The sequence below is a fragment of the Gossypium hirsutum genome, chromosome A13 (genome assembly GCF_007990345.1).
Source record: "Gossypium hirsutum isolate 1008001.06 chromosome A13, Gossypium_hirsutum_v2.1, whole genome shotgun sequence".
In the NCBI taxonomy this organism is placed as follows: domain Eukaryota; kingdom Viridiplantae; phylum Streptophyta; class Magnoliopsida; order Malvales; family Malvaceae; genus Gossypium; species Gossypium hirsutum.
In genome coordinates, this window is record NC_053436.1 from 107,370,269 (window position 1) to 107,511,023 (window position 140,755).

General features: G+C 32.5%; 19 protein-coding genes, 1 long non-coding RNA gene and 7 other non-coding genes across 36 annotated transcripts in view; 22 read left to right on the top strand and 5 right to left on the bottom strand.

Moving 5' to 3' along the window:
- Positions 1-444: 444 nt before the first annotated feature.
- LOC107938806 (serine/threonine protein phosphatase 2A 57 kDa regulatory subunit B' kappa isoform) lies at positions 445-4,385 on the top strand. Of its 4 annotated transcripts, none has more exons than XM_016872043.2 (3): positions 445-689; positions 1,455-2,696; positions 3,457-4,385. In XM_016872043.2, the coding sequence occupies exons 2-3, from the start codon at positions 1,533-1,535 to the stop codon at positions 3,811-3,813; spliced, it is 1,521 nt and encodes a 506-aa protein (XP_016727532.2). In that variant the 5' UTR covers positions 445-689; positions 1,455-1,532; the 3' UTR covers positions 3,814-4,385. The 4 variants fall into 4 exon arrangements, with proteins under 4 accessions (XP_016727532.2, XP_016727534.2, XP_016727533.2 ...); XM_016872045.2 differs by having other exon boundaries at positions 456-689; positions 1,436-2,696; XM_016872046.2 differs by lacking the exon at positions 445-689 and adding an exon at positions 734-1,085.
- LOC107938807 (sodium/pyruvate cotransporter BASS2, chloroplastic) lies at positions 4,332-9,470 on the bottom strand. Of its 3 annotated transcripts, XM_016872049.2 has the most exons (15): positions 9,314-9,462; positions 9,080-9,190; positions 8,862-8,970; positions 8,168-8,285; positions 8,040-8,081; positions 7,841-7,954; positions 7,672-7,734; positions 6,978-7,105; positions 6,194-6,275; positions 5,630-5,681; positions 5,437-5,534; positions 5,191-5,349; positions 4,855-4,911; positions 4,679-4,768; positions 4,332-4,594 (listed from the first exon to the last, which is right to left on the bottom strand). In XM_016872049.2, exons 3-15 carry the CDS (start codon positions 8,927-8,929, stop codon positions 4,517-4,519), a joined length of 1,149 nt encoding a protein of 382 aa, XP_016727538.2. In that variant the 5' UTR covers positions 8,930-8,970; positions 9,080-9,190; positions 9,314-9,462; the 3' UTR covers positions 4,332-4,516. The 3 variants fall into 3 exon arrangements, with proteins under 3 accessions (XP_016727538.2, XP_016727536.2, XP_016727537.2); XM_016872047.2 differs by having other exon boundaries at positions 9,080-9,470; XM_016872048.2 differs by lacking the exon at positions 4,855-4,911 and having other exon boundaries at positions 9,080-9,461.
- A 5,305-nt stretch (positions 9,471-14,775) lies between these two features.
- LOC107938787 (probable inactive receptor kinase At2g26730) lies at positions 14,776-17,278 on the top strand. Its single transcript, XM_016872026.2, has 2 exons — positions 14,776-16,270; positions 16,521-17,278. The coding sequence occupies exons 1-2, from the start codon at positions 14,977-14,979 to the stop codon at positions 17,111-17,113; spliced, it is 1,887 nt and encodes a 628-aa protein (XP_016727515.2). The 5' UTR covers positions 14,776-14,976; the 3' UTR covers positions 17,114-17,278.
- A 3,921-nt stretch (positions 17,279-21,199) lies between these two features.
- Positions 21,200-21,271, top strand: TRNAG-UCC (transfer RNA glycine (anticodon UCC)). The gene has a single exon. It is a non-coding gene; the product is annotated as a tRNA-Gly (tRNA).
- Positions 21,272-29,137: 7,866 nt separating this feature from the next.
- On the top strand, positions 29,138-31,168 carry LOC107938799 (putative disease resistance protein RGA3). The gene has a single exon (XM_016872036.2). The coding sequence runs from the start codon at positions 29,138-29,140 to the stop codon at positions 31,166-31,168; it is 2,031 nt and encodes a 676-aa protein (XP_016727525.2).
- Positions 31,169-33,368: 2,200 nt separating this feature from the next.
- On the top strand, positions 33,369-36,396 carry LOC107938803 (putative disease resistance protein RGA3). 2 transcript variants are annotated; one of them, XM_016872040.2, is made up of 2 exons: positions 33,369-36,055; positions 36,178-36,396. In XM_016872040.2, the coding sequence occupies exon 1, from the start codon at positions 33,484-33,486 to the stop codon at positions 34,885-34,887; it is 1,404 nt and encodes a 467-aa protein (XP_016727529.2). In that variant the 5' UTR covers positions 33,369-33,483; the 3' UTR covers positions 34,888-36,055; positions 36,178-36,396. The 2 variants fall into 2 exon arrangements, with proteins under 2 accessions (XP_016727529.2, XP_016727528.2); XM_016872039.2 differs by having other exon boundaries at positions 33,369-36,062; positions 36,178-36,364.
- On the top strand, positions 34,953-36,044 carry LOC107938798 (disease resistance protein TAO1). Its single transcript, XM_016872035.1, has one exon. It carries the CDS (start codon positions 34,953-34,955, stop codon positions 36,042-36,044), a length of 1,092 nt encoding a protein of 363 aa, XP_016727524.1.
- Positions 36,397-38,525: 2,129 nt separating the features above from the next.
- TRNAG-UCC (transfer RNA glycine (anticodon UCC)) lies at positions 38,526-38,597 on the top strand. Its single transcript has one exon. It is a non-coding gene; the product is annotated as a tRNA-Gly (tRNA).
- Positions 38,598-40,920: 2,323 nt separating this feature from the next.
- TRNAG-UCC (transfer RNA glycine (anticodon UCC)) lies at positions 40,921-40,992 on the top strand. Its single transcript has one exon. It is a non-coding gene; the product is annotated as a tRNA-Gly (tRNA).
- A 2,895-nt stretch (positions 40,993-43,887) lies between these two features.
- On the top strand, positions 43,888-46,953 carry LOC107938805 (putative disease resistance protein RGA4). Of its 4 annotated transcripts, none has more exons than XM_041085661.1 (3): positions 43,891-44,316; positions 44,472-46,580; positions 46,768-46,953. In XM_041085661.1, exon 2 carries the CDS (start codon positions 44,756-44,758, stop codon positions 46,571-46,573), a length of 1,818 nt encoding a protein of 605 aa, XP_040941595.1. In that variant the 5' UTR covers positions 43,891-44,316; positions 44,472-44,755; the 3' UTR covers positions 46,574-46,580; positions 46,768-46,953. The 4 variants fall into 4 exon arrangements, with proteins under 4 accessions (XP_040941596.1, XP_040941595.1, XP_040941594.1 ...); XM_041085663.1 differs by having other exon boundaries at positions 43,895-44,316; positions 46,322-46,580; XM_041085662.1 differs by lacking the exon at positions 46,768-46,953 and having other exon boundaries at positions 43,888-46,230; positions 46,322-46,460.
- A 3,103-nt stretch (positions 46,954-50,056) lies between these two features.
- TRNAG-UCC (transfer RNA glycine (anticodon UCC)) lies at positions 50,057-50,128 on the top strand. The gene has a single exon. It is a non-coding gene; the product is annotated as a tRNA-Gly (tRNA).
- A 1,850-nt stretch (positions 50,129-51,978) lies between these two features.
- Positions 51,979-54,930, top strand: LOC107938804 (disease resistance protein RGA2-like). The gene is made up of 2 exons (XM_016872041.2): positions 51,979-54,551; positions 54,742-54,930. Exon 1 carries the CDS (start codon positions 51,979-51,981, stop codon positions 53,128-53,130), a length of 1,152 nt encoding a protein of 383 aa, XP_016727530.1. The 3' UTR covers positions 53,131-54,551; positions 54,742-54,930.
- LOC121212353 (disease resistance protein TAO1) lies at positions 53,315-54,543 on the top strand. The gene is made up of 2 exons (XM_041084824.1): positions 53,315-53,587; positions 53,695-54,543. The coding sequence occupies exons 1-2, from the start codon at positions 53,315-53,317 to the stop codon at positions 54,541-54,543; spliced, it is 1,122 nt and encodes a 373-aa protein (XP_040940758.1).
- Positions 54,931-57,669: 2,739 nt separating the features above from the next.
- TRNAG-UCC (transfer RNA glycine (anticodon UCC)) lies at positions 57,670-57,741 on the top strand. The gene has a single exon. It is a non-coding gene; the product is annotated as a tRNA-Gly (tRNA).
- Positions 57,742-62,502: 4,761 nt separating this feature from the next.
- Positions 62,503-65,064, top strand: LOC107938797 (disease resistance protein RGA2). The gene has a single exon (XM_016872034.2). The coding sequence runs from the start codon at positions 62,503-62,505 to the stop codon at positions 65,062-65,064; it is 2,562 nt and encodes an 853-aa protein (XP_016727523.2).
- Positions 65,065-73,523: 8,459 nt separating this feature from the next.
- LOC107938795 (putative disease resistance protein RGA4) lies at positions 73,524-75,949 on the top strand. The gene is made up of 3 exons (XM_016872033.1): positions 73,524-74,225; positions 74,308-75,747; positions 75,854-75,949. The coding sequence occupies exons 1-3, from the start codon at positions 73,524-73,526 to the stop codon at positions 75,947-75,949; spliced, it is 2,238 nt and encodes a 745-aa protein (XP_016727522.1).
- Positions 75,950-78,362: 2,413 nt separating this feature from the next.
- Positions 78,363-81,080, top strand: LOC107938801 (putative disease resistance protein RGA4). Its single transcript, XM_016872038.2, has one exon. It carries the CDS (start codon positions 78,462-78,464, stop codon positions 81,048-81,050), a length of 2,589 nt encoding a protein of 862 aa, XP_016727527.2. The 5' UTR covers positions 78,363-78,461; the 3' UTR covers positions 81,051-81,080.
- Positions 81,081-83,233: 2,153 nt separating this feature from the next.
- Positions 83,234-83,305, top strand: TRNAG-UCC (transfer RNA glycine (anticodon UCC)). Its single transcript has one exon. It is a non-coding gene; the product is annotated as a tRNA-Gly (tRNA).
- Positions 83,306-90,076: 6,771 nt separating this feature from the next.
- LOC107938790 (putative disease resistance protein RGA3) lies at positions 90,077-92,719 on the top strand. The gene has a single exon (XM_016872028.2). The coding sequence runs from the start codon at positions 90,077-90,079 to the stop codon at positions 92,717-92,719; it is 2,643 nt and encodes an 880-aa protein (XP_016727517.1).
- A 1,477-nt stretch (positions 92,720-94,196) lies between these two features.
- TRNAR-UCU (transfer RNA arginine (anticodon UCU)) lies at positions 94,197-94,268 on the top strand. Its single transcript has one exon. It is a non-coding gene; the product is annotated as a tRNA-Arg (tRNA).
- Positions 94,269-101,046: 6,778 nt separating this feature from the next.
- LOC107938791 (putative disease resistance protein RGA4) lies at positions 101,047-103,696 on the top strand. Its single transcript, XM_016872029.2, has 2 exons — positions 101,047-103,388; positions 103,564-103,696. Exon 1 carries the CDS (start codon positions 101,047-101,049, stop codon positions 103,279-103,281), a length of 2,235 nt encoding a protein of 744 aa, XP_016727518.1. The 3' UTR covers positions 103,282-103,388; positions 103,564-103,696.
- LOC107938792 (GDP-fucose transporter 1) lies at positions 102,323-105,712 on the bottom strand. The gene is made up of 3 exons (XM_016872030.2): positions 102,991-105,712; positions 102,821-102,900; positions 102,323-102,679 (listed from the first exon to the last, which is right to left on the bottom strand). The coding sequence occupies exon 1, from the start codon at positions 105,325-105,327 to the stop codon at positions 104,290-104,292; it is 1,038 nt and encodes a 345-aa protein (XP_016727519.2). The 5' UTR covers positions 105,328-105,712; the 3' UTR covers positions 102,323-102,679; positions 102,821-102,900; positions 102,991-104,289.
- A 542-nt stretch (positions 105,713-106,254) lies between these two features.
- Positions 106,255-107,777, bottom strand: LOC107938788 (probable histone H2A variant 3). The gene is made up of 2 exons (XM_016872027.2): positions 107,391-107,777; positions 106,255-106,694 (listed from the first exon to the last, which is right to left on the bottom strand). The coding sequence occupies exons 1-2, from the start codon at positions 107,496-107,498 to the stop codon at positions 106,398-106,400; spliced, it is 405 nt and encodes a 134-aa protein (XP_016727516.1). The 5' UTR covers positions 107,499-107,777; the 3' UTR covers positions 106,255-106,397.
- An 800-nt stretch (positions 107,778-108,577) lies between these two features.
- Positions 108,578-112,695, top strand: LOC107938814 (26S proteasome regulatory subunit 8 homolog A). Its single transcript, XM_016872058.2, has 9 exons — positions 108,578-108,945; positions 109,840-109,937; positions 110,161-110,385; positions 110,532-110,594; positions 110,690-110,853; positions 111,194-111,350; positions 111,463-111,561; positions 112,139-112,249; positions 112,366-112,695. Exons 1-9 carry the CDS (start codon positions 108,750-108,752, stop codon positions 112,504-112,506), a joined length of 1,254 nt encoding a protein of 417 aa, XP_016727547.1. The 5' UTR covers positions 108,578-108,749; the 3' UTR covers positions 112,507-112,695.
- Positions 112,696-123,700: 11,005 nt separating this feature from the next.
- LOC121212577 (uncharacterized) lies at positions 123,701-127,034 on the bottom strand. Its single transcript, XR_005907884.1, has 3 exons — positions 126,414-127,034; positions 124,143-124,424; positions 123,701-124,062 (listed from the first exon to the last, which is right to left on the bottom strand). It is a non-coding gene; the product is annotated as an uncharacterized lncRNA (long non-coding RNA).
- An 8,623-nt stretch (positions 127,035-135,657) lies between these two features.
- Positions 135,658-138,882, top strand: LOC107938810 (uncharacterized). Its single transcript, XM_041085664.1, has 7 exons — positions 135,658-135,754; positions 135,955-136,164; positions 136,420-136,505; positions 136,624-136,770; positions 137,620-137,743; positions 137,910-138,196; positions 138,438-138,882. Exons 1-7 carry the CDS (start codon positions 135,709-135,711, stop codon positions 138,528-138,530), a joined length of 993 nt encoding a protein of 330 aa, XP_040941598.1. The 5' UTR covers positions 135,658-135,708; the 3' UTR covers positions 138,531-138,882.
- A 444-nt stretch (positions 138,883-139,326) lies between these two features.
- The window catches only part of LOC107938808 (potassium channel AKT1), a 5,354-nt gene continuing 3,925 nt past the window's right edge, over positions 139,327-140,755 (bottom strand). Inside the window, exons 10-11 of the mRNA XM_016872050.2 lie at positions 140,648-140,723; positions 139,327-140,388 (exon numbers count right to left, since the gene is read on the bottom strand). Of these exons, the coding sequence (XP_016727539.2) occupies positions 139,505-140,388; positions 140,648-140,723 (960 nt within the window). The 3' untranslated portion in view covers positions 139,327-139,504. The remainder of the gene's footprint in view (positions 140,389-140,647; positions 140,724-140,755) is intronic.

Genomic DNA, 140,755 nt, shown 5'->3' on the forward strand with positions numbered 1-140,755 from the left:
TTTTAGTCCTCCATTTAGTTTTTCACCTCTTTTAGTCTTTAAACTTGTATTTTTTGTCAAATCACCCAAAATGAATGAAAAATTTAATGTTTTTTAACTATGCTGATGTGCCATACACGTGGAAAACATGTAAGCATTTAATTTATTTTTAAAAATTATAAAAATTATTTTTAAAATTTAAAAAGTGTAAAAAATATAAAAACTAAATATTTAAAAAAGATAATTAAATGTTGACGTGTTATTCACATATATGCCCATCAACAAAGTTAAAAAAGTTAACTTTTCCATTCATTTTGGGTGATTTGACAAAAAACATAAGCTTAAGGGTTAAAAAAGATAAAAAATAAAATGGAGAGCTAAAATGAATTTTTTATAAAGTTGGAGGGTCAAATAAGTTATTATACCAAAAAATAAAAACACATATTGTCCTTCTGGGAAAATGCCATATTCATCATTCAAAGAACCTAAACTACTGATCTTACATGGAGAGATCCAATACCTGCAAACTAATCTCTTTTTCATCACTTTCAAACTCAAAACTCTAACCCCATCTCTTCCCTAACCTTAAAACTACTGAAAAAAGAATCTAAAATGCTGTTCTTTGTCTAAAGTTTAAACTTTTTTTTTTTCATTTCTTTTTCACTTCCTTCTTTGTTTTAAAAACCCTTTTGACAGCTCAATAAATACAGGTATATTTATTCTTGGCTTAGCTGCATGATTGGTTTATTTGTTGGTCCTTTTGGGTCCAAATGTTTACCTAAATTTAGAAGCTTGATGATGACATTTTGTGTTGTTAGTTAAAAGTTGCTATTTTTTTTTATAAATGAGATCTGGGTTTTTTCCCCTTTTGGAGTAAAGCTTGTGGTTTGGTGTTAGATCTTTGGTGATTTTACTCTTTTGTTTTCACTTATTGTTTACCAGATCTGAAATTTATATGAAAATTTCCTATCATGAAACAAGATTCTATCTTTTTTTTTTCTTTTATAGTTTTATCACAATAATGCTGCTATTAGGTCCTTGTTGGTTTCTAAAGTTTATGACTTTTGTTTATGGAGAACTTAGTTTTCAAGTGATATAGTAGCAAAGTGAGTGCTTTTGCTTGATTTCTGCCAATTTTGAAGGCTAGCTGGTTTTGGATAATTGCTTTACTGAATTTTCTTTATGTTTTTCATTTATTTCATCAGCTTTATATGGCTAAAAGCTTATTTTTCTAGCATCTGGTAGTTGGGATTTCCCCAATTTTTTAGTTGCTGCATTGAGTATTATGCTTGTTGTTTAAAGCCTGTTAATAATCTTAGCATGGTTTCTCATACTGGATATCGAATCGATATGATTGAAAATATTGGAAGTGAATCCATTTCTTGCTAGATTATCATTACTGTATAAAATCTTCATGTTTTTTAATCCATTTTTGAATCCTTTTTTTCACTTACAGTTTAGAATTTCATTAACAGATCTAGTCACTGTAAGTCTGAAACTGTTGAAATCTGATTCGGGACGTTTGTGTTGCTGGAAGTTGATATATTGTCATCATGATCAAACAAATTCTAAGAAAACTTCCACGCAAGTCGCAAAAATCTGACTCGTTAGATTCGGCTGGAAATGATTCAGACAACCATGCTTCTAACTCGGATGATGGAGTTCAATGTACAAATTTTGGGAATAAAATATCAAGTCGATTACGTGTGGTTAAACGGGTGTCCTCAGCTGTTTTTCCTGCTAGCATTATGGCTGGAGTGGAGGCAGTTGAGCCAAATCTGTCTTTCAATAATGTTTCAAATCCACAGAAACCGAACCTGTTTATCAGTAAATTGAACCTCTGCTGCGAGGCTTGTAATTCTAGTGATCCTGATAAAGGTACTGCCGAGCAAGATCTTAAACGTCGAACACTGATAGAGCTTGTTGATTTTGTTTCTTCAGGGTCTGCAAAGTTCAATGAAGCAGCAATTGCTGCAATGTGTAAAATGTGTGCTATTAACCTGTTCCGAGTTTTTCCACCTAAATATCGGTCCAATACCGCTAGTGGTGAAGCTGACGATGAAGAACCAGTGTTTGATCCTGCCTGGTCCAATTTACAACTCGTATATGATCTATTTCTTCAGTTTATCGGTTACAGTTCTCTTGATGCAAAGGTCGCAAAAAAGTACATAGATCAGCCTTTTATTTTGAGATTACTTGACCTATTTGAGTCCGAGGATCCCCGAGAAAGAGACTGTTTGAAAACAATCCTGCATAGGATTTATGGGAAATTCACGGTGCACAGGCCCTTTGTACGAAAAGCTGTTAGCAATATCATCTATACTTTCGTTTTTGAAACCGAAAGGCATAACGGTATTGCTGAGCTCTTGGAGATTTTCGGAAGTATTATTAGCGGATTTGCTGTACCATTGAAGGAGGAGCACAAGATGTTTCTATGTCGAGTCCTTATTCCTCTACACAAACCGAAATCAGTAGGTGTTTATCATCAACAACTTACATACTGTGTTGTGCAGTTTATTGATAAGGACCCGAAGTTAGCTAATAGTGTGATTACGGGACTGTTAAAGTACTGGCCGGTTACAAATAGCCAAAAGGAGTTGATGTTTATAAGCGAGTCAGAAGAGATTTTGGAGATGATTAGCATGACTGAGTTCCAAAAGATCATGGTTCCACTGTTCCGGCGTATTGCGTGCTGCTTAAACAGCTTCCATTACCAGGTAATTTTCCTTCAAACCACCGCAATAAATGTCAAAGAGTATTTTTGCTGGTTTTGCTTTTGGTTGATTGAGAATCACCCCATGTATGCTTTTTCCCAGTGAAAGGGATTCAAATTAGTGAATAGCACGTATTACGTATAGTTTGTGCTAAAACGCCATGTAGATTGTTTAAAGTTCTAAAAGCCAGTATAGCATTCAATCTATTTTTCATGGTGATCTATGTCTCTTTTATCGGCTGCATGCTATTGGGAAGGGGGGTTTTACATTCGTATAGAATCATTGTAGTACATGGCTCGATCCTTTTAGCCTTTTTCTTATGCAAACTGCGATGGTACCCCAATTCCCTTCGGGATCTGCCCTTTTAAGAGAAAGAGGCAAATTAGTTTTGGGACGAAATTTCCATGCAGTGAACTGTATGTTAGTACAATTTTTATCACAGAAATCGGATTCATTTTTTTGGTATTAGCATTTCTGTTTGCCTATCGATTATTCTCCCACATACTCGGTGAAAAATGTATATTGGCTAGACAAATTAATTTAATGGTGATGGACTATGTTATTTGGACTTGAGTGTGTGAGTGTTGGATAGAAGTATTTAGAGGGTTCTTGGATGGTCATATTCTGATTCTCGTGTATGGATATGTATTGGACATTCGTATTTTTAAGAAAAAAGAAGGGTCGGAACAAAATAGATGATCGACGTCATGCATTGAAATGGCAATATGAATTTGTTTTCACCTTAATTTTTCCTCATTTTCAGGTGGCTGAACGAGCCCACATGCTATGCAACAATGAGCACGTCCTTAATCTTATCAAGCATAACCGGCAGATAATTTTCCCTCTTATCTTTCCGGCCCTCGAGCGGAATTCCCGGAATCATTGGCACCAAACTGTGCTTAATCTGACAAAAAACACGAGAAAAATGTTGTCTGAGATTGACGATGAGCTCACACTTGCCTGTGAGCGTAAGTTGGAGGAAGAAAACTCCCAGTCAAATGAGGCATCCGAGAAGAGGAAACTAACATGGGAACGCCTGGAACTAGCTGCTGGTTTCGAACCTGCAGCTGCTAATCTTGTTCCTCCTCTAAAACCGGCTACCTGCTCTGTTGCCTGTTAATCATCGGAGTAACTTTGTCGTGAAAGGAAAAGGTAAAACGCATATACATTTCTAGCTGCAATGGATGTTGCTTCTTGGATTTGGTCAGGTTTGTGAAAAAGGGATTTGTAGACAGAGTTGAAGATTTGCAAGCTATGTTACTCGGTTTGAGTATAAGTATCGATACGAGTATGTTTAATTTTTTTTTCTTTTGCATCTTTAGATGGTCATCAAAGGGTTATATCTCCGTACTTATGTTTGTTGTATTGAATATGGGTACTCGAAAGCAACAAAAGTTGCAAGAAGTATGTATCGGCATCGTATGTATTGATTATGGGCTGTTTTTATCTGTCCATATTTTAGTCTATATACATTTGAAGTATTGCTTATGGTTCCATTAAAAAAATGACTTGCAACAATGAAACTTTGTTCTTCTTTTTAAAAAAAATGTCTTTGGGGGTCTTCGAAAAAATCACATCCATATCCGCAAAAATCAGAGCAACATTGTTCGCATTCAAGAAAAATGAAACTCAGAAATGTATTTGATGAAAGTTCAATGATGCAATTTGATGAAATTATTCATGATTGATTTACAAGCAGTCGCTTCGTATCTGTGATTCGACTCCTAAAGCTTTGCTTTGTATTCGTGATTCGAATCATAAAGCTTATAGCCCCTCTTCGAGCTACGACCTCTTTTGTGCCAAAGAAAATAGAAGCAATCTTGTCATTCCTTGAAATCATCCTTGTCATCCAAAGGAATTGGTCGGTTCCTCCAAAAAACAGCAAGGCCACTCCCTCCAAGCTGCATCAAATTAAGACAACCTCAATGGAAATGCAAGAAAATGGTGCAATGCTGGTAAGAGAAAAAAAATGGTCCTGTACTTACCGCCATGAAAACAACACTAACAGCAGAAGGAACCATTACAAGGGGATTAGTGAAATGTTTCTTGGCAAGCAAGAAACCAAGTGCAGAGCTCTGTGCATAATAAAACAGAATACAGTCATCAATAAGCTCCACATGAAACTTTTGGTTACCCCGATTCTTTATTTTCTGTAAAGTACCTGTGTCCGACATTTATGTTTGACACGAATTTGAACATGGATATGGAGAATGATCCTCTAAATATAATTGAAAAAAAAGTAAGAAATCATCATAAAAAAAAGTAAGAAGAAATCATCATACACATGTTGGATGCGTACTCCAACACTTATCACCGAGTCCCAGTAAAACGAAATATGATGCATTAGAGATTTCTAAAGAGAACAATTTATCATTCCCTACGGTTTTCTTTATTTACAAGGAAAGTTCCAAACATCAGTCGTGTTTTTACTGATCACTTAAAAAGTTTCAAGAAATCAGATGATGTCTTGATATTTGTAATGAAGAAAATCTGTTACCTGCATTACACATTCAATGGATATGGTACGAGAGGTGGATTCACCGAATGATATTTTAGAAACCCAATAACCAATTGCAAAAGCAGCAGCATGTAGGAGAGCAACAGGGAATATTAGCTGAGCTCCTTGGGTTTTCAACACTTCAGACACTAGGCCAATCTAAAGGCATGAATTTAGTTCTTTGGGTGGAAATAAGTTTCAATATATTGTAAATATAGTTCATGAAAGTGCGTCCTAAGAACTTACAGGGCTTGCGCAAAGAAGAGTAGTCAGAACAACTCCGATTAATGGAGTCACTGAGATGATTTTTGAAGTGAATTTGGGAAAGTATTCATTGGCCAATACTGCCACAAAGAAAGGCATTTGAATCATATGATTGTGCGCTAAGATTCATTAGATTTCATGATAATTGTAAGTGCAAAGAGTAATCTTCGATTACCTCCGATAACTGTTGGAACTAACACAACCTGAAAAGTGCTCAATGCAAGATCCTGCAAAAGATTTTTGGAAAAAAAAATCATTGCATTAGTGGAATCACCATTAATGAGAAGGTTAAAAATGACACTTTGAGATCTTTATCATCACTATTACGTACATTTCTAATGTCTTAGTGGATGAACAAGTCTAAAAAATTTGGTAGAGAAAACAAAGAGGCAAGTCCCATTATTGTGTATGTCAGTCATTGCACTATGCTCATGGTCTTTCTGGGATATTTGGCGAAAAGATCGGAGTACACTGATAGTGTAGTTAGTGGAAGTTTTTAAAAAGTCATATTAACTCTACAATATCAAGGTGTCCATGAGCATGGTGTAGTGTTTTCTCATGTTTCAGTCCATGTTAGTTCTAGTAGCTCATGAATTTAAAAACATGACTAAAGCCATGAACAAATGAGATATGTCTCCGATGTCAGAATAAATCAAAGAGATATTTAACCACTTCTGCGTGCTACATGTATTCGCCAATTTTCTATGAAAAGACCATTATCTGATAAGAATAAACATACTACAGCTTTCACAGGAACAAGCTGACCAGCAAGTAGCTTTGTGAGGAGTGGTGTCATAACTATTGCTCCAACAGTTGAACACCTGCAAAAATTCCAAAGGAAAATGGGGGAACTTTGAAGCTTGTTGTTTGATTTCAAGTTTCAGAAATATTGAAAATGACTTAACAAATCTTTATGTCATTAAGTTAGTATACAAAAGTAGTTCATGTTTGTAGTAAATTGTCCCATTAGTTATCATTTCAGTCATGCAAGTCAAAATATAACATAACAAAAACTAATTCATCATCATAAACCTATATTGTTTGAAATAGAAGGCAATTTTCAGGCCAAGTTTAACTTCAAGGACGTCATATGAAAATTGACAAAAGGTCCATCAGGTGTTGAACCAGTCAAATCTCAAGGTCCTAGTCCAACTGGTTGAATATGATGATTTCGTAACTTCTGTTCTTTTATGTCCAAAAGTCAATTTAATGTAAAAAAAAATCAAGTATAGCTGATAATTAACAAAAAAAGAATTCAGATTAATAGTTCAAATCTCATCAACCACAAATAGAACTTTAGAGAAAAAAAGTTATATCTGTTCTTTTTAGTGGACAGACAGATTTTCGACAAGTTTGACCATTACCCAATTTTTATATAGTCACTGGACTAGACAGGTTGTACATTCCTGGTTCAACTGTTCTGGTTTCTTATTCCATGCCTTAGGTGAGTAAAATATCACAAGTCTACACTATCAAAAACAAGCACTTATATAGTTAGATGCATGGATGCAGTTTGATCTTACGTTGTCATGAGAACAGAAAGTGCCACATTCCCTTTAGATATATAGGTTGCAACATTTGATGCTTGACCACCGGGGCAGCATGAGACCAAAATAAGACCAGTTGCAAGAGGAGCAGAAAGTTTCAGTGTCTGAAAATCACATTAGATGTTGTTCAGGATTCACTTATTCAGACAAGCTTACTAGGAAGCATTATAATGATGATGAACGAAATTTTATATATATACCAGAATCGACATTACTATGAATTTTACAAATGACGAGTTTAGACAACATTATGTCATATTTTATGCAGTTTTCAACCAACCTCTTTAACGGGAGATTTCTGAATCTATTAATAGCACAAAAGTTTTAACCAGTACTCTATAACTCAAATCAAATAACACAAAGGTCATCGTTGTTTGAAGTAATGTGTAATCTCTTCTTGCTACGACGATGAAGTTTATCTCCACAATAACTATAACCTATGTTGTACTTTTAATGTGAGAGCTGGATACATGTATCTGTCTGGCACCGGTATCTTCAAAATTTCCAAGTTTTTTTCATGTATTGGAGGGTCCTTGGAGAGATATATCTCCATAACCGTATTCGAAACTGTGTTATACATGAGGAATTCAAGAAAAATAAAGAATCATAGCAACATAGAGTTTAACTCAACCAGCCGTAAGTATTGCGGCAAAAGCAAAATACGAATTACCGTTGCAATGGCAAATCCTAGCATAGGCTTGATTAGGTATTGAGCAAGAAAACCTACACCTAGCTGCAAAATTGAAAATCAATACCATTAACAATGTAAACACTAAAACAAGTGCATTTATTTGTTTTACCAGCAATCTACCAACTCATGTGTGAATATTTTGGCTTACAGTCCATGGATTCCGTAGACAGCGTCTGAAATCTTCAAAGGTTAATGTCAATCCCATTGAAAGCATGAGGAAACCTAGGCCAAGGGTGAAAAGATCTGTCTCTAACCATGTTACCTTTAGCATGGAACAAATGGTTAGGTAGCTAAGCAGCATTTGAATCATTGTTCACTAAAAGTAATACGAAAGAACTGAACTTTACCGCAGCTGGCTTGTAGATGCCAACAATAGCTCCCAAGGTAACCTGTTCATTAAATTATAGTTATAAGGTAAAATTCAATACAAAATGCAGAGAGGTTTATCAAATACACTAAGAAAATCAACACACACCCACACTGGGAAAAGAGTTGTCAAAGTTTCAATTATTCTCTCGTACTGGTTCATCCCTTTCGGTGTCGGACTATCTCCGGAAACATTAGCTGCAGCCTTGCACTTAACTTTGGAGTTCCTGGATATAGAGATCATATTAGCAAGCAAATCCATGCATATTGGAGCTAAAATGACATGAACTACCAACTTCATATGTTGCTCAGAATCTTCATTTCCCCTAAGGCCTAAACCACCCCTATCCAACCCTCATCTCGGACATGTATTGGATATAAGTATGGGAGTATGATACCACAAATATATGGGAAAAATTAGAAAAAAAGTGAGCATATTTGGGCATATCCTCATACGTGACACACTTTCCAGTCCACGTAACCCTACCAAAGCAGGTATTAGTCATTGGTGAAGGGGCAATAGTAAGAAAAAAAGGAAAAAAGGTAAATGGGAAGTTTTAAACAAACATGGGAGACAGAGGTTAATAAAAATCAAGCTAGCAACCTCGCAAGGTTCCTGAAGGCAAACTACTTCACTAACCAACAATTTGTTCTTTTTAACAGTCAACTCTATGATTGTTGAATCAGCCAGCTTTACTTCCTTGGGATGATCAAAGCAATGAATTTAACAGTGAAAATGCAGTCTTGAGATTTTATAAGAAAGAAATCGCATTTAATCAAACACCTTGTGCTCAAAAAACTACCTTGAAGCTAGAATAATGGAGGAAGGGGCTAAAAGAGCAGCAAGGGGACTATTTGGCTTGCTTTGCATTGACCAACCATTTCCATACAAAGAAATCCCAGCTCTAACATCTGAAAATTTCACATTCAAAGAAAATAAGAAAAAATCACAAACATATCCATTGGATAAACAATAAAAAATGAAGTCAAATCAACAAAGACAAAGACAAAGAAAAGTTACCTAGCTGAGCTGACAGGATCCTTCTTCCAGGAATCAAGGACCATGGTCTTCTACGTATTACAGCTTCATATGCATGCAGATTGGTATCTTTGACGACAAATCTAGACAAAGCTGCCATCGTTAAAAGACAAAATAAGGAGCTATAATCTAAACAAGAGACGATTTTCAAGGGGTTATATTTGATTTCAAGCGTTGAATTATGAAGGTTTTTTTTTTAATTAAACCGAGGTATACAAGAAAATGGGATCAATCCCAATGTTATCGGTTAAGTCATCATCCTGTTGCTGCTGTCTTCTGGTTTTTCCTGTTGACAATTTCAGTGATATTTTTGTCGTTAGTTGAACTTGTGAGGCCGACGATTTAGCCGGAATAGAGGTGTGCATGCCGACCCATATTAAATTTTTTTAACTTATTTCATTAAATAAAAAATTTTAAAATATATTAAATAATCAAATACATTTAAAACAAATATTAAAACAAGAAACAAATAAAAAATATATTAAAACAATTCTTAAAACAATACACAAATTGAAAAATATAATAAAAATTTATTATATTAAAATTAAAATTAAAATATAAATATGATTAAAAATAAAAATATATATTTATTATATAATTCGGGCCGGGCCGGGCCCGGGCTAAAAAAATTTTACCCGAGCCCGGCCCATTTTCTAAACGAGCCTCGCTTTTTTGCCCAAACCCATATTTCGGGCCTATATGTTTACCCAAACCCTCCCATTTTTCGGGCGGGCCTTTGGGCCAGGCCGGGTAACCCGGCCCATGCACACCTCTAAGCCGGAAATATGTTCTGCTGTTTTTGATATGGTGAAATACTGTTATTAGTCCTTGTAATAAGCATAACTTGTGGATTTAGTCCAAATACTTTAATTTGGTCAGTTTTAGTTCCACACTTTTCCAATTGATCAATTTTACTTTAGTCTATTTAGTTAAATTATGCTATTAGTCTTGCATTATGCATAAGGCTGTAGATTTATTCTATTTCTCTAATTTGATCATTCTTAGTCCCTAAATTTTTTGAATTTTGAAGTTCCAATTTTGACGCAAATGACAACTATTAAACTCCTTAATAAACATTTTTGTGAATAATATGTGGAAATACGATAATATTTTTAACACATAAGGTTTTAGAAATAGCAAAACTTAATAAATTTAACATCTATTGTTTAATCAGGACTAAAATTTTAAAATTCAAAAAGTACAATGACTAAAAATGATCAAATTAAAATATAAGGATAAAATTCATAAATTATATATAGTATAGGGACTAATAACAAAATTAACCTTTTTAATGTATTGGAAGTGAATATGGAATACAATTAAAATTTTTATTAAATAAATTATTGCGAATTTAATAAAATTTAAAATTTACTTTAAGTCAATTTAATATTTTAATAATACAATAAGTTTAAACTCATGTAGAAATATGTTTCTGATACAAATATGGGACACCAATCTTATAAAAAATATATTGAAGAGTCGCGTTTTATTTAATTTTGTCCATTTAAACCAGCTAAAAGTTCAAACATGGCTGAATAGGGTTAAAGTATTTGGAAGGTCCTTCTAATATAGAGATTAGATTAAATTAGTCCCTTTATTATTAAATAGATCGATTTAATCCTTATACTATTAAAAAATTTAAATAAATCTAAATTATAATAGAGTTAATATTTTCTGTACAATAAAGTGTCTTGAATTTTTTTTCAATTGCAGTTCGATTCTAAACAAAACATTTCATTTATAGAACTATAAAAAATTTAAAAATATTAACTCTGTTAAATAATAAATGTTAAATCTATTTCAATTTAACCTTATTTGATTCTTTTTAATAGTACAATGACTAAATTGATCTATTTAGTAGTAAAAAAAACTAATTTGATCATGTATTTATGATAGAGGGGCCTCTTAAGTACATTCACCGGCTAAATAGTATCATGTAATAATAGTCTTGTGTAGTTTTTAATATATTTGTCTAAGGGTTGGATTACTCATCTAAATTTAAAGTCTTGCTCGATATTTAGGAGTAGGGGTGTTCAAATTGCCGTTAAAATAGAATTAACCGGCCGAACCAATCTAATTCGATTAATCTGTTTGGTCGGAGGTCAATTAATTATTTTTTGAAAGTTTGGTTATCGGTTAATTCAATATGAAATTAGGTAATTAACAGTACTTAATAATTAATTATACAAATTATATGTAGTATTAATTCAGTTAAATAAACATTATCAACTTGTTTATATATATATGTGTTTTATACTTATTTTAACAAAAAATATAAAAACATAGAAATTTTGGTTAATTTGGTTAATCGACCGAATTAATTGAAATATTTCAGTTCGGTTAACGATTAAAAGATTAAAAGTTCGATTAACCGTTTGAATACCCCTATTTAGGAGAGTTTAGACAAAAAATTTAAGTTCGAAAAATGAGCTTGACAAAAGAATAATAAAATTAGAATATGAGTTGAGTTTGGACTCTAACATTCAAGGCTCTAGTTTAACTTAGTCCAATCTATTTTTAGATATTGTAATATATTTTATAATTTATATAATATATAATTTTAAGTTGTTTCTATTTAAAATTTTAATAAAAGAAAAAATAGAAGTTCTTAAATATTTAACAAACAATAATAAAATTTATAAAAATTAAAAATAATTTGGGTAGGTCTAGGGTCGAAGTCACAAAATATTGCTGGAAGGTTGGAATTTAATTGTATATTTTTACGATAATAAAATACAATTTCACCATTTAATAGTCTACGTCTTTATAATCTTTAAAGAATTAAATTAAATATTTATATTTTTTTAAGAGTTAAACAATAAATGTTAACTCTATTCCAATTTAACCTTATTTGATTCTTTTTAATAGTACAAAGACTAAATTGATACATTTAGTAGTAGAAGAACTAATTTGATCATGTCTCTATAATAAAGGGGCTTCTTAAGTACATTCATCGACTAAATAGTATCATGTAATAATAGAGGTGTGCATGGTAGCCCGGCCCGAAGGCCCGCCCGAAATGTGGGAGGGTTTGGGCAAAAATATAGGCTCGAAAAATGAGCTTGGACAAAAAAATAAGGCCCGTTTAAAAAATGGGCTGGGCATCGGGTAAGGTATTTTTAGCCTGAGCCCGGCCTGAATTCACTAAGGACAAAAAAAATCTGCATATTTTTTTTTTATTTTTGAATGTTATTTTCTTGTTGTTTTCTCCATGTTTTGCTACCATCTTACTATTATGTTGCTGTTATTTTGTTGTTATTATTTGGATATTGTATAAAATTTATTTTATTGTTAATTTTTTTATTATTTTAAAGGCGTTTGTTAATTTTTTTTATTATTTTAGAATCATTTGCTTGTTAAGTTGCATTTATCTTAGTGTTATTTAAGTCTACATATTTTTCAAAATTTATTTTCAATTTGTTGGGAAATATTTATTTTGATATTTTTAGTATTTTTGATGTATTATATATATTTAAAAATAATAAAAAATAATATAAAAATTAATACGGGCGGGCCGGGCCGGGCCCGGGTTTTAGTATTTTTATCCGGGTTGGGGTTGGACAAAATTTTAGGCCCGGCCCAGCCCAAGCCTAATAAATAGGCATGATTTTTTAGTTGAGCCCGACCCGAACCCAGCCTGACCCGGCCCATGAACACCTCTATGTAATAATAGTCTTGCGTAATTTTTAATAGATTTGCCTAAAGGTTGGATTACTCATCTAAATTTAAAGTTTAGTTCGATATTTAAGAGTAGGAGTGTTCAAATTTCGGTTAAAATCGAATTAACCTACCAAACCGATCTAATTTGGTTAACTGATTGGTTAACCGATCTAATTTGGTTAAAGGTCGGTTAATAATTTTTTTGAAAGTTCAGTTATTGGTTAATTCGGTATGTAATAAGGTAATTAACTAAATTAACTGAATTTAATAATTAATAATACAAATTATATGTAGTTTTAATTCAGTCAAATGAACATTATTAATTAATTAATTTATTTTTTGATATGTTTTATACTTATTTTAACCAAAAATATAAAAACATAAATTTCGGTTAATCGGTTAATCGAATTAATTGAAATATTTCAGTTCGGTTAACTTTTTTTAAAAAAATTTTGATTCGGTTAACAGTTAAAAGATTAAAAAATCCAATTAATTCGATTAATACTAGTTCGGTTCGATTAACCGTTTGAACACCCCTATTTAAGAGAGTTTAGACAAAAGTTTTAAGTTCGAAAAATGAGCTTAACAAAAGAATAACGAAATCAAAATATGAGTTGAGTTTGGACTTTAACATTTAAGGTTTTAGTTTGACTTAGTCCAAACTATTTTTAAATATTGTAATATATTATATTATATCATTTTATATATTCTGAATTTATAATATATAATTCTAAGTTGTTTTTATTTAAAATTTAATAAGAGAAAAAAATAAAAAATTTAAATATTTAACAAAAAATAATGAACTTTATAAAAATTTAAAATAATTTGGGTGGTTCCAGGGGCGAAGTCAAAAAATATATTTAGGAGGCCAGAATTAAATTTTATATTTTTGTGATAATAAAAACATAATTTTATCATTTAATAGTCTATATCTTTTTAATCTTTAAAGAATTAAATTAAATATTTATATTTTTAAAGGACTAATATAAAAACTTACTATTATTAATTTAAAATTTTATAAATTACGAATAAGTTTAAATTATAAATTATAAACTATTGATGCGGCCTTAGGCACCTGATGGAGCAGAGCTGGTGTGGCAAATCCCAAGATCCGCCGAGCTTCGACTAGTGAGGAATCAACATGGCAACAACGCCAACCAACACCCTTGTGAGCAAGGGAGAGGAGAAGCACTTCAAGCCAAAAAGAAACAACAAAAGAGACCCAAGAGGCGGTTGAATGACCAAAGCTTGGGGTGGGCAAAAATATGTTGGTGAATTAATTAGACACTAAATTAAGAAATTATTAAAAGCTATCTTTTTACAAAAATAACAAATATTATTACAAATATAAAGGGTATTTTTATCTCTTTACTTTTTTATATATAAAATCTATAAAAATCAATTTAAACATTGAAAAATAATTTAAAGAATGAGTGTGATATTTCGTAATAATTTTATAGGCTTGCAACCCACCAACATTGTAACCTACTACAAGTAAATCCCAATAAATTTTTACATAATTTTTTATAAATATACTTTCACCTTAATTTTTCTCACATAATGAGCGTGATACAGTTTAAGAGTAAATAAATGAAAAATAAACCAAGTGGCGACGAATGAAACAGAGCATGGCAGTGAAGATGAGCGGCTGTCAAATGCTAGTTATTACTGATTGAAGAGGTCTTGAATCGCCTGTCAATCACTATTATTATTATTATTATTATTATAAATCAAGTGATAAATCGGATCTTATAATTAAAAATATAATAAGAACGAAAATGATAATTATAATATATAAAATCAAAACGTGTACATTGTTGTACTTTATAATTATAAAATGATAAAAAGGAGTACTGATATTTGAATGTATGACATATGTCATCTATTTTTTTTTCATTTATAAAGTGGATGGGATTTATTTATTTAACCCAATTTTATATTTTTAAAATTTAAGAGTTTTTAATAAAATCAATTAAAAATTATTACTTATAAGTTATAATGTAAGTACTAATATTTTTGGAGACCACTGACTACAATGCAGCTATAAGGTCCTGGCTGTCTTCAAAGTTAAAACAGTTCCCTTCCACCTTACGTTCCTCTTTCTTTTATGGGTTCTCACCGGAAAATCGTTTCCGGTTCCGACTAGCCGCCGGAGGAAATAACGGCAACTTAAAAGAAAACCTTTTCTTTCCTCATTGTTTTACTACTAAAATCCCATAATGCCGGTCGTGGATTTTGTCTGTGTTTTTTTAGTTTCAGTTGTGATGTTTAATTTGAGAGTAAGCACAGAACCAGTTGAAGACAAGCAAGCTCTACTTGCTTTCATTTCGGGAATTAGACATGCCGACCGGGTTAAATGGAATTCATCGACCTCAGCCTGTGATTGGTTCGGTGTTCAATGCGACGCCAACCGGTCTTTCGTCTACACTTTACGGCTCCCCGGTGCGGCCCTTATCGGTTCGATTCCGCCCAATACAATCGGTCGGTTGAACCGACTTCGAGTTTTAAGTCTACGAGCAAACCGTTTGTCCGGTGAGATCCCTGCCGATTTCTACAATTTGACTCAGCTGCGTAGCCTTTATTTGCAAGGTAACGAGTTCACCGGTCCGTTCCCACCTAGTGTGACTCGTTTAACTCGTTTGACTCGCCTTGATCTTTCTTCTAATAATTTCACCGGTCCAATTCCTTTGGGTGTCAACAATTTGACTCAGTTGACCGGACTCTTCTTGCAAAATAACAAGTTTTCCGGTTCTCTCCCGAGCATCGACTCGGACGGTTTAAACGATTTCAATGTGTCTAACAACAACCTTAAAGGTTCAATCCCCGACTCGTTATCTAAATTCCCCGAATCTTCATTCGCCGGAAACATTGGGCTTTGCGGCGGTCCACTTCGGCCATGTAACCCATTTCCTCCATCTCCATCTCCGACTGAGCCCATTCCGCCCAAAACTTCCGGTCAAAGCTCGAAAAGCCTTCCCACCGGCGCCATCATTGCCATTGCCGTGGGGTCAGCAATTGTTGCGTTACTGTTATTACTATTCCTCATTATCTGCTTCCGTAAATGGAAACGGAAGTCACCGAGGCGGCAGAAGGCGATACCATCGACGACACATGCAGTTCCGGTGGAGGAGGCGGGGACTTCCTCGTCGAAAGATGATATAACCGGAGGCTCAACGGAAATCGAAAGGATGATGAATAATAAGCTCATGTTCTTCAAAGGTGGCGTTTACAGTTTCGATTTGGAGGATTTGATGAGGGCGTCGGCTGAAATGTTGGGAAAAGGCAGCACCGGAACGTCGTACAGGGTGGTTTTAGCGGTGGGGACGACGGTGGCAGTTAAACGGTTGAAAGACGTGGCGGTTAGTAAACGAGAGTTCGTAATGAAGATGGGAATGTTGGGTAAAATCATGCATGAAAACGTGGTTCCGTTGAGAGCTTTTTATTATTCCGACGAGGAGAAATTGCTGGTTTATGATTACATGCATGGTGGAAGCTTGTTTGCGCTGCTTCACGGTAAATTATTTCATTATTTTGCTCCTTACGGTTCATATTTGAAAAAAAAATTTTAATAGGTATTTTTTGAGCTTATTATTATTTTTGAAATTAAAAAGATGTATTTTTCAATAATTTAATAATAAAATAATTAATTTATATTAATTAAATATTCTAGTATCTGTGTCATATATATATTATCATATTTCATATTCCCTTAATTATAAGTTCAAGTGAGTAAATTTTTAATTATAATGTAATAACTTTATAGGTAGCAGAAGCTCGGCTCGTACACCGTTAGAATGGGACCCCCGGATGAAAATAGCCCTAGGCGTGGCTAGAGGCCTCGCGCACCTCCACAGTTCACAAAACATGGTCCACGGCAACATTAAATCTTCCAACATCCTTCTCCGACCAGACCACGAAGCCTGCATCTCAGAGTTCGGTCTTAACTCTCTTTTCAACACCAACACTCCACCTAGTCGCATCGCGGGTTACCAAGCACCTGAAGTAATTCAAACCCATAAAGTTACGGTGAAGTCAGACGTTTATAGTTTCGGGGTGTTATTATTGGAATTATTAACCGGTAGGGCACCAATCCAACCATCAATAACTGAAGAAGCGTTCGATCTTCCGCGTTGGGTCCAATCCGTGGTTCGGGAGGAATGGGCGGCCGAGGTGTTTGACGCAGAGTTAATGGCATACCACGACATCGAGGAAGAAATGGTGCAAGCGTTACAAATTGCAATGGTTTGTGTCTCGACAGTGCCCGATCAAAGACCCGTCATGTCGGAAGTGGTACGTATGATCGGAGATATGATAGATAGAGGGGGAACAAATGACGGTACGGCAGCCGCCATATGATCCGTTAAACAATGAAACAAAATTCAAAGTGTGTTGACCTTGAGAAGCCAACAATGGAGTTGAAAGTTTCAATTTAAAAAAAAAAATCAATTCCATTTGCAGGCCATCTATAAAACGTTAAATGCTTGTATTTGATTTATTTTAATTAATTAATTAATTTTTTTTAATTGAGAGTTGGAAAGGTCGGCTAATGTACAAAGTGGAACCCCGATCGTGCATTGGTTGATGGGTGATTAGTTCATGATTTTATTATTTTAACACTTAATTAATCTAATTAGAATCTGTTTCAAGGATGGAATCAACACCGTTCAAGACCAAATCAGAGGCCTGGAGATGTTACACGTGGCGAAATTGTGAGCTGGCTAGGCCGGCTATTTGTCTTTTTCTTAGTATTTTCTTTTATTTAATTTCTAGAAAAAGAAAAAAGAAATGTGAAACAAAATAGGGTGGAGGAAATTTGAAAAATAAAAATAAAAATCGATTTTTTGTGGTGTTCAGTTTACTTTTTATTAAATTTAGATTATATAAATTATATGTGATTTTTATTTCAATCTTTTTTTAATTTAAGTTTCATCATATTAGATTTATTCTTATTTAAGTATATTCTAAATTAGGTCTAGTTGTATTTTGTAATGGTTTATCGTGATTATAGTAATCCGTGTATTATTTATAATTATAATTTTATTTGTATTTGTAATTTTTTTTAAAAAGTTGTTTAATTGCAATTGCAATTTCAAATTCATATATATATATAATTAATATGTATATCTAAAATAGTGAAAAAATTCTTAAAAACTTTTTTTTTCTTTTTAGGGTATTTGCTTCTTTTTTGTTTTGTCCTGCCGCAATATTAATATCTGAGTTAGTTATTAGAGGTGATCATGGGTCGGGCTGGGTTTGGGCCAGGCCAAGATAAAATTTTAGGCTGGTCTACTAGGTCCGGGCCCGGCCTGACCCGAAATATGGGCCTAAAATTTTGTCCAAACCCAGCCCAAAATAAAATTACTAAGCCTGAGCCCGGCCCGGCCCATATTATTTTTTTCTTATTTTATTAAATAAAAAAATTTAAAAATATAATAAATCAAATATATTTAAAAACATAAAAATAAATATTAAAACAAATAAAAATAATACTAAAACAATTCTTAAAATAATACACAAATTAATAATATAACAAAAAATAGTTATATTAAAAATTTAAAATAATTTAAAAAATAAAAAATATATATATTAATCCGGGCCAAAAAACTCTTACCCGAGGTCTGGCCCGTTTTCTAAACGGGCCTTTTTTTTTGCCCAAGCCCATTTTTCGGGCCTATATTTTTACCCAAACCCTCCCAATTTTCGGGCGAGCCTTCAGGCCGGGCCGGGCCGCTCGGCCCATGATCAGCTCTATTAGTTATTGCCAGTTTTTTTTTCCACTAATTTTCTCTTTCTTTTTTCTCCTCATTCACTCTATGCAGTGGCAGAGTTAAGGGGATCTGGCATCCAAAAACAAAAAATTTTTTATTTAGACCTTTTATAATTTATAAATTTTTAAATTCGTAATAGTAAAATTACACTTTGACACCTCAAAAATAATAAAAATTTGATTTAGTCATTTAAAAATTATAAAGATATAAACTATTAAAATAGTAAAATTGTATTTTTACTATCATAAAAATATATAATTTAATTCCCGCTACCCCCCAAATTTTTTTTTTGGCTCCACGTTGTCTCTATGTGTCTTCTCTCTTTTTAGTTTGCAAAAATATTATGTGGGTATCTTTATTGCTTTTACAAGTTCTGATGGATAAATGACGATGCTTGTCGTTATTGAAACTCCACCTGCCATCAGCAATTTCTCTTGAAAAGTGGGTAGCTCTTCGTCGGTTTCTTAATCTATTTCTGTTTTGAGAGGATTTTAGAATAATAAATGATTTCACGGGTCGATTTGGTCCTTTGTTGTCTTAAGTTTTATATGTTTTTTTGTTTGTTTTCCACTGTTTTATATGGTCCTATTCATAATTTATCATATTTTTGTTTTCAAAAATTGAATTGTTATCATCGTTAATAAAGCTTATTTTTTTGGTGAACTACAATAACAGAACAAAGTCCGAACAACAAACGCATAAACTCAAACCCAAATCACAACTAGTACTATAAATACTCTTAATCATCATGACATTACATGAAGTTTAAATTTTTTTTAAATAGATAGTTGTTTGAAATAGCCAAATAGGCATATTGGGCATTGGATTCTGCATATACAACTGGGTAATTTATTCCCATTACGACTCACCTAATCTTTGTGTTTTTCTCCCCACAAACACACTTCACCTAAACTCTTTTAAGGTGCCATATAACTTAGACTAAGTTTGGCATATATATATTTACATTATTTTATAATTTTTTTTTAAATTTTGAATCTCATGTCCTATCTATGTAGATAATGTATGTTAAGTTTGAAGTAAAGTATTATTTATTTTATGTAAAAAAATCTAACAGTTAAATATATATTAATATAAACATTATTTTAGATTAATATGATAGAAACATTGGATTAATTCAAAATTTTACCTGCATGATAAGTATAATTATTTAAGGTTGTAACCATGTCAATTTTATATCAATTTAACTGCATCCATGCATACACTCAATAATAATCATTTTCCATGTTGGTTATTGTGTTAATTTTGTTAGTACAATGTCTAAAATACTTATAATTTTATCTCAAACCTTAAAAAATGAAAAATATCACGTATTTAAACACATTTGAGCTCAAGAGCATGACTAGAAAGGGTAGGTAGAGGCTTCAATCCCTTCTCGATAATAAGTTGTTGATTTCATCTTTGTTTGTTCTCTCGTCCTTCAAATTGTTACAATATCAATAACAACTAAGATTAATATTAAAAAAATAATATATTTAAAATATATTAGAATAACTATGCTACCATAAATACATAGTAATTGTAACCATATGAGTTATTGAAAATCTCACCAATCTCATATTTGATGTAATTTATGATAATTCATTTAAATAAAATAAAATGAGTGCAGATATTGATTGAAACAATAATAAGATGAAGCACTCAATAAGGGAAGGTGGTTGAACATCATCTAATTCCTAAGAACAAATTAATAAAACATAAATGTCAATTAAATAATATACAGCTAAGCACAAAATAACAGCCTAAACCTGTAATTTGAATTTGTCTTTTCATTGGATTTGGATTTTATTTTATTCAATTAACTACATTTATAAATATGATTATTAATATATTTAAAATTTATATGTATCGATTGAGTTTTAATTCGATTGAGTTTTAATTCAATTGACATCGGTATTATTGTCAGTGTAAAAAATATGAATTGAAATATATTATCCTCTTATTTAAGAATGGGGAACGGCTCCATGAGTTCAACTATTTAAGTTCTTTTATAATCTAATTTTTTTTAATAAATAATGCTTAAATTAGTTAAAACAATAATTTACTATCAATCCAAATAAAATCAAAGGTATTAAGCTGTTTTGTGGCAGCTGCATTTGGTAAGATTTGGGAGAAGCTTTTAGAGTTGACAAACATATTATTTAGTTTATATAATTATTTTAAATATATACATCTAAAATGAATCTGAATAAATTATTGTTCAGATTTATTTAAATCTAAGCAATTGATTGTCCAGATTTATTCTATATGAGTGTAAAAGTTAAAATCATAAAAAGAATTATAAATTATAAAGATTATAAAAAGATCCAATATGTTAAAGATTAAAAAAATAAAATAAAAGCGCACATTTAGAATGAACTAGAACCGTCTTCGGGTGTCTTTTTATAGTGTTACGTGTTGAGCCGAGTGAGGGTATAACAATACTAATCAATTAAAATTATGTATAATCGACAAAAAATATTTATTGTGATTAATTTCTTTTATTTTCTGATTTTCAAAACTGGTAGAGATTAAATTGCTCAAAATTATTGAGAAGGACCAATTTTCTCAATATAAAAATTGAGAGGGAGTGAAGAGATGTTTTTACCAATCTACAAAATAAAAAAAATTCCCTTTGATATATCAAGATTAAATTCACCGCAGATTGTATTATCAAGCGTTTGTAGTCCAACGGTTAGGATAATTGCCTTCCAAGCAATAGACCCGGGTTCGACTCCCGGCAAACGCAATTGAATTTTTCATTTCAAGCAATTTTCTTTTTTCCTTGTTCTCTGATGGAATGAAGGTGGTAACTGGTAGTGTTTGTTGGATCAAAACATGAGAGCCATTAGCCTACCAAAACCAATCACACACACACACAAAATGAGAAACATTTGTGATATTCAAAAGAGTTTGCTAATTCTGTATTAGAACCCCCTACCCCTACACATCTAACCTTTTATCAATTTCTCCTCTTTTTTTCATTCATCAAAGCTTCACCATTTAATTTCTCTAAGGAGAGAGAGATGAAAAAAAAGTAGGAGTGTGAAAAAGGTGGAATGATTTGCGTAATAATTTTTAAATCTAAACACCATTTGAATAAAGTAGTAGTTGCTCTGACTTTTTATATTTCTCTAGGTGCTCGACGTTAGTATCTAAAAAATATTCAAATATACAATAAATCTATAATAAGTTATGTCTTTAGAGAAGAGTCATGAATCACACGTTAGCTGTGTTGAAGTTGATCTTGAAATATAAGTGTTTAAATCACTTTTAACTTTAAGTTACTTTTTGTGGACAGAATTATAAAGTGAAAAGTTTGAAGTTAAAAATATATCTTCCATTGTAACACTGTAGCATAAGGTTATCTTTAGTATAATTTTTTTCTCTATTTTCAATACTTTTTTAGTAAGTTGGTATAAAGAATAAAAGTGATATTAAATCAGGCGAATACCATATATGAAATGAAGCAACAAAGAACAAAGAATATCACAAATTTTGTTTAATAGTGAAAAAGGCTACCCATGTTTTTAGATTAAGATACTTTCAAAGTTTAAGGGATACTAGAGATTTCATAAACCCCGACACTCTTCTTTATTGTGGCTCAAACAAAAGTATGTTTATCAGGTATTTTCTCTATTTTAATTGTCTTCATAATTATTATTACTATTCGATTTGTCTAATATTGTTGAATCACAAGGTAACGGTTTGATAACTGATAATTGATAAAAAAACTTCCTTTCAATAGCCTGAAGAGAAGGTAAATAAACCACTTCGATAGTGATTATTTAAAATATATTTCTACTACTAATCTTTGTACTATCCATAAATTTGTTATTTTCAGATAATACTCACAAAAGAAGCCATTATTTTAATTTTACGGATTTAACAATTATCATTTGAGCTATAATTAAAATTTTAAAATTCGAAAAGTATAAGGACTAAATATGATCGAATTGGAGAAAAGAAACTAAATCTATAACTTATGCATGATACAAGTGTTGAATTACAATCATTTCTCATCTCATTTGTTTACGATATCCTACCATTTTGTTCTTGTAAAAAAAGAACGAAATATAATCCTCTAGAGACCCTACTAAATACATGAAAAAACTTGAAAGAATCAGTATCCGATACTTACATCCAAATCTTGAATAATGTAACTAATTAGAACATGAATTAACTTATTTACCGTGTTACTACCAATCAAGTTATAACATAAGGTTTTTTATTATATTTTTTCTTTCCCTTTTACATTAATATTAGATAAATCCTTGAAGTTTGTTTGATATTGTATAAGATAAGGCTTTTTTTTATTTTATTATATTAATGAATGTAATCAAGCAAAGTTTCTTGCCATTGCAATGTCAATCTCGGTAAACTCCTAGATTTGTAGCATCTTCAATCACAACTTTATCGCCTTCATCGTACGCTTCATGTTCAAGAACATAAAAATCAAGCATTTCACCAATCAATAGTAGCTGTTGAGATGCAAACGGTAGTTCACCCCTCAATTTATATCCCCATAGCCACCGGCACTAATATTTTATAGCTTATAGAAACCTGCTCCTTGGAATTTTACAGATTTAAGTCCCAGCCAACGAAAGTCAACTATCAAATACGATCTGCCGCCACCAAGATATCTTGCTCAAAGAAAGAAAAAGAAAATCATTTGTGAGTGCTTCATTGATTTCCTTGCTTTCCCCTACATGTATGGCGGAAACGTTTCTGTTCAATATTGCAGAAATGGTTGTCGAGAAAATTGTCGGTCTCACTGTAGAAGAAGTTCGCTTGGCGTTTAATGTCAAAATCGATCTGAAAAAGCTGGAGGACAGCATGATCAGCATAAAAGCTGTGCTCTTGGATGCCGAGCGGCAACGACACCAAAATGAAAAGCTGCGCCTCTGTATGTGGAAGCTCAGAGACATCTTTTACGATGCTGAGAACGTTATTGACGATTTCAAGTGTGAAACTCTCCGCAAACAGGACGCCATCAATCATCCCAGCATCAACAACTTAAAGGTGCGAGTTTTTGGTTCCTGTTGTTTGCCTCTTTCATTCTCTTCAAAAATGAGTCATAAAATCAAAGACATCAATGGGAGACTAGGCGAACTTGCCACTGAGTGGAACAGCTTTGATCTAAGACAGTATAGCGACAACCGACATGTTTTTCGTAGAGAGACTATCTGTTTCGTGGATTCTTCTGATGTTATTGGTAGAGATGAGGATAAAGAGTGTTGAAAAGACAAATTAAAAGGGGTGTTGAAAAGTCAAAAAAATGGGAGGTGCAAGTGGCACCGAAAGAAAAAAATGGTAGGCAAGTTGTTTAAAGTTGAATGGGATAATTGCAATTTTGGTCCCTAATTTTTTAGGCCATTTGCAAGTTAGTCCCTGAACCTCAACTATAAATAGGCCTAACCATTTCTCATTTACACCATCCCAACCAATCTTTCTCTCTTAGTTTTCTCTCTTCTCCCATTTGAGAATTCTTAAGGAATTCTATTTGTTTGTAATATTTTGGAGATAGTAAAGTTATCATCTGGTGTTAGTGCCCGAGGACGTAGGTATAATTTACCGAACCTCGTTAAAACTCTTATGTTCTTTTTGTCCTATTTTTCTTTCAATATTTGAGGGTATAATAGTAGTATTTAATTGTGCTATTAAATTACGTTAGAAGGAATATTTTAACTAAGGAAAGACTTGGTATTTAAGAGATCCTTGTGATCCACCTCTTTTCCCTGGGAATTGAACTTTGTGTGATTTTTTAGTACAATAATTTACATGCTTTCGACCCTATTGGAACAACAAGTGGTATCAGAGCTGAAGGTTAATCGTAGTATGCTCTATGGTTGCAGTTTGAACTGATCTTCCACATCAGAAAAGATTTCCTTAGGTATATTGAAAGATTATGGAGAAAACGGTCGGTGTAGGAGCTTCAACATCGTCCATGTGGACAAGACCGACAATTGCAAATGCAAGACTGGCTGTGGAGATCTTTAATGGCACGGGCCATTTTGGTATGTGGCAAAGTGAGGTTCTAGATGCCCTTTTTCAGCAGGGTCTAGACATTGCCATTGATGAAGAGAAACCAGATGATGTACAGGAGAAAGATTGGAAGGCGATCAATCGGTTGGCATGTGGCACAATTCGATCATGCCTTTCTCGAGAGCAGATGTATGCTTTTTCAAAGGAGACTTCTGCAAATAAGTTGTGGGTGGCACTTGAAGAAAAATTTTTGAAGAAAAACAGTCAAAATAAGCTCCACTTGAAGAAAAGACTGTTTCGCTTCACTTACGTCCCAAGTACCACAATGAATGATCACATCACCAAATTTAATCAGTTAGTCACTGATTTGCTAAATATGGATGAGACATTCAAAGATGAAGATTTGGCTTTGATGCTGTTGGGGTCACTTCCTGAGGAGTTTGAGTTCCTAGAAACTACTCTACTTTATGGCAGGAGTGATATATCTCTGAGCGAAGTCTGTGCGGCCTTATACAGTTATGAACAGAGAAAGAAGGACAAACAGAAAAACTCAATCAGAGATACAGAAGCTTTAGTAGTCCGAGGTCGTTCATACACTCGGAAGAAAACTCAAAAGGGGAGATCAAAGTCAAAGTCCAGACTCGGGAAAGATGAATGTGCTTTTTGTCATGAGAAAAGCCACTGGAAGAAAAATTGTCCAAAGCTGAAGAATAAGGGAAAAGCTGCTGTACATGCTTGTGTTGCTAAGCATGATACTAGTGACTCTGAACTATCACTGGTTGCATCATCGTCGTCGTTCCATTTAGATGAGTGGATATTGGATTCGGGTTGTACCTATCATATGTCCCCTAACCGGGAGTGGTTCTCTGATTTAGTAGAACTAAATGGAGGAGTTGTTTATATGGGCAATGACAATGCCTGTAAAACTGTTGGGATAGGTTCAATCCAATTAAAGAATCAAGATGGATCAACCAGAGTTCTGACTGATGTTCGGTACGTGCCCAGTTTGAAGAAAAATCTCATCTCATTGGGAGCCTTGGAATCCAATGGTTCAGTTGTTACTATGAGAGATGGGATTTTGAAAGTGACATCTGGCGCACTTGTGATATTGAAGGGCATCAGGAAAAATAACTTGTATTACTACCAAGGTAGTACAGTTATTGGAGCAGTCGCTACAGCTTCCGGTAAGAAAGAATTGGACTCAATGAGTTGTGGCATATGAAGTTGGGACATGCCAGCGAAAAATCCTTGCAAATTCTGGCAAAGCAAGGATTGTTGAAAGGTGCAAAGGCTTACAAATTAAAATTTTGCGAGCATTGTGTTCTGGGAAAGCAAAAGAGAGTGAAATTCGGTACTGCTATCCATAATACAAAAGGTATTTTGGAATATGTTCACTCAGATGTGTGGGGGCCTTCCAAGACACCTTCATTGGGAGGAAAACACTACTTTGTTACTTTTGTTGATGACTTTTCCAGAAGAGTTTGGGTGTATACCATGAGAACTAAGGATGAAGTGCTTAGAGTTTTTCTTAAATGGAAAACTATGATCGAAAACCAGACTGGCAAGAAAATCAAGCGGCTTAGGACGGACAATGGAGGGGAATATAAAAGTGATCCGTTCTTCGATGTGTGCCAAGAGTATGGTATTGTTCGACACTTCACAGTTAGGGATACACCACAGCAAAATGGATTGGCAGAGCGTATGAATCGAACATTACTGGAGAAAGTCCAATGTATGTTGTCCAATGTTGGGTTGGGCAAGCAATTTTGGGCTGAGGCTGTGACATACGCTGGCCATCTTGTTAATCGTTTGCCATCATCTGCATTAGAAAGAAAAACTCCTATGGAGGTATGGTCTGAAAAACCGGCTACAGATTATGATTCCTTACATGTGTTTGGAACCACTGCATATTACCATGTGAAGGAGTCAAAGTTAGATCCGAGGGCAAAGAAAGCTCTCTTTATGGGAATCACTTCTGGAGTGAAGGGATTTCGTCTTTGGTGCTTAAGCACAAAGAAAATGATCTGTAGCAGAGATGTTACCTTTGATGAATCTGCCACATTGAAAAAGGTAGCAGATAAAGATATTCAGACGAGCAATACTCCACAGCAGGTGGAGTGTACTCCAAAACAGGTGGAGTTTGAGCAGATGAGGATTTGCCCAGTTAATAAGTCTAATTCTCCAGCGACAATGGAGGAATTAGAGGTTGAAGAGGTTCTGACCCAAGAACCACTAAGTACACCAGAACCAGTTGCAGTTGCAAGGCCACGGAGAGAAATTCGTAAACCTGCTCGATTTACTAATATGGTGGCCTACGCCCTTCCCGTTGCTGATGATATTCCTATCACTTATCAAGAAGCAATGTAAAGCTTAGAAAGTGATAAATGGAAAAGTGCAATGGATGAAGAAATGCAGTCTCTCCTGAAGAATAATACTTGGGAATTGGCGCAATTACCGAAAGGTAAAAGGGCAATTGGATGCAAGTGGGTATTCGTAAAGAAAGATGGATCTCCTAACAAGAAGGATATTCGCTACAAGGCAAGATTGGTAGCTAAAGGCTACGCTCAGAAGGAGGGAATTGACTACAATGATGTATTTTCCCCTGTTGTGAAGCATTCCTCCATTAGAATTTTGTTGGCCTTGGTAGCACAGTTGAATTTGGAACTAGCTCAACTTGATGTTAAGATGGCTTTCTTGCATGGTGAGTTAGAAGAGGAGATCTATATGACTCATCCCGAAGGATACACAGATGCTGGTGGTAGAAATTGGGTTTGTAAGCTGAACAAATCGCTATATGGATTGAAGCAATCCCCGAGGCAGTGGTACAAGCGATTTGATAGCTTTATGAGAAGGCAGAAGTACACAAGAAGCAAATATGACAATTGTGTGTATTTGCAGAAGCTGCATGACAGATCTTTCATTTATCTACTCTTGTATGTTGATGATATGTTAATCGCTTCGAAGAGCCAAAAAGAGATAGATAAGCTGAAAGCTCAGTTGAATCAAGAGTTCGAGATGAAAGATCTAGGTGAGGCCAAGAAGATTCTCGGCATGGAGATAAGTAGAGATAGACCGAGAGGCAAGCTCTGTTTAAATCAGAAGCAATATCTGAAAAAGGTATTACAATGTTTTGGTGTAAATGAAAACACAAAACATGTAAGTACCCCACTTGCTTCTCATTTGAAACTTAGTGCTCAATTATCTCCGAAGACTGAAGATGAAAGAGAATATATGGCGAAAGTCCCATATGCTAATGCAGTTGGGAGTTTGATGTATGCGATGGTGTGTATGAGGCCTGACATTTCACAAGCTGTTGGAGTTGTGAGCAGGTATATGCATGATCCTGGAAAAGGACATTGACAAGCTGTGAAATGGATTCTACGGTATCTTCAAAAAACCGTAGATGTTGGTTTAATTTTTGAACAGGATGAAGCACTTGGTCAGTTTGTAGTTGGATATGTTGATTCCGACTTTGCTGGTGATTTAGATAAACGTCGTTCAACTACGGGGTATCTGTTTACTCTTGCGAAAGCCCCAGTGAGTTGGAAGTCTACCTTACAGTCTACAGTAGCTGTGTCTACTACAGAGGCAGAATATATGGCAGTTACAGAATCTGTTAAGGAGGCTATTTGGCTTAATGGATTGTTGAAAGACTTAGGAGTTGTTCAAAGTCACATAAGTTTATATTGTGACAGTCAGAGCGCTATTCATTTAGCGAAAAATCAAGTCTATCATTCAAGAACCAAGCATATCGACGTAAGATATCACTTTGTGCGGGAAGTCTTTGAAAAAGGAAAAATTCTACTTCAGAAGATTCCGACAGCAGATAATCCCGCAGATATGATGACCAAGGTGGTAACAACAATCAAGTTTAATCATTGTTTGAACTTGATTAACATCCTGAGAATTTGAGCACCTTTAGGTGTATGGCGCTCGAGAGCGCATTTGGAGGCACTACAAGAGATAGCTTTATCGAATTTGGGGAGTTGAAGGAAGTATGTGAAGATGTGATTATCCTAATCAAATCTTCAAGGTGGAGATTGTTGAAAAGACAAATTAAAAGGGGTGTTGAAAAGTAAAAAAAATGGGAGGTGCAAGTGGCACCGAAAGAAAAAAATGGTAGGCAAGTTGTTTAAAGTTGAATGGGATAATTGAAATTTTGGTCCCTAATTTTTTAGGCCATTTGCAAGTTAGTCCCTGAACCTCAACTATAAATAGGCCTAACCATTTCTCATTTACACCATCCCAACCAATCTTTCTCTCTTAGTTTTCTCTCTTCTCCCATTTGAGAATTCTTAAGGAATTCTATTTGTTTGTAATATTTTGGAGATAGTAAAGTTATCATCTGGTGTTAGTGCCCGAGGACGTAGGTATAATTTACCGAACCTCGTTAAAACTCTTATGTTCTTTTTGTCCTATTTTTCTTTCAATATTTGAGGGTATAATAGTAGTATTTAATTGTGCTATTAAATTACGTTAGAAGGAATATTCTGACTAAGGAAAGACTTGGTATTTAAGAGATCCTTGTGATCTACCTCTCTTCCCTGGGAATTGAACTTTGTGTGATTTTTTAGTACAATAATTTACACGCTTCTGACCCTATTGGAACAACAAAGAGAACATTATTAGTATGTTGATGAAACCAAGTGAGGATCAAAATGTCCCTGTCATTCCCATTGTTGGACTTGGGGGTCTAGGAAAAACCTCGCTCGCTCAATTAGCATTCAATGACGGTCGAGTTACTAGCCTTTTTCCTTTGAAGATATGGATTTGTGTTTCTGAGGAATTTGATCTTTCTAGATTGCTCAAGCTGATTATTCAGTCTATAAATAAAGAAGAAAGATGTGATGATTTAACACTTGAAGCCTTGCAAGCTTGTTTGAGAAGCCTTTTGAATCATAAGAAGTTCTTGCTGGTCCTGGATGATGTGTGGAGTGAAAATCAAGCGAAATGGGTTGAATTAAGAAATTTGTTGAGATCAGTGGATGGATTGTCTCAAAGCAAAATCATTGTCACCACTCGGAGTTGGAACGTGACCTCGACAATGATTTCGATTCCCTCTTATGAATTGAAAGGTCTTCCTCATGAAAACTGTTTGGCTTTATTTACAAAATGGGCTTTTAATTATGGTGATGAGAGACAATATCCAAATCTCATTAGAATTGGGGAGGATATTGTAAAGAAATGTAAAGGGGTTCCTCTAGCGGTAAGAACATTGGGAAGCCTACTGTTTCAGAAAACTAATGAATCTGATTGGATTTATATAAGAGAGAGTGAAATATGGAGACTTGAGCAAGATGAAAACGATATTTTACCAGTATTGAAGTTGAGTTACAATCATTTGCCATCTCATTTGCAACGATGTCTTGCTTTTCTGTCCTTGTACAGAAAGGATGAGATGTATTATAGTGACAAAGTCATCCGTCTTTGGATGGCAAATGGGCTCCTTGAGCATCCAAAGCAAAATCAAGAGTGGGAGGATGTTGGCAAACGATATTTGAATGAATTACTGTCAAGGTGCCTCATCCAAAAGGAGAAGGATTTTGGATTGTATTTTAGCTTCAAAATGCATGATCTGGTACATGATCTTGTATTAGATGTGTCTCAAAAAGAGTGTAAAATAGTGAATTTTGAAACAGAAAGGGTTGATGAAAATGTTCGACATTTATTATTATGTGATGAGAAGTTGGTTGAAGTTCCACGTGTTTTGGAAGAAATGCAAAATGTTCAAACAATAATCATTCGAGATGCTTCAGAGGAATCAAAGACTATTCATGAATCAATTATAAATCTGTGTGTCTCCAATTTCAAGTATCTACGAGCATTAGAGTTAAGCCATTCACCATTGGCGGCTTTACCGAATTCCATTGGTACCTTGAAGCACTTACGAGACCTTGACTTGGACGAATGTAGGGGTATACGTGAACTTCTGAGGTCTATCTATAATCTTCGCAGCTTGCAATCGTTAAATTTGGGAGATACTGGTTTGAAGCAGTTGCCCGACAGCGTGCAAAGGTTGATTGAGCTTAGACATCTAGTAATAACCATTGAAGCTACGCATTTGAAAGAAATACGAGCAGGATGTTGGACTTCTTTTCAATACTTGAAATTGGTTCGGTGTATCAAATTAGAATGTTTACCTGAAGGAATGCAGTATCTGAAGTCACTTCGGACACTTGTCTCGAGTTATTGTATTAGACTTGTCTCATTGCCGTGGAGCCTGAAATTCCTAACCAAGTTAGAGCACCTTGAAATAATTGGTTGCACTAAAATCAATTTAGAAATGGAAGCAGAAGAGGAAGAAGAAAAAGACCTTCAGTTGAGCCTTAAAACTTTCTCACTCGAGAGTTTATCTGTCTTAACTGATTTGCCACGATTGCTTCTTCAAGGATCTTCTTCCACTTTGCAGCAATTACGAATTAGTATTTGTCCACACTTGTCCGTTCTACCAGCGTGGCTACCGAATTTCACTTCTCTTCATAAACTAGAGATTATGGGTTGCATTAATTTGTCAGCTCTACCAGAGGGAATAGACCGCCTCACCAACCTTAGAGAATTGACAATTGGAAGATGTCCGCAGTTGAGCAAAAGATACAAACAAAATGGGGGTGAAGATTGGCACAAAATTGCTCACGTCCAAAAGATTGATATTTTCGGATGAAGATTGAGCTATGTGGTAAGATTTTAATTTCTCTATCGGATTTGATTTCATATCATATTATCTTTCCCTTTAGAGTAGAGAAGTGTGTCTTGTTTACGTTCTTTAAAAAGCAGGGTTTTGGAAACATTGCATGTACGAAATATGAAGATGGAGACGGAGATGTGAAATGTGAAGATGGAGATGAAGAATGAAGCAAAGGTTGAGGCTTTTACTTTATTCGCTTTATGCGATGGATCCAAACTTGTAATGTTTGTTTGATATGCATCAACTTTTAGCTTTATACATATTTATGTATTCTCATTGTTTGTCTTTATGATTTATTATTTTTTATATGACCTAAATTTTTATTAAAGAAAAATACAATAGCAAGATAAGAAGAACACTGAGGACGAAGGCCCGAAGACCACAGCCGATTGTAGATCCACATTTTTTTATCTCTTAAATTTTTAAAAATTTATATTAACCCCTTCTCGATAACAATAGTAACCCAGATTAACATTAAAAAAATCATATATTTAAAATATATTAAAGAAATTATATTATCATAAATACACATGGAATGTAATCTCTCACCAATCTCATATTTGATGTAATTTATGATAATTCATTTAAATAAAATAAAATGAGTGGAGGGATTGATTGAAACAATAATAAGGTGAAGCAGTACTCAATAAGGGAAGGTGGTTGAACATCATCTAATTCCTAAGAACAAATTAATAAAACATAAATGTCAATTAAATAATATACAGCTAAGCACAAAATTACAGCCTAAACCATTAATTTGAATTTGTCTTTTCATTGGATTTGGATTTTATTTTATTCAGTTAACTACATTTATAAATATGATTATTAATATATTTAAAATTTACAAATGTGTTGGATTGAGTCTTAATTCGATTAGTATCGATATTGTTGTTAGTGTAGGAGGACGTAGATTCGAGTGCGTTAAAATGTATTACCACGAAGAATTATCCCAAGTACAACGTCAAGTATTTAAAAGTTTTGAAAAATATATTTTATTGTATTTTTTTAATATAGTTTAAAATTTATTCAATAAATAATGCTGAAATTATTTAAAGCACTAATCTATTATTAATCCAAATAAAAGCAAACATATTAAGCTGTTTTGTGGCAGCTGCATTTGTTAAGATTTGGGAGTAACTTTTAGAGTTAGACAAACATATTGTTTAGTTTATATAATTTAAGCTCAATATACTATTTGTAAAAAAATAAAAAAAAATTCATTTTTCTTCGAGTACGTCTATCCTGTATATAACTATAGAAAGATGCTGTTTTAAGTAACTTTCAAAAAAAGAAAATTGACATATATATATTAGACCAATATCCAAATTAAATCCGAATGAGAAACTACATTAATCTTAAATAAAATGAAAAACTACAATATATTATTAAATTAAGACTAATGTAATTTTTTAATTTAATAACTCTTTTTTTTAAAAAAAAATTCAGTCTCGACTTAAGTTGTTAAATTTATTAAATTAAAATTTATGCGACAAATATATTATCGGATTTGTAATATTATGTCAGTTTGTTATTTTCACATAAAACTCACAAAAAAGTGTTGCTATTTTAATTTTACAGATATAATAACTATCGTTTGAGTTATGATTAAAATTTTAAACTTCGAAAAGTACATGAACTAAATATGATCTAATTGAAGAAAAGAAACTAAACCTACAACTTATGCATAGTACATTCATTTGCCTCATCTCATTTGCATCGATGGTTTGCCATTTTGTTATATTTGGAAAAAATAATGAAATGTGATCATCAAGAAACCCTACTAAATACACAAGAAAATTTGAAAGAATTAGAGCATGAATTAACCTTCTTTACCATGAATTAACTTTCTTGCCATTGCAATGTCAATCTGGGTAAGCACCTAGATTTTTAGGATCTCCAATCACAACTTTGTTGCCTTCATCGTACGGTCAAGAACATAAAAATCAAGCATTTCACCAATCAATTGTAGCTGTTGAGATGCAAACTGGTAGTTTATATCCTCAATTTAGAATATTAAAGTTGAATAAAATTTTTAGTCTTCACCTACTTTTACCGGTTACAATTTTTTTCAACGGTTCAGATCCAAATTTTAAAACCCACCCCATATCCAACGGCACAAATATTTTAGAGCTTATAGAAACCCTCTCCTTGGAATTTTACAGATCTAAGTCCCACCCAAGGAAAGTCAACTATCAAATACGATCTACCGCCACCAAGATACCTTGCTCAAAGAAAGAAAAAGAAAATCATTTGTGAGTGCTTCATTGATTGCCTTGCTTTCCCCTACATTTATGGCGGAAACGTTTCTGTTCAGTATTGCAGAAAGGCTTGTCGACAAAATTGTCGGTCTCACTGTAGACGAAGTTCGCTTGGCGTTTAATGTCAAAACCGATCTGAAAAAGCTGGAGGACACCATGATCAGCATTAAAGCTGTGCTCTTGGATGCCGAGCGGCAACAGCACCAAAATGACAAGCTGCGCCTCTGTATGTGGAAGCTCAGAGACATCTTTTACGATGCTGAGGATGTTATTGACGATTTCAAGTGTGAAGCTCTCCGCAAACAGGACGCCATCAATCATCCCAACATCAACAACTTAAAGGTGCGAGTTTTAGGTTCCTTTTGTTTGCCTCTTTCATTCTCTTTAAAAATGAGTCATAAAATCAAAGACATCAATGGGAGACTAGGCGAACTTGCCACTGAGTGGAACAGCTTTGATCTAAGACAGTGTAGCGACAACCGACATGTTTTTCGCAGAGAGACCATCTCTTTTGTGGATTCTTCTGATGTTATTGGTAGAGATAAGGATAAAGAGAACATTATTAGTATGTTGATGAAACCAAGCGAGGATCGAAATGTCCCTGTCATTCCCATTGTTGGAATTGGAGGTTTAGGAAAAACCACACTAGCGCAATTGGTATACAATGATGATCGAGTTACTAGCCTTTTTCCTTTGAAGATATGGATCTGTGTTTCTGAGGAATTTGATCTTTCTAGATTGCTCAATCTGATTATTCAGTCTGTAAATAAAGAAGTAAGATGTGATGATTTAACACTTGAAGCCTTGCAAGCTTGTTTGAGAAGCCTTTTGAATGAAAAGAAGTTCTTGCTCGTCCTGGATGACGTGTGGAATGAAAATCAAGCAAAATGGGTTGAGTTAAGAAATTTGTTGAGATCAATAGATGGCTTGCGTCAAAGCAAAATTATCGTGACTACTCGGGGTTTGAAGGTTGCCTCGCTAATGAGTTCAATTTGCCCTTATGAATTGAAAGGTCTCCCTTTTGAAGACTGTTTAACATTGTTTACAAAATGGGCTTTTAATGATGGTGATGAGAGACATTATCCAAATCTCATTAGAATCGGGGAGGAGATTGTGAAAAAATGCAAAGGGGTTCCTTTGGCAGTAAGAACATTAGGAAGTTTACTGTTTCAGAAAACGGATGAATCTGATTGGATCTATATAAGAGAGAGTGAAATATGGAGACTTGAGCAACATGAAAACGATATTTTACCAGTGTTGAAGTTGAGTTACAATCATTTGCCATCTCATTTGCAACGATGTCTTGCTTTTTTATCCTTGTACAAAAAGGATGAGATCTATTTGAGTGACAAATCATCCGTCTTCGGATGGCAAATGGACTTCTTGAACATGCAAAGCAAAATCAAGAGTGGGAGGATGTTGGCAAACAATATTTGAATGAATTACTGTCAAGGTGCCTCATCCAAAAGGAGGAGGATTTTCGCTTGAAGTTTACCTTCAAAATGCATGATCTGGTACATGATCTTGCATTAGATGTGTCTCAAAGAGAGTGTAAAATAGTGAATTCCAAAACAAAAACGGTTGATGAAAATGTTCAACATCTGTTATTATGTGATGAGAAGTTGGTTGAAGTTCCGCGTGTTTTGGAGAAATTGGAAAAAGTTCAAACAGTAATCATCCAAGATAGTTCACTGAGATCAAAGATTTTTGATAAATCTCTTATAAATCTTTGTGTCTCCAATTTCAAGTATCTACGAGCATTAGAATTAAGAGATTCACCATTGACAGCTTTACCGAATTCCATTGGTACCTTGAAGCACTTACGAGAGCTTGACTTGGCCCGATCTGAGGATATATGTGAACTTCCGAGGACTTTTTATAAGCTTTACTGCTTGCAATCGTTGAATTTGGGAGCTACTAGTTTGAAGCAGTTGCCTGACAGCGTGCAAAGGTTGATTGAGCTTAGATATCTTGTAATAACCATTGAAGCTACGCATTTGAAAGAAATACGAGCAGGATGTTGGACTTCTCTTCAATACTTGGAATTGTATAATTGTTTCGAATTAGAATGTTTACCTGAAGGAATGCAGTATCTGAAGTCACTTCGGACACTTATCCTTACTTATTGTGATAGCCTTGTCTCATTGCCACGGAGCCTGAAACTCCTAACCAAGTTAGAACACCTTGTAATAAATGGTTGCACTAAAATCAATTTAGAAATGGAAGCAGAAGAGGAAGAAGACAATGACCTTCAGTTGAGCCTTAAAACTCTCTCACTCGAGAGTTTATCTGTCTTAACTGCTTTGCCACGATTGCTTCTTCAAGGATCTTCTTCCACTTTGCAGCAATTACGAATTAGGGGGTGTCCAAACTTGTCCATTCTACCGGCATGGCTACCGAATCTCACTTCTCTTCAAAAACTTGAGATTGTTAATTGTAGAAATTTGTCAGCTCTACCGGAGGGAATAGACCGCCTCACCAACCTTAGAGAATTGAGAATTCTCGGATGTCCGAAGTTGAGCAAAAGATATAGTGAAAATGGGGGTGAAGATTGGCACAAAATTGCTCACATCCAAAAGGTTGATATTTACTAATGAAGAATGAAGTATGTGGTAAAATTTTAATTTCTCTATCAGATTTGATTTCATTTTATCTTTCCCTTTTATATGCTTAATGTTCGTTAAGTACTCATTGTGTTTGGAAACATTGCATGTATGAACTGTGAAGATGGAGATGGATGAATGAAGCAAGGCCACCCAAGACTTTTACTTTATTTGCATTCAGATTTCACAGTTTAGAGTTGTAATTCTAATAACTGAGCTTTTTCTTTGGATGTTTCAAATGCCTTCATGCTATGGATTGTAATGTATAAAATTTTATGCATATTTATGTATTCTCATGGTTGGTTTGTCTTTATAATTTAGTATATAAATAAATTAGTTATCCAATTATAAAAAAAGTTACAAAATGTATGAGGTGCTAAATTGGTACATTTTGATTTGGTAATTATAACTATAGCATTGGTAGGTTTTTTAGCAGGTTTATAATCAACAAAATGTATCTTAGGTCACTTCCAAATCTTGATTTTGCAATGAGCATCAAAACATTTTTTTTGAGCTACACAGTTTAGCATATAGCTGTGTGTTGCACATGGGTTGATGATATGACTGTGTAACCTTTAGAATTTAAGTCCACACAGTTTTCACTTGTTACAGGGGCTGACCACATTCACTTGTTACAGGGGCTGACGACACACCCGTGTGGGTACTGTAGGTTAAGTTATATAATTTGTACACGGTTACGATTACTTATATGGTTTAATCACATGGTCGTGTGATTTTTGAGGAATTATTGTATTTAGCTCCACACGATTACAATGAGTTTACACAGTCTGAATACACGGCTGTGTGACCCTTGTTTGTTGAAGTTTCAATGCTTTTTGTTAAATTTTCAATTAAGCCTTTATTTGTTTCCATGTATATCCTAAATATACAGTTTTTTTAGAGTAATGGATTAAAGTAAATTTGATAAACTAAAAATATTTTAAATTAAATATTATTAAATAATTTTATAAAATTATTATATTATATTAAATATAAATATAAATAGTAAATAATATATAAAAACTAATTTTTTTACCCGTGTGATTCACAGACTTATTGTATTAATTAATTAATTTTAAGAGTTATAAAATTCTATAAAAATTTAAATCTAATAATAAATTATTTAATAAGTAAATTTAAACAATTTAACATGTGCTTATGATAATAGTGATTATGGTTATAAAATAACCATTACACCTTTAATTAATAATAGTGTAAATTAATACTTATATATAGAAGTATGAGTTTATTATATTCAAATTAAAAAATATATTTAATTAATTCGTATTTTTATTTATAAAATATTTACATATATTATAAATTAGTACATATATAAAGATTTAATTAATTCATATTTTTTATATAAAAATATTTACACACTATAATTTTAGTGTATATACTAAGATTTAATTAAATTTAAGTTTAAATTTCTAATAAAAATAAAAATAAAAATAAAAATAAAAAGTAATTTTTAATAGAAATAAGAGAAATTTATATATATTTATATGGTAAAATAGTAAAGAAATGAACATTCATTCATAAGGTGAGTGTGAGTACGGGAGTATTCTCTAGTAAATGTGAGGGTAAGTGTGAGTATGAGAGAGTTCTCTAGCTAGTGTGAGAATAAAAAGTGATATATAAGAATATTTTTTAATTAATGCGAGATTAAAATTAAATTTTAATGAAAATAGTGAAGAAAGTAAAGCTTATTTATAGAGTAAGTGTGAACTCTGATTTTCAAAGTTAATAGGGATTAAATTGCTCAAAAAATTTGAGAAGGACCAATATTCTCAATATTAAAATTGAAAAGGAGTGGAGAGATGTTTTACCAATCTACATAAAAATTGAAATTTATCCTATTGAGCTATATATTAATGATAATAAAAACAATCAATTAAACTCTTCCGTTAATGGAAAATGGAAATTGTTAGTTGATCGGTTTGACTATTAACAATAAAAAAAATTAAAACATTGTTTTAAAATTAATAAAAAAATATATACATCTAGAATGAACCTGGATAATAATTTGTCCAGATTCATTCTATATAAGTGTAAAACTATAAAAAAAATTTAAAATTATAAAGATTATAAAAAAGTTTTAAATATGTAAAAGATTAAAAAATAAAAAAATAATAATGATTTATAAAAAATAATAAAAACACACATTTAGAATGAACTTGAGCCGTCCTCGAGTGTCTTCTTGTAATGCCACATGTTATGTCGGGTGAGGGTATAAAAAAACTAATCGGGTAAAATTATATATAATTGAAAAAAAAGATTTATTGTGATTAATTGATTTTTTTTGTTACTTTTCAAAATTGATTAGAATTAAATTGCTCAAAATTTTTTAGAAGGACCAATTTTTTCAATATCAAAATTGAGAGGGAGTGGAGAGATGTTTTAACAATATATTATTGGGGGACATAGAAAGCCTATTAATATATTAAAAATTTATGTTTATGCGTGCATCAGGCGTTTGTAGTCCAACGGTTAGGATAATTGCCTTCCAAGCAATATACCCGGGGTCAACTCCCGGCAAACGCAATTGAATTTTTCATTTTAAACAATTTCCTTTTTTCCTTGCTCTCCGATGGAATGAAGGTGGTAGCTGGAGAGTGTTCGTTGGATTAAAACATGAGAGAGCCATTTGCCTACCAAAACCAATCACACGCACACACACACAAAGAGAAACTTTTGTGATATTCAAAAGTGTGTGCTAAAATCTGTAGTAGAACCCCCTACCCCTACACATCTAACCTTTAAACAATTTCTCCTCTTTATTATTATTATTATTCATCAAAGGCAAAGCTTCACCATTTAATTTCTCTAAGGAGAGATATGAAAGAAAAAAATAGGGAATGTGAAAAAAGTTGAATAATTTATCGTAATAATTTTCAAATTTAAATATGAAACAATAGTTGCTCTTACTCTTTAGTTTTCTTTAGATACTTGATATTAGCATCCAAATACATGATAATTCTATAATAAGTCACGCGTCGTGATTTTAGAGAAAAGTCATGAATCATACATCAACTGCATATTAGAATTAGTATTGAGATATAAATGTTCGAATTACTTTCAACTTGTGAGCTACTTTTTATGGACAAAATTATAAAACCAAATAGTTTGAAGAAAAAATATATTTTCCATCATGACACTATAGCATAAGTTTATCTTTAGTATAATTCTTTTCTTCATTTCCCATAACTTTTTTCCATATATTGGTATTAAAAATGAAAATGATATTAAATCAGGCAAATGCCATATATGAAATGAAACAACAAAGAATACCATAGGTTTTATTAAATAGTGAAAAGAGCTAATCATGTTTTTAGATTAAGGTACTTTCAAAAGTATAAAATATACTAAATATTTCATAAACTCTGATACTCTTCTTTAATGTGGCTTAAACAAAAACATGTTTATCAAGCATTTTTCTTATCTTAAAATTGTCTTCATAATCATCATTATCATTCAATTTACTTTGAATCGCAAGATCACAATCCAATAACTAATAGTTGATAAAGTACTCCCTTTGAGAAGGCAAGATGCAAATGCTCATGAATATGCGGCCAAAGCAAAAGTATAAATTTTCATTTTTCTTCAAGAACGTCTATCCTATACCTAAATATAGAACTATAGTCTTTAATCACCTTCCAAATATATCAAAATTTTGATAAAAGTAAATATAACTTATGAAAATCTAGAAAAAGAAGTTGACATATTTATATTAGACATGTACCAAAATTAACTCTTGAGTGAAAAACTACATTACTCTTAACTTGAATAAGATTATAGAATGATTTATAAATGAAATAAAATATTTTATTTTTATAAATGTTATATTTAATTATTCTAATACTAGATATTGATTATTTAAGATATTGATTGTCTATTATATTTGATCTACCGAAAAACACATAGACATGTGCAATTAAGTAGTTGGTTGGATTCTGTCAAAGGAAATAGCAATCAGATTTGAAGCAGCTGAGGTTGTTAGTTAAAGTTGAGCCTTTCTAGCTCGCAAGGCTATAGAGCTAAATTGTGGACGTGTTTCATGATTGTTCGTTTAGTAATGATTGATTGTTAAATGTTCTCACTATTAATTTAAAAGCAATTCGAGTTTGAACATAATGAAGAAGATCAATAGGTTGAAAGTCGAGAAACAAATTAGACTGCTATCGTAAAAAAATATAAATACAATTTCAATTAAACTTTATTAATATAAATATTACAAGGACTTAATTTGAATAAAAAATATTAAATTTTGATTGTGACTTAAACCATTATTTTTAATCCGATAAAGGTAGTGATAGTTTTGATGAAATTATGACAAGAGGGGGAGTGTTGGGTTGCTCTTTATTAGACTCTTAACAAAAAGATGAAAATTTTGATAGAAGATACGGAGCCAACAAACTTAGAATTCACATGAGTGAAAGATAAATCTGAGCTAAATTGGGAGCTTAGCCATGAAAAAAGATATAGTTTTGAAAAATAGGCATGAACATTTAATAAAAATAAAAAATAAAAAGTTTCAAATATGTAAAAGATGAAAAAATATATTAATAATTTATAAAAAAATAAAAATGCACATTTAGAATGAACCTAAGCCGTCCTCGAGTGTTTTCTTGTAATGCCAAATGTTGCGTCGGGAATTATATATAATTGACAAAAACATTTATTGTGATTAATTGCTTTTATTTGCTGATTTTTAAAATTGATAGGGATTAAATTGCTTCAAAATTATTGAGAAGGACCAATTTTCTCAATATCAAAATTTGAGGACTGGAGAGATGCTTTTACCAATATACATAAGAAGCCTTTTGATATATTGAGATTTAAATTTACTTATGGATTGCGTCATCTGGCGTTTGTAGTCCAACGGTTAGGATAATTGCCTTCCAAGCAATAGACCCGGGTTCGACTCCCGGCAAACGCAATAGAGTTTTTCATTTCTAGTAATCTCCTTTTTAAGGAGGTAACTGGTGAGTATTTGTTGGATTAAAACCAGAGAGCCATTTACCCACAAAGCCAATCATTCACACACAAAAAAAGAGACATTTGTGATATTCAAAAGAGTGTGCTAATTCTGTAGTAGAACCCCCTACCTCTACTACACACATCAAACCTCTTAGCAATTTCTCCTCTTTTTATTCATTATAACCTTAACCATTTAATTTGTGTGAAGACAGATATGAAAAAAAAATAGGGAATGTGAAAAAAGGTTAAATAGTTTACGTAATAATTTTCAAATCCAAACATGAAACAATAGTTGCTCTTACTCTTCATTTTTCTTTAGGTGCTCGACGCTAGCACCCAATAAATATTCAAATATATAATAAGTCTATAGTAAGCTATATGTTATGGTCTTAGAGAAGAGTTGTGACTGACACTTTAGTTGTGTAATGGAATTGATCTTAAGATATAAATGTTGAAACCACTTTCAATCTATGAATTACTTTTTTTTTGTGGACAAAATTGTAAAGTGGAAAGTTTGAAGCTAAAAATATATCTTCCATAGTTATACTATAGCATAAGGTTATCTTTAGTAGGGGTGAGCAAAATCCGATTCGATTCAAAAAACTCGATAAAAAATTTAAATTTTAAATTAAATAGTTCGAGTTATTTGAGTTAATCAAGTTATTCGGATCAACTCGAATAAAAAATTAAGTTTTTCAGTTTAACTCGAATATGAATTGCAAAATTCGAGTTATCCGAAAATCCGAATAAAAAAAGACAAAACTACGTAGTTTTGATAAATGTTTACTTTATTAAAAGTTAAAATTCAAAATAATTAAGTTAAAAGGTAAAACTACGTCGTTTTGATAAATGTTTACTCATTAAGTTAAAAGACTAAATCATTATATTGTTCATGTAGTTAAATAATCTTGTACTTCATCTACTAGTTAAATAATCGGTTCATCTAAACACAACATTAAGTATAAATAATAAGATTCGTTAACTCGACTCGATTTGACTCGAAATTTTTTGACTCGATTCGATTTGATTCGAAAAAATTTCAAATTAAGTTCGGTTGCTAAAATAGGATTTGTCAACTTGACTAACTCAAAAATTTTTAGCTCGATTCGACTCGACTCGATCGAATACTCACCCTTCTCCATTTCCCAAATGTTTTTTTCTTCCATAAATTGGTTTTAAGAATGAAAATGACATTAAATCAGACAAATGTCCGCTGCAAATTTTGTCTAACAGTAAAAAGGGCTAACTATGTTTTAGATTAATGTACTTTCATAATTTAAGGGACATTATAGATTTTATAGGCCTCGATACTTTTCTCCAGTGTGGCTCAAATAAAATGACATATCTTCAAAATCGTTGTTATCATTTGGTTTGTCTAATGCTATTGAATCGCAAAATGACGGTCCGATAACTGACAATTGATAAAGAACTCCCTTGTGATAGCGTGAAGAGGAGGCAAATAAACTTTTTCAATAGTGATTGTTGCCAAATATGCAAATGCCTATCAATATGCAGTCAAAGCAAAAGCTGAAATTTTCATTTTTCTTCGAGTACGTCTATCCTTGTATAACTATAGAACTATGCTGTTTTAAGTAACGTTCAAAAAAAGAAAACTGACATATCTATATTAGAACAATATCTAAATTAAATCCGAATGAGAAACTACATTAATCTTGAACTTAAATAAAATGAAAAACTACATTATATTATTAAATTAAGACTAATGTAATTTTAGTCTCGATTTAAGTCGTTAAATTTATTAAATTAAAATTTATTATCTTTAAAATTTTATGCGACAAATATATTATCATATTTGTAATATCATATCAATTTGTTATTTTCATATAATACTCACAAAAAGTGTCGTTATTTAATTTTATGGATTTAACAACTATTGTTTGAGTTATGATTAAAATTTTAAAATTCGAAAAGTACAAGAACTAAATATGATCAAATTAAAGAAAATAAACTAAACCTACAACTTATGCATAGTACAAGACTAATAGTAGTGTTAAAGTTGAATTACGGTCATTTGCCCGATCTCATTTGCAACGATGACTTGTCATTTTTTTATATTTGGAGAAAATGATGAAATATGATCTTCAAAAAACCTACTAAATACAAGAGAAAACTTGAAAGAATTAATATTCGACACTTACATCCAAATCCTAAGTAATGTATCTAATTAGAGCATGAATTGACCTTCTTCACCATGCCACTATCAAGCTATAAAATAAGGTTTTTTATTATATTTTTCTTTCCCTTTTACATTAGTATTAAACAAATCTTTGAAATTAATCCAAAATCAAATAATCAATATAAAATTTAAGAAAGTACATCTTCTTCAATTGTGATGAACCAAACATCATAAATGAAGAAAAATTGGAACCAGTTAGTCCGTGATGAAGCAAAAAAGGAAGCCCAATCTCATGTTTTTGGCTTGGAATTACGTTTTTAAAGTATATTAATTTGGAGAAACTTAATGTGATCAATCAAAGTAGTAATAGAATAATTGTGTTATGAAACTTTGTAAGCACCTAAATTTATAGCATATCCAATCACAACTTTGTTGCCTTCATCGTACGGTTCATATGCAAGAACATAAAAATCAAGCATTTCACCAAGCAATTGTAGCTGTTGAGATGCAAACGGGTGGTTTATATCCTCAATTTAGAATGTTGAATAAATAAGTGACTAAATATGTAGCTTACCCTTAAATTTTTTGTCTTCACCAACCTTTACCAGTTACAATTGTTTTCAACGGTTCAGATCAAAATTTTAAAACCCACCCCATATCCAACGGCACAGATATTTTAGAGCTTCCAAAACCCTAGGAATTTTACAGATTTAAGTCCCAGCCAAGGGAAGTCAACTATCAAATACGATCTACCGCCACCAAGATATCTTGCTCAAAGAAAGAAAAAGAAAATCATTTGTGAGTGCTTCATTGATTGCCTTGCTTTCCCCTACATTTATGGCGGAAACGTTTCTGTTCAATATTGCAGAAAGGGTTGTCGAGAAAATTGTCAGTCTCACTGTAGACGAAGTTCGCTTGGCGTTTAATGTCAAAACCGATCTGAAAAAGCTGGAGGACACCATGATCAGCATTAAAGCTGTGCTCTTGGATGCCGAGCGGCAACAGCACCAAAATGAAAAGCTGCGTCTCTGTATGTGGAAGCTCAGAGACATCTTTTACGATGCTGAGGACGTTATTGACGATTTCAAGTGTGAAGCTCTCCGCAAACAGGACGCCATCAATCATCCCAACATCAACAACTTAAAGGTGCGAGTTTTAGGTTCCTTTCGTTTGCCTCTTTCATTCTCTTTAAAAATGAGTCATAAAATCAAAGACATCAATGGGAGACTAGGCGAATTTGCCACTGAGTGGAACAGTTTTGATCTAAGACAGTGTAACGACAGCAGACATGTTTTTCGCAGAGAGACCATCTCTTTTGTGGATTCTTCTGATGTTATTGGTAGAGATGAGGATAAAGAGAACATAATTAGTATGTTGATGAAACCAAGTGAGGATCGAAATGTCCCTGTCATTCCCATTGTTGGAATTGGGGGTTTAGGAAAAACCACGCTCGCGCAATTGGTATATAATGACGACCGAGTTACTAGCTTTTTTCCTTTGAAGATATGGATCTATGTTTCTGAGGAATTTGATCTTTCTAGATTGCTCAATCTGATTATTCAGTCTGTAAATGGAGTAAAATGTGATGATTTTAACACTTGAAGTCTTGCAAGCTCGTTTGAGAAGCCTTTTGAATGATAAGAAGTTCTTGCTCGTCCTGGATGATGTGTGGAATGAAAATCAAGCAAAATGGGTTGGCTTAAGAAATTTGTTGAGATCGACTGATGGATTTTCTCCAAGCAAAATTATTGTTACCACTCGGAGTTTGAACGTGGCCTCGATAATGAGTTCAATTCCCCCTTATATATTGAAAGGTCTCCCTCTTGAAGACTGTTTGACCTTATTTACAAAATGGGCTTTTAATGATGGTGATCAGACACATTATTCAAATCTCATTAGAATCGGCGAGGAGATTGTGAAAAAATGCAAAGGGGTTCCTTTGGCAGTAAGAACATTGGGAAGCCTACTGTTTCAGAAAACGGATGAATCTGATTGGATCTATATAAGAGATCAGACTGAAATATGGAGACTTGAGCAACATGAAAATGATATTTTACCTGTGTTGAAGCTAAGTTACAATCATTTGCCATCTCATTTGCAGCGATGTCTTGCTTTTTTGTCCTTGTACAGAAAGGATGAGATGTATTATAGTGACAAAGTCATCCGTCTTTGGATGGCTAATGGACTCCTTGAGCATCCAAAGCAAAATCAAGAGTGGGAGGATGTTGGCAAACGACATTTGAATGAATTACTGTCAAGGTGCCTCATCCAAAAGGAGAGGGATTTTGGCTTGTATTTTACCTTCAAAATGCATGATCTGGTACATGATCTTGCATTAGATGTGTCTCAAAAAGAGTGTAAAATAGTGAATTCTGAAACAGAAACGGTTGATGAAAATGTTCGACATTTATTATTATGTGATGATAAGTTGGTTAAAGTTCCACATGTTTTGGAGGAAATGAAAAATGTTCGAACAATAATCATCCATGATGTTTTAGTGGAATCAAAGACTTTTCATGAATCAGTTATAAATCTGTGTGTCTCCAATTTCAAGTATCTACGAGCATTAGAATTATGGGGTTCACCATCGACGGCTTTACCGAATTCCATTGGTACTTTAAAGCACTTACGAGACCTTGACTTGGGCGGATGTAGGAGTATACGTGAACTCCCGAGGTCTTTTGATAAGCTTCGCAGCTTGCAATCGTTAAATTTGGGATATACTGGTTTGCAGCAGTTGCCTGACTGTGTGCAAAGGTTGATTGAACTTAGACATCTAGTAATAACCATTAAAGCTACGCATTTGAAAGAAATACGAGCAGGATGTTGGACTTCTCTTCAATACTTGGTATTGTATGAGTGTAAGGAATTAGAATGTTTACCTGAAGGAATGCAGTATCTGAAGTCACTTCGGACACTTGTTCTGTGTTTTTGTACTAAACTTGTCTCATTGCCACGGAGCCTGAAATTCCTAACCAAGTTAGAACACCTTGCAATAGGTTGTTGCGTTCAAATCAATTTGAAAATGGAAGCAGAAGAGGAAGAAGACAAAGACCTTCAGTTGAGCCTTAAAACTCTCTCACTCGATAACTTATATGCCTTAACAGATTTGCCACGATTGCTTCTTCAAGGATCTTCTTCCACTTTGCAGCAATTACGAGTTATGCGTTGTCCAAAGTTGTCCATTCTACCAGCATGGCTACTGAATCTCACTTCTCTTCATAAACTTGAGATTGAGGATTGCGGAAATTTGTCAGCTCTACCGGAGGGAATAGACCGCCTCACCAACCTTAGAGAATTGACAATTGATGGATGTCCGGAGTTGAGCAAAAGATACAGAGAAAATGGGGGTGAAGATTGGCACAAAATTGCTCACATCCAAAAGGTTGATATTAAGGATTAAAATTGAGGTATGTGGTAAAATTGTATTTCCACTATCAGATTTGATTTCATATTATATTTCCCTTTAGAGTAGAGTAGAGACTGTCTGTTGTTTACTTTCTCTAAAAAAGCAGGGTTTTGGTTGGAAATTTTGCATGTTTAATGTTCGTTAAGTACTCATTGTGTTTGGAAACATTGCATGTATGAAATGTGAAGATGGAGATGGAAGAATGAAGCAGAGGCTGAGGCAGGGCAGGGAAGACTTTTACTTTATTTGCATTTGGAGTTCAGTTGTAATTCTAATAACTGAGCTTTTGCTTTAGATATATGAAAAGGCTTCAAGGGATGTTTGTTGGAGATGTATCAACTTTTAGCTTTATGCATATTTATCTTTTCTCATCATTCCTTTCTCTTTATGGTTTAGTATCAACTAATTGTGTATGTTTAATTTTATTAATTGTTTATTTTGTGATGGAGAAATGATGTGGTACTTATAAAATTAGTATGGTAACATATTTAATTTTGAAGAATTACATATTTTATCAATTTTATCATGATTATAAAAAAAAAAAGTTCTAAAGAATTAAAATATATTTACAAAATTTAAAAATACAAAATACAAAATAATAAAAAAATAAAGAAAATGTTATTCTTACATATTAATAATTTCTTTTAAAATCTTAAAACATAATTTCAAATTAATAACTTCTTTTTAAAATTTTAAGACATAGTTTGTAACTTGAAATTTCTAACCCCTAAATATTGACATTAATATTGTTCTTTTTTTTACTCAATGCTTTGCTTGGTAGACCGGAAAAAAATTGAATGTATAATTTTGAATTAAAAAATTAAATGTATAATTTTGAACTAATATTCACATATTTTTCTCATTTTCTCTTCTTTCATCTTTCTAATTTGAAAGGATTAAATTTTCAAAAAAAAAAAAAAAAGTACCAAGGATCAAAACACTTTGAAAGTATCCATATTCGCATTGGTTTTTTGAACACAATTTAGTTAGTTTATTTGGAGCAAACTGTCATTATTTTTAAGCTTGTCTTAATCTATAATATATATAAAAGGAAGATTTAAAATTTTTTTGAATCGACGATAATATCTTTTAATGTTCATTTAATTACTAAATCGGCATTAAATAAATAATTTTTTAAAAAAAAATAATAGAATTTTTCTTCATTTGAACTATATGGTTAAAAATATTAGATAAAATCATATCAATAATTTCTTTTATAATAGAGTTCTTATTGGCTTGAGTTACACGAGTATATTAAGTATTAATAATATATATTATTTTAAATGAATTATTATTTAATTAGTGTTATAGTTATATTATCAATTTAAATTAAGATTTATCATTATAAAAAGCATTTAACAAAGGGAGATTATTAAAATTAGTAAGTTTGAACTGTCTAAAAATAATAAAGTTTCTTTTCTCCTTTTTCCATTAGTTGGTATGAAGAATGATAATGTCATTAAACCAAATAGGTCTCTAAAACTAATCCGAGATGGAATAATCAATAGCTATATCAATATAGAAACCAAGAAAATGCATATTCCTCAATTGTCAATGATTGATAAATGATTAGTACATGAAGCAACAAAGAATGTCAGTGATGTTTACCTGGCATTTTCTTGATTGTCTTCATGTTCATCGTTATCACTTGCATCACCAGTTTGCTTGGATACTGTTGAATTACGAGGTGGTGGTCCGGTAATTGATTGCTGGTAAAGAACCCTCCAGACAGTGTAAAAGGGAGACAAACCAAACCTAAATGCGTGGCATGCTTATCTCAAATCAATACTAAGAAAATATAATCTCGGTAATGACAATATATATCGCAAAGAAAATATAAATAAAAATAAAAGAACATGCAAATTTTTATGTGAAAACCCTTTCAGGAAACAAATCACGGGCAGAGAAGAAAATTCACTATGTCGAATTCGAATAATTACAAGAGGAATAGACTATGTTTATTTATAGGCTTGTAAAGCCATATTCTAATGGAAGTGTAGTAAGAAAACACTTTATTCTAATACTACTATATTTTATTTAAATAAGGATTCGGATCAATTAATTTTAATAAATACATTAAATCATATCTGTGAGGAACTTGTTAACCACATTGGTCACAGTAAATGTAGTGGCGAAGACCCCCTTCCTAGCCGCGAATCCGAAGAAAGTAATGAGCAAAGCAAACAAGCAGGACAACGATACAGCAGTAAACAATCTAATTCCTAAGAACAAATTAATAAAATATAAATGTCGATTAAATAATATACAGCAAAGCACAAAATTACAGACTAAACCATTAATCTGATTTTGTCTTTTCATTGGATTTGGGTTTTATTTTACTGAGCTGTTTGAATTTGGAAGCTAACTACATTTCTTTATATAATATTTGACATAAATATGAAAAATAAAATAACGAATGGCGGTTTAATATGAATTATTAATATATTTAAAATTTAAAAATATGTATTGATTGAGTTTCAACTCGATTAATATCGGTATAATTGTTAGTGTAGGAGGACGTCGGTCCGAATGCGTTAAAACGTTTTATCCTCTTATTTAAAAGTTGCTGAGAATTATCCCAATTATAATGTAAAGTATGTAATAGTTTTAAAATTTATATTTTATTGTATTTTTTTAATTCAAGTTTTTTTATAAACTAATTTTTTTTTCAATAAATAATGCTGAAATTAGTTAAAGCAATAATTTTTTATTAATCCAAAAAAAATCAAACATATTAAGCTATTTTGTGGCAGCTGCATTTGTTAAGATTTGGGAGTAACTTTTAGAGTTAGACAAAATTTTATATAATTTAAGCTTAATATCTTGTAAATAAATAAAAATCAATTAGGTTTATAAAGAAATTTACCTTATCAACCTATTAATGGTAAGAAAAACAATTAGTTAAACTCTTCTGTTAATAGAAATTGTTAGTTGATCGGTTTAATTATTAATGGTGAAAAAATAAAAATTAAAAAAATATATATCTAGAATGAATTTGGACAAATTATTGTCCAAGTTCATTTAAATCTAGTCATTTATCCAAATTCATTCATATGAGTGTAAAATTATAAAAAAAAATCAAAAATTATAAAGATTATAAAAAGATTCAAATATGTAAAAGGTTCAAAAACTAAAAATATTAATAATTTATAAAAAAATTAATAAAAAACATATTTAGAATGAACTTGAGTCGTCCTCAGGTGTCTTTTTGTAATGCCACGTGTTGCACCAGGTGAGGGTATAACAACACTAATCAATCAAAATTATATATAATTGCCAAAAAAAATATTTATTGTGATTAATTGCTTTTTAAAATTAATAGGGATTAAATTGCTCAAAATTTTTGAGAAGGAACAATTTTCTCAATATAAAAATTGAGAGGGAGTGGAGAGATGTTTTTACCAATATATTATGGGGGGACATAGAAAGCCTATTAACATATTTGAAATTTACTTTTACTTGAGAAAAATGCATCAGGCGTTTGTAGTCCAACGGTTAGGATAATTGCCTTCCAAGCAATATACCCGGGTTCGACTCCCGGCAAACGCAATTGGATTTTTCATTTCAAGTAATTTCCTTTTTTCCTTAGTTTATCTTCTATCATGGCACTTAACATAAGGTTATCTTCAGTATTTTTTTTTCTTTTCCCACACTTTTTCCGTAAATTATATTAAAAATAAAAATATATTAAATCAAACAAATGCCATATATGAAATAATAAAAAATACCACAAATTTTATTAAATAGTGAAAAGGGCTAACTATATTTTTAGAGTAAGGTACTTTCAAAAATTTAAGGATACTAAAGATTTCGTAAACTCCAATACTCTTCTTTAGTGTAGCTTAAACAAAAACATGCTTATCAAGCATTTTTCTTATCTTAATTGAAATAAATTATTTTATTTTTATAAATGTTATATTTCATTATTTCTATTACTAGATATTACTTGTTTGTCGTATTTGATACACCAAAGAACACATTGGTATGTGCAATTAAGTAGTTAGTTGGATTCTGTTAACGAAAATAGCAATCAAATTTGAAGCGGTTGAGGTCGTTGGTTAAAGTTGGGTTCTTCTAGTTTGCAAGGTTATAGAGCTAAATTGTGGACATGTTTCATGATTGTTCGTTTAGTAAAAATTGATTATTAAATGTTCTCGTAATTAATTTAAGAGCAATTCAAGTTTGAACATAATGAAGAAAATCAATAGGTTGAAAGTCAAGAAACAAATTAGACTGCTATCGTACAAAGTATAAATATAATTTTAATTAAAGTTTATTAATATAAATATTATAAGAACTTGATTTTAATTAAAAAAAATTAAATTTTCATTGTGACTTAAACTATTATTTTTAATCCAATAAAGGTAGTGATAGTTTTGATGAAATGATGACAAGAGGGCGAGTGTTGGGGCTGCTCTTTATTAAACTTTTAACAAAAAGATGAAAATTTTGATAGAAGATACAGACCCAACAAAATGCATGATCTGGTACATGATCTTGCATTAGATGTGTCTCAAAAAGAGTGTAAAATAGTGAATTCCGAAACAGAAATGGTTGATGAGAATGTTTGACATTTATTATTATGTGATGAGAAATTGGTTGAAGTTCCACGTGTTTTGGAGGAAATGAAAAATGTTCGAACAGTAATCATCCAAGATGCTTTAAAGAGACCAAAGAGATCAGAGATTGTTGATAAATCTCTTATAAATCCAAACCATTTATTTATCTAACTTATATTTATTTTGGTAAAAGAAGACTTATATTTATTTAATTTATTCGTAAAACTTCAAAGAAACCCATTTAACTTAAAAAAATCCTTCTCAATCCAAAACAAATATTTAAATTATATTACCATATATAATTTATGAATTTAATTTAAATAATATTTTTAATGGATAAACTATCAAAATAGTTACTTTTATTTGCCTCAAGTTACATTTCAACTAGTATTGTTTGATATGTTATATTTTTGTTATTTACGTTAATATTTTTTTACGAAATCATTACTCTACCCTTAAAATTTATTATTTCCCAAACAATAGCCTAATATGATAGTTCAAATGAATTTTAAATGTCAAGAGTAGAATGACTATTTTCTTCATAAAATAATAACAAAATTAATTAAAAAATAATATTTTAGACATAAATAATTAAAATGTAATCTAAATTAAATAAAAATATTTACTCTAGGTTAGCTGTTTTTTTTTAATTTATCAACACAGCGTAGTTAAGTTCCAGTCAACAATCAAAAGCAGACATTTGGCTGAACCACAACCACAAAATTTAACGCATGGCTACTTCGATATGAATACAAGAAATAAAATCATTATTGAGTGCCTCAATCATTCATTTGCCTTCCTTCCCCTCAATCTTTCAAGCTTTGCTCTAGAAATTCAATTATGGCGGAAACGTTTCTGTTCAATATTGCAGAAAGGGTTCTGGAAAAACTAGTCCATCTCTCTGTACAAGAAATTCGCTTGGCGTTTAATGTTAAAACCGATCTGAAAAAGCTGGAGGGCACCATGATCAGCATTAAAGCTGTGCTCTTGGATGCCGAGCGGCAACAGCACCAAAATGAAAAGCTGCGCCTCTGTATGTGGAAGCTCAGAGGCATCTTTTACGATGCTGAGGACGTTATTGACGATTTCAAGTGTGAAGCTCTCTGCAAACAGGACGCCACCAATCATCCCGATATCAACAACTTAAAGGTGCGAGTTTTAGGTTCCTGTTGTTTGCCTCTTTCATTCTCTTTAAAAATGAGTCATAAAATCAAAGACATCAATGGGAGACTAGGCAAACTTTCCACTGAGTGGAAAAGCTTTGAACTAAGACAGTGTAGCGACAACCGACATGTTTTTCGCAGAGAGACCATCTCTTTTGTGGATTCTTCTGATGTTATTGGTAGAGATAAGGATAAAGAGAACATTATTAGTATGTTGATGAAACCAAGTGAGGATCGAAATGTCCCTGTCATTCCCATTGTTGGAATTGGGGGTTTAGGAAAAACCACGCTCGCTCAATTAGTATACAATGACGACCGAATTACTAGCCTTTTTCCTTTGAAAATATGGATCTGTGTTTCTGAGGAATTTGATCTTTCTAGATTGCTCAAGCTGATTATTCAGTCTGTAAATAAAGAAGAAAGATGTGATGATTCAACACTTGACGGCTTGCAAGCTCGTTTGAGAAGCCTTTTGAATGATAAGAAGTTCTTGCTCGTCCTGGATGATGTGTGGAATGAAAATCAAGCAAAATGGGTTGAGTTAAGAAATTTGTTGAGATCGACGGATGGATTTTCTCTAAGCAAAATTATTGTCACCACTCGGAGTTTGGACGTGGCCTCGATAATGAGTCCCAATCGCCCTTATATATTGAAAGGTCTCCCTCTTGAAGACTGTTTGACCTTATTTACAAAATGGGCTTTTAATGATGGTGCTGAGAAACATTATCCAAATCTCATTAGAATCGGGGAGGAGATTGTGAAAAAAATGCAAAGGGGTTCCCTTGGCAGTAAGAACATTGGGAAGCCTACTGTTTCAGAAAACGGATGAATCTGATTGGATCTATATAAGAGACAGTGAAATATGGAGACTTGACCAACATGAAAACGATATTTTACCAGTGTTGAAGTTGAGTTACAATCATTTGCCATCTCATTTGCAACGATGTTTTGCTTTTTTATCCTTGTACAAAAAGGATAAGGTCTATTTGAGTGACGATGTCATTCGTCTTTGGATGGCAAATGGACTCCTTGAGCATCCGAAGCAAAATCAAGAGTGGGAGGATGTTGGCAAACGATATTTGAATGACTTACTGTCAAGGTGCCTCATCCAAAAGGAGAACAAATTTCGCTTGAAGTTTACCTTCAAAATGCATGATCTGGTACATGATCTTGCATTAGATGTGTCTCAAAAAGAGTGTAAAATAGTGAATTCCGAAACAAAAACGGTTGATGAAAATGTTCGACATTTATTATTATGTGATGAGAAGTTGGTTGAAGTTCCGCATGTTTTGGAGGAAATGAAAAATGATCGAACAATAATCATCCAAGATGCTTTAGTGGAATCAAAGGCTATTCATGAATCAGTATAAATCTCTGTGTCTCCAATTTCAAGTATCTACGAGCATTAGAATTAAGGGGTTTACCATTGACGGCTTTACCGAATTCCATTGGTACCTTAAAGCACTTGCGAGACCTTGACTTGGATGGATGTAGCCGTATACGTGAACTCCCGAGGTCTTTCAATAAGCTTCGCAGCTTGCAATCGTTAAATTTGAGAGATACTGATTTGAAGCAGTTGCCTGACAGCTTGCAAAGGTTGATTGAGCTTAGACATCTAGTAATAACCATTAAAGCTACGCATTTGAAAGAAATACAAGCAGGATGTTGGACTTCTCTTCAATACTTGAAATTGGTTCGGTGTATCAACTTAGAATGTTTACCTGAAGGAATGCAGTATCTGAAGTCACTTCGGACACTTGCCTTGAGATATTGTATTAGACTTGTCTCATTGCCGTGGAGCCTGAAATTCCTAAAAAAGTTAGAACACCTTGTAATAGTTGATTGCGCTCAAATCAATTTGAAAATGGAAGCAGAAGAGGAAGAAGACAACGACCTTCAGTTGAGCCTTAAAACTTTCTTAATGGATGGATCAGATGCCTTAACAGATTTGCCACGATTGCTTCTTCAAGGATCTTCTTCCACTTTGCAGCAATTACAAATTAGTTGGTGTCCAAATTTGTTCGTTCTACCATCATGGCTATTGAATCTCACTTCTCTTCAGAAACTTGAGATTAAGGATTGCGGAAATTTGTCAGCTCTACCGGAGGGAATAGACCGCCTGACCAACCTTAGAGAATTGACAATTGATAGATGTCCGGAGTTGAGCAAAAGATACAGAGAAAATGGGGGTGAAGATTGGCACAAAATTGCTCACATCCAAAAGGTTGCTATTAATGGATGAAGATGGAGGTATGTGGTAAAATTGTAATTCCTCTATCAGATTTGATTTCATATTATGTTTCCCTTTAGAGTAGAATAGAGACTGTGTCTGTTGTTAAACTTTCTCTAAAAAAGCAGGGTTTTGGTTGGAAATTTTACATGTTTAAAAATTGTTAAGTACTCGTTGTGTTTGGAAACATTGCATGTATGAAATGTGAAGATGGAGATGGAAGAATGAAGCAGAGGTTGAGGCAGGGCACGGAAGACTTTTACTTTATTTGGATTAGGATTTCAGTTGTAATTGTAATAAGTGAGATTTTGCTTTGGATATATCAAATGGCTTCATATGGGATGTTTGTTTGATATGTATCAACTTTTAGCTTTATTCATATTTATCTTAATTTTCTCATCCTTCCTTATCAACTAATTGTGTTTGTATTTTTTAGTTTAATTTTATTAATTGTTTATTTTGTGATGGAGAAATGATGTGGTTGTTATAAAATTAGTACGATAACATTTTTAACTTTTAAGAATTATATACTTTATCGATTTGATCATGATTGTAAAAAAAGTAATTCTAAAGAATTAAAATATATTTACAAAATTTAAAAATATAAAATACAAAATAATAAATAAATTAAAAAAATATTATCCTTACATATTAATAATTTCTTTTAAAATTTTAAAACATTATTTCAAATTAATAACTTCTTTTAAATTTTTAAAACATAGTTTGTAACTTGAAATTTCTAATCCCTAAATATTGACATCAACATTGTTTCTTTTTTTACTCAATGCTTTGCTTGGTAGACCGGAAAAAAATTGAATGTATAATTTTGAACTAACATACACATATCTCTCTCATTTTCTCTTTTTTTATCGTTCCAATTTGAAGTGATTAATTTTCCAAAAAAAAAGTACCAAGTATCTAAACACTATGAAAGTATCTACACTGGCATTGGTTTTTTGTGAAGATTGAACATAATTTAGTTAGTTTATTTGGTACAAACTGTCATTATTTTTGAGATGGTCTTAATCTATAATATATATAAAAGTAAGAATTTAATTTTTTTTTGAACCGACGATAATATCTTTTAGTGTTCATTTAATTACTAAATCGGCATTAAATAAATAATTCTTTTTTTAAAATAATAAAATTTTTCTTCATTTGAACTATATGATTAAAAATATCAGATAAAATCATATCAATAAATTTCTTTCATAATAGACTTCTTATTGGTTTGAGTTACACAATTGAGTATATTAATTATTAATAATATATATTATTTTAAATCAATTATTATTTAATTAGTGTTATAGTTATATTATCAATTTAAATTAAAATTTATCATTATAAATAGCATTCAACAAAAGTAGTAAATTTGATCTGTCTCAAAATTTTTTCTCTTTTTTCCATTAGTTGGTATGAAGAATGATAATGCCATTAAACTGAATAAGTCTCTGAAACTAATCCGAGATGGAATAATTAATAGCTATACCAATATAGAAACCAAGAAAATGCATATTCCTCAATTGTCAATGATTGATAAATGATTAGTACATGAAGCAACAAAGAATGTCAGTGATGTTTACCTGTCATTTTCTTTTCTTAATTGTCTTCATGTTCATCGTTATCACTCGCATCACCGGTTTGCTTGGATGCTGTTGAATCACGAGGTGGTGGTCCGGTAACTGACTGCTGATAAAGAACCCCTCCGGACAGCGTAAAGAGGAGGCAAACCAAACCGAAAGGTGTGGCATCCTTATCCCAAATCAACACATTGATCATAACTGTAAGGAACTTGTTAACCACAGTGGTCACAGTAAATGCAGTGGCGAAGACCGCCTTCCTAGCCGCGAATCCGAATAAACTAATGAGCAAAGCGAACAAGCAGGACAACGATACAGCAGTAAACAATCTAATTCCTAAGAGCAAATTAATAAAATATAAATGTCAATTAAATAATATACATCCAAGCACAAATTTACAGACTAAACCATTAATGCGATTTTGTCTTTTCATTGGATTTGGGTTTTATTTTACTGAGCTGTTTGAATTTGGAAGCTAACTACATTTCTTTATATAATATATGATATAAATATGAAAAAGAAAATAACACATAGCGATTTAATATGAATTATTAATATATTTCAAATTTATAAATATGTGCTGATTGATTCTTAACTCGATTGTTGTTAATACAAGAGAACATGAGTCTGAATGTGTTGAAACGTTTTATCCTCGTATTTAAAAGTGGGGGAGTGACTCAATGAAGAATTATTCGAATTATAACTTAAAGTATTTAAAAGTTTTAAAATTTACATTTTATTGTATTTTTTAATTCAAGTTTTTTTTATAAACTAATTTTTTTTCAATAAATAATGCTGAAATTAGTTAAAGCAATAGTTTTTTATTAATCCAAATAAAATCAAACATATTAAGCTATTTTGTGGCAGCTGCATTTGTTAAGATTTGGGAGCAACTTTTAGAGTTGACAAAAGTTTATATAATTTAAGCTTAAGATATAAATAAATAAAAATCAATTAAGGTTATAAAGAAATTTACCTTATCGAGCTATTAGTGCCAACAAAAACAATTAATTAAACTCTTCCCTTGTTAGTTGATCGGTTTAATTATTAACTATAAAAAAAATAAAAATTAGAAAATATATACATCTAGAATGAATTTTGACAAATTATTGTCCGGGTTCATTTAAATCTAGACAAACATTTATTCAAATTCATTCTATATGAGTGTAAAATTATAAAAAAATTCAAAAATTAAAAAGATTATAAAAAAGATTCAAAATAAAAAAATATTAATAATTTATAAAAAAAACACATTTAGAATGAACTTGAGCGGTCCTCGGGTGTCTTCTTGTAGTGCCATGTGTTGAGCCAGGTGATGGTATAACAACATTAATCAATCAAAATTATATATAATTTCCAAAAAAATTATTGTGATTAATTGCTTTTATTTGCTGCTTTTCAAAATTGATAAGGATTAAATTGTTCAAAAATTTTGAAAAGGACCAATTTTCCCAAATGAGAGGGGGTGGAGAGATGTTTTTACCAATATATTATGGGAGGACATAGAAAGTTTATTAAGATATTTGAAATAAGTTTTACTCATACACTGCAACAACAGGCGTTTGTAGTCCAACGGTTAGGATAATTGCCTTCCAAGCAATAGACCCGGGTTCGACTCCCGGCAAACGCAGTTGGAATCTTCATTTCAAGCAATTTCCTTTTTTCCTTAGTATATCTTCCATCATTGCATTATGTTGTTATCTTGAGTATAATTTTTTTTCTTCTTTTCCCGTACTTTTTCTGTAAATTGGCATTAAAAATAAAAATAATATTAAATCAGACAAATGCAGTATGAAATGAAACAATAAAGAATACCATAAAATTTATTAAATAGTGAAAAGGGCTAACTATATTTTTCGATTAAGATACTTTAAAAAATTTAAGGGAAAGATTTCTTAAACTCCGATACTCTTCTTCAATGTAGCTTAAACAAAAACATATTTATCAAGTATTTTTCTTATCTTAATTGTCTTCGTAATCATTGTTATCATTCAATTTACCTTGAATCGTGAGATGAAAGCCCGATAACTAATAGTTGATAAAGAACTCGTTTGAGAAGGCAAGATACAAATGCCCATTAATATGCTGTCCAAGCAAAAGTTGAAATTTTCATTTTTCTTCAGGAGCGTCTATCCTATACCTAAATATAGAGCTATAGTCTTTAATCACCTTCCAAATATATCAAAATTTTGATAAAAGTAAATATAACTTATGAAAATCTAGAAAAAGAAATTTACATATTTATATTAGAATTAACTCTTGAGTGAAAAACTATATTATATTTAACTTGAATAAGATGTTGAAATGCATATCATACTTCGATTAACGAAATCATTATATTTTCAAATTAAGACTAATATAATTTCCTGTTAACTTGAAAAATTACAATAATTCATGCATTAAAATTTATGTATACGATTATAGAATGATTTATAAATGAAATAAATTATTTTATTTTTATAAATGTTATATTTAATTATTTCTATTACTACATATTGATTGTCTGTCGTATTTGATCTACCAAAGAACATATGGACATGTTCAATTAAGTAGTTGTTAGATTTTGTCAAGGAAAATAGCAATCAGATTTGAAGTGGTTGAGGTTGTTGGTTAAAGCTAGCCCTTCTAGTTTGCAAGGCTATAGAGCTAAATTGTAGACGTGTGTTTCATGATTGTTTGTTCAGTAAGGTTGGTTGTTAGATGTTCCCGCAATTAATTTATACATGAAAGGGTTGGTGGTTTAAGGCATCCTCGATCACTATAACTAGCTTATCGGTCAAAGGAGAAGACTTGTTATCAAGAATTGATTCGACACTGGAGCAAAATTCAATCCTGAAGCTAGAATTTCATCAAATTGGTTTATTTAATTAAATTTTGTTTTGTTTATTTTTACTATTATTTCAATTTCAATTACTATTATTATTATTTTTATCACATTTAAATTCCCCTTTTATTTTTGTATAAACTGTCACATGTCGTGGGCTTATTTAAACACGTAACCTAGTCGAATCGAGCAATAATTTTAGATATCTTAGTTTCTTTGAGATTAATCCTACTCTCTATACTATTATTTATATACGATATATATGGTCTAGATGTAAGAATTTATTTTTAGTGGATTCGACACCCATCAAAAAATATATAATATTAAAGTTTAAAGTCTAAAACGATGTCTTAAAATGTAAAAATTATATATGCGTTTGGTACATATAAAGAAACAAAAACCAAAATTGGCATGCATTGGGTTGTTACCATAGGGTATTTGGAAGTGGAGAAATAGGAAAATCTTCCAAGGTTGAGCATATATAGGGATTGAAAATAAGTGAAATAAGGGTGGATATTGCTAAATCTATGGTCACCTCATAGTTTGCATATATTCCACACATCTCGTTACATTACTAAGGCATAATCTTGAAAACCATTATACCATTTTTCATAGTTTGCATCCATGATTCTTGTTATTTATCTTTAATATTTTCTATATTTTTAAAGTCAAGTAAATATTTTTAAACGTAATTCTTTAATAATATTTAAATATAAAATATTTGAATAATTTTATATCACGTTATTATATTTTTATCCCTTTTAATAGTTTAAACATAGAATGATAAATAATAATTTTATACAGTGAAGTGGAGCGAGTGAAACAAGTAATTACTATATAAATATTTCGTATTCACACAATTGAATTCATTGGTTGAAGAGAAATTAACACTTTGATTAATAACACCAAACTAACCATTAGTTTGATAAAATAAAGCAAGTAACAATGGTGCTAAAAAATTAAAAATTTGAAAAAAAAATGAAGAATAGAAAAGGAGAGGCCACTAATTGAAAAAAAGAAAAAAAAAGAAAAAAAGAGAATTCACCTAATACTGTGATATGGTTCACTTCCCACTCTCCAATATAAAAAGATACAATCAAGTTTCCCTCATAAAATATTAAGCAGAATATATGAATTGGCATAGTTCTCAATTGTAATAACCAAACACAAATTGCATCCACTTGTACGTGCTGAAGCAAAAAATGTCGGCAGTTGAGCAAAAGATACAGACAAAATGGGGTGAAGATTAGCACCAAATTGCTCACATCCAAAAGGTTTATATGTCCAGATGAAGATTGAGGTATGTGGTAAAATTTTAATTTCTCTATCGGATTTGGTTTCATATTAGGGTAGAGTAGTAACGTGTCTGTTGTTTACTTTCTTTAAGAAGTAGGATTTTGGTTGGAAATTTTGGATGTTTTAAAGTTTGTGAAGTAGTTAATGTGTTCGGAAACATTGCATGTATGAAATGTGAAGATGGAGATGGATGAATGAAGCCAAGGCCACCCAAGACTCTGACTTTATTTGCATTTAGATTTCACAGTTTAGAGTAGTAATTGTAATAACTGAGTTTTTGCTTTGGATATTTCAAATGGCTTCATGCTATGGATCGTCACTTTTAGCTTTTAGCTTTATGCATATTTATGTATTCTCATGGTTTAGTATATATTTTTTTGTTCATTAGCATATAAATAAATTGGTATGAAGAATCAAAATGCCATTGCATTAGACAAATATTTAAAATTAATTAATCATGCAAAAAGCAAAACAATTATATTAAAATTTGTAAATATATTTAAAAATCTCTTTGTAAAATCTCTCAGTACATGAGTTGATTATCACCATATTTTTTAAATTCATTTTATTTATAAAAAGAATATTCTTTACCATTAACAAATAAGTAGTAGCATTTAAATAGATTTTGTCAATTATATATATTCTAATGTGGCCTTATGGAAACATCATTACCCGACTGCTGCGCATGTAGTTCAGCAAGCTGGCTTGTTTCTTCTAAGTTGGCGTACAGCCCGTGATGTTCATGATGTGTTGACCTTGATGGCCTACTGTGGGAGGGTTTGATTGTTGGTGCAAGACTCCATTGGACAAGTTAAATTGCAACATTCACCGTATTGTTTTCATAGATAGTGACGTTATTAGGTGAGCTGTTATTGTTAGAAATGATGTGAGCAGTTCTGTATTTTGCATTTATGGCTATGCGAGGTGTTGTTTTCACCCTTACATGGCTGAAGTTTATTCGGCTTGAAAGGTCCTTAAAATCATATTGAACCATATACCGGTCTTCAAAGGTCCAAACAATTCATAGATCCTATTCTGGCACTGTTGTATCGATATAAGTGGGGAGATATACTGATACATCTCTTTGTTATTGTAGTTGTTAATTGTGAACAAATTCTTATTAAAATAAAATACAAGTTGCAAGATAGGGGGTTTACAAGGGTGAAGGTCACAGCCCATTATGGATCCCCAATAAATAAGATACTGGACTGAAGTTGCAACTAGGAGTGCGAGGGCCCCCACGGTACGGTACAGGTTGCACAATCCGTATAAGTTTAGTTCCTCTATTTGATCTTAATTTGAATAAGATAATTTGAATTTAACATAGTGAATTTTCTTCTCTTATTTTTTTTTGAAAAAATTTTCACATAAAATCTTTATGTTCTATTTTTCTCTCTTTTCTTGCTATTATCATTATTCTATTTTTTTAAGTAGCTTCTTACATTCTATTATATCAAATTGAAAAAAAAAATTAAATCTACAAGCATAGTATAAGACTTATAATAATATTGAAGTTGAGTTACAATCATTTGCAATGATGTCTTGCCATTTTGTTATTGTAAAAGAAGGATGAAACATAATCCTCTTAAGAATCTACTAAATATATGAGAAAACTTGAAAGAATTAATATTCGACTTTTACATCTAAATCCTGAGTGATGTAACAAATTAGAGCATGAATTAACCCTCTTAATCATGCCCAATCAAGCAATAACATAAGGTAATTTTTTTTCTTTCCCTTTTACATTAGTATTAAACAAATCTTTAAAGTCGATATAAAAATTAAGAAAGTGCATAGTTCTCAATTGTAATAACCAAACACAATTTGCATCCACTTGTACGTGCTGAAGCAAAAAAGAAAGCCCAATCTCATGTTTTTGGCTTGGAATTTTCTTGAAATTAAATTTGGAGAAACTTGTATTAATTAATGTAATGAACCAAAGTAGTAATAGAATAATTGTAACGTTTGTCTTATTGAACTTTCTTGCGATTGCAATGTCATTCTCGATAACCACCTAGATTAATGCCATCCCCGATTGTTGCAATTTTTTTCAACGGTTCAGATCAAAATTTTAAAACCTAACCCATATCCAACGGCACAAATATTTTATAGCTTATAGAAACCATCTCCTTGGAATTTTACAGATTTAAGTCCCAGCCAAGGAAAGTCAACTATCAAATGCGATCAACTGCCAACAAGATATCTTGCTCATAGAAAGAAAAAGAAAATCATTTGTGACTGCTTCATTCATTGCCTTGCTTTCGTACAATTATGGCGGAAACGTTTCTGTTCAATATTGCAGAAAGGGTTCTCGCTAAAATTGTCCATCTCCCTTTAGACGAAGTTCGCTTGGCGTTTAATGTCAAAACCGATCTGAAAAAGCTGGAGGACACCATGATCAGCATTAAAACTGTGCTCTTGGATGCCGAGCGGCAACAGCACCAAAATGAAAAGCTGCGCCTCTGTATGTGGAAGCTCAGAGACATCTTTTACGACGCCGAGGACGTTATTGACGATTTCAAGTGTGAAGCTCTCCGCAAACAGGACGCCATCAATCATCCCAATATCAACAACTTAAAGGTGCGAGTTTTAAGTTCCTTTTGTTTGCCTCTTTCATTCTCCTTAAAAATGAGTCATAAAATCAAAGACATCAATGGGAGACTAGGCGAACTTGCCACTGAGTGGAACAGCTTTGATCTAAGACAGTGTAACGACAGCAGACATGTTTTTCGCAGAGAGACCATCTCTTTTGTGGATTCTACTGATGTTATTGGTAGAGATGAAGATAAAGAGAACATTATTAGTATGTTGATGAAACCAAGTGAGGATCGAAATGTCCCTGTCATTCCCATTGTTGGAATTGGGGGTTTAGGAAAAACCACACTTGCGCAATTTGTATACAATGATGATCGAGTTACTAGCCTTTTTCCTTTGAAGATATGGATCTGTGTTTCTGAGGAATTTGATCTTTCTAGATTGCTCAAGCTGATTATTCAGTCTATAAATAAAGAAGAAAATTGTGATGATTTAACACTTGAAGCATTGCACGCTTGTTTGAGAAGCCTTTTGAATGATAAGAAGTTCTTGCTCGTCCTGGATGATGTGTGGAATGAAAATCAAGCAAAATGGGTTGAGTTAAGAAATTTGTTGAGATCAACGGATGGATTTTCTCCAAGCAAAATCATTGTCACCACTCGGAGTTTGAAAGTTGCTTCGATAATGAGTTCGATTCCCCCTTATATATTGAAAGGTCTCTCTCTTGATGACTGTTTGACCTTGTTTACAAAATGGGCTTTTAATGAAGGTGATGAGAGACATCCAAATCTCACTAGAATTGGAGAGGAGATTGTGAAAAAATGCAAAGGAGTTCCTTTGGCACTAAGAACATTGGGAAGCCTACTGTTTCAGAAAACGGATGAATCTGATTGGATCTATATAAGAGAGAGTGAAATATGGAGACTTGAGCAAAATGAAAATGATATTTTACCAGAGTTGAAGTTGAGTTACAAGCATTTGCCATCTCATTTGCAACGATGTCTTGCTTTTTTGTCCTTGTACAAAAAGGATGAGATCTATTATAGTGACAAAGTCATCCGTCTCTGGATGGCAAATGGACTCCTTGAGTATCCAAACCCAAATCAAGAGTGGGAGGATGTTGGCAAACGATATTTGAATGAATTACTGTCAAGGTGTCTCATCCAAAAAGAGAAGGATTTTTGCTTGTATTTTACCTTCAAAATGCATGATTTGGTACATGATCTTGCATTAGATGTGTCTCAAAAAGAGTGTAAAATTGTGAATTCTGAAACAGAAACTGTTGATGAGAATGTTCGACATTTATTATTATGTGATGAGAAGTTGGTTGAAGTTCCACGTGTTTTGAGGGAAATGAAAAATGTTAAAACAATAATCATCCAAGATGCTTCAAAGGAATCAAAGACTATTCATGAATCACTTATAAATCTCTGTGTCTCCAATTTCAAGTATCTACGAGCATTAGAATTAAGGGATTCACCATTAACGGCTTTACCGAATTCCATTGGTTCCTTGAAGCACTTACGAGACCTTGACTTGGCCAAATGTGAGGGTATACGTGAACTTCCGAGGTCTTTATATAAGCTTCGCAGCTTGCAATCGTTAAATTTGGGAGGTACTGGTTTGAAGCAGTTGCCTGACAGCGTGCAAAGGTTGATTGAGCTTAGACATCTAGAAATAACCGTTAAAGCTGAGCATTTGAAAGAAATACGAGCAGGATGTTGGACTTCTCTTCAATACTTGAAATTGAATTGGTGTATCGGATTAGAATGTTTACCTGAAGGAATGCAGTATCTGAAGTCACTTCGAACACTTGTCCTGTTCCGCTGTGGTAGCCTTGTCTCATTGCCACGGAGCCTGAAATTCCTAACCAAGTTAGAACACCTTGAACTAGTGAGGTGCTTTCGAATCAATTTGAAAATGGAACTAGAAGAGGAAGAAGACAAAGACCTTCAGTTAAGCCTTAAAACTTTCTCACTCTTGGGATTAGATGACTTGGGAGATTTGCCACGATTGCTTCTTCAAGGATCTTCTTCCACTTTGCAGCAATTACGAATTAAGCATTGTTTAGAATTGTCTGTTCTACCAGTGTGGCTACTGAATCTCACTTCTCTTCGTGAACTTGAGATTTCTAGTTGCCACTATTTGTCAGCTCTACCGGAGGGAATAGACCGCCTCACCAACCTTCGAAAATTGACAATTCGCGGATGTCCGGAGTTGAGCAAAAGATACAGAAAAAATAGGGGTGAAGATTGGCACAAAATTGCTCACATCCGAAAGGTTGTTATTAAGGATTAAAATTGAGGTATGTGGTAAAATTTTAATTTCTCTATCAGATATGATTTCATATTATCTTTCCCTTTAGAGTAGAGACTGTCTGTTGTTTAGTTTCTTTAAAAAAACAGGATTTTGGTTGGAAATTTTGGATGTTTAAAGTTTGTTAAATAGTCAATGTGTTTGGAAACATTGCATGTATGAAAAATGAAGCTGGAGATGGATGAATGAAGCAAAGGTTGAGGTATTTACTTTATTTGCATTTAGATTTCACAGTTTAGAGTTGTAATTCTAGTAAGTGAGCTTTTGCTTTGGATATTTCAAATGGCTTCATGCTATGGCTTGTAATGTTTGTTTGATATGCATCAACTTTTAACTTTATGCATATGTATGTGTTCTCATCCTTCCTTTCTCTTTATGATTTAGTTTACTTCTTTTTTCATTAGTATATAAACAAGTTGGTTACCCAACTTATTGTGTTTGTAATTTTTGGTTTAATTTCGTGATCGAGAAATAATGTGGTAGTTGTAAAATTAGTACGATAACAAATTTAATTTTTAAGAATTACATACTTTGTCGATCTGGTCATGATTATAAAAAATTATCTTAAATTTTTACACATTGTCTCAATTTAGTCCTAATTCTAATAAAACTATAAAATCATTTTTTTAAAAAATTTAAAAAGCAAAATAAAAAATTAAAACATATTTACAAAATTTAAAAATGAAAATTAAAAAATATATAAAAATTTGTTTTTCTTATTATAATTACTTATTAATAATTTCTTTTAAAATTTTAAAACATAGTTTGCAACTTAAAATTTTTAACCCCTTAAATATTTACTCAACTTCATCTTTAAGGTTTCACTTGGTAGAGTAAAAAAAAAATTGAAAATATAAAGAGTTGAAGGGGAAGAAAAATAAAAAGATTGAAAAATATAACTTTTCAAGTACGAAAAATAGAAAAATTAAAAGAAAAGGTAATTTTATTATATATTTTATTAAAAGAAAAAATTATCGCAAATATATCTCATGAACACATTTAGTGCATAAAAAATCGAATTATCTTGCAAATGATGTATTAAATAAATCGTGGGAAAGAAAAACAACTATAATAAAATTTGTAAATGAAAAAAACGTAATTTAATTTTATATTAAAAAAACATATCTTTGTAAAATCGAATTTAAATTAAATGATCATTTATTCGATTGAATCAATGATTGTAAAATTAATATCATAATTCGATTGCGTTAACAATTAGAGAAAATGTACTATTCGATCAATACTTTTAAAATTACTTATTCACTACAATGTCATTTCATTCATACTCAGACTTATTCAATTGAATTAATTACTATAGTGTTAATTACATAATACATTCTATTATATTCATAATTAGGAAAATGTATACATAGATAATGTCATTACACTTGTCTGTAAAGGTTTCAATTGTATCATTGAGTGTACGACTAATTATAGAATTTAGATTCATATAATTAATAATTGTATGTTTAATAATATAATTCATTTGATTATATTATACATAGTTCGATTTGATTGGATCAACGATTAGTTGTATAATTCATTCTACTATATTCATAATTAAGTAAATGGAAATACAGACCGTGTCATTACAATCATACATAAACAATTTAATTAGATCATTGGATATATGATTAATTATAATTCCTTTGATTAAGCTCATATAATTGATGATTGTATGATTAAAAGTATACAAAGCTTGTTTCATTTTGATCAATAATTATATAGTTTACTATATAATTTATTCGATTATGTTCATAATTAGATAAATACAAATACATGTAATATCACTACACTAGTACGTAAATGATTCAATTGGGTCTTAATCATAGATTTCAAATCCTCTAAGTATAAATATATTATAATAATTAATTACAAATTCGGCTTTCAAATGCATCATTTAATCTATAAAATATTTTACTTTTTTCACTTTGGTGTTTAAAAATTTTTCTACCCCAAGTTAGGGCATAATTAGAAACATGTGTAACCGAGCTAATGAGCATACAATTATACATAAACCTTTTCAATTAAATCAATTATTGATTGATAATTAGATAATTCAATCAATTATATTTGTAATTAGAGACAGACATGTACATACAAGTTCATTTGTTTACATTTTTACGAATAGAGAAATTTAATTAAATCAATAATTAATCGATTAATTCTATAATGTAATCAATTCAATTATTCAATTCAGTCCGTAATTAAAAGAAATTACAAGAATTTTAATTTTAAATCTTAGAAATGATATTATTAGGAGTAAATAAGGATGTTGAAGGATTAGTATTTATGGACTGTTAAATAGATTAATTTAGTAAAAAAAATAATGAAGAGTAACAACTAGGCAAAATCTTATTCTTACTATGAACTTTATAAGCCAGATTTGTTTGTTTGTTTTTCTAATAATTTTACTATTTATAATTGAAATTTGTGACTGCTCTTAAAGTGAGTTGATGTTGCCTCTCTATAAAATTGCACTTCCCCTATAAAATATACATAGATTTGATAATTTCTATTTATTTAGATTTGAAAATGTTGATTGAATGATTGATCCTGTTTATTTTTGATTAATGCTTAATGTTACTTATGTGGATTTATGATGTACATTTATATTGATGGCTTGATGGAACAATATTTTCAAAACCAACAAAATATAGAGAGGTTGAATGTGTAAAAATTAAAGTATAAAAAATAGATTTAAAATTTTGAAAGAATATATAGGCTATGATCAACTTGGCGCAGTTTTAATTTTCCTAATCAATCATAAAGCGTCTGCAGTTCAACAGTTAGGACTCCGGCAGCCGCAAAAATATTTATTTCTTTCCTATAAGATTTCAAGGATTTTTCCTTTTCCCGAATTTTATGTTTAGAGTTAGCAGGTTAAGTTCACAGGTACGTCCCAGCCCAGTCAAGTAAAGCCAATCAAAATGCCATATATTTGGCGGAAACTTCGATTTGTTCAAAAAATTATTATTCCCCAGAACAAGAAGGTTTGTTTTTTTCGGATTTTGGGCTACAACAAGAAGTTCTTTGTTTGATTTCTTACCACAAAGAAAAGAAGAAAAAAGAGAAAAAAAAGAAGGGTCATTCTTGAATGCTGTACTGCCTTTCTTCTTTCTTTGCTCTTGAAATTCAATTATGGCGGAAACGTTTCTATTCGATATTGCAAAAACGGTTCTCGCCAAAATTGTCCATCTCTCTGTATACGAAGTTCGCTTGGCGTTTAATGTCAAAACCGATCTGAAAAAGCTGGAGGACACCATGATCAGCATTAAAGCTGTGCTCTTGGATGCCGAGCGGCAACAGCACCAAAATGAAAAGCTGCGCCTCTGTATGTGGAAGCTCGGAGACATCTTTTACGATGCTGAGGACGTTATTGACGATTTCAAGTGTGAAGCTCTCCGCAAACAGGACGCCTTCAACCATCCCAAATGTTGAAGCTGTGGCCTGCAGTGCAACAGAGAACCAGTAGCAGAAAATTGATCAAAGACCAGCAGCAACAAATTGTATAATTTGAGCTGCTACACTGTTTTGAAGTAAAGTAATGAAGCTGGTTCTCTTGGAAGATCACATTTTAGATGTTTTGTTCCTATGGAACTTTGTTCAATTCTTTTGTATTTTGACAGCAAAGTCAGTAGGAAAATTGACTGATGTAATAGCTGGTATGCCAGCCTTCTTTTGTAATCAACTTGCATTATTTTAGTATGTATTAAGTAAAGGCAGTTAAGTTAGTAGGTAACTGTCAAACATTACTTGTAACTCCCATATATTCAAAAATTTGAATGAAAAATATATGACTTCAGTTACAATTCTATGCTGAGTTTTTTTTAGTTCTCTTTTGCTTCATTTGATTTGGTTCTTTGTAATGCCATTTATCCAACAAATGGTATCCAGAGCTTTCAGTCTTTGAGGGCCTTGGTTGTACACTGTCATTAAGCAAGCTATACTTGAAACAAAAGAAGCAAAGGTTGTTTTTGGTTGCTGAAAATGAGTTTTACACCACCTCCTCCACCTGTCTTTGCTGGAGAAAATTACAACATCTGGGCAGTAAAAATGAGAACATATTTGCAGGCACATGACCTGTGGAATGTTGTTCTCAATGACACTGAGCCACCACCACTAAGAGCCAACCCGACCATAGCCCAGATCAGACAGCACAATGAAGACTGTGCCAAGAAGTATAAGGCTATGTCGTGCCTTCAAAGTGGAGTTTCTGATGTTATTTTCACAAGAATAATGGCTTGTGACACTCCAAAGCAGGCCTAGGACAAACTCAAGGAGGAGTTTCAGGGGTCTGACAAGACCAGGCAACAGCAGCTGATCAACATGAGAAGAGATTTTGAAAATCTCAAAATGAAGGACTCAGAAACCATCAAGCAGTATGCTGACAGAATCATGGCTACTGTCAACAACATAAGGCTGCTTGGGGAAGAATTCAGTGACCAAAGAGTGGTTGAGAAGGTCATAACAACCTTGCCAGAGAAGTATGAGGCAAAAATTTCTTCTCTGGAAGACTCAAGGGACTTGTCAACAATCCCTTTGACAGAGCTTATAAATGCTCTTTATGCTCAAGAGCAGAGAAGGGCAAATAGGTAGGAGGACCACTATGAAGGAGCTTTTCAGGCTAGAGGCAGAGAAAGCTCAAGTGCAAACTTAAATGCCAAAGGCAAGAAGCCTTGGACTGAGAAGAAGAAGAAAGAACCTGTCAAAAGGAAGTTCCCACCTTGTGTCCATTGTAAGAAGACTACTCATCTTGAGAAATACTGCTGGTACAGACCAGACATTCAATGCAGAGCCTGCAAGCAATTTGGCCACATTGAAAAGGTCTGTAAGAGCAAGTCAAAAACACAACCACAATTTCAAAACCAAGCTCAAGCTGCAGAAGAGGTTGAAACACCAGAAGAGCATGTTTTTTCAGCATCATGCTTTGCAAGCTCGAGTAAGGTTAACAAAATTTGGCTGATTGACAGTGGATGCACCCACCATATGGCTTCTGAGAAGAGTATATTCAAGGAGCTTGACACTACCTTCAAGTCCAAAGTCAGAATTGGCAATGGTGAGCTACTGGAGGCAAAAGGGAAAGGCAAGGCTTTGATAAGCACCAAGTCAGATATTAAAACCATTTCAGAGGTTCTCTATGTACCTGATATTGACCAAAACTTGCTAAGTGTTGCCCAGCTATTGGAGAAAGGCTATTCTCTGATTTTTGAAGGCAAGAACTGTTTGATCAAAAATGCTGCTGGTGAAGTGTTAACCACAGTGGCTATGCAAGATAGGACTTTCATTGTAGATGTGAATCAGCTTCAGGCTAAAGCATATGCATCTCAGTCTGATGAGACTGATTTGTGGCACAGGAGGATGGGACATGTGAACTACAATTCTCTGAATATGATGCAAAAGATGGATTTGGTCAGTGACATGTCTAAAATTGAGCCAAGGGATGCTGTATGTGAAGTCTGTCAGTTAGGAAAACAGACCAGGTTACCATTTCCTGTCAACAAAGCATGGAGAGCTCATGGGAAGCTTCAGCTGGTTCATACAGACATTTGTGGACCAATGAAGACCACCTCCTTAAATGACAGCAGGTACTTTGTACTTTTTATTGATGATTATTCAAGGTTCTGTTAGGTGAATTTTTTAAAGCATAAGTCAGATGTTTATGGTTCTTTCTGCAAATTTAAAGCCTTGGTTGAAAACCAAGCAAATTGCAAATTGAAATGTTTGAGGTCTGACAATGGTTCTGAGTATGTATCTCAGAAGTTTCAAAAATTGTGTGATGATGCTGGAATTCAACACCAATTGACTACTGTGTACACACCACAACAAAATGGTGTCTGTGAAAGGAAAAACAGAACAGTCCTTGATATGGCTAGGTGTTTGTTATTTGAGGCTAAAATGCCTAATGCTTTTTAGGCTGAAGCTGTGAATACAGCTGTTTACTTGTTGAATAGGCTGCCAACTAATGCAGTCAAGGGTAAAACACCCTTTGAAGCCTGGTTTGGACAAAAACCATCTGTCTCACATTTGAAGGTATTTGGTTGTCTATGTTATGTGTTGGTACCTGAGGAGAGAAGAACCAAGTTAGACAGGAGGTCCATGCCTGGGGTGTTTGTTGGCTACAGCAATGTGAAGAAAGGATACCGAGTCTTTGATCCACTGACCAAGAAGGTTGTAGTGAGCAGAGATGTGAAATTCAGTGAAGCAAGTAGCTGGAAATGGGATGGAATTGAAGTAAATTTGCCCGAGGGAGAACAGATTGATGTTGATCTGCAGCAAGCTGAAAATGAAGAAGTAACTGAAAATGGCTATGATGATGAACCTGTTCGAGGCACTAGGACATTAACAGACATCTATGAGAGATGTGCAGTAACCATAGTAGAGCCTTCATGTTTTGAAGAAGCTGCAAAAGAAAAGTGCTGGCAGGATGCTATGGAAATTGAATTTAAAATGATTCAGAAAAATGATACATGGGAGCTTGTGGATAGACCTGAAAACAGAAGAATCATTGGTGTCAAATGGGTCTTTAGGACTAAAAACAATGCTGATGGTACTTTGAACAGACACAAGGCCAGATTGGTTGTAAAAGGTTATAGTCAGCAGCAAGGGGTTGATTTTTCTGAGACTTTTGCACCTGTTGCAAGGTTGGACACTATCAGACTGCTGCTTGCTTTGGCAGCTCAAAAGCACTGGAAGGTGCACCATTTAGATGTTAAGTCAGCCTTTCTAAATGGCTTTCTTAATGAAGAAATATTCATTGAGCAACCTAAGGGTTTTGAGGTCTCTGGTGAAGAACAAAAGGTTTACAAGTTGAAAAAGGCCTTATATGGCCTAAAGCAGGCTCCAAGAGCCTGGTATGAGAGGATTGATGGCTACTTGGCAAGGCTCGGGTTCACAAAGAGTGTCAGTGAGCCTACACTCTATGTTAAGAAGGATCAGAAGGAAACTTTGCTAATTATTTCCTTGTATGTTGATGATCTGCTAGTCATTGGCTGTAAAGATGAACTGGTAGAAGACTTTAAGAAGCAGATGCAACATGTCTTTGAGATGACTGACCTTGGTCTAATGACCTATTTTCTTGGTATGGAAATCAGACAAGGAAGTGATGGTATTTTCATAAGTCAACAAACATTTGCTTCCAAGGTGCTTGAAAAATTTTGCATGTCGAAATGCAAATCAGTCACTACACCAGTTGCATTGGGGGAGAAATTGTCAAGTGCCAGTAAGCATGATCGAGTAGATGAGAAAGCATATAGAAGCTTAATTGGTTGTCTGCTTTATTTAACAGCAACTAGACCAGACATTGTCTATGCTGTTAGTCTACTTTCAAGGTTTATGCACTGCAGTAATGTGGCACATCTGAAGGCAGCAAAAAGAGTGTTAAGGTATGTCAAAGGAACCATCGATGCTGGTGTAAAGTTTTGGAGGGCAAAGGAGCTGAAACTTTTAGGCTATTCTGATAGCGATTGGGCAGGGTCAGTTGATGACATGAGGAGCACTTCAGGTTATTTTTTCACCTTAGGCTCGAGTGTTTTCAGCTGGAGTTCAAAGAAGCAACAAACTGTTGCACAATCCACAGCAGAGGCTGAGTATATCTCAGCTGCAGCAGCAGTAAATCAAGCCATTTGGCTTAGGAAGATTTTGGATGATTTGAATGAAAATCAAGCTCAGCCTACTGAGATTAGAGTGGAAAACCAATCAGCTGTGGGCATAGCCAAAAATCCAGTCTTCCATGGTAAGACTAAACACTTCAAAATCAAATTTCATTTTGTTAGAGAAGCTGAGCAATCGAGGGAGGTTAGCTTAGTTCATTGCAGTTCAGAAATTCAGTTAGCTGACATTTTAACTAAACCATTGGGAGCCAACCGATTTAATGCTTTGAAAGAAAAGATTGGTGTTTGTTGCATACAACCCAAGAAGGAGTGTTGAAGCTGTGGCCTGTAGTGCAACAGAGAACCAGTAGCAGAAAATTGATCAAAGACCAGCAGCAACAAATTGTATAATTTGAGCTGCTACACTGTTTTGAAGTAAAGTAATGAAGCTGGTTCTCTTGGAAGATCACATTTTAGATGTTTTGTTCCTATGGAACTTTGTTCAATTCTTTTGTATTTTGACAGCAAAGTCAGTAGGAAAATTGACTGATGTAATAGCTGGTATGCTAGCCTTCTTTTGTAATCAACTTGCATTATTTTATTATGTATTAAGTAAGGGCAGTTAAGTTAGTAGGTAACTGTCAAACATTACTTGTAACTCCCATATATTCAAAAATTTGAATGAAAAATATATGACTTCAGTTACAATTCTATGCTGAGTTTTTTTTAGTTCTCTTTTGCTTCATTTGATTTGGTTCTTTGTACTGCCATTTATCCAACACCAAAATCAATAACTTAAAGGTGCGAGTTTTAGGTTCCTGTTGTTTGCCTCTTTCATTCTCTTTAAAAATGAGTCATAAAATCAAAGACATCAATGGGAGACTAGGCGAACTTGCCACTGAGTGGAACAGCTTTGATCTAAGACAGTGTAGCGATAACAGGCATGTTTTTCACAGAGAGACTATCTCTTTTGTGCATTCTTCTGATGTTATTGGTAGAGATGAGGATAAAGAGAACATTATTGGTATGTTGATGGAACCAAGTGCGGAAAGAAGTGTCCCTGTCATTCCTATTGTTGGACTTGGGGGTTTAGGAAAAACCACGCTGGCTCAATTAGTATACAATGACGATCGAGTTACTAGCCTTTTTCCTTTGAAGATATGGATCTGTGTTTCTGAGGAATTTGATCTTTCTAGATTGTTCAAGCTGATTATTCAGTCTGTAAATGCAGAAGTAAGATGTGATGATTTAACACTTGAAGCCTTGCAAGCTCGTTTGAGAAGCCTTTTGAATGATAGGAAGTTCTTGCTCGTCTTGGATGATGTGTGGAATGAAAATCAAGCAAAATGGGTTGAGTTAAGAAATGTGTTGAGATCAACAGATGGATTTTCTCCAAGCAAAATCATTGTCACCACTCGGAGTTTGAAGGTGGCCTCGATAATGAGTTCGATTCCCCCTTATTTATTGAAAGGTCTCCCTCTTGAAGACTGTTTGACATTGTTTATAAAATGGGCTTTTAATGATGGTGAAGAGAGACATTACCCAAATCTCGTTAGAATCGGAGAGGAGATTGTGAAAAAAATGCAAAGGGGTTCCTTTGGCAGTAAGAACATTGGGAAGCCTACTGTTTCAGAAAACTGGTGAATCTGATTGGATTTATATAAGGGAGAGTGAAATATGGAGACTTGAGCAACATGAAAACGATATTTTACCGGTGTTGAAGTTGAGTTACAATCATTTGCCATCTCATTTGCAACGATGTCTTGCTTTTTTGTCCTTGTACAAAAAGGATGAGATCTATTATAGTGATAGAGTCATCCGTCTTTGGATGGCAAATGGACTCCTTGAGCATCCAAAGCAAAATCAAAAGTGGGAGGATGTTGGCAAACGATATTTGAATGAATTACTGTCAAGGTGCCTCATCGAAAAGGAGAAGGATTTTGGCTTGGATTTTAACTTCAAAATGCATGATCTGGTACATGATCTTGCATTAGATGTGTCTCAAAAAGAGTGTAAAACAGTGAATTCCAAAACAGAAATGGTTGCTGAAAATGTTCGACATTTATTATTATGTGATCAGAAGTTGGTTGAAGTTCCACGTGTTTTGGAGGAAATGAAAAATGTTCGAACAGTAATCATCCAAGCTGCTTCAAAGAGACCAAAGAGATCAGAGATTGTTGATAAATCTCTTATAAATCTTTGTGTCTCCAATTTCAAGTATCTACGAGCATTAGAATTAACCGATTCACCATTGACGGCTTTACCGAATTCCATTGGTACTTTGAAGCACTTACGAGACCTTGACTTGGCCCGATGTGAGGATATACAGAAACTTCCGAGTTCTTTCTATAAGCTTCGCAGCTTGCAATCGTTAAATTTGGGAGGTACTTATTTGAAGCAGTTGCCTGACAGCGTGCAAAGATTGATTGAGCTTACACATCTAGAAATAACCATTAAAGGTAAGCATTCGAAACAAATACGAGCAGGATATTGGACTTCTCTTCAATACTTGAAACTGTCTCTGTGTATGAATTTAGAATGTTTACCTGAAGGAATGCAGTATTTGAAGTCACTTCGAACACTTTTCCTGAGTAACTTTCATGGACTTGTCTCATTGCCACGGAGCCTAAAATTCCTAACCAAGTTAGAACACCTTAAAATATATTTTTGCAATAAAATTAATTTAGAAATTGAACTAGACGAGGACGAAGACAAAGACCTTCAGTTGAGGCTTAAAACATGCACAGTTTTTGGGTTAATTGCCTTAACAGATTTGCCACGATTGCTTCTTCAAGGATCTTCTTCCACTTTGCAGCAATTACAAATTAGTTGGTGTGAAAATTTGTCCGTTCTTCCAGCATGGCTACTAAATCTCACTTCTCTTCATAAACTTAAGATTGTGGGTTGCATAAATTTGTCAGCTCTACCGGAGGGAATAGACCTTCTCTCCAACCTTAGAGAATTGACAATTGATGGATGTCCGGAGTTGTGCAGAAGGTACAGAAGAAATAGGGGTGAAGATTGGCACAAAATTGCTCACATCCAAAAGGTTGTAATTGAGGATGAAGAATGGGTATGTGGTAAAATTGTAATTTCTCTATCAGATTTGATTTCATGTTATTTTTCACTTAAGAGTAGAGTAGAGACTGTGTGTGTTGTTTACTTTCTTTTCAAAGCAGGGTTTTGGTTGGAAATTTTGGATGTTTAAAGTTTGTGAAGCACTCATTGTGTTTGGAAACATTGCAGGTATGAAATGTGAAGATGGAGATGGATGAATGAAGCAAAGGAAGACTTTTACTTTATTTGCATTTAGATTTCAGTTGTAGTTCTAATAACTCAGCTTTTGCTTTGGATATCTCAAATGGCTTCTTCATGCTATGGATTGTAACTCTTGACTTGCAATGTCTGTTTGATATGTATGAACTTTTAGCTTTATGCATATTTATGTTTTCTCATCCTTCCTTTCTCTTTATGAGTTTGTTTACTTTTCTCTTTTTTTTTTCTTTTTTTTTGTCATTATTATATAAATAAGTGGGTATTGAAGAATCAAATGTCATTACATCGGACAAGTCAAAAACTAATTAATCATCATTTCATTCATACACAGATTTATTCAATTGAATTAATAATTGTACGATTAATTATATAATACATTTGATTATATTTATAATTAAGAAAATATGTACGTGGATAATGTCATTACACTTGTATGCAAAGTATTCAATTGGATCATTAAATGTAGGATTAATTATATAATTTAAATTCATGTAATTAATGATTGTATGAGTAATAATAGAATTCATTTGATTATATTATACATAGTTCAATTTAATTATATCAACGATTAGTTGGTCAGTTGTATAATTCATTCTATTACGTTCATAATTAAGTAAATGCAAATGCACACCATGTCATTACTCTCATACATAAACAATTCAATTGGATCATTAGATGTTTGATTGTTTATAATTCATTTGATTAAGCTCGTATAATTGACGATTATATGATTAATAATAAAATTAATTCTATTACATTTACATAGTTCATTTCATTTGGATCAATAATTATATGATTAACTATATAATTTGAAAATTGTTTAATACTCTTTAAATTACTTCTACATCAGTAATTCTACACAAATTACTTGATTTACTGTTTATTTTAATTTAATATAATATTCTTAAAAGTTTATAAAATAATAAATGATAAATAATATTAAACTTGGAATGAAAAGTGAATAATACATCCAATTTACATGTTTATCACGCTTAATTTTAAGAACGGTCGATGGATAATAATTTATTTTAAGAACATTCATTTTTGGATTTATTTGTAAAATAAATACTTTGAATTTTATTATATTTTTAAATAACTCTTCAATATTAGATTGATGAGTATAAGTAGAATTAGGGTTTTAGGCAAGGTACAAGAAGGGAGAATGGAACGGGGAATTGAACTTCCTTCTCTGTTCTCAGTTCTGTTTTAACTCTTTTCTTTACTTGTGTATTATTGCACCATTTACCATTTTGTTGTAAGCTGATAAATATCCTTATAAATAGTGGTTAGATCTGAACCCGTATTTCAAAACATTCATTCTAGTATTTATTGTTTTTTCTGTTTAGGAAATAGACTTCGTCATCTCACAAAGTTATATTGGTATCAAGTTAAAAATAGTTTGTTGATTTAGTATTGATAGGCATACAGTTGGAAATACCGAGTTGATCATTTATCGTATTCAATCTACTGAAGAACACATTGGCATGTCCAATTAAATAGTTAGTTGGATTCTGTTAGGAGGAAATAGCAATCAATTTTGAAACGGTTGAGGCCATTGGTTCAAGTTGGGTCCTTTTGATTCGCAAGGTTATCGGAGTTAAATCGTGGACTCGTGTTCCATAGTTATTCATTCAATAAAAGTTAATCGTTGGATGTTCTTGTAATAAATTTACACAAAAAGTTTAATGGTCCAAGACATTTTCAATTATTATAATTGACTTATCAATCAAAGGAGAAAGCTTGCTCTTAAAATACTTATAATAAATTTAGTCATATATGAACCTTAATTAAAATACTTCTTAGACCCATTAAAGCCAAACCATTTATTTTAGTAAAAGAAGACTTGTATTTATTTACTTTATTCCTAAAAGGTTTCAAAAAGAGGCTTAAATTTTATTTTTCAAACATTCCCCCATTTAATCTAAAAAAACCCTTCTCAATCCAAAACAAATATTTAAATTATATTACCATATATAATTTATGAATTTCATTTAAATAATATTTTTAATTCGTATACCTTTATAATGGGTAAACTATCAAAATAGTCATTTTTATGTGCCTAAAATTACATTTTAGTAACTTTTATTTGAAATATTAAGTTTTAATTACTTACGTTATCATTTTTTATGAAAGGATCATTCTACCGTTAAGATCTGTTATTTCCCAAACGACAGTCTAATATGACAATTAAAATGAATTTTAAATGCCAAAGGCAAAGTGATTATTTTCTTGATAAAACAATAATATAAATAATTAAAATATAATATTTCAAATATAAATGATTAAAATATAGCTTATGTCAAATAAAAATATTTATTTTCATAGTTTATTATTATTTTTTAATTTATCAACACAGCGTAGTTAAGTTCCAGCCTTGTCAACTATCAAAAGCAGATATTTGGCTGAACCACAACCACAAAATTTAATGAATGGCTACTTCGATAAGAAAAGAAGAAATAAAATCATTATTGAGTGCCTCAATCATTCAAGCTTTGCTCTTAGACTTCAATTATGGCGGAAACGTTTCTTTTCGATATTGCAGAAAGGGTTCTCGCCAAAATTGGCCATCTCTCTGTAGACGAAGTTCGCTTGGCGTTTAATGTCAAAACCGATCTGAAAAAGCTGGAGGATATCATGATCAGCATTAAAGCTGTGCTCTTGGATGCCGAGCGGCAACAGCACCAAAATGAAAAGCTGCGCCTCTGTATGTGGAAGCTCAGAGACATCTTTTACGATGCTGAGGACGTTATTGACGATTTCAAGTGTGAAGCTCTCCGCAAACAGGACGCCATCAATCATCCCAACATCAACAACTTAAAGGTGCGAGTTTTAGGTTCCTTTCGTTTGCCTCTTTCATTCTCTTTAAAAATAGCTCATAAAATCAAAGACATCAATGGGAGACTAGGCGAACTTGCCACTGAGTGGAACAGCTTTGGTCTAAGACAGTGTAACGACAGCAGACATGTTTTTTGCAGAGAGACCATCTCTTTTGTGGATTCTTCTGATGTTATTGGTAGAGATGAGGATAAAGAGAACATTATTAGTATGTTGATGAAACCAAGTGAGGATCGAAATGTCCCTGTCATTCCCGTTGTTGGAATTGGGGGTTTAGGAAAAACCACGCTCGCGCAATTTGTATACAATGATGATCGAGTTACTAGCCTTTTTCCTTTGAAGATATGGATCTGTGTTTCTGAGGAATTTGATCTTTCTAGATTGCTCAAGCTGATTATTCAATCTGTAAATAAAGGAGAAAGATGTGATGATTCAACACTTGACGCCTTGCAAGCTCGTTTGAGAAGCCTTTTGAATGATAAGAAGTTCTTGATCGTCCTGGATGATGTATGGAATGAAAATCAAGCAAAATGGGTTGAGTTAAGAAATTTTTTGAGATCGACGAATGGATTTTCTCCGAGCAAAATTATTGTCACCACTCGGAGTTTGAAGGTGGCCTCGATAATGAGTTCAATTCCCCCTTATATATTGGAAGGTCTCCCTCTTGAAGACTGTTTGACTTTATTTACAAAATGGGCTTTTAATGATGGTGATGAGAGACATTATCCAAATCTCATTAGAATCGGGGAGGAGATCGTGAAAAAATGCAAAGGGGTTCCTTTGGCAGTAAGAACTTTGGGAAGCCTACTGTTTCAGAAAACGGATGAATCTGATTGGATCTATATAAGAGAGAGTGAAATATGGAGAATTGAGCAACATGAAAACGATATTTTACCAGTATTGAAGTTGAGTTACAATCATTTGCCATCTCATTTGCAACGATGTTTTGCATTTTTGTCCTTGTACAAAAAGGATGAGATCTATTATAGTGATAGAGTCATCCGTCTTTGGATGGCAAATGGACTCCTTGAGCATCCAAAGCAAAATCAAGAGTGGGAGGATGTTGGCAAACGATATTTGAATGAATTACTGTCAAGGTGTCTCATCCAAATGGAGTATGATTTTGGCTTGTATTTTAACTTCAAAATGCATGATTTGGTACATGATCTTGCATTAGATGTGTCTCAAAAAGAGTGTAAAACAGTGAACTCTAAAACAGAGACGGTTGATGAAAATGTTCGACATTTATTATTATGTGAACAGAAGTTGGTTGAAGTTCCACGTGTTTTGGAGGAAATGAAAAATGTTCGAACACTAATCATCCAAGATGTTTCAAAGGCATCTATTAATGAATCACTTATAAATCTGTGTGTCTCCAATTTCAAGTATCTACGAGCATTAGCATTAAGAAGGTCACCATTGAGGGCTTTACCGAATTGCATTGGTACCTTGAAGCATTTACGAGACCTTGACTTGGCCCATTGTGGGGGTATACAGAAACTTCCGAGTTCTTTCGATAAGCTTCGCAGCTTGCAATCGTTAAATTTGGAAGGTAGTGGTTTGAAGCTGTTGCCTGACAGCGTGCAAAGGTTGATTGAGCTTAGACATCTAGAAATGACCGTTGAAGCTAAGCATTTGAAAGAAATAAGAGCAGGATGTTGGACTTCTCTTCAATACTTGAGATTGGGTTGGTGTAAGGAATTGGAATGTTTACCAGAAGGAATGCAGTATCTGAAGTCACTTCGGACACTTGTTCTGGTTTTTTGTCATAAACTTGTCTCATTGCCACGGAGCCTGAAATTCCTAACCAAGTTAGAACACCTTGAAATAAAGTATTGCCAGAAAATCAATTTAGAAATGGAAGTAGAAGAGGAAGAAGACAAAGACCTTCAGTTGAGCCTTAAAACTTTCTCACTCTTGGAGTTAAATGCCTTGAGAGATTTGCCACGGTTGCTTCTTCAAGGATCTTCTTCCACTTTGCAGCAATTACAAATTTGTTGGTGTCCAAACTTGTCCGTTCTACCAGCACGGCTACTGAATCTCACTTCTCTTCATAAACTTGAGATTGTGGGTTGCATAAAATTGTCAGCTCAACTGGAGGGAATAGAACGCCTCACCAACCTTACAGAATTGACAATTCACGGATGTCCGGAGTTGAGCAAAAGATACAGAGAAAATGCGGGTAAAGATTGGCACAAAATTGCTCACATCCAAAAGGTTGTTATTAAGGACGAAATCTGTAACAAAATTATATTTTCTTTATAATTGAGAATGAAATGAAAATAAATTTAAATGCACTCTTTTTTTTAAAAATATTATGAAAGTTTCCACAGTGGCATTGGTTTTTTTTTTAAGATAGAACATAATTTTGTTAGTTTATTTGGAATAAACTGTTTTTATTTTTTAGCTCGTATTAATATATATATATATAGAAAAAAATTTGTATTGACGAAAATACCTTTTAATGTTCATTTAATTACTAAACTGGCATTAAATAAATAATTTTTTTAAAGTGATAAGAGTTTTTATTGATTTAAACTATGCAATTAAAAATATTAGATAAAATCTTCTATAAAACAATAGATAAGTGTCTCAAAAAATAATAGAGTATTAAAGCAATAACATTTCAAAGAGAAAATTACAATTCAGAGTCAAATAACAATGGCACCAGAAACTGATAGAAAGACCATTTTAATAAATGATGGGGTAAAATTATAATATTCATTTATTATCATCATCACACATTGATTTAGTTTATAATACATATTATACTAAATTTATTTTAAACTCCCCGAATATACGAAAATTTCATTTTATAATTGTATGTTTTCAGATTTAATGTTTACTTTATACTATTTTTTTAATTAATATTATAATTTTATACAATTCTTCAATTTATTGTTATTATTTAAGTAATTTGTCACTCTAAAGTAATTAATTGCATTAGAAGTACAATATTGATTGAAAATGATTAGATTTGTCCATAGATTAGAGTGAAAAAAAATATTTAGGTTTAGAAAATGATTAAAGAAGAAATCAAGTGGAGGATGATGGATTTCGATGATTGGATTTAGATTTTATTTTATTGAGCTGTTTAATATGTAAAACATTATCATAATATTATAAAATAAATACAAAATGAATACTAATTATTAGCTTCAAAATGCTCATCTCCATTACGACGTCAAGTATTTAAAAATTATATTTTATTCTACTTTTTTTTCTTTAATCCAAGTTCTTTTATAATTAATCTTTTTTTCAATAAATAATGCTGAAATTAGTTAAAGCTATAATTTATCATTAACCAAATAAAATCAAACATATTAACATATTATTTAGTTTATATAATTTAGGCTTAAAATCAAAAAATCCTTCTTAAAAAAATAAAAATCAATTAAGTTTATAAAGAAATTTACCTTAATGACAAGAAAAATAATTAATTAGGAATGAAAATAGTTAATTAATTAATTTGACTGTTAATGATAAAAATTTAAAAAATATATTTTAAATTAATAAAAATATATATATTTAGAATAAATCTAGACAAATGTTTTGTCCAGATTCATTTTATATGAGTGTAAAACTAAAAAAAAAATTAAAAGACTAAAATATGTAAATAATTAAATATTAAAAAATATTAAAAATTTATAAAAATCAATAAAAATGCGCTTTTTGAATAACTTGGGTTGCATTCAGATGTCTCTTAAGTAGAGGTATTCAAACTTCGGTTAAAACTAAATTAATCGACTGAACTGATCTAATTCGGTTAATTAATCAGTGAACCGATCTAGTTCGGTCGGAGGTCGATTAAAGATTTTTTGGGATTTCGATTAACAGTTAATTCGGATCAAAATCAAGTAATTAACCGAATCAACCAAACTTAATCAATAATCTTATATATTATATGTATTAAGCTATTACTAATTCACCTAATTAGGTCAAATGAACATTATCAAATTTTTATATGTTTTGTATTTATTTTAACAAAAACAAAACAAAACATATAAATTTTGGTTAATTCGGTAACCGAATTAACCAAAATATTTTGGTTCGGTTATTTTTTTTGAAAAAGTTTTGATTCAGTTAACGGTTAAAGGATTAAAAAGTTCGGTTAAAACTATTTTGATTCGGTTAACCGTTAGAACACCCCTACACTTAGATGCCTTCTTGTGATGCCATGTTTTGCGCCGAGTAGGGGGTATAACAACACTAATCAATCAAATATATATATAATTGATAGAAAATATTTTGATGTGATTAATTGTTATTAGTTATTCGCTTTTAAAATTAATAGGGATTAAATTGCTCAATTTTTTTAGAATGACCAATTTTCTCAGTATCAAAATCGAGAGGGACTGTAGTGAAATTTTTACCAATATATTATGCGGGAAATAGAAAGCCTATTAATATATTTGATATGTAAAATTAATTGTCACAACCAGCATCATGCGTTTGTAGTCCAACGGTTAGGATAATTGCCTTCCAAGCAATAGACCCGGGTTTGACTCCCGGCAAACGCAAATGAAATTTTCATTTCAAGCAATATCCTTTTTAACTTTTTCTCCGATGGAATGAAGGTGGTAACTGGTGAGTTAGTTTTTGTTGGATCAAAACATGAGAGCCATTTGCCTACCAAAACCAATCACACACACACACAATGAGAAACATTTGTGATATTCAAAAGAATGTGCTAATTCTGTAGTAGAACCCCTATCCCTACACTTCTAACCTTTTAACAATTTCTCCTTTCTTTATTCATTATATAAAACCTTCACCATTTAATTTCTCTAAGGAGAGAGATGAAAAAAAGTAGGGAATGTGAAAAAATGTTACTCTTACCCTTCATTTTTCTTTAGGTATTCGATAACATCCAATAAATATTCAAATACATTATGTGTCATGATTTTATAGAAGAGTCATGGATCACACATTAGTTATGTAATGGAATTGATCAATACTTTTACAACCTCAATGACTCTCATTAAACATCCTAGGTACATGTCATTACCAATACTCAACATACTTTACCTCATTGAATTCGGGATCGGCCTGGGATGCTGACTCAACAGTCTAGCCTTAACTTAACCTGCATACGAAAACAAACCGTATGCTGAGTATACACTCAGTGCTATTTCTATAATCTGAACACTTAAACAATTATAAAACATATTAATTTATATATATTGAACTATTCAAACTCAATGAGAATTCAAACATTCACTTTCCAACCAATGTTTTGGTCTACTTTAAATTTCAAATCATTTATTATTTTTCAATAGCAATTAATCAATCAGTAATGTTCATTAACACTCAGAATAATTATTTATTCAGTAACAGTCAGTTATTCGGTAACAACCAATTATTCAATAATAACCAGTTATTCAGTATCGATCAATTGATCGGTTATCCAGTAACAGTCAATTATTCAGTAAAATCAGATATTCAGTAACTATTAAGTTATTCAGTAGCAGTCATTCATTCAGTGACAATCAGTTATTCAGTAATATTCAATTATTCAGTAACAGTCTAATATCCAGTAACAGTCAATTATCCGGTAACAATCAATTATTCAGTAATAATCAGTTATTTTATACCTTTATTTACCCCTATTAACATGACTCGGACTCAGACGGATACACGAATCCAACCGACACACTAGTACGGCACATAGTGCCTCATCGGCCGAAGTCGGAACAGTAACAGTAACAGTAGCAGTACGGTACACAGAGTACCTCATCGGAACAAATCCGGAATAGTAACAGTAACAGTAACAGTATTCAACACACAAAGTGCTGAATCGATAACGGTAACAGTAACAATATTCGACACACAAAGTGCCGAATCGGTAACGGTAACAGTAACAATATTCGACACACAAAGTGTTGAATCGGTAATAGTAGCAGTAACAATATTCGACACACAAAGTGCCGAATCGGTAACAGTTGCAGTAGCGGTAACAGTAACTAGCACATAAGTGCCTAAAATACGGCACATAAAGTGCCCGATTGGTAAAGTCGATAAATCCCGTACTCTTCCAATCCTATGGCATGCTAATTATATCCGACTAGCCCGACAAGTTAATAGGAAATTTAATTCTTATCCCAATTTTACTTAATATTCATATTTACCCCTATTAACAAGACTCGAACTTTGGCGGATATACGGATTCCAACCAAACACACCAGTATGGCACTCAGTGCCTGAACACTTCCAAATCCTATGGCATGCCAACTATATTCGACTCAGTCTGACTAGTTAATAAGGTATTCAAATCATTTTTCTATTTCAAATTCGCTTTTAATTCAATCACAATTTCTCATATTTCAATATCCAACCAATACACATTTCAATTAATCATAATTCCATTCCATTCAATTCAATTCAATTTGATTCATTTCAAATTCACTTTTCCACTTTCTAATCAGTATACAATTCAATACCAATAATTCATACTTTAATTATTTACCATAACATTCAATTAAAATACAACAATTATTAATTAAATTCACCCTTCAATTTCAATCAATATTCATTTTATTTCAAATAATTTAATCAATGCACCTACCATACATAATAAATAATAAATTCAATAATTAAATATTAAGTTCGGGTTATAGAAATACAAACCGTAATTTTCGAGCTAACTCCCGTTGACTTTGTCTTGTCCTTTCTTAGCTGAGATTTTCGGTACCACATTGACTATTAAAGTTTAAAGCTTCAAAACCTTGATTTTCCCTTTTCTCCATTTCTTTCTTTCTTTCCTTTCTTTCTCCCCTGTTCTTCTCTGTTTCGTTTGCTTTGTTTTTCTTTTTCATTTCTTTTATTTCTTTATTTCATTTCTTTATTTTATTATTAAACTATTATAATATTTATTATTTATACATGTGTATATTTATTAATACACATATATTCATTTATCACCTTACACTTGTCGTAACTTTTATTTATTTAATTAATTAATATAAAATAATATTCATATAATATACTTTAATTATTATTTATATTAATATTATTTTACTTATATAATAAGTAAATACACATTTATAATACATGTGTACCATTTATATTTATACACATTTAACTTATTTTAACCATACATTTGTCATCCCTTTTTGGCTTATTTCCCATTTAGTCCCTTCACTTTTCTTTATTCTATAATTAAACTTTCACACTTAATTCAATTTAATCCTTTCCACTAATTACTCTTAATTAAGCTAAATTTACTTAATTAAAGTCTAATTAACCACTCAATTGACTTCGTAAATATTTTTAATAAATATTTACGAATCCATTTTTTAGAAATGGAGACCCGAAAATTTACTTTCCCGATAACCGTAAAATTTGGGTCATTACATTTTTAATATAATTTTTTTCTCCGTTTCCCATACTTTTTCCCGTAAATTAGTATTAAAAATGAAAATGACATTAAATCAAATAAATGCCATAGATGAAATGAAACAACAAAGAATACCACAGATTTTTTTAAATAGTGAAAAGGGCTAACCATATTTTTAGATTAATGTACTTTCAAAGTTTAAGGGATACTAAAGATTTCGTAAACCTCAATACTCTTCTTTAATGTGGCTTAAACAAAAGTACGTTTACCTGCTATTTTTCCTATCTTAATTGTCTTCATAATCATCGTTATCATTCAATTTACTTAATGTTGTTAAATCGCGAGATGGCGGTTTCGATAACTAATAAAAACTCCTTTTGGGCAGCGAGAAGTTGACATATTTATATTAGACATGAACCAAAATTAACTCTTGAGTGAAAAGATGTTCAAATGCATATCATATTTCGATTAACGAAATCACCATCTTGAAAATTTATAATAATTCTTGTATTAAAATTTCTCTATACGATTTATAAATGGAATAAATTATTTTATTTTTATAAATGTTATATTTAATTATTTCTATTACTACATATTGATTATTTAAGATATATATTACCATTTCATTCTTATGCTACATTCTTAATTTAAAGGGTCAAGTTCTACCACTAATCTCTAAACTATGCATTAGTTATAGACGTAGCCCATGTATTTTAATTTAATAATTCTTGATCTCTTTATTTCTTTTTTAAAATTATGTTCTTGACTTAAATTATTAAATTCATTAAGTTAAATTCTGTTAGAGTTGTGACTCAAATTCTTATTAAAATAAAATATAAGTGGTAAGATCGGGGATCTATGAGGGCTACACAAGTGGAATCCGTATAGAAGTTTATTTTCTCTGTTTGATATTGATTTGAATAAGGTGTTTCAACTTTACTGCATTACTTCTATTAGAGGTTGATTAGAATAAGGTTTTCTAAACCTATAAATAGATACAGTCTATACTCCTCTTGTGTCATTCGAATTTGACATAGTCAATCGTTCTTCTCCTCTGCTCGTAGTTTTTTTCTGAAAGAATTTTCACGTAAAATCGGTGTGTTTTATTTTTCTCTCTTTTTCTTGCCATTATCAACGTTCTGTTTTCACAAATTTTATTATTTCTAAAATTTTATGTGATAAATATATTATTAGGTGTACTACTATGCCTGCTTGTTATTTTCACGTAATACTCGCAAAAATGCGCCGTTATTTTAATATCCATTTAGCTTTAAGCTGATCCTATATATAGTCATGAGATTTGAACCCGCATTTCAAAACCTTCATTCCGGTATTTGTTGCTTTTCTGGTTTAGGAGATAGATTTCGTTGTCTCACAAAGTTGTATTGGCACCAAGTCAAAAAAAGTTTGTTGATTCAGTGTTGATAGGCATACAGTTGGAAATACTAAGTTGATCGGTTGTCGTATTTGGTCTATTGAAGAACACATTGGCATGTCCAATTAAATAGTTGGTTGGATTCCGTTAAGGGAGATAGCAATCACATTTGAAGCGGTTGAGGCCGTTGGTTCAAGTTGGGCCTTTCTACTTCGCAAGGTTATCAGAGTTAAATCATGGACTTGTGTTTTGTGGTTGTTCATTCAATAAGGGTTAGTTGTTAGATGTTCTCCCAATTAATTTACACATGCAAGGATTGGTGGTCTAAGACATCCTCCATCATTATAATTGGCTTATCGGTCAAAGGAGAAGACTTGCTATTGAAAATTTGTTCGAAATGGGAGCAAAAACTAAACCTAAAGCTAAAATTTCATCATGTTCGTTTATTCAATTAAATTTTGTTGTGCTTATTTTTACTATTATTTTTATTTCGATTTCGATTTCAATTACTATTATTATTATTATTATTTTTATCATATTTAGATTCCTCCTTTTATTTTTGTATAAATCATCACATGTCATGGGTTTGCCTAGACACTCAACCTGATCGAATCAAACAACAATTTTAGATATTTCAATCTTTGTAGGGTTAGTCCTACTCCTTACTATTATCTATATTCAATTTAGGTGTAGAGATTTGTTTTTGATAGATTTAACAACCATCAAAAGCATATAATCTTCCAAGGTAGCGCATAGGGATTGAAAAGGGAAAAGGAAAAGAGAGGTGACTAATTGAAAAAAGAAAAAGAGAATTCAAGTAATACTTGCCTACGTTAAAATCCCAGTATCCAATATAAAAACATAAAATATTAAGCAGCATATATGAATTCACATATTAAATAATTTGGATTTATTTTCATTAGTCAAAAGTTTCCACCAAAAAGAAAAAGAGATGCTTCATTGCCTTTCCCCATTCATTGCCTCTTAAAGTTCAATTATATTCCCCCAATTTTCGGCTTTTTAACCAACCCGTTAAATGGGGCATGGGATGCAATTCATAATGACATGCACTACTTGTTAAGGTTCACACCTCCACCCTTATTGTGTGTTCTTTCACCAAGTAACAAAATGGTCATTCAATTAATTGTGTTTATATTTTTTTTTATCTAATTCCATTCATTGCTGTTAATTTCAGTCATTATGATCCAAATCTATTCGCTTATTTCTTTTCAATGGGACCCGAACATTCATTTTTACTTTTATTCGCATAAACCGTGTGACACCCCTTGAGATCAAAGTAGTGTCATACTCATTGAACTATATGATAAAGTTCTCATATTGATGCGCCATTCCTTTGACATAAACCTCATTGGCAAGTTATGAATTTGAACCCAAAACTTGTAATAGATCTTCTCCCGATTCTAATTTGTGGAAGATGATTAGATGTCTAGTAAGAAAACCACGACCACTTTAACCAACAACTATAACTAGCTGTTGTTAGATGTCCCTATAATTAATTTATACATGAAAAGGTTGATGGTCGATGGCACCCTCGACCACTATAACTAGCTTATTAGTCAAAGGAGAAGGCTTGCTATCAAGAATTGGTTTGAAACTGGAGCAAAAATCAATTCTGAAGCTAGAATTTTATCATATTAGTTTATTTAATTAAAAATTGTTTTGCTTATTTTTACTATTATTATTTTTACTTTTATCATATTTAAATTCTACTTTTTATTTTTGTATAGACCATCGCATGTTGTGGCCTTATTTAGACACGTAGCCTAGTGTAATCGATCGAACAATAATTTTTAGATAACTTTCTATACTGCTATTTATATATAATATATATAGTTTAAGTGTAAGAATTTATTTTTTTTATTCGAATTCATTAAAAAGCAGACAATATTAGAGCTTAAATTCTAAATCAATGTTAAAAATTATATATATTTGGTACATATAAAGCAAAATTGGCATGCAATGGGTTGTAATTGGTTTGAATTACACAATTGAGTATATTAATTATTAATAATATATTATTTTAAATTAATTATCATTTAATTAGTGTTATGTTATATACCAATTCAAATTAAGATTTATCATTATAAATAACATTCAACAAAAGGAGATTATTAAATTGACATGCTTGAAGTGTCTAGAAAATAATACAGTATTAAAATAATAATTTTTCAAAAAATATTATAAGTCATATTCAAATAACAATGACATCAAAAAGTGATTAAAAACTATTTTAATAAATGACGAGGTAAAATTATAATATCCATTCATCATTATTATCCATTTATTTAGTTTATTTATTTAGTTTACAATACACATTGTTATTTGGTTTTAAATTAGAAAAAAAATGTAAATTTCTAAAATAGGTTTTAAAAATATTTTTAAAATGTAATATTTAAAATAAAATAAATGGGTATCTAATTAATCACACATGCAAATAAAATATAACTCCATTCTTGAATGCACTCAAAACCCAACTTCCATTTATTATTTGCTCAAAGAAAACATCATTCTTGAAGGCTTCACTGCCATTCTTCTTTCTTTGCTCTTTTAAGTTCAATTATGGCGGAAACGTTTCTGTTCGATATTGCAGAAAGGGTTCTGGAAAAACTAGTCCATCTCTCTGTAGACGAAGTTCGCTTGGCGTTTAATGTCAAAACCGATCTGAAAAAGCTGGAGGACACCATGATCAGCATTAAAGCTGTGCTCTTGGATGCCGAGCGGCAACAGCACCAAAATGACAAGCTGCGCCTCTGTATGTGGAAGCTCAGAGACATCTTTTACGATGCTGAGGACCTTATTGACGATTTCAAGTGTGAAACTCTCTGCAAACAGGACGCCATCAATCATCTCAATACCAACAGCTCAAAGGTGCGGTTTTTAGCTTCCTGTTCTACTTGTTTGCCTCTTTCATTCTCTTTAAGAATGGCTCATAAAATCAAAGCCATCAATCGGAGGCTAGGCGAACTTGCCACTGAATGGAACAGCTTTGATCTAAGACAGTGTAGCGACAACCGACATGTTTTTCGCAGAGAGACTATCTCTTTTGTGGATTCTTCTGATGTTATTGGTAGAGATGAGGATAAAGAGAAAATTATTAATATGTTGAGGAAACCAAGTAAGGATCGAAATGTCCCTGTCATTCCCATTGTTGGACTTGGGGGTTTAGGGAAAACCACGCTCGCGCAACTGGTATACAATGATGATCGAGTTATTACCCTTTTTCCTTTGAAGATATGGATCTGTGTTTCTGAGGAATTTGATCTTTCTAGATTGCTCAAGCTGATTATTCAGTCTGTAAATGAAAAAGTAAAATGTGATGATTTACCACTTAATGCCTTGCAAGCTCATTTGACAAGCCTTTTGAAGGATAAGAAGTTCTTGCTCGTCCTGGATGATGTGTGGAATGAAAATCAAGCAAAGTGGGTTCAGTTAAGAAATTTGTTGAGATCAAAAGATGGCTTGTCTCAAAACAAAATCATTGTCACCACTCGGAGTTTGAAAGTTGCTTCAATAATGAGCTCGATTCTCCCCTATGAACCGAAGGGTCTTTCTCTTGAAAACTGTTTGACATTGTTTACAAAATGGGCTTTTAATGATGGTGATGAGAGACATTATCCAAATCTCATTAGAATCGGGCAGGATATTGTGAAGAAATGTAAAGGGGTTCCTTTGGCGGTAAGAACATTGGGAAGCCTACTGTTTCAGAAAACTGATGAATCTGATTGGATTTATATAAGAGAGAGTGAAATATGGAGACTTGAGCAAGATGAAAACGATATTTTACCAGTGTTGAAGTTGAGTTACAATCATTTGCCATCTCATTTGCAACGATGTCTTGCTTTTCTGTCCTTGTACGAAAAGGATGAGATCTATTATAGTGACAAAGTCATCCGTCTTTGGATGGCAAATGGGCTCCTTGAGCATCCAAAGCAAAATCAAGAGTGGGAGGATGTTGGCAAACGATATTTGAATGAATTACTGTTAAGGTGCCTCATCCAAAAGGAGAGGGATTTTGGCTTGTATTTTACCTTCAAAATGCATGATCTAGTACATGATCTTGTATTAGATGTGTCTCAAAAAGAGTGTAAAACAGTGAATTCCAAAACAAAAACGGTTGATGAAAATGTTCGACATCTGTTATTATGTGATGAGAAGTCGGTTGAAGTTCTGCGTGTTTTGGAGAAATTGGAAAAAGTTCAAACAGTAATCGTCCAAACTAGTTCACTGAGATCAAAGATTTTTGATAAATCTCTTATAAATCTTTGTGTCTCCAATTTCAAGTATCTACGAGCATTAGCATTAAGGTCACCATTGAGGGCTTTACCGAATTCCATTGGTACCTTAAAGCATTTACGAGACCTTGACTTGGCCAATTGCATGGGTATACAGAAACTTCCCAGTTCTTTCTATAAGCTTCGCAGCTTGCAATCGTTAAATTTGGCCGGTAGTGGTTTGAAGCAGTTGCCTGACAGCGTGCAAAGGTTGATTGAGCTTAGACATCTTGTAATAACCATTGAAGCTAAGCATTTGAAAGAAATACGAGCAGGATGTTGGACTTCTCTTCAATACTTGGAATTGCATGCCTGTATGGAATTAGAATGTTTACCTGAAGGAATGCAGTATCTGAAGTCACTTCGGACACTTGTTCTGATTTTTTGTCATAAACTTGTCTCATTGCCCCGGAGCCTGAAATTCCTAACCAAGTTAGAACACCTTCAAATAGTTTCTTGCCATCAAATGAATTTGAAAATGGAACCACAAGAGGAAGAAGACAAAGACCTTCAGTTGAGCCTTAAAACTCTCTCACTCGTTAATTTACCTGCTTTAACAGATTTGCCACGATGGCTTCTTCAAGGATCTTCTTCCACTTTGCAGCAATTACAAATTATGTTTTGTGAAAATTTGTCCGTTCTACCGGCATGGCTACTGAATCTCACTTCTCTTCATGAACTTGAGATTGTGGGTTGCAGAAATTTGTCAGCTCTACCGGAGGGAATAGACCGCCTCACCAACCTTAGAGAATTGACAATTGATGGATGTCCGCAGTTGAGCAAAAGATACAGAGAAATGGGGGTGAAGATTGGCACAAAATTGCTCACATCCAAAACGTTGTCATTAAGCATTAGGATTGAGGAATGTGGTAAAATTTTGATTTCATATAAGAGTGGAGCAGAGCTCGGGTTGGAAATTTTTGATGTTTAAAAGTTTGTTAATTACTTAATGTGTTATAAAACATTGCATGTATGAAATGTGAAGATGAAGATGGAAGAATGATTACTTTATTTGCATATTTATGTAATCGCATGGTTCGTTTGTGTTTATGGTTTAGAACACTTTTGTTTTTTTTATTAGTATATAAATATAAAAAAGTTATAAAATGATTATCCAATTAATTTGAAATGATGTGATAGTTGTAAAATTGCTATATGATAATAAATTTAATTTTTAAATATTATATATTTTGTTGATTTGGTTATGATTATAAAAAAATAACTCCAATTAATTTTTTCAATAAATAATGCTGAAATTAGTTAAAGTAATAATTTATGTTTATTCCAAATAAAATCAAACATATTAACATATTATTTGGTTTATATAATTTAGGCTTGATATCAAAAAATCCTTCGTAAAAAAAAATCAATTAAGTTTATCAAGAAATTTACCCTAATGACAAGAAAAATAATTAAATAAGAATGAAAATCGTTAATTAATTAATTTGATCATTAATGACAAAAATTTTAAAAAATTAAATTAATAAAGATATATATAATTAGAATAAATTTGGACAAATGGTTTGTCCAGATTCAATTTATATGACTTTAAAACTATAAAAAAATCATGAAAAGATTAAAAAATGTAAATAATTAAAAAATTAAAAATTAAAAAAATCAATAAAAATGTAATTTTTGAATAACTTGGGTTGCATTCAGATGTATTTTAGGTAGAGATGTTCAAATTTTGGTTAAAACTGAATTAACTGACTGAATTGATCTAATTCGGTTAATCGGCAAGTGACTGATCTAGTTCGATCAGAAGTCGGTTAAAGGTTTTTTGAAATTTCGGTTAACAATTAATTCGGATCGAAACCGGGTAATTAACTGAACTTAATAAATAATATTATATATTATATATTATATGTATTAGGCTATTACTAATTCAATTAGTTAGGTCAAATGAACATTATCAATTTTTTATATGTCTTATATTTATTTTAACAAAAACAAAACAAAACATATAAATTTCAGTTAATTCGGTAACCGAATTAACCAAAATATTTTGGTTTAGTTAATTTATTTTTGAAAAAAATTTGATTTGTTAATGGTTAAAGGATTAAAAAGTCCAGTTAAAACTAGTTCGGTTCGGTTAACCATTTGAACACCTCTACTCTTAGATGCCTTCTTATGGTGCCATGTGCTGCAACGAGTAGGGGGTATAACAGCACTAATCAATCAAATATATATATAATTGACGAAAAATATTTGACGTGATTGATTGTTCTTAATTATTCACTTTCAAAATTAATAGGGATTAAATTGCTCAATTTTTTTAGAAGGACCAATTTTCTCAATATCGAAATTGAGAGGGACTGTAGTGATATTTTTACCAACATATTATGGGGGAAATAGAAAGCCTATTAATATATTTGATATGCAACTTTAGTTGTAACCTGTAGCATGACGCGTTTGTAGTCCAACGGTTAGGATAATTGCCTTCTAAGCAAGAGACCCGGGTTCGACTCCCGGCAGACGCAAATAAATTTTCCATCTCAAGCAATTTCCCTCTTTCCTTGTTCTCTGATGGAATGAAGGTGAGAAGTGTGTGCTAAATTCCGTAGTAGAAACCCCTACACATCTAACCTTTTACCAATTTCTTCTTTTCTTTTTATTCATTAAAGCTTTACCATTTAATTTCTCGAAGGAGAGAGATGAAAAAAAGTAGGGAAGGTGAAAAAAGGTTGAATGATTTACTTAATAATTTTCAAATCTATATATGAAATAATAGTTGCTCTTACTCTTTATTTCTTTTTAGGTATTCGATAACATCCAATAAATATTCAAATACATGATAAATCTATAGTAAGTTATGTGTCATGGTTCTAGAGAAGAGTCATGAATCACATATTAGTTCATAAATGGAATTAATCTTGAGATATAAATGTTCAAACCACTTTTAACCTATGGGTTGCTTTTTGTGGACAAAATTATAAACCCGAATAATTTGAAGTTAAAAATATATCTTCCATCATGACACTATAGCATAAGGTTATTTTTAGTATAATTTTTCATACTTTTCCCGTAAATTAGTATTAAAAATGAAAATGACATTAAATCAAATAAATGTCATAAATGAAACGAAACAAGAAAGAATACTACAAATTTTATTTAATAATGAAAAGGGCTAACCGTGTTTTTAGATTAAGGTATTTTCAAAGTTTAAGGGATACTAAAGGTTTCGTAAACTCCGACACTCTTCTTTAATGTGGCTTAAAACAAAAGTATGTTTATCTGGTATTTTCTTATCTTGATTGTCTTCATAATCGTCGTTATCATTCAGTTTACCTAGTACTGTTGAATTGCAAGATGACGGTCCGATAACTAATAAGAACTCCCTTTGGGCAGCGAGAAGAGAAGGCAAGATGCAAATGCCCATGAATATGCAGTGAAAGCAAAAGTTGAAATTTTCATTTTTCTTCAAAAACGTAAATTTTCATTTTTCTTCAAAAACGTCTACCCTATACCTAAATTAGAACTTTAATCTTTAATTACCTTCCAAATATATCAAAATTTTCATTTTGCTTTAAGTTTGTTGATTCAGTGTTGATGGGCACACAGTTGGAAATACTGAGTTTGATCATCTGCCATATTCGGTCTACCGAAGAACACATTGGCATGTCCAGTTAAGTAGTTGGTTGGATTCCGTTAAGGGAAATAGCAATCAGATTTGATGCGGTTGAAGTCATTGGTTCAAGTTGGACCCTTCTAGTTCGCAACGTTATCGGAGCTAAATCGTGGACTCTTGTTTTGTGGTTGTTTATTCAAGAAAAGATAGCTATTGGATGTTCTTACATTAAATTTACACATGGAAGGGTTGGTAGTCCAAGGCATTCTCGATCATTATAATTGACTCATCGATCAAAGGAGAGGACTTAGGAGAGGACTTACTATTAAAAATTAAATTGAAATTGGAGCAAAACTTAAACATAGAGTTAGAATTTCATCATATTCGTTTATTTAATTAAATTTTTTTTGCTTATTTATACTATTATTATTTTTGTTTTTATCATATTTAAATTCTCCCTTTTATTTTTGTATAAATCGTCACATGTCATGGGCTTGTCTAGACACGTAGCTTGGTCGAATCAAATAATAATTTTAGATATCCCGATCTTTGTAAGATCAATTCTACTCCCTATACTATTATTTACATACAATTTAAGTATAAAAATTAATTTTTGATGAATTAGATACCAAAAAAAACATTAATTTTCGAAAGTTGTGCATAAGGATTGAGAAAGGAAGGGGATAAGGGAAAAGAAAAAGAGAGGTCAGTAATTGAAAAAAGAAAAAAGAATTCACCTAATACTTCGCTACGTTAAAATCCCACTATCCAATATAAAAAATAAAATAAAATTAAGTTTCCCTGATAAAATATTAAGCAGGATCTTGGAGACACCAAAAAGAAAAGGATGTATTATACAAGTAAAAAAAATCCATGAATTGACTGACGTATTAAATAATTTAGATTTATTTTCATTATTCAGAAGTTTCCACCAAGAGATGCTTCATTGCCTTTCTTTTTTTTTTTATTGCTCTTAAAGTTCAATTATATTCCTCAATTTTTGGCATTAAATGGGGCATGGGATGCAATTCATAATGGCATGCACTACTTGTTAAGGTTCACACCTCTACTCATTTATGTTTAAATTTTTTCTTTTGTCATCCAATTATAGAAAGTAACAAAATGGTCATTCAATTACTTGTGTATATTCCATTCATTCTGATCCAAAGTTATTTGCTTTTTTTTTTCAATGGGACCTGAACATCCATTTTTACTCTTATTCGCATCAATTGTTTGACATCATTGAGATCAAAGTAGTGTCGTTCTTAATGAATTATCCGATAAAGTTCCCAAATTGACGTGTCATTCCCTCTGACATAAACCTCACTGGAAGTTATGAATTTGAACCGAAAAGAATAAAAGAACCTGTAATGAATCTTCTCCTAGTTCCAATTTGTGGAAGATGATTAGATGTCTATTAAAAAAACCATGACATACCATCGAGTACTCTCTTCAAATCTCAATCATAGTAAAACTGGAATAAACTTCTCTTTTTCCCAATATCCATAATGGAGACTTTTCCCAACGGATGCCATAAATCAACCAATGTATTTCTTATCGATAAAAAGTGAACTACACTGTCCATTAAGACGCAACCAACTAGGCAAAGATTGTAGTCTTCCTCAATCACATCTACGTTCCCTTGGGCTTGGAAAGGCTCATCTTCTTCTTTAATGATATTAAGATTCGCTAATTCCTCCATTTTTCCACCCTAAAAAAATACCCTTAGAATTCGTAAAAATATGAACAAAAAAAAACCCTAGATAGAGAAGAAGAACGTGCTATATTAGCAAACACTTATATATACTAGATTAAATTGATTTAAATTAAAAATTGACCTATTTTAATAGATAGGAAAACATATGTTTAAACATCGGAGATAACATTGTTGGGAGAGGTAACTATAAATTCCAAACGTGAATTGTAAAATTTATATGAAAAATACCTTCTTCTTCTTTTTTCTTTTTTTTTTTGACGTATTCAATTTTGTGAGTAATTTTTTTAGCACCATTGTCAGTTGTTTTATTTCTTTTTTCAAAGTAATGGTTAGTTTGGTTTTGTTAATCAAAGTATTAATTTCTCTTGAACTAACGACCTCAATTGCGTGGGTATAGAATAGTTATAATAATTGTTTATTCCTCCTGCTTTGTTTCACTATATAAAATTAACATCTTATCCTTATATATAAACTTTTAAAATGGGTAAAATTATAATAATATAATATAAAAAATCCAAATATTTTATCTTTAATTATTATTGAAGAATGATATTAAAATGGCGATGGATCTAATACTAAGAAACGAAAAAGGGCTATAGGGTGAGAGATATGCCATTGGATGGTGAAGGATTGCTTATTAAAGTTCGGTTTGTGCCACGAACAATAAATAGGGATGCTGATGCTGTAGCCAAGAAGGTTAGAAGATGCAAAATGGGCAGGGGCGAAGCTAGAAATTTTTTTTAGGGGGGGTCGGATGAAATTTTAATTTTTTGTTGTTTATATATTTATAATTTGTAAAGGATTAAATAGAATTTTTATAATTTTAAGGGGGCTAAAGTGTAATTTTACCTTTACTATTTAATATTTAAAAAAATTAAGGGCCTAAAATACAATTTTACATTTTAGGAGGGTTGGGGCCCACCGTTAGTTGTTTTTGCTCAACCACCTTCAGCGGCGTATGATGTGATTCTACAAGATAAGGGCCGAGCAAATTAATTTCTAGGTTCTTTCTTGTTGAAGAATTTCAACTTCCTTTTGTTCTAAAAAAATATTATTGAAGAATTATATTTAAAAATATTTGCTTGACTTTAAAAATATTAAAAATAAGTAGTAAAAATTATTGTGCCATTTACTCTTTTGTTTTTCTTTCTCTTATTTTCTTAGTTTAATATGAGTAACTAAATTTTCCATTTAGCTTTAGGCTGATAAACAATCCTATAGATAGCCGTGAGATTTGAACCCGCATTTCCAAACCTTCATTTCGGTATTTATTTTTTTTATTTATGAGATAAATTCTATCGTCGCACAAAATTGTATTGATACTAAGTTAAAAAGAACCTGTTGATTGAGTGTTAATAGGCATATTGTTGGAAGTACCGAGTTGATTGCTTGTCGTATTTGATTTACCGAAAAACACATGGGCATGTCCAATTAAGTAGTAGGTTGGATTCTGTCAAAGAAATAGCAATTAGATTTGAAGCGGTTGAGGTCGTTGGTTAAAGTTGGACCCTTCTAGTTTACAAGGCTATGAGCTAAATTGTGGACGTGTGTTTTATGGTTGTTCGTTCAGTAAAAGTTAGTTGTTAGATGTTCCCGCAATTAATTTATACATGAAAGGATTGGTGGTTTAAGGCATCCTCAACCACTATAATTAGCTTATCAGTCAAAGGAGAAGACTTGCTATCAAGAATTGGTTCGAAATAGGAGCAAAAATCATTCCCAAAGCTAGAATTTCATCAAGTTGGTTTATTTAATTAATTTTTTTTTCTTATTTTTACTATTATTTCGATTTCGATTTCAATTTCAATTATTATTTTAACTTTTATCATATTTAAATTCTCCTTTTTTAATTTTGTATAAACCGTCATATGTTGTGAGCTTATTTAGACATATAACTTAGTCGAATCAAACAATAATTTTAAGTAACTCCCTATACTGTTATCTATATACGATATATACAATTTAGATATAAAAATTTATTTTTAATGAATTTGAACCCATCAAAAAGCATATAATATTAGATTCTAAAGTCTAAATCGATGTTAAAAATTATATATTTGTTTGGTACATATAAAGAAATAAAAAAGCAAAATTGACATGCATTGAGGTGCTACTTATTTCGTTATTATAGGGTACTTGGAAGTGGAAAAATTGGAAAATCTTCCAAGGTTGTGCATAGGGATTGGTAATGGAGCGGAATAAAGGTAGATTTTTTAGTTTGTATGTTTTATTACATTATGGATATACAATTTTGAAAATCATTATATTATTTCTATAGATAGATGAATGTATCTATAATTTTATTATTTATTTTTAATATTTTCAATATTTTTAAAGCCAAACAAAGATTTTTAAACATAATTTTTTAATAATATTTAAACATCAAATATTTGAATTTTTTTTCTATATTATATTATTTTATTTTTATCCCTTTTAATAGTTTAAATATATAATGAAGCATCATATATGGAATAAACAATTACTATAACACTTCCACAATTAAAATCAAGGGAAATTAATACTTGGATTAACAAAACCAAGCTAACCATTCGTTTGAAAACAAAATAAAGCAACTAACAATGGTGCTAAAAAAAAGAAAGAAAAATTTGAAAAAGAAAAAGAGAGGTCACTAATTGAAAAAAAGAAAAAAGAGGATGCTGCGTTGCCTTTGTTTCTTCATTGCTCTAGAAGTTCAAATATGGCGGAAAGGTTAGTGTTTAGTATTGCAGAATTGTTTTTGTTTGATGCAATGGCTGAGGCTGCACCAAGAGCCTTTAGACCCAACTTCTTATTATTATATTCTCCAATGTTTGGCTTTTCACCAACCCATTAAATGGGGCATGGCATGCACTTGTTACATTATAATCTCTTCTCATACTTTGTTTTGAAAAATACATCTCAGCTTTCTCAATTATAAACATCATTTGATTATTAAAATTTGTAAGTTTAAAGTGAGAGTATTAAAATAATAGTTTTCCCAACAAAAAAAAATTATAAGTCATAAATCAAATAATAATGACATTTAAATGATAAAATAAACTTATAATATCTATTTATTATTACACATTGTTATTTGAGTTTTAAATTAGAAAAGAAAATAAAATGTAAAATATTTTTTAAAAATATTTTTTTTAAATTAAAACATTAAGATAATAGTTAACTCGATAATTTTAATACATTAAAATCATAATTAATTTTATCTATGATTAATGTGCACATACAAATTAAATAAAACTCTAATTACAATACTCAAAATAATTTTAATTTTTGATAAGATATTGACATAATTTTCAAAATAGAGTGCTTTACATTTATTTAAACTCTAAATATCTATCTCTAATTATCAATTTATTCAGTGTTGAAGAAAAAAAATACTTGACTTTGGTATCCAACAAATATTGGAATAAAAATATGGTGATAATATCCTCTAAAAACCCTACTAAATATGTTATAAAACTTAAGGAATTGTCTATCTAAAATTAGAATCCGAAAATGGATAATATAGACATAATATATACTTTCACACATGCAAATAATTTAAAATAAAATATAACTCCATTCTTGAATGCACTCAAAACCCAACTTCCATTTATTATTTGCTCAAAGAAAACATCATTCTTGAAGGCTTCACTGCCATTCTTCTTTCTTTGCTCTTTTAAGTTCAATTATGGCGGAAACGTTTCTGTTCGGCATTGCAAAAAGTGTTCTGGGGAAAATAGCCGATCTTTCTGTAGACGAAGTTTGCTTGGTGTACAAAGTCAAAACAGATCTGAAAAAGCTGGAGGACACCATGATCAGCATTAAAGCTAAGCTCTTGGATGCCGAGCGGCAACAGCACCAAAATGAAAAGCTGCGCCACTGTATGTGGAAGCTCAGAGACATCTTTTACGATGCTGAGGACGTTATTGACGATTTGAAGTGTGAAGCTCTCCGCAAATAGGACGCCATCAATCATCCCAACATCTTCAACTTAATGGTGAGGTTTTTAGCTTCCTGTTGTCCTTGTTTGCCTCTTTCATTCTCTTTAAGAATGGCTCATAAAATCAAAGACATCAATCGGAGACTAGGCGAACTTGCCACTGAGTGGAACAGCTTTGATCTAAGACAGTGTAGCGACAACCGACATGTTTTTCGCAGAGAAACTCTCTCTTCCGTGGATTCTTCTGATGTTATTGGTAGAGATGAGGATAAAGAGAAAATTATTAATATGTTGAGGAAACCAAGTAAGGATCGAAATGTCCCTGTCATTCCCATTGCTGGACTTCGGGGTTTAGGGAAAACCACGCTCGCGCAACTCGTATACAATGATGATCGAGTTATTACCCTTTTTCCTTTGAAGATATGGATCTGTGTTTCTGAGGAATTTGATCTTTCTAGATTGCTCAAGCTGATTATTCAGTCTGTAAAATGTGATGATTTACCACTTAATGCCTTGCAAGATCGTTTGAGAAGCCTTTTGAATGATAAGAAGTTCTTGCTCGTCCTGGATGATGTGTGGAATGAAAATCAAGCAAAGTGGGTTCAGTTAAGAAATTTGTTGAGATCAAAAGATGGCTTGTCTCAAAACAAAATTATTGTCACCACTCGGAGTTTGAAAGTTGCTTCAATAATGAGCTCGATTCCCCCTTATGGACCGAAGGGTCTCTCTCTTGAAAACTGTTTGACATTGTTTACAAAATGGGCTTTTAATGATGGTGAAGAGAGACATTATCCAAATCTCATTAGAATCGGGAAGGAGATTGTGAAAAAAAGCAAAGGGATTCCTTTAGCAGTAATAACATTGGGAAGTTTGCTATTTAAGAAAACTAATGAATCTGATTGGATCTCTATAAAAGAGAGTGAAATATGGAGACTTGAGCAAAAGGAAAATGATATTTTACCAGAGTTGAAGTTGAGTTACAATCATTTGCCATCTTCTTTGCAACGATGCTTAGCTTTTTTTTCCTTGTACAAAAAGGATGCTATCTATAATAGTAATGAAGTCATCCGTCTTTGGATGGCAAATGGGCTCCTAGAGCATCCAAAGCGAAAACAAGAGTGGGAGGATGTTGGTGAACAATATCTGGAAGAATTACTGTCAAGGTGCCTCATCCAAAAAGTGACGAGTAGTCCCTTGTATTTTGCCTTAAAATTGCATGTGAGGGATCGTGGCTTGTATTTTACCTTCAAAATGCATGATCTAGTACATGATCTTGCTTCAGATGTGTTCCAAAAAGAATGTGAAATAGTGAATTCTCAAACAAAAATGGTTGACGAAAAAGTTCGGCATTTATCATTTTATGATGAAAAGCTGCTCGAAGTTCCGTGGGTTTCGAAGAACTTGAAAAAAGTTCGAACAGTAATCATCCATGATGTTTCAAAGGAATCAAAGACTATTCACAAATCTCTTATCAATCCTTGTGTCTCCAATTTCAAGTATCTACGAGCACTTAAATTACGCTATTTACCATTGACGACTTTACCAAATTCCATTGGTGCCTTGAAGCACTTAAAAGACCTTGACTTGAGCCAATGTCAAGGTTTACAGGAACTTCCGAGGTCTTTCTATAAGCTTCGCAGCTTGCAATCGTTAAACTTGGAAGAAGATACTGATTTGAAGCAGTTGCCTGACAGCGTGCAAAGGTTGATTGAGATTACACATCTAGAAATAACCATTAAAGCTAAGCATTTGAAAGAAATACGAGCAGGATGTTGGACTTCTCTTCAATACTTGAAGCTGCATAGCTGTTCCAAATTAGAATGTTTACCTGAAGGAATGCAGTATCTCAAGTCACTTCGAACACTTGTTCTGTTTGATTGTGCTAAACTTGTCCCATCACCACGGAGCCTGAAATTCCTATCCAAGTTAGAAAACCTTAAAATAAATAGTTGCCGGAGAATCAACTTAGAAATGGAACCAGAAGAGGAAAAAGATGACCTTCAGTTGAGCCTTAAAACTTTCTCACTCTTCCAGTTACGTGCCTTAAGAGATTTGCCACGATTACTTCTTCAAGGATCTTCTTCCACTTTGCAGCAAATACAAATTACGTGGTGTCGACAATTGTCCGTTCTGCCAGCATGGCTACTGAATCTCACTTCTCTTCAGGAACTTCGGGTTGATACTTGCAGGAATTTGTCAGCTCTACCAGAAGGAATAGGCCGCCTCACCAACCTTAGACAACTTACAATGGTGGGATGTCCAGTTGAGCAAAAGATACAGACAAAATGAGGGTGAAGATTGGCACAAAATTGCTCACATCCAAAAGGTTCATATTTATCATGATCCTGCCGATGAGGAGGCAAGTACAGATGCTGAATATGCTGATGAAGATTGAGGTATGTAGTAAAATTTTAAAATTTCTATAATATTTTATTTCATATTATCTCTCTTTTCCTTTTGAGTAGAGACCTGTTCTTTGCTTTCTTTAATAAGCTGGGTTTTGGTTAGAAATTTTGTATGTTCCATGTTTGTTAAGTACTTGATCAAATTTTGAAACATTACATGTATTAGATGTGAAGATGGATGAATCAATCAAGCTTGAGGCAGGCCATGGAAGACTTTCTACTTTATTTGCATTTAGAATTCAAGTTGTGAGTTGTAATTCTAATAAGTGAGCTTTTGCTTCAGAGATTTCAAACTTTTGCTTTATAACTTTTTATTTGTAATATTTATTTGATATGTATTCTCATGGTTTGTTTGTGTTTATTATCACTTGTCTTTCATTTATTTTTCAATCTGTTACCTTATTTTAACTTCAATGAGTGATCTGAAAATACTCGTATCCAACATTCATCCTATAGTCCAAATGACATAGCTAATTAGACCATGAACTAATGTTCTCTATGCCATTACAAATCAAGCTTGCCTGAATTCATGTTACAAAATAAGTCCAGAGTTGACTTTCTTTTCTCCTTTTTCCATTAGTTGGTATGAAGAATGAAAATGCCATTAAATCATAGAAGTCTCAGAAACTAATCTGAGATCGAATACCCAATAGCTATACCAATACAGAAACCAAGAAAATGCATATTCCTCAATTGTCAATGATTGAAAAATGATTAGTACATAAGCAACAAAGAATGCCATGATACTGTCAGTGATGCTAAATCACCCAAATGCTAAAGGGCTAACCATGTTTTAAATTCTAATATGGGAATTGTGAGATCTACATAAAGGTACTTTCAAAATTAGGGAATGCTAGAGATCATAAATCCCAACAGTTTTCTTCAGTGTGGCTCAAGTAGAAGCATGTTTACCTGGCATTCTCTTATCTTGATTGTCTTCATGGTCATCATTATCACTCGAATCACTGGTTTGCTTGGATGCTGTTGAATCATGAGGTGGTGGTCCGGTAACTGACTGCTGATAAAGAACCCCTCCAGACAGCGTAAAGAGGAGGCAGACCAAACCGAAAGGTGTGGCATGCTTATCCCAAATCAATACATTGATCATAACTGTGAGGAACTTGTTAACCACACCAGTCACAGTAAATGCAGTGGCGGAGACCGCCTTCCTAGCCGCGAATCCGAAGAAACTAATGAGAAAACCAAACAAGCACGACAACGATACAGCAGGAAATGCCACAGGTTCGAACCAATTCCCACCATTGGCTACCAAAGCTGCAAACACCTCATTGTATTCTCCAGTCAAAACCCAAAATATAGGTGCCATCATCAAGGAGAACAAGTTATTGTACAACACAAGACCCCAAGTATTCAACCCAAGGTTCATCACCATATGCTTAATGTAAACCATTTCAGTAGTGATGGTCACCAAATACGCAAACGCCCATGAATATGCGGTCAAAGTAAAAGCCGAATCAGTAGCTACATACCCAACAGCACCACCCAAAATGATCAAAAGAGACATAAATGTGAGCTTTGAAGGACAAGGTTGCCTCCTAAAGATTGTATCAGCTAAGGCAACCAAAAGGGGTGTCAAGGATCTAAACACTATGAAAGTATCCACATTAGCATGGCGCAAAAGATTGGTGTTTGTGAAGATTGCAAGGTAAAACACAACAGCAGCAGGCAAAAACTTGTTGGCAATATCCAATTTGAAAGGATCATGATGTAAAAATCCAAACTTGCCCAAGACCCAGACCCCTAAAGCAGAAGTTACGTACTGTAATGCAGTCAATAAACCTGGGTAATTGAATTTGGTTATTGCAAATTTGTTTATAACAGCCAGTAAGCTTGAACAAAGAGCATATCCAACTACTAAACCGGTTGTAGCATAGTATTGTTTAGTGGGTTCAAATCTAATGGCTGACATTTTGATAACCCAGAAAGATTATAAATTTATTCTCAAAAAATAACAAACACCTTTAGTTAAAAGCAACAGATCTTCAACGAAATTGACAATGACATGGGTAGTGGAGAATTTTATATGATTTGACAAGAAAGATCAAAGAACAAGCAAATTTGAAAGCATAATGATGAAATTATAAGAGATATATAATGGAAACAGAGTAGTCACCGACATGGAAACAGAGATCGAAATGAATGGCTGTTGGAAGAGATGAAACGAGGTTTTATGGAGAGATGAAAGTTACGGGGTTGGCCATGGAGGCGTAGGGGGGCGTACTATAAAGCAAAATCAGCATGTTTGATTCGGTAATACCGGTAAGAGGGGACAGCTCAGCGTTGGTGTTTCGGAGGTTGTTTCCCTACGTCCCACTTTTATAATGTTTCGTGATTAAAATAATATGGGTAAATTTCACCACAGGTCACCCAACTATGATTTGTCTTTACAATTAATCACCTAACTAATTGAGTTTTTTTTTAATTTCCATTAAATGCCATTAAATTAGTAGTTTAAAAATTGATATAATAAAAAACTTAACCTTTAACTTTCACATATCATTTCTATTTAGTTATAATTTTTTTTAAAATTAACTCTTAAAATTTACAAATAATCTCAATTTGATCCTAATTCTAAAAAATACAGAAATATATAAAAATACAGAAATATTTTACAAATATATAAAACAAATTTATCTCTTTTAATTTTACCCTTAAAAATTCTTTGACCCCTCTCAATTTTGACATTAAACAAATTTATTCATCTTAAAAAAATCAAAGCAAATTAATCCGACATTAGTGTTATAATTTACTCCTTTCGAAATTTAAAGAAATTAATTGCATTAATTTTTTTAAAGAGATCAATTTGTTCAATTTTGAAAATAGATATTCTGGAAAATAATCCAAAAAAAACAAATCCATTGATATAAACTGTCATAGTTGAACCTAATGAATCCACAGTTTCAAATTCACTAAGGCAAGCTCAGAATAGAGACCAGGCAAATCTCAACAAGCAATACATATATATACACGTTATATAGTCTACTCCTTGGATGATTTGTTGATGAGTGACTTATGGATATGAGGGATCACACCACCGCCAGCAATGGTTCCCTTGATCAGAGTATCGAGCTCCTCGTCACCACGGATGGCGAGCTGCAAATGCCGGGGAGTAATACGTTTCACCTTGAGATCCTTGCTTGCATTACCGGCCAACTCCAACACCTCTGCAGTCAAGTATTCGAGAATAGCAGCGGAATAAACCGCGGCAGTGGCTCCTACTCGCCCGTGTGCAGTGGTCCTTAACTTTAGAAGACGGTGGATACGACCCACAGGAAACTGCAGGTTACATATTATATAGAATATGAAACTCCAACTTCTACTGATGTCCAAATTAGTGATTTATGAACAATAATAGACAGAATAGTTACTAATCAATTTATGTTACCACGAATCATAAATTTTCTTGTAAGTTTTCATATCTAATAATATATCGGACACATATGCTCATGTGCCTACATATACATATACATATACATATACATATACATATACATAAGCTCGTATTTCACACTTTACCGTAACACTGCCAAATATCTTCCAAATCCATGGAAAATTTTAATAAATCTAAACATACTCTGTCAAACACATATACGAGAAATATAGCTACACATCCATCCATCCATACATGTGTGTGTGTGTGTGTGTGTGTGTGTGTGTGTGTGTGTAAAACTCTATTAAAGGAGAGGGATAGATATGGATTAAGACAATACTATTAACAAGCCATCCTAATGTCTATCATGAATGAAGAACACTGAAAATAACAGTGGGGAACATGAACTCAGGTGTTATTAATTTGTTCCTTAAAACACTATGAACATTCAAAGTACTTAATAAACCAAACACTAAAACAAAGATCGTATCATAATGATAATGTAGCTTAATTAGATTAACACCAATCTTTCATCAAAAAACACCCCACAAGTTTTAAAGGCAAAAAATTAACATCCATTAGCAAAAAGAGGATATATATACCTGGAGACCAGCTCGAGAAGAACGAGAGATGGGTTTTTTCTTGTCTTTGTCCTTGTTAGAAGCCGAGTTTTTGCCCATTATCAAACCTTTGGCGCCTTTTCCAGACATATTTCCCCGCCAAAAATCGAAACTTACCCTAAATATTACGATTAAAAGAAACAGAGAAGCTTAATGGGGATAAACAGTGGAAGACGAAGCTTTGGGGTCTCTCAGGGATTGGAGAAAAAGGAATGCCTTTCTTCGAAGAAACAGGATACTTTGGAAAAAGGGGTGGAAACAATATATTTATAGTGAGCTCCTTTACTGAATAAACCCTACTGTTTTTGTTAAATTACGATACTGGTAATTTCTTTGTTTATGATCCTTTTGGAGGATGTTTTTGCAAAATGATTGGAGTATAATCGCATTGAAAACCGAAATATATTCGAAGAAGAAAATAAATCTAGGGAAGAATCGAAACATTGGAAATAATTACAACATATAATGAAATTCGAACTTCAATAATTTAAATATTAGAATTGTAATTTAATTGAATTTTTTTTATAACATTAGAAATATATATTATTCACGATAAATTACATTATTTTAGTTAATGAATTTAAGGAGTACTACTTAAGTCAAAATTAAAATTTCAAAATTCGAAAAATATATTAAGAAAATATTAAACTCAAGAATAGATAAGAAATAAAAAATTTAATTTACAGCCAGTAAATTTTGTATACATTTTTTTTGGTTAATAATCAACTAAATTTAATTTTTTTTTTACATTGAATTGAGTTTAAACATTAGAGAATAAAGGTTATAAATTTGCTTTTCGAAATTTGAGAGTTTGGAGATTATTATATTAAATCTAAATGACATTTATTTAGAAATTATTATCTTAATCATTCACATAAAAATTCCATTTTTTTTATAATTATAAAAAAATTATAATTTTAGGAAATAAATTATGAAATTTTAGTTTTTTAGAATTATCATTAAAAACTTTAAAAATATCAAATTGATATTTAACTATAGTTGAGGGGTTAAATTAATTATTAACTCTTGAATTAATATGTCAAGTCGTCATTTCAATGTAACAAAAGTTAAAGAATGAATGATAAAAATGTAACAACTCGATAACACGAGTGATAAAAAGGTAATTTTTGATAGTTAAATGACCAAAAGTTAATTTTAACTTCTGTTTAGTGACTATTTGTAGAATTAGCCCATTTTGGATACATAGAATAAACACAGTCGAAAACATCTTTTTTATTGGAATCCAAATCAAAACTTGTTGTTAAAGAAAACCTCATTGTTAAAGTCCCTGAATGCGATTGTAGTAGCCAAAAAGGAAGAACCAAAAAGAAATCAAGAGTCATGGCGACGGTGAGTGTCGAGAGGAAGCAACCGGCAACGGCGGAAGAGATGTGCACTGCCAAGAGCGGCGCCAAGCAAGGGGAAGGCCTCCGCCAATACTATCTCCAACACATCCACGAGCTCCAGCTCAACCTCCGCCAAAAAACCCACAATCTCAATCGTCTCGAAGCCCAGCGCAATGAGCTCAATTCTCGAGGTCCTTTAACCCTAATATTGTTTTCCTTGCATTAATTTATTGCATTTATTTCTTTTTTCTTTTTTTTTTTCATTTTCCGGTTGGTTTAGGTTGCCGATTTGGGTTCAGGGTTTTTATTTATTTGAAGAGATAGTAGTTAGTTCTCTATCTTGGTGTTTTCCTGTTTTCATCCGTAAGAAAACATTAATTTAGGCCATGGCGGTGATTACCTCTGCTTATTACTTTGAGAATTGGGTTGTGCAGTTGTTGTTCAAATAGCTGAGTTTGAGTTTTGTTTGGCTTCGTTCTAGATCTGAGAACTTCGTCGTTGATGCGGTGGAAGTAAATTGGGAATTTCATTACATATTATAATTCAACACTCCTGGAAAACTCTCTAACTGAAAATTAATCGTAGATTGTGCAAAATATTTGTTGAATTTTGAAGGATTCAACTTTTGTAAGTAAAAAGTAGTACCAGAAGTTATCACTCGATCTTGTGAATAGAATGTGCATTGATCAATGAGTGATCTTTTTCTGTATGGGTGGAAGTTTATGTGTGATTTGAATGGAATGGTCATTTAGTGATTGTTGATGCTCTGTAATCATCTTCTCTTGTTATTGTCGTTATTTACCTGTTTTTGTGTTCTTTTGATTAGAAAAAGTGACGTGGGATATTTATTTGAACATCATTTTATTTTTCTTGGATAGTGCATCTAATACATCTCAGAGGATTGTGCCAATGGTTACGGGCCTTGTGTTTATGATAGTCTTTACTGGGAAACATGTGCATGTATGTAGCTTTAATTTGTAGGGAAGAAGATGTTTTTCGGGAGTGTTATCTTTCATCTTGGAGTATTCTTTATTTTATTCTATTTCTCGTGTAAAGTACTTACTCTGTTTGCATATTGTGGACAGTGAGAATGCTTAGAGAGGAACTGCAGCTGCTTCAAGAGCCTGGATCCTATGTTGGTGAGGTCGTGAAAGTTATGGGTAAAAACAAAGTTCTAGTCAAGGTATGTTATCTATCCCAACTTAGTTTGTAGCTCTCTTTTTGACTTTACATTAATTGAAGTAACCTCTTTTTATGGACTAAATATTTGTTAGCTATAAAATGTACTTAAAACGTGAGATAGTTCATAATTTTTTTTCTTATTCTGCAATCATGGTGTTATTTATGGAGTGTGTCTTTCAATCTCACTCTGCTGTTATTTTGCGATTTGGTGATGTCTTCCCCAGGTTCATCCTGAAGGAAAATATGTTGTCGATATTGATAAGAGTATTGATATCACAAAAATCACGCCATCAACAAGAGTTGCTCTTCGCAATGACAGCTATGTCTTGCATCTGATCTTACCAAGCAAAGTTGATCCCTTGGTTAATCTTATGAAAGTTGAAAAAGTTCCAGATTCTACATATGACATGATTGGTGGGCTTGACCAGCAAATTAAAGAGATAAAAGAGGTTTCTCTTGCATTTCCTTAAGTTTTTCATTAATGGCTTATCATTTTTTTGGTTTTCCCTTTTCTGGTATGATTCTCCGTTATTAATATCATGTTTGGTTGTGGATTGGTTAATCCGTTACACCTGCTATGCGGTAAAATTTGCAGGTCATAGAACTTCCTATTAAACATCCTGAATTGTTTGAAAGTCTTGGAATAGCCCAGCCCAAGGTATCATCATGCTAGCAATTGATAGCCTTTTGTGGATTTACTTCTCATGTGATAACATCTTAAGGCTAAATCTTGCTCCCTGCTATAAATTATAGGGTGTTCTGCTGTATGGACCACCTGGTACAGGAAAAACTCTGTTGGCTAGAGCTGTGGCCCATCATACTGATTGTACTTTCATCAGGGTTTCTGGTTCTGAATTAGTTCAGAAATACATTGGTGAAGGCTCTCGAATGGTTAGAGAGCTTTTCGTCATGGCCAGGTTTGTTTTTCTTCCTTGCTTGTACCTCGTTAATTTAAACAAATAAAAATGTATAGGCATAGTTAACCATGTTATATATTATAGTGAGGTACTAATATACAAATTTGATTTCAAAGCCCTTTTTGTTTTTGAGTGTATTGAAGAAAAGAATACATATTTTTAATATATATGCGGATAGTTGTGTGTCATCTGTGATTAGTCGTTAGCTAATAGCCAGACATGTAGCCTGAAAGACAAAGTAGTTCTACTGGTGTCTGATTATCTACCATGCTATTATACTTTGGTTTTATACTTCTTTGTTTGCTTAAGTGGTTCCTTCTCCTTCCTCTCGCCTCTCTAGGGAGCATGCTCCATCAATCATATTTATGGATGAGATAGACAGTATCGGATCTGCTCGAATGGAATCTGGAAGTGGCAATGGTGACAGTGAGGTGCAGAGGACCATGTTGGAGCTTCTCAACCAGCTGGATGGATTTGAAGCATCTAACAAGATCAAGGTATTAATTACTTTACTTGATGGTGATTTGTCAAATTAGGAGACTGTCTTTTAGTTTGCCTGCAGCTAATTTTTTTTGCTTCTTTTACCTACTTTGGTGCATTGATGAACAGGTTCTGATGGCTACAAATCGAATTGATATCTTGGATCAAGCTCTTCTTAGGCCAGGCCGAATTGACAGGAAGATTGAATTTCCAAACCCGAACGAGGAGGTACATGCTTTTGTGGTCATTTTTATGTTCCTGCTAGTATTCTAGTGCTGTTGTTCATCCTCTCATGTAGGGGCATATATTGCGACTCCCTCATTGTCACCTTGTTCTTATACTTGTTTGAAGAAGAAAAGGTATGCAGAGAGTTGTTTTTGAATTGCAAAAACCACAAGCTCATGAATTCTTCTTCTCGATTATGCAGCATTGATTGTTTTATGTGCCTATTAAAACTAAATTGCATAGTGAATCTCTCTAGGGGAGGCTAATAATCTTTTTCATGTTGCGATATTAAGTAATGCCTGGCGTTTTGATTTGTGAATAGCTGCTGTAATGCCATCCTTTTGTCATTTCTGACTTTATTGTAAAGGGAACATTTTCTGTAAGGTAGTTTTGTTCAGATTCTACTGCCATTGTTATCAACCTGTTTTGGGTATTATGAAGAACATGCAATTTATAGAGCAGTCATTTAATTGCAGTATTTTCCTGCTACACAGTTGTACCATAGTTTCTCTGTTTTCAGAGAGTGTGGTATGCGATGCTACATGGGTACTTATGTCGTCTATTATTCAATTGTATGCAGTCTCGTCAGGACATCTTAAAAATACATTCTAGAAGAATGAATTTGATGCGGGGGATTGACCTAAAGAAGATTGCTGAGAAGATGAATGGTGCTTCTGGTGCGGAGCTTAAGGTATGTTTGCCAATAAGTTGTATAATTCGTACGCTCTGCTTTCGCCAGACCATATGGTTTTGATTCATTGAATGTTATAACAACATAGCCATGTTTGTTTGTGCTTGTTTTTGCAGGCGGTTTGCACAGAAGCAGGGATGTTTGCTTTGAGGGAAAGGAGGGTCCACGTAACACAGGAAGATTTTGAGATGGCAGTGGCGAAGGTGATGAAGAAGGAGACTGAGAAAAACATGTCCTTACGAAAGCTGTGGAAGTGATTAAGCTTTATTTTCATTATTGTGCTTTGCTTTCTTTGTTACGGGCAAAAATGGATGGAACATGTAAAACTAGACTTATACAATGACATTATAATACCGTGCGCCTGTTTTCTTTGACAAAAGCCTGTCCGAAATTTTTAGGTGAAGGACTTAGATTTTTATGAAAAAAGTTTGGTTCGGGTTTAATCACTTTCAAGTGGAGCATGAGCAATTCTCAAGGTTCTAACTTTTTAATTTGAACTGAGTTTTTTTTTAATTAATACAATTTAGCTGACAAAATAATATTAATCAGAAAATTTCCAGTCTCATTTTGACCCAAAAAAGAAAAAGAAAAAATCTTTCCTGGCCTGCCCATAATAGCAAAAAGGTGTCCTAGTACAAAATAAGCAATCTAAGCTTTTAGCGTTACCTTGCAGTTTAGTTAAAGGACTCAAAAGCCACCAAATTATAGCATAAATCTAATTAACATGGTTTTAAGACAAACTCTTTGTCACAGACATAACAATTTCTCCTTCCAAAGTCAAGCTGTCATCCAATATGTAGCCTTTCGAGGTATCTTTGAGATCCTTCGATGATATTATGGGGTTAAAACCCCTACTCTTATTTGATGGGGCGCAGAGCCACCATTTATATGTATTAAGTGTCGAAACACGGATATGTTAAATTCGTTTATGTTCAAAGTTCTCTAGGTACGGATTATATTTTCATATCCATATTCGAATTAGTGTTAAACATGGATATCGAATATGATTCCATATAGAAAATGCAGAAATCAAAGCAATAAAAGAAAAGTAGTTTTACCTGTAAGTTATTGTTATACTTTATATAAAGCTGACTCTTTACCCTTAATTTGAACTCTGCATATACTTTCTGATTAGATGCAAGACATCCATTTTCACAACAACACAGGTAGCATCAAGTCCTTTCCCTTCCGAGACCGGATCTCCTTTCGGATAAACAAGTAAATTCCTGGATTTACAATCAATAAATAAATTACTTAATTTAGCAAAGATCATACATTCTTAATTATAATTTACAAACAATCTACCAAAAGGACCAAAGAATCCCCTTGTACAGCGAAGCCTTGCGAGTAGATAGGCTTATCTAATGCCGAAAACTTTTTGATTTTCCAAGTGTAAACATTGTTCAATGGCTTCTTCACCATGGAGATATCGCATAGAGACATCATGGAAATCGTCGAGGGAGAGCGACAGGGGCCGCACACCCCATTCAGTCTTTGACTGATGAAAACGCCGTATAGTTCCATCTGAATAGGATTTGCAAGTGCAGTTTACGTAAAAATGTTCATTCATCATATATGCGTGCAATTGTGCATAAAGTTTTACTTTGAATGGTCAAGTATTTGTCGCGGAATTGATCCAACACCAAGAATGAGAACAGCGCATTAACTTCCCAACCAAAGGAGGCAAAACACAATCCTTTCCACGAAAGAACATCGGAAATTTTTTAACAATAAAATAAATGACAATATTAACATCAATGGGATAAGGGAATTGTCAGCTAATATATTCAATGCAATTAATGAAAAAATATTTTAGATTTATTTCTGTTAATAATTATTGCACCGGTATTAATAATATGAACCCAATGTAAAATAAAAGAAAATTATTGTTGAGATTTGGCCTGCAATGCAACATTGGACCGTTGGCAGCTTGGATGGACGCATGAAGCAGTAGCAGCTCAGCCTAAAGGCGACGATCGAGCTGAGTTCAAAAGCAGCAACTAGCTTAGCTGCCTTGTTTCATTTTGTCATTTTGGTTCATATGTAACTTGATCAAGTTAGCTTGTAACTTGACATCAAAGTTTGTAATTTTTGTTTAGTTTTTGACTTGAGTTTGATGGATGTAAGGCTGGCCATACCAGCTTGCTTTGTCTTGTAATTTAAGTTAGCTTAAATCTCTTATTAGTGGGAGTAGGTAAATTATTAGGTAATGGTCATTTGACTTGTTAACTTTGTATTTATTTTTTCATTATCAATCAATGAAAATTGCTGCTGATTTTTTCATCCATTTTCAGTGCTCAAGTTCTTTGCTTTTGCTCTTGGTTTCATTTTAGTTCTTAAGCAAATAAGTTGTTAAGTTGTTATTTATGTGTTGTTGCTGCCAATGTTCCTACAATTATTGCTTCGGGTGTAAGACTAACTCGATTAATATGTGGAAGCCTATTATTGATCGAGTTAAGAAGAGGCTTGCTAACCGGAAGTCTTTAATGTTTTTCGACTGGAGGTAGGCTCACCATGATCAAATCCGTACTATCCTGCTTGCCCAGGTGCTTTATGTCGCTATTCGAAATGTTAGTAACAGTTTGCAATAACAGAATTCTGTCCAATTTTCTGTGGGGAGGCACTGAAGAGGTGAAGAAGATTCATTGGGTTAAATGAAGCGAGGTATGCTTGCCTAAGCTAGGTGTGTCAGTTTCTTGATTAAGAATTGTGCCATGCTTAACAAATGGCTATGGAGGTACAGGAATGAGAACAATAGCTTATGGAGGAGGAGAGTCGTTCATAGGGCTCTTCCCTCCTCTGTATAACCAAAGAAAATTCTCCCCGATGTGGAGCTTCTGATCATACCAGCTTGGCCTATAATTCTTCCATTGAGATCTAAGTGGGTAAAGAATCGTAAGGTTCCGGGTTGATAAATGAGAGAGGCCGTTCTTGTTAAAAGAGGCACTCCCAAGAATTTACGCTCTGGCTCTGTCAAAGAAAGGGAGTGTTGCTAACTTTGGACTTTTTTGATAATAGCTTGTGGAAATGGGAAGTAAAACTTAGGCGCAGTCCTCTCGGATGGGAAATGCAACACTGGAATAAGTTCAGCCAACTTTTGGATTGTGTACAAATTCGCTCAAATGCTCGTGATTGCCTTGTATGGAACGAATCAAAATCCGGTATTTACTCCCCTAAAGTTTTCATGGAATGGATTCTTCCAACTAATATGGTTGTCGAAGACATTTGGAAGATGGTATGGACTACCCTTGGCCCTCCGAAGGTCGAGTTTTTTGTTTGGCAACTTCTAAAAGATAGGATTCCCACAAAAGTGGAACTCGCAAAGAGGGGGCATTATCTCGTTGGAATCCACTGCTTGCAAATTGTGTCACGTGGAAATAGAAACAACTGAACATCTATTCTTCACATGTGAGTTCGCTTGGAAACTATGAATGCATCGGAGCTCACAATAGGACATCCAATTGGCCCTCCCGAGGGACTCGAGGAGTTCTTTTATGCTTGTTATAGTATAAGATTACACATGTGTTTAATGTGTAGTTAGTTAGGAGGTTAAGCAGTTAGTGAGCTGGTAACAGCTTTCTCAAAAGGTTTCTCAAATGTATATATACGTGTACTTGGTCACTATTCCATCATGTGTTTTCAATAAAAATTGAATACAGTCATTTGCTATTTCTTGTATTTCTTAGTAAAAGAATCTGTTAGCTTACTAGGTTTCTATCATGGTATCAGTCGCAAGGTGATCCTAGGCCATGGCTACCGCGCATTCCGTCGAGTCTGACTCTGGCTCCAGTTTCCTTGGTGATCGGGTGGTCACGTCCTTCCCTCAGCATGAGGTTGTAAAGCTTGACGCAGAGACGTTTATTCAGTGGCAACAACAGGTTCGTCTCATCCTTCGTGGTTATGGCTTGCTCGACTTTCTTGATGGAACACTGTTGGCTCCACCGCAGTTTATTCCGTCCTCCGATGGGGCTCTTGTTTCAAATCTGGTTGCATCCATTTTTGAACAACAAGATAACTTACTTACCTCGTGGTTGCTGTCCACGATCAGCTCCTCCTTTCTCTCTTCATTCACGGACGTTAGCACTGCCGGTGATGTCTGGTTTATGGTGAATAACTTGTTTGCCGCCGATACTATTGCAAAACAATCGCAGTTGCGCCATGATCTTCATTCTCTTCGAAAAGGTACTCTCTCTGTTCGGTTATATGTTGACAAAATCAAGAACTTGTGCGCTCTTCTTACAGCATCTGGATCTCCGATCTCGGAGGCTGAATGTACTGCGGTTCTTCTCGCCGGTCTTCCAACTGACTTTGAAGCCATCGTGTCTCACACGTCGTTCTCTCCGATTCCGCTATCTTTTCAACGACTAGTTGATGCGTTGCTTAAGTGTGAGGCTCGCCAGATCCGTTCTGTCCAGGATGTTTTGGTGGCTGCGAACGCTGTGGAAGGGACTCCGTTGCAGCCCACAGACGGGGGTCTCCGTGGTGGTCGCTTATTTGGTCGTGGCCGTGGTTGAACCTTCCATCCACGCATACAATGCCAGATTTACAGTCAGTTTGGTCATCTCGCGCAGTGGTGTTACTACCGTTATGACCGTGATGGGCAGTCAGTTCCGACGTGGGAAGCAAATACACCAGCTATGCATAATCGTAGGTTTGATCTTGGTGCAAACAGAGGCGAGCTGGAGCGTGAGAATCGACCCCCTGCTTATGGTCAAAATTGGGGGTCTCCTGGTCAAAATTGGTGGTCTCACGATCAGTCAAATGCTGGAGTTAATAATGTTGCCTCACGTGGGCCACCTAGCTATGGCAATCATGGTTTTAATCCATTTGGTTATTGTGGTAATGGACCGAATGAATTTAATGGCCCAAACTTCAGTTCTGGCTCTCATGGGCGTGCCTTTGATATTGGACATCGTTCCTTTGGGCCACACCCTGATGGTGATTTTTGGGGCCACCCGTATGGTGGGCTTACTTCCCGACCACGTGGGCCTAGTGGGTCGGTTCGGTCTCGGTCAAATGATGATCATATTCTGCCTAGGCCCTCTGCTAATTGTGTAAATGTTGATCGCTCTTGGCAGACTGTGCATGAAGCTCCGTGGCGCACCAAACCACGTGCTCGTGTGTTTAGTGTGGATTCCTCTCCGTATGACTCGTCTCAGTTTGTTGGGATTCCCCCCAGACTTCCTGAGTTACATGCTTCAGATTATTCGGATGCTACGACCTATAATTCCAATTTTAACACTACTGATTCTTATGTTCCATTGCCAATCGGAAGTACATCGTAGTGCCTAGACTCGGGGGCTACTCATCACGTTTGTCGAGATTCTTCAGATTTACATGGTTTTACTCCTTACTCTGATAAGTCCTCTATTTTAATGGAAAATGGCGTCTCTACTGATATTATCTCTATCGGGAGTACTGTTATACCTACGAAACAAAAATTACTACATCTCTCTACCGTGTTGTGTGTGCCGAGCATTCGAAAGAATTTACTGTCTGTTTCTAAGTTTGCTACTGATAATAATATCTTTTTTGAGTTTCATCCCTCGTATTGTGTGATTAAGGACATCCAGACTCGGGAAATCTTAATACGGGGCTAAGTTCGTGATAGGCTCTATCATTTCTCGACAGGGTCGGATAGTATGACTCCTTCTGCTCATAGTGCTGCACTTCAAGTTTGCTCTTCGCCTACTGCTGTGTTTAGTTTGTGGCATAAAAGGCTGGGCCATCCGGCTGATAATATTGTAAAAACTGTTCTTACAAATTGTCAGATTTCTTACAATAAAAGTCATCTCAATAGTATTCGTGTAGCTTGTCAGAAAGGTAAATCACATAGGTTGTTTTTTTCGCCCTCTAGTACTAAATATGTTGATTTGTTTGAATTGGTTATTTCAGATTTGTGGGGTCTAGCTGTTGTTCCTTGTGAAGGGAATTTGTATTATGTTTCTTTCATTGATATGACCAGTCGGTTTACCTGGGTCTACTTGATAAGTCGCAAATCTCAAGCTATAGAGTGTTTTGGTCAATTTCAGAATATGGTTTTCACTCAATTTGGAAAACATATCAAGCAATTTCAAAGTGATTGGGGGTGAGTTTCGTGCATTCTCCTCCGTTTTAGCCAATCAGGGGATTCTTCATCGCATTACCTGCCCTCACACGTCTGAACAGAATAGTGTTGCTGAGCGTAAACACAGACATATTATGGAGACTGGCCTCACTCTTCTGGCTCAGGCTAATCTACCGATGACTTATTGGGGTTATGCGTTTTGTAGTGCGGTGCATCTTATTAATCGACTGCCCACGTCAGTTCTCGACGGGAAGGCTCCGTTTCATAGTCTGTTTGGTCGTGCACCGACTTATGATCATCTCCGTGTGTTTGGTTGTTGTTGTTTTCAGCATTTTCATCCGTTTGGTAAACACAAACTTGAGTTTCGGTCTCAACCCTCTACGTTTCTAGGATATAGTCCGCATCATAAAGGGTATTTTTGCCTTCTGCATGATGGGAAGGTTATTATTTCTCGTCATGTTGTGTTTGATGAGACTCGATTTCTGTTTTCGCTATCTTCTGCTACTGGTGACAAGTTGCCTCTAAACACTACTACGTATGTACCAGTTATGCGGTCTGTTATACATACCGAGGATCATTCAGCTCCTATGTCTGCTATTGGGACTCCTCTAGCTAGTCCTCCTGGTGATTCCTCTGCTATGTGTAGTGCCTCTCAGCATAGTTCTCCTTCAAGTTCTGTTGTTCCCGAGGAAGTTCCATCTTCGATTTTTCCTACTGAGCCTCCTACCATTCCTCTCGTCCCAGCTACTAATACTCATGCTATGATAACCAGGTCTAAAGTTGGAATCTTTAAACCCAAAGCCTTGTATGCAACCAAAGTTGAGGTTGAGCCATGTTCTGTTGAGGAGGCTATTGCTCATCCCGACTGGCACTTAGCAGTTCAAGCTGAGTTTGATGCTTTGCTGGCTAACTCCACCTGGGAGCTTCGTCCCCTTCCTCCTGGCCGGAAGGCAACCAGTTGTAAATGGTTATTTAAGATCAAGAAGAATCCTGATGGGACAATTCATCGACGGAAGGCACGATTAGTTGCCAAAGGGTGCTCACAGGTTCCTGGATGTGATTTTACGGAAACGTTCAGTCCGGTAGTCAAACCTGCTACTATTCGAATCATTCTATCTGTTGTCGTATCCAAGGGGTGGCCTCTGCGGCAGGTTGATGTCAATAATGCCTTCTTGAATGGTGATTTAACCAATGACGTGTTTATGCAGCAACCTCCTCGGTATGAGCAATCTGGTCCAAATGGTGAGAAGTTAGTCTGTCGATTGACTAAAGCCTTGTACGGTTTACGTCAAGCACCTCGTGCCTGGTTTGAAAAGTTAAAACAGTTTCTTGTTTCTGCTGGGTTTCTGTTGTCAAAATCGGATGCGTCATTGTTTATTTGATCCTCTTCGGATTCTACTCTCTATGTTCTTGTATATGTCGATGATATTTTTGTCACTGGCAGTTCATCCGATGAAATAGCTTGCTTTGTTCAATAACTTCACAACAAGTTTGCCTTGAAGGACATGGGTGAACTTCATTATTTTTTGGGGATTGAAGTAAGTCGATCTTCCTCAGGTACACTTCATTTGTGCCAACGCAAATACATTCGTGAGCTTCTTGCCCAAAGTTCTATGACTAATGCCAAAAGTGTTCATACACCGATGGTGAGCTCCTCTCTGTTATCAAAAGATGAAGGTGAACCTCTTGTTGATTCAACTGAATATCGTAGCCTAGCTGGCGCTCTTCAGTATATTGTTTTGACAAGACCAGATATTGCATATGCTATTAATCGGGTGTGTCAGTTCATGCATGCTCCCACTTCTGTTCACATGGTCGCTTTGAAACGAATTTTACGGTATTTATGTGGTACCATCTCTCATGGTCTACTTTTTCAGAAATCGGATTGGCTATCGCTAGTCGGTTATGCCGATGCAAACTGGGGACTTGATTTTGATGATCGTCGATCTACTACGGGATATTGTGTATATTTTAATCACACGCCTATTTCTTGGTGTTCGAAGAAACAACAAGTTGTTTCTCGGTCTATGGCCGAGGCTGAATATCGGAGTTTAGCAGCTGCTGCTAGCGAAGTTACGTGGCTGGTCTCGTTGTTAACAGAGTTAAATCTACACTCGGTTAATAATCCGACGATATGGTGTGATAATTCTAGTGCTGTTGCTGTTGCAGCTAACCCAGTTCTGCACTCTAAGTTTAAACATGTTGAATTTGATCTGTTTTTTGTTCGAGAGAAGGTGGCTAGTGGCGAGTTGGTTGTCGGTGAAGTTCCCGCCTGTGACCAAGTAACAGATGTTCTCATTAAGCCATTGTTTGTTTCAGCATTTACTCGGTTTCGTCATCTTCTTCGGGTTGTTCCAGTTGAGGAAGCTGGATGAATGTTATAGTATGAGATTACACATGTGTTTAATGTGTAGTTAGTTAGGAGGTTAAGCAGTTAGTGAGCTGGTAACAGCTTTCTCAAAAGGTTTCTCAAATGTATATATACGTGTACTTGGTCACTATTCCATCATGCGTTTTCAATAAAAATTGAATACAGTCATTTGCTATTTCTTGTATTTCTTAGTAAAAGAATCTGTTAGCTTACTAGGTTTCTATCAATGCTCTAGCATCATTCTTGTCCGAACTACAGCAATATCCTTGTATGAAGAATGGGTTTCTTTGCTATTTACTGGTCATTGTTGCTCTTCAATTATAAATCTTTTGACTTTTTTGAACAACAAGATATGATGAAATAGAGAGTAGGGTGGTGGTGCCATGCAAAATGGCCTTCCGTTTATGTTAGTGTGTACGAGTTGTTCTTGTCACCCTCAAATCTTCATCCTCGGGGCAAATCTAAGAAAAATGGGACCAATTTTAAATGGAAGCCTACACCGAAGGGATTCCTCAAATTCAATGTCGATGGATCCTTTTCTAAACACCAAGCTTATGTAGGTATTAGTAGCCTTTGCCGCGACAATCGTGGAGTTGAACTAATCGTTTTCTCTAAATCTGTCAATGCCAGAAGTGCAATATAAAGAAGGCAACTCTCGTTTTTAAGGCGTCAAGGTGGGCTTCCTTTTCGAGACTCATTATCGAATGTGATTGCCTACTTGCTATTGACTGGATTAAACTGCTCGGTTTAAAATTTAGTAACATTTAAAAAATAAATAAACACACAAAAAAATTATAAATTTACATTCAACTTGGTTCTGATTTGGAATTCTAAAGTGATTAATTTTTTTAAGAAAAAATGAATTTTGGAAGTAAAAAACCATTTAACATTGTTAGAAACCCCTCAAAATTATGTGGAAAAAAATTTCTTGGAGAGGGAAAACCTCCTGCAAAATGAAACTTAGCTTCAAGAGGAGACTGAGGCGATGCTATGAACGACGTCACAAACCTATCGGATGTTGTCTGACATTGCTCTAGTAAGGAAGAGCTCAGAGAAAGAACCGGTAGAAGAGTAGATGGGAGGCGGGGCAAGAGGACCACTTTGGTGGTGGATTCAAACAAAGGTTGCCCTTAATGCTTAAATTCAAGGTAGTGACTAAAGTTACATCGGAGAAGAATAAATAAAGATGGGAAAGTAAAATGAGAAAGTGCAATAAAGAGGAATAGAAGGATTTTTTCAGGGGAAAAATATTAATTTATTTCGATCATACAATTTGGGAAAAAAATTAACAAACATTCGTCACTCGCGAATGACAAACATCATCAACATAATAAATGCTTCAATTTCAGCATCAATAACTCAAGTAGGATAAATTTGGAGTGATTGCAAGAAATCATCACATTAAGAAAATTAGTCCAGAATAGTCCAAAGCAGTATGCAGAATCGATAAAAGAATCGAGCATCCACCAAATTAGAGAGGATGATAAGAAAACTCCTAAAATTACTTGTAAAAGCAAAACTAAATGCATAAGCAAGATTAAAAAACTTGTACAAGATAAAAGAAAAAAAAATTCAAAAGTAAAAATTTATTAAATAATAGAAAACAAACCAGAAAACATATAAACAATAAAAAACAACACGAGTCTAAATCGACTTATAGAATCATTTAATATTTCAAAATAGAAACAAATTAAAAATTCGACTGAGAGCCAATATTTGAGTATCTATGGTCAACGTACTTTTCAAGATAAACTAATGGCAGTAGTCGGTAAAGGTTCAACGACAACATTATAATTTGTCCATCACAACTTAGGTTGACAACGAAAATGTTCAGTAAATATATTTGCAAACTGAAAATAGATAAGGCACATGGGGTAAATAAGAAGCCTACAAAATAAATCTGCAACAAATTGAAAAAAGAGAAAACATATGGGATGAATGAGGAACTCACATAAGGCCCATGGGGTGAAAAAGGAGCTCACAAAAGAGATTTACAAAGTGAAAAAAGAAAAGACAATTGAGGTGAAAGAGAGCTCACAAAATAGATCTACAAACTGAAAAAAGAGAAACACACAGAGAGAGATAATTTGTCAGAGGAAGAAAATGCGGACGGCTGACTCCGTCGCTAATAAAAAAAGGCAAACGACTCAAAGAAAAAAAAACTTTTAAGGTTTTTAGGAATAAAAAGAAAAATTAAATTAATAAATAAGTCTACAAACCAAGGGCGAAAAAATTAAATTAATAAATAAGTCTACAAACCAAGGGCGAATCTAGGGTGCTGGCAGGGACTCGGCCCCACTAAAATGGATTTTTTCATTTTGATCCTTTAAAATTTTTAAAATTTTAAATTAATAAAAGTAAAATTACACTTTACCCTCTCCTAAAAATGATAAATTTTTTATTTAATCCTTTAAAAATTATATTTTTACTATTATAAAAATTATAATTTAATTTTAACTCTTAAAAAAATTTTAAATTTCGCCCCTAGAAACCATTAGGGGATTCACATGTCAGAGGAAGAAAAGGGGAATTATCATGTCAGAGGAAGAAAAGGGGAATTATCTTTTTAATTAATATTTTTATATCTTATTACTAAATAAGTATCAATATCTTCTCAATGTATAAATTAAATATCTATTTTACATTTGTTTCAAATGCACCATTTATCAATTTTAATATTTTTATTTTTATTTTAAAAATATTATGTTAAAATCTAAGTCAAGATTATAGGTTATCGGGTGGGGAAATTACATTATAAAATCTTCCACCTTTTACTATTTGCTTCTATGGTTTTTGGCATTTTAAATTTACTCTTATAGTACTTACAAATATAAAATTTTAATCAAAAGATAAAAACATATAAATTCCCCGATTATACTTTATGTCAAGTTGACTCTTTACCCTTAATTTGAACTCTTCATATACTTTCAGATTAGATGCAAAACATCCATTTTCACAACAACACTGGTAGACAGCAAGTGCTTTCCCTTCTGAGTCTGAATATCTCTTCGGATAAACAACTAATAACTTCTTGGATTAAAAATACTTAATTTTAGCAAAGATTATTCATTCTGGATTATGATTTATAACTAATTTACCAAACAATCCCTTGTATGGTGAAGCCTTGCGAGTAGATACACTAATCCAACACCGAAAACTTTTTGATTTTCCAAATGTAAATATTGTTCAATGGCTTCTTCACCATGGACAGGCATTCCATTCTACCACTATGTTTGATGACGAAAAGTTCTGACCCGAATATGCAACAGTCATCAATGAGATATCCCATAGAAACATCGTTGAAAACGTCGAAGGAGAGCTACTGGGGCACCCTCCATTCGGTCTTTGACCGATAAAAATGGTGTATAGTTCCATCTGCATAGGATTTGCAAGTACAGTTTACGTAAAAATGTTAAATTCATCATATATGCGTGCGATTGTGCATAAAGTTTTACCTTAAATGGTCAAGTATTTGTCACGGAGCTGATCCAGCTCCAAGAATGAGAACTGTGCATTAACTTCCCAACCAAACGGTAAAGATGTCGTATCAGCGACTTTTAAATAAAGCGAGATGTGATCGTTCCTGTTGTTATATTTGATGACGAAAACTTCTGACCCAGATATGCAACAGTCATCAACGAGATATCCCATAAAAATATCGTTGAAAACGTCGAGGGAGAGCAACCGAGACACACCCCATTCGGCCTTCGACTCATGGTAACGCCTTATAGTTCCATCTGCATTGGGTTTGCAAATACGATTTACGTAAAAATGTTCATTCATCATATATGCATGCAATTGTGAATGAGTCAAATATTTATCACGGAGCTGATCCAACACCAAGAATGAGAAGTGTGCATTAACTTCCCAACCAAAGGGTAAAGATATCGTATCAACGACTGATCCTTCCTATCATTTTTCGGGTTTCCCTTCGGGTAGAAACAAATGTTCCTGTAACAAACACGACATTCATGTTCGATTCTAATAAATGCTACTCATTCTGGATCGAAAATGTTCAGATAATTAGAAGTTTCCCAATTAAATTTTTGAAGCCACGTACCAGAAGACTTCCTGATGCCATACAAACCCAGAACAAATTGTCACAAGCCTCAAGAGTAGGCACACTAAAAAAATATGGTTTCGAGACTCAGAAGCATCAGAGCACAACAGAAAACAACAATAAAAAATCATACCATGATTAAATAATCTGTCGCGAGTGAAAAGTATATTTAAGATTACCATCCAAGCAATTGTATAGAGTAAAAGATTAATAACTTTACATTTACTGTAGTTTTTTTATTCCTATATTATTTTCTATATAATCATTTCACTGTTACAGAGATTATTGATTTAAGCAAGTTTAATTCTAATTTGTAACTATTAACATTCCATTGTTACGAAAACCTTAACAAGTTTTAACTTACTTACTAAATCATTACTACAAAATTAAGTTGTTTTGTAATTTCTATTTTCGGTATAAAATTATGTATACCTATTCAAACCATATCATACACCATTAATACCACCGACATCTTATTCAAAGACTTGCTTAATACATGCAGGTTGCACGTATTTATACATGCATGAGAGCTGAAGCTGACAGACGTTACAGCAACCTTTCTAACTGCTATCATCTTTAACTGCTAACAGACTAACTGCTAATAGACTTACAACGGTACAACGGTTTTGACTATATTACAACTGCTTTGACTATATTAACTCTAACAAAAGATATATTTTCTATCCTTATATGGAAATTTTAGTAACATTTTAAAGTGGTTAGTTTTTTTTTTAAGAAAAGTTGAATTTTGGAACTTTAAAACCATTTACCCTTGTTAGAAACCCTTTGAAATTATTTGGAAAAAAAATTTTCACTTGCAAAATGAAACTTAGCTTCAAGAGGAGATTGAGGTGATGTAATGAAAGATGTCACAAATCTATTCAATATTATCCGACATTGCTATGGTGAGCAAGAGCTCAGAGGAAGAACCGGTAAAAGAGTTAGATGGGTGGTGTGTGTTGGGGGGGGGGGGGCAACAGGACCACTTTTGGCGGTGGATTCAAATAAAAGTGGCCCTTCATGCTTGAATTCAAGGCAGGGACTAGAGTTACATCGGAGAAGAAAAAATAAAGATGGGAAAGTAAAATGAGAAAGTGAAATAAAGAAGAAATAAAAGGATTTTTTAAGGGGAAATTATTAATTCATTACATAAATGGATCATACAATTCGAAAGAAAAGAAAACATTTATAGTTAGCTATTAAGGACAAACATCATCAATACATTAAAGGTTTCATTTTAAACATTAATAGAACATTACATATGTTGACAATTGATTTTGTCAAAACTCAAATACAACAAATTTGGAGTAATTGCAAGAAATTATCATAATAAGGAAATTAGCCTCAAATAGTCTAAAGTGGCAGGCAAAATCAACAAAAGAAATGAGCATCCATCATCAAATTAGAGAGGATAGCGAGAAAACCCCTAAAATCACTTACAAAAGCAAAATTAAAAAACTTGTACAAGATCAAACAGAAACTTTCAAAAGTAAAGACCTATTAAATAATAGAAAACAAACCTGGAAACATATAAACTTTAAAAGACAACACGAATCCAAATCAACTCATGAAATCATTTATTATTTCAAAACAAAAACAAATTAAGAAGTCAATAAGAACTAATAATTGAGTATCTGCAGTCAACATATTTTTCAAGAGAAACTACCTGTAGTCAATGAAGGCTCAACAACGACACCATAATTTATCCATTACAACTTGGATTGACAACGAAAATGTCCACTCACAAAATAGATTTACAAACCAAAAAGAGATAAAGCATATGGGGTGAATAAGGAGCTCACAGAAGGCCCATGGGCTGAATAAGTAGCTTACAAATTAAATCTGCAAACTAAAAAAAGAAAAGGCAATCGAGGTAAAGGGGAGCTCACAAAATAGATCTCATAAAATAGATCTGCAAACTCAAAAGAAAAAAACAATTGGGGTGAAAGAGAGCTCACAAAATAGATCTGTAGACTGAAATGAGAAAAGACAATTGGAGTGAAAGAGAGCTCACAAAATAGATCTACAAACTGAAAAAAAAAAAAAGATAATTGAGGTGAAGGAGAGCTCACAAAAAGAAAGAGAGAATCTGTGATAGGGAGAAAAAGGCAGACGGGAGCCAGCCCGAAGGCTAACTCCGCCGCGAAGTAAAACAAGAAAAAGGAAGCAAACGACTTGAAGAAGGGAAAAAAACTTTTAGGGTTTTTAGGAATAGAAGGAAAATTGAATTAATAAAGAACTCTAGAAACCCATTAGTGGATTCACATGTCAAAAGGAAAGGAGGAAGAAAAGGGGAATTTCTAGAGCAATCCTTATATATTTTGGTGGTAAATTGCATTCCGTCCTATTTTTATTGTTTCCGTACAAAATTATTTTTTTATATAATTAACATTTTTAATGCTTGTTTCACTGAAAATGGCTTCCGGAAAATAATTTTTGGAAAATGACTTACTTTCTTGGAAAAGTTAGTATTTTCTGGTGTTTAGATAAATCAATGTAAAATATTTTCTATTATTTGACAGATATCTTAAAAATATTTCATAAAAACTGTTTTCATTGAAACAAATATACATTTGAGATTTTCTTATTTTTCATTGTTTAATTGAGTTTATTTTATATCTATAAATGTTTCTTTTACATTGTTTTTGCATATATTAAAAATATTTTCTTAATTTCAGATTCATTATAACGTTATTTTTTAGTTACATGACTACAAGTGAGTATTTTTTATTTACAAATGTGACATCAACAAAATTGGCAAAAAAAAAGTTCAACAATGTCAACAATTGGACTTGATTTTTAAATATAAAAAATAGAGAGACTAAATTTTTGAAAATAAAAATATAGAGATTGCAAATTTGTGAAGAGTACATAGACTTCTAACATATTTTAACTTTTATACTACAAAAAATTTAAATATTAAAATATTAATATTGCATATTTTCAGTAATATTTGAAGAATATTATTTAAATTTATCATTAAAATAAAATTAAAATATTAAATAAATTATTAAAATAATAAATTATATTAATTATATTAATAATTTATTATATGACTAAATATAAATAATTAAATATGTATATTTAATAATATTGAAAAATATAATATTTTATATTAATATTTAAATTTAAATATTTTTAAAAATAAAAATGAAATTTATTATCATTATAATAATATTAAGCTTGGTTTAAAAAAATAAAATTAACTGTAAAGAGCTCTTTTCTATAAAATGACTTACCTTATAAGAAAAAAAAATTATTTTACGTTGACCTGTAAGTTATTTTTTTGTTGATCAATATGTTTTATGTAAAATAAATACAGGAAAATGTAAAAAATATTTTACATATAACTTTTACATGTAAACGAGTATCAATATCTTCTCAATGTATAATTGAAATATCTATTTTACACTTGTTTCAATAATATCATTTATCAAATTTAATATATATTTTTTATTTTAAAAATGTTATGTTCAAATCAAATTCAAGATTCATATGGACAATTTATAGGATTATCGGATGGGGAAATTAATTTATAAAATCTTTCACCTTTTACTATTTGCTTCTATGGTTTTCAATATTTTAAATTTACCCATATAATCCTTACAAATATAAGATTTTCAATGATTAAATTTTTCACAATTTTATTTTACAACATTAGTTCTATAATTTTAAAAAAATTTAATTTTTTTTGTTTTATAATTTACATGAATATAAATACAAACATAATGACTTGTTTTAAATTTAAAACTTACAATTAAATAAAAGAATTAGTATTTAGTACATTGATATTATATTTTATTTATTCCATAAAAAATTTTAAAAAATTAGCTTGTCTCTTTTAAATAAAAGAATACAGGTTTTCTCCATCAATACCTCCTATAATGCCCTATTCGTGAGGGACAATTGGATTACAAACAATTTATTTTCATCAAGCTCTTCTCATTCTGCCTAATCTAGATGACCTTTTTCAAGCCGGTCTGAACTAGAATTCTCATCATCCGAACTTGCCACAAATTGAAATTTATGACACTATCGAACTTCTTAATGTCAAACCTTGTTGTTGTCGTCTCTAAATGAGATGATCTACGAAAATTAAACTAGCTTTGATGCCACTTGTTGGGGATCGGAACTCCTCAAAAGAAGATAAAAAACCACGGGTAAAGATAATTTTACTATAATGGCAAAAGAACGAAGAGTATAAAAGGTGAAGATAAAAACTAAATCTCAAAACCTGAAAACAAAGAACCTGAAAATGTAATACAAAATTCTCCAAAAGTGTTATGAGTTCTAATCTTTAATAGGTGTATTTTTTAAGGTTGTAGAAAAACCTATTTATAGGCTAAATTCGTAGGTCAAATAATAAAAAAATAATCTAAACTAATCAAAATTCTACTAAAATAAATAAACAGAGTTTAACTAAGAGATTTATCTCTCAAATTTGACTGAAATATGAGTCATACTCAACAGTAAGTAATATCTTATTATAAAATACTTTAATTGTTTTATATTTCATAAGATAAAAATATATTATTAAATAAAAGTAATTGATCATGCATTTCAAATAATAATTATTTATATTAATTAAATAAAACAAATAAATATAATTTTGTTATTTAAATTTCTTTTTTGTATTCTTCATATCTGTTTTACCGTTCATGTTCAGGGTTTGTAGTTGCTCCTCTCAACAATGTTATTTCTAATGTTTGAACCAATATCTTCCTTGAAAATACAATGTGCCTTACCATTACATCCAACCCTTATTAACATTTTATTTAAACAAATACGAAAAAACAGTGAAATAAAATATTCATCTAAAAGACATTCCGATTTTGCAAATTCTCAAAAGGTTAATAAATTTACTTTACATTTATTGTAGTTTTTCATTCTTCTATTAATTTCAATATAATCATTTCACTGTTACACAGATTATACTATTATATTGTGAATATTAATTCAATTAAATTTAATTTTAATTTACAATTACTAATTATTGATATACAATATCAACAGATGTGGAGATGAAGAGAAGAGAATTTTAGTAAAGAAATGGAAAAGATAATAAAAAATAAGATGGTTGGAATGTCGTCTCCACAAAAAGAATCATTAAAATTTTATTATATAAAAAAATTAATTCCAAATCAAATTATTTTTATTATAATTATATAACATGTTACGAAAATCTTAATAAGTTTAACATTTGCCAAACCATTACTACAAAATTATTGTTTTGTATTTTCTATTTTTAGTATAAAATTACGTACAACTATTCAAATCATATCATACACCATTAATGCCACCGAAATTGATATATTTTTATATCCTTATATGAAATTTTTTAAAACTAAACTGCTCAATTTAAACTTTTAGTAAATAAATTTTAGAATTATAAATAAATTTTGATTTAATGTGTAATTGTATATATAAATTTTAATTTGGTGCAATTATATATATGAAACTCTAATTATGATTCAAATATATACTTGAAACTTTAATTTTTATTTAATTATACACATTTAAAAATAAATACATCAATTTATTTTTATATTGGATAAATATAATTATATATTTATGTATGCAATATATAAACATAAAATTATGTTATATCAACAATTGTGTTAATAATTTATAAGAACAGGATCAAATTAAAATTTTATTTACAAAATTGCATAAAATCAAAGTTCATATATATAATTACACATTAAACTGTAGTTCATATATAGTTTTTTGTATTTATTTTTTTAAATAAACACACAAAAAATTATTAATTTACGTTAAACTTGGTGGAAAAAACTTTCTTGGAGAAGAGGAAACCACGTGCAAAATGAAACTTAGCTTCAAGAGGAGATTGAGGCGATGCTATGAATGATGTCACAAACTTATCTAATGTTGTCCGACATTGCTATGGTGACCAAGAGCTCAAAAGGAGAGCCAATAGAAGAGTAGATGGGGGGAGAGCCAGGGACGAAGTCAGAAAATATTTTTAGAGAGTCAGAAATTGAATTGTAATTTTTATAATAGTAACAAAATAATTTCACCATTTTAATAGTTTATATTTTTATCATTTTTAAAGAATTAAATCAAAACTTTGTGGAGGGCTAAAGTACAACTTTAGCTTTACTGACCATTTTAGGGGGGGGCAAGGCCCTGCCAGACTCCCTAGTTATACCGCTGGCAAGAGGACCACTTTGGTACTGGATTCAAACAAAAGTGGCCCTTAATGCTGGAATTCAAGGCGGGGACTAGGTTACATCAGAGAGTAAAATGAGAAAGAGAAATAAAGAAGGAATAAAATGATTTATTTTAAAGAAAAATTTTATTAATTTATTTCATGAACAGATCATATAATTCAGGAAGATAATAACAAACATTCATCATTGGGACTTAAGGACTAATACCATCAATTGGCTTTGTTATAATTCAAGCACAACAAAATTGGAGTAATTGCAAGCAATTATCACTATAGGAAAATCAATGCTGAATAGTCCAAAGCGGTAGACAAAATCAACAAAAGAATCTAAGTATCAATCAAATTGAAGAGGATGGAAAGAAAATCCCCTAAAATCATTTGCAAAAGTAAGCAAGATTAAAAAAATTATACAAGATAGGACACTAACCTTCAACAATGAAGACTTATTAAACAATAGAAAACAAATAAGAAAATATATAAACCTTGAAAGACAACACGGATTCAAATCAACTTATGAAATCATTTATTATTTCAAAACAGAAACAAATTAAAAAATCGACGAAGAGCCACTATTCGAGTATCTACAATCATTTATGGGAGGGAGAAAAACGCAAATGATAGCCAGCCCGAAGGCTGACTCCACCGCCAAGCAAAACAAGAAAAAAGAAGCAAGAACTAAAAGAAATTTTAGGGTTTTTAGGAATATAAGGAAAATTGAATTAATAAAGAAGTCTAGAAACCCATTAGGGGTTCACATGTCAAAGAGAAAGAAGAAGAAAAGGGGAATTTCTAGAGCAGTCCTTGTATATTTTGGTGGTAAATTGCATTTCAGCCTGTTTTTATTGTTTATTTTTATAATTTCTGTACAAAATTATCTTTTTATGTAATTAATATTTTTATATCTTATTAATAAAATAATTATCAATATCTTCTCGATGTATAAATTAAATATATATTTTACATTTGTTTCAACAACATCATTTCTCAATTTTAATATTTTTAAATATTATGTTGAAATCTAATTCAAGATTCATATGGACAATTTATTGGATTATCGGATGGGGAAATTACATTATAAACTCTTCCACCTTTTACCATTTGCTTATATGGTTTTCGATATTTTAAATTTACCCTTATAATCCTTAGAAATATAAAATTTTCAATGATTAAAACTTTCACAATTTTATTTTACAACATTAGTTCAATAATTTTAAAAATTTTATTTTTTTTCATAATTTACATTAATATAAATACGAACATAACAACTTGTTTTAAATTTAAAACTTATAATTAAATAAAAGAATTAGTATTTAGTACATTGATAGTATATTTTATTTATTCCATAAAAAGCTTTAGAAAATTAACATGTCTCTTTTAATTTTTTTATTTTATTTTTTAATATTTTACTCTACAATTATAGAACATTTGTTAATCCCATTTATAGGACACTTGTCATCTAACTTCCTCGATTCAGATTATACTTCATGGATTATAATCTATAAATAATTTACCAAACAATCCCTTGTACGGTGAAGCCTTGCCAGTAGATACACTAACCCAATGTTGAAAACTTTTTTATTTTCCAAATGTAAACATTGTTCAACGCAGGTGGGAAGCTTGAAATTTTTTTTGATGGAATTAAATTATATATTTTTATGATAGTAAAAATACAATTTCATCATTTTAATAGCCTATATTTTTATAATTTTTAAATAGTTAAATCAATTTTTTTATTATTTGGGCACCAAAGTATAATTTTACTATTACTATTTTAAAATTTTATAAATTATAAAGAATTTAAATTATAAAAATTACCATTTTAGGGGACCATATCCCCCTAGATCTCTACTATGCTCCGCCACTTATTCAATGGCTTCTTCACTATGGACAGGCATTCCATTCTACCGCTATGTTTGATGACGAAAATTTCTGCCCCGAATATGCAACTGTCATCAACGAGATATCCCATAGAAACATCGTTGGAAACGTCGAGGGACAGCAACCGGGACACGCCCCATTCAGTCTTTGACTGATGAAAACGCCGTATACTTCCATCTGCATAGGTTTTGCAAGTACAATTTTACGTAAAAATGTTCATTCATCATATATGCATGCAATTGTGCACAGTCTTTTACCTTGAATGGTCAAGTTTTTGTCACGGAGTTGATTATGGTTTGGGTTGAGTAAGATTCAATTTAGACTGGGATAAAATTTTTGGCTTGTTTTTTAGGTTTAGGTTTGACTCAATCCAAAAAATGGGCTTAAGATTTTACTCAAGCTCTACTCTAGCAAAAAATGTTAAAACCTGAGCTTGACTCGACCATATTAATTCTTGTATGTAAAAATAAAGTTAAAAAATATAATACATTAAATACATTAGAAATATTAAAATAAATATTTCCCAACAAATTAAAAATAAATTTAAAAAATCTTTATACTTAAATAATCCTAAGATAGATGCAACTTAACAAGAAAATGTCTCTAAAATAGTATCAAAATTAACAATAAAATAAGAGTTATACAATATACGAACAATAACAACAAAATAATATTAATATAATAACGAAATGATAGCAAAACAATGACAAAACAACAGCAGTTTTGTTTTGTAACTTCGAATTAGGTCAAGGCTAGGCCAGAAAAACTTAGTCAAAGCCCAACACATTTAGAAAACAAACTTTATTTTTTGTTCAAATCCCTTTTTTTGAGCTTATATTTTTATTCAAATTCTTTCATTTTTCGAAACTGGTGAACCCTTGATCAGGTCTATCCAACACCAATAATGAGAAATGTGCGTTAACTTTCCAAACAAAGGCTAAAAATGTTGCATCAACAATTTTAAATAAAGCGAGATGTGGTCGTTCTCATCGTTTTTCCATTTGCCCTTCAAGTAGAAACACAAGTGCCTATAATGGACACGGCATTCATGTTCAATTCTAACATATGCTACTATTCTCAATCGAAAATGTTTAGATAATTGGTTAAACCAGCCATTTACAATCCCCGATTTCGAAATCTCCAGATTCATATTTTTCGGTTCTGGTGTCACACAATAAAGAATAAGACTCTATCTCAAGTAGGAAGTCTATCGGCCGAAGATCCCTCGTCGACTTTATAGTATTATTATAATGTTAAATTTTTTTCTAATAAAAACTATAATTCATATAAACCAATGTAGTAAATATAAAAAATTAGATTAGATTAATTACCACTTATTAAATAAATTAAGACTTAACTTAATAAGTAATATCTTATTATAAAATATTTTAATGATTTTATATTTCATAAAATAAAAATATATTATTAAATAAAAGTAATTGATCATGTATTTTAAATAATAATTATTTATATTAATTAAATAAAATAAAAATATATATCTAATTTATTTAAAAAGAAACTAGTTTATATAAATACGTAAAATTTAATTATTGAAATTTTATTTACTACCTATTTTTTTATAAAATAATTATTAAAATAAATAATAAATAATTACATCAATATTAAAATTAAATAAAAACATTATGATACATATTATTATTTAGATTAAATTATGGTATTAGTCCTTGTACTTTACAAAAGTTGTAGATTTAGTCATTGTACTTTTATTTGATCAAATTTAATCCTTGTACCTTTTGAATTGTTCAATTTTAGCCTCTATACTTTTCAAATTTTGGAATTTAATCCTAACCTATACAATAACAGTTAATTTTTTTGGTTAAATTGAATTATTAGTCATGTGCTATGCATACAGTTGTAGATTTAGCTCATTTTCTCCAATTAGATCATTCTAAGTCCCCATACTTTTCAAATTTTGAAATTTTAATATTGATGTAAATGACAATTATTAACCCATTAATTGGAATTTTTGTGAGTAATTTATGAAAATAATAAGCTGACACGACATTACGCATATTATAATATGTTTGACGCATTAGATTTTGAAAATAGCATAATGTTACTTGATGAATTTAACAATTCTTGTCTGATTGAAAATTTAAAATTTAGAAAGTACAGGGACTAAAAATGACAAAATAAAAGTACAATAATCAAATCTACAATTTTTGCAAGGTATAGGAACTAATAGTAAAATTTAATCTATTATTTAAGCTTATTTTTCGATTTTTGTTCTCAAGTCTAACTTGAGCTCGATTAAGATCATTCTTATTCGAGCTCGAACTTGTTCATACTTAATCTCTTCTTATAGATAAAAATATAATATAATAAAATAAAAAGCTTGATTAGGTTCGCAACTCGTTCTAATTAAGTACTAGGGAATTTAAATTCAACTCAATTAATAATTCGAGCTGCTAGAGCTCGGTTCAATAATCATGAAATTAAATTACACCTTGGTTGAGTTTAACTCAAATAATTTAGTAGCAGTGGCAAAGCCAAGGGCCTTGTAGGAGCCCCGACTCCCGTAAAATGAAAAAATTTTCATTTAAGTCCCTTTATGATTTATAAAATTTTAAATTAGTAATGGTAAAATTACACTTTATCCCCCTAAATGATAAAAAAAATATTTAATCATTTAAAAAATTATAAAAATATAACTTATTAAAATGATGAAATTACACTTTTAGTATTTATATCCCATTTACATCCTAGGTCCTCACCTTCCAATGTAATAAAAAATGGTTTATTCAAGAAAAAAAAGAGACGACCGGAAATAACAGTTTTGGTTGGACCCGATTTGGCCCATACTGAAACCCATTAATCCGATTTGGCCCATATTGAAACCCATTAATCTATCTTACTATAAAATAAGATAAACATGAAAAAAAAACCCATCAAATTCCCAAGGAAAACGAAAATACAAGGTACGTAATTTTTTTTTTTAATTATCCGCCATTTTTGGACCCTTTCAACAATTATACCTAATTTCAGTTCCTTCAGGACAAGAAGATGAATTTTTATTTTGCCAAATTCTATATTTTCTTTTTGTTAATTCAAAGCGTTGATTTTTTTTAATGATCGATTCGTTTGATTGCTGAATTTTTGGTATTTGATATTTGGCTAGGTTTGTTTTTGGGTTTTATTATTCGATCAATGTCGGGGGAATTGCAGTTAGAGCCAGCAGGTGCGCGAAACCCTAGTGATTCTGATCCTCTTTTAGGAAACCAGATCGATTCGCCGTCGCCGGCGAGTTCGAGTGAGATTCGGAGTGAAGATATCGAGAATGGTTCGGCTCCTTGTTGCCGCATTTGCCTCGAGTGCGATGGTGAAGAAGGTAAAATTTTTTTCCTTCTTTCCTTTGATTTTTCTTTTTGTTTGTAATTATCGATCTTAAGTTTTTAGCTTAAGTTTGTGAACTATGAATATGATGATATTAAATTAATTTTAAGGTGTAATCAGGGTAGGAAACCAATTCGGAGATTCATATTTTGGCAACATATTTCGTGTTGAGTTTTGGCATACTGTTGAATTTAAAAATTTTATGTTATATACAAAACTTGACCTATGTGTTTTTGTTTTGTTTTTGCAGATGATGAATTGATATCTCCATGTATGTGCAAAGGCACCCAACAATTTGTTCATCGTGCTTGCCTTGATCATTGGCGTTCGGTAAAGGTAAATAAACCTGGTTTATTCAACCTGAATTTGAAGGCTAAGTTCTAGAGTTTCGTATGGAATTTATGTTTTGGTACTTAGTAATTGATCTAATGTGATCTTCCTTTTGTTTTGATAGGAAGGGTTTGCTTTCTCCCATTGCACGACTTGCAAGGCTCAGTTTCACCTTCGAGTTGAATTGTTTGAGGACAACTCTTGGCGTAAAATAAAGTTCAGACTTTTTGTTGCAAGAGATGTCTTTCTCGTATTCTTGGCCGTACAAACTGTAAGTTTTCTTACTCTTCTATATGTGCGTTCAACTGGCTAATATGATTGTTACATACCTTTTAATTAACAACCTCTTATTCTTTGCATTCATCTGTTGTTGCTAACTTTGATATGTCTGTATGGTGATTACTTGTTGGGTTAAGTTTGCACCTACTCGTAGAAGAAATTGCAGCCTTTTATGGATTTGAGTTTGATCTATTTTTTATGGTTGGATCCATGAAGCCTCATCTCAGCACAAGTGTGTGGATGCTTTAGAACTATTCCATATCTTTTTGCTGATACATTCATTGTAAAAGAGAACTTTGTCAAAATTCCTAACCCAAGTACGGTTCTAAGAAAAGGAATTGAACCGCCTATTTTGAGCAAGGAGAACAGGCCATTCAGCAGGGGGATTCTGAAATAGTAGAGGCTTGGTTTGATCAAGCCACTGAGTATTGGAAACCAGCTATAGTGCTTACTCCTGGTAATTAAATTGAAGCGCAGAATTGGCTAAAGATCACGTGGCGTTTCAAATAAGAACAAGGGCTCTCTGATTATTTTTTATTATTATTTTATGATTCGAAATTCAAATTAGAAAATTCTATTCCTATAAATTCTATTCTTATTCTATTAAATTTCTATTAAATCCATTTAATATTTCTGTTGCCTTCCTATTTATGGAAAAAAGAAGGGAAAATTTTATTCCAATGAGGGCTGTGGCAGGGTGGAAGAGGCTGATATAAGGATCTTTCTTATCCAAGTCTTTTTTCATGCTTAATTAGAAGATTGAGGACCAAAACAAAGCTGATTGATTCATTTTCAATTGCCTTGAGATGGTTATCTTATGATGTATTTATCTGTTCTTCAGGTCATTGCTACAATGGGAGGCTTTGCATATGTCATGGATAAAGATGGGGCTTTTCGGAAATCATTCAGTGATGGTTGGGATCGTATACTGTCAAACCATCCTATACCATTTTATTATTGCATAGGTAAGTTTCCCTGATTTTTTGCTCGCCTTTTTCTATTGTATACTGCAGGTACCTCATCTAAACATTCCTTTGTGCATTGATAGTGTTTAATGCATGAGTTAGCAGCATATGCCAATTTCTGTTGTAGCAAGATGATAAACTCACCCATTTTTTCCATGTTTCTTAGGGGTGCTTGCCTTCTTTGTGTTGCTTGGATTTTTCGGGCTCATATTGCATTGCTCCTCTCTCAATAGCAATGACCCACGAATGGCTGGATGCCAGAATTGCTGTTATGGGTGGGGTATATTGGATTGCTTTCCTGCATCTATGGAAGCATGCTTTGCACTTGTGGTCGTTTTCGTTGTAATCTTTGCCATTCTGGGGATAGCTTATGGTTTCCTTGCTGCCACAATGGCAATTCAGCGGATCTGGCAGAAACACTACCACATTCTTACTAAGAGGGAGCTTACTAAGGTAAATATCGAGAAACACTAGCCTTATAATTATTTCTTTGGGCCAATCATGCCACTGGTTCAGTGGCAAACTTGTGTGTGTTTCAAGTTGATTGGCATGAGGTTCAGGGTTTGATCCCTATGTTTGTAAACCCTTTTTCCCTTTCACCACTGTAATGTAATTGTTCACTTGTATGAAAAATAATAATTATTTCTTTGGTCCTATTATTACTTATTAAATCTCTCACATTTGTCTTTCACAGGAGTACATTGTTGAAGACCTTCACGGCTCTTATACCCCACCTAAACTTGATCCGGAACACGAAGAACGCTTGAAAATGATGAAGCTTTTGTAGTTAAATGAAGTGAAGGAGGTGGTGAGGAAAGCCATAAGAGGTATTTGAGTCTTTCCAAATTATTCAGAATACAAAAAGATAAAATTTGGTCGGTTCCTTGGCCATTTTTGTCAAAAAGAGTTGAGAAGGAGGGGGAGGGGGGAGAGTAATGTCCTTTTTTGTCCCTAAATCTCACTTTGAAGTCTTTACATCGGTATTGCTGACAGTGAACAAGGTAACCAGCCGTGCTGGGGTGGCGGGGGTGCATAATAATCTGTGCAGTTATATATATGTATCTTCTTTCTTGATGTTTTGTCTAAATAACAAACCATACTTTGCCTATGAAAACCGTTGAGTAGGTAAATTGTCCTTATCTCCACATTGTTCTACCAAATATACTTTTGCCTATTAAGATTTTATAAAAATCATTACTTCAAAACATTGTTCCAAATTCAGAATTTAAAATAAATAATTCATACAGGATTCTTCAGAAAGTGATGTATAATAGATCTGAGTTGAAACCCTAACGTACCTTCCATTCTCATTCTATTATCTTTATAAAAAAAATTTTGATTGATACTTTTGGAATTTGGATGGTTAATTCTTTGGTTAAATTATGTTCTACTTTTATTGTAACAAGTTCCTTTGCTAAAAGATTTATGACATCAAATCATGCAAAACAGAGAGATTAGAGATTAAATTCTAAAAGATGTATGACATCAAAATCATGCAAAACAGAGAGATTAAATTCTAAAAGATGTATGATATCAAAATCATTAGTTCATCAACCACCTGAAATAACTTAATAATACAAGGGTAATGTAAATGTGCAATTTTTATTGATTTTTCTTTTAACTACTAACGAATAAATATTACACATTTACAACCTGATTAAGTGCTCCAGGTCAGGATGAGCTCAGCTATTTTTTTTTTTCCCTCTCCTGGATTTTCTATTGTAAAAATAGTCAAAGAAAAATGTAAAAGAAAAAAGGGTTTTACCCAATGCAATGGGGTACTTGACTATGTTGTTGATGTTGCATTTGACCATCACTAACAAAAACAAGATGGTCACCATCTCTAATCACTTCAATACCATCAATTTCAGCTCCTTCTTTGCTCACCACTTTACCACCAATGATCCCAAACTTTTTAGCACCCATCTCAAGCAATTCCTCAAAGTTCCCTGGAAGTGAAACAAGCTTCCCAATGGTTTGTCCCTTTTCTGGACAACTTATTACAACTCTAGCAGAGTTGACAACACAATCCTTCACACCCTTAGGTTTATGTACTGACAGTAGCAAATCTTTCTCCATGTTGTTTGCGGCTGACATTATCCCGAACAGTGAGTTGTGGAAGTTACTTGTCCTACGTCTCCGCCGGGATTGGCTCCATGATCCATCTGTAACATCCGGTGCCACAGGACGGATCACTGGCTCACTTGTAAACCTCCCGAGGTACTGTGTCTCAGCCTTCTCCGGGATTGACATGATAGATTGAGTTTTCATCTCTTTTCTTGATTCAAACATTGTCTTTATTTCTTCGTGTCCTTGTTGCTCAGCTAGCTCCCTGGGTGTCCAACCATGAACATCAGGTTTGTCAATGTCAGCACCTTGATCCACAAGGTACTTGACTATTTCAACGTTGCCTTCACAAACCGCAACATGAAGAGCTGTCGTTCCGTTGTGCCTCGGACGTGTGAGATCGCCACCGTATCGAATGATTTCTTTCAGCAAGTTTAAGTTGTTCTGCTCAGCGGCAGTGCAAGCATAGTGACCTACATCTCCAACATTGATGCTTGCTCCGTTTTCCTTTAGCAGTTTAGCTACTTTATCATGGCCAGCTAACATTGCCTCCCATAATGGTACATTTCCTTCTGAATCTGCATAACATAAAATTAAACAAATCAATTGCATTGTAAATCATGTTCGGGTTAAGATCATAAAAGTATAACAATAATCCTAGTCGTGTTATATTCATATTATTTTCTGTTATAATCATGCTATATAAATCTTTACACATTAATGTATTTGCAATCTTGTTCATGTTATTTTTTTCGTATTGCAGGGTCTAACTTAAAATATGGAAATTTATATATGAGGAAAGATAAAGTGTTATAAACATAAAGACCTGGAGAATACCTTTAACGTTTGGATCTGCACCATAATCCAGTAAGAGAAGAACGCAGTTCTCACTTCCTTTTGATGCAGCTATATGCTAATTTTGCACCAAAAAAAAAAAGAAATAAA

Bases quoted from the DNA above. Each gene is read 5' to 3' on its own strand.
- LOC107938806 (XM_016872043.2), top strand. From the start codon at position 1,533: ATGATCAAACAAATTCTAAGAAAACTTCCACGCAAGTCGCAAAAATCT. The intron at 2,697-3,456 runs GTAATTTTCCTT...CCTCATTTTCAG, and splicing joins TAAACAGCTTCCATTACCAG to GTGGCTGAACGAGCCCACAT.
- LOC107938807 (XM_016872047.2), bottom strand. From the start codon at position 9,197: ATGGCAGCTTTGTCTAGATTTGTCGTCAAAGATACCAATCTGCATGCA. The intron at 8,082-8,167 runs GTGTGTGTTGAT...TTTAATGAACAG, and splicing joins CAACTCTTTTCCCAGTGTGG to GTTACCTTGGGAGCTATTGT. The intron at 7,735-7,840 runs GTAAGCCAAAAT...TCAATTTTGCAG, and splicing joins GTCTACGGAATCCATGGACT to CTAGGTGTAGGTTTTCTTGC.
- LOC107938787 (XM_016872026.2), top strand. From the start codon at position 14,977: ATGCCGGTCGTGGATTTTGTCTGTGTTTTTTTAGTTTCAGTTGTGATG. The intron at 16,271-16,520 runs GTAAATTATTTC...ATAACTTTATAG, and splicing joins CTTGTTTGCGCTGCTTCACG to GTAGCAGAAGCTCGGCTCGT.
- LOC107938799 (XM_016872036.2), top strand. From the start codon at position 29,138: ATGTTGATGAAACCAAGTGAGGATCAAAATGTCCCTGTCATTCCCATT.
- LOC107938803 (XM_016872040.2), top strand. From the start codon at position 33,484: ATGGCGGAAACGTTTCTGTTCAGTATTGCAGAAAGGCTTGTCGACAAA.
- LOC107938798 (XM_016872035.1), top strand. From the start codon at position 34,953: ATGCATGATCTGGTACATGATCTTGCATTAGATGTGTCTCAAAGAGAG.
- LOC107938805 (XM_041085660.1), top strand. From the start codon at position 44,756: ATGATTTTAACACTTGAAGTCTTGCAAGCTCGTTTGAGAAGCCTTTTG.
- LOC107938804 (XM_016872041.2), top strand. From the start codon at position 51,979: ATGGCGGAAACGTTTCTGTTCAATATTGCAGAAAGGGTTCTGGAAAAA.
- LOC121212353 (XM_041084824.1), top strand. From the start codon at position 53,315: ATGGCAAATGGACTCCTTGAGCATCCGAAGCAAAATCAAGAGTGGGAG. The intron at 53,588-53,694 runs GTTTTGGAGGAA...TCCAATTTCAAG, and splicing joins AGTTGGTTGAAGTTCCGCAT to TATCTACGAGCATTAGAATT.
- LOC107938797 (XM_016872034.2), top strand. From the start codon at position 62,503: ATGGCGGAAACGTTTCTGTTCAATATTGCAGAAAGGGTTCTCGCTAAA.
- LOC107938795 (XM_016872033.1), top strand. From the start codon at position 73,524: ATGAGTCATAAAATCAAAGACATCAATGGGAGACTAGGCGAACTTGCC. The intron at 74,226-74,307 runs GTTAGAATCGGA...CTACTGTTTCAG, and splicing joins AGAGACATTACCCAAATCTC to AAAACTGGTGAATCTGATTG. The intron at 75,748-75,853 runs GTATGTGGTAAA...TTTTCAAAGCAG, and splicing joins TAATTGAGGATGAAGAATGG to GGTTTTGGTTGGAAATTTTG.
- LOC107938801 (XM_016872038.2), top strand. From the start codon at position 78,462: ATGGCGGAAACGTTTCTTTTCGATATTGCAGAAAGGGTTCTCGCCAAA.
- LOC107938790 (XM_016872028.2), top strand. From the start codon at position 90,077: ATGGCGGAAACGTTTCTGTTCGATATTGCAGAAAGGGTTCTGGAAAAA.
- LOC107938791 (XM_016872029.2), top strand. From the start codon at position 101,047: ATGGTGAGGTTTTTAGCTTCCTGTTGTCCTTGTTTGCCTCTTTCATTC.
- LOC107938792 (XM_016872030.2), bottom strand. From the start codon at position 105,327: ATGTCAGCCATTAGATTTGAACCCACTAAACAATACTATGCTACAACC.
- LOC107938788 (XM_016872027.2), bottom strand. From the start codon at position 107,498: ATGTCTGGAAAAGGCGCCAAAGGTTTGATAATGGGCAAAAACTCGGCT. The intron at 106,695-107,390 runs GTATATATATCC...TGTAACCTGCAG, and splicing joins CTTCTCGAGCTGGTCTCCAG to TTTCCTGTGGGTCGTATCCA.
- LOC107938814 (XM_016872058.2), top strand. From the start codon at position 108,750: ATGGCGACGGTGAGTGTCGAGAGGAAGCAACCGGCAACGGCGGAAGAG. The intron at 108,946-109,839 runs GTCCTTTAACCC...TATTGTGGACAG, and splicing joins CAATGAGCTCAATTCTCGAG to TGAGAATGCTTAGAGAGGAA. The intron at 111,562-112,138 runs GTACATGCTTTT...AATTGTATGCAG, and splicing joins TTCCAAACCCGAACGAGGAG to TCTCGTCAGGACATCTTAAA.
- LOC107938810 (XM_041085664.1), top strand. From the start codon at position 135,709: ATGAAAAAAAAACCCATCAAATTCCCAAGGAAAACGAAAATACAAG. The intron at 136,165-136,419 runs GTAAAATTTTTT...TTGTTTTTGCAG, and splicing joins CGAGTGCGATGGTGAAGAAG to ATGATGAATTGATATCTCCA. The intron at 137,744-137,909 runs GTAAGTTTCCCT...CATGTTTCTTAG, and splicing joins ACCATTTTATTATTGCATAG to GGGTGCTTGCCTTCTTTGTG.